Source organism: Rhinopithecus roxellana, chromosome 12, assembly GCF_007565055.1.
Source record: "Rhinopithecus roxellana isolate Shanxi Qingling chromosome 12, ASM756505v1, whole genome shotgun sequence".
NCBI lineage: Eukaryota > Metazoa > Chordata > Mammalia > Primates > Cercopithecidae > Rhinopithecus > Rhinopithecus roxellana.
The window spans coordinates 131,945,030-132,086,022 of record NC_044560.1 but is presented as its reverse complement, the minus strand read 5'-3'; the positions used below and the strand labels follow the sequence as shown (position 1 = coordinate 132,086,022).

Below are 140,993 nucleotides of genomic sequence, written 5' to 3'. Positions count from 1 at the left end.
GAGCCGAGATCGTGCCACTGCACTCCAGCCTGGGCAACAAGAGCGAAACTCCACCTCAAAAACCGAAACAAAACAAAACAAAAAAACCTTTGTCTCCCTTTGCCTCCCGGAATATACACAGAGTTTACTGTGACCTGTAGTCCTATTGCAATGCTCTGTTCTCGAGTAAATACCTTTTTCTTTTAGAAAAACTCTCTCTGTTATTTAGGTTGGCATGGTTAATAGGTGCGAGGGTTAATGATTACTAGATAATTAATATTGATTAATGGATGATTAATAATTGAGTAATAGATGTCATGGATAATAATTATGAATTATGATTAAATTAGCTTCCTGGATGTATTAGTCTACTTGGGTTGCTGCAACAAAATACCTTAGACTGGATAATTTATAAATAATATAAATTTGGCTGGATCTGGTAGTGTATGCCTGTAATCCCAGCACTTTCGGAGGCCAAGGCAGAAGGATTGCTTGAGGCTGTGAGTTCGAGACCAGCCTGGACAACATAGCAAGACTCCATCTCCACAAATAAAAAAAATTTTAACACTTTGGAAGGCCAAGGCAGGCAGATCATCAGGTGAGGGATCAAGACCATCATGGCCAACATGGTGAAACCTCATCTCTACTAAAAATACAAAAAAATTAGCTGGGCATGGTGACGCATGCCTGTCATCCCAGCTACTCAGGAGGCTGAGGCAGGAGAATCGCTTGAACCTGGGAGACAGAAGTTGCAGGGAGCCGAGATCGCACCACTGCACTCCAGCCTGACGACAGAGCAAGACTCCATCTTTAAAAAAAAAAAATTAAATTAGGCAGGCTTGGTGGCATAAGCCTGTGGTCCCAGCTACTGGGGAGGCTGAGGCAGGAAGATCACCTGAACCCAGAAGACTGAGGTACAGTGAGTCGTGATCACACCACCACACTCCAGCCTGGGTGACAGAGTGAGACCCTGTCTCAATAAAAATAAAATAAAATGAAAAGAATAGGGCCTGGTGCAGTGGCTCACATCTGTAATCCCAGCACTTTGAGAGACCGAGGCAGGTGGAACACTTGAGGCCAGGAGTTCGATACCAGCCTGGCAAACATGGTGAAACTCCATCTCTACTAAAAATATATATATATACAAAAATTAGCCAGGCATGGTGGCGTGCACCTGTAATCCCAGCTACTCGGGAAGCTGAGGCATGAGAATCCCTTGAACCTGGGAGGCAGAGGTTGCAGTGAGCCGAGACTGCGCCACTGTGCTCCAGCCTGGGCGGCGTAGTGAGACTCTGTCAAAAAAAAAAAAAAAAAGCAAAAAATAAAAAGACTAGAAATTTATTGCTCGCAGTTCTGGAGGCTGGGAAGTCCAAGATCAAGGTGCCAGCAGATTTGGGGTCTTGTAAATGGCACTTTCTATGTATCTTCACCTGGCAAAAGAAAACGACAGCTCTCTGGAGCCTCTTTTATAAGGACATGAATCCCATTCATGAGGGCAGAACCCTCATGGCCCCATCACCTTCTAATGCCATCACCTTGGTTATGTGGTTTCAACAGGGGAATTTTGGAGGGTCACAAACATTCAGGCCATAGCACTGGCTTATAAAGAGAAGCAGAACAGGGCTGGAAGCCCAGACACCCATGCCACCTCTGAATCACCATTAGTTCTCGATTCACCTGACATCATTCCCTCTCAGTGTTTCCTTCTATGTTTCTTTTTTAAATTATTATTATTTTTTCTTCTTTTTAAAAAAAGACAGGGTCTCACTATATGGCCCAGGCTGTTCTTGAACTCCTGGTCTCAAGTGATCCTCCTGCCTTGGCCCCTCTAAGTGCTGGGATTACAGGCATGAGCCACCACACCTGGCCCCTTCTATACCTCTAGACCTCATGAAATGCCCTTCCTTGCTATGCCTATTGAAAGAAAGCCAGTTTCATGCTTGAGAGGGTGTGTCCCCTTCCTCTGCCCTCCCTAACTCCTTTGTCTCGCCTCTCCCACAATCCTCCTTCTGGGTGTGTCCTCGAGTCCTCCCCATTTACCCCCCCTGAAACTCCCACAGCTCTCTCAGCGGAGTCCTCCGCAGAAGTCTGGAGCCGCACCAGGATGTTGTCTGTCCCCGAGCTCATTTCTGAATAGAAGGATTTGAAACCCTCAGAAACTACACCCTGAAAAAAAGAAACAGAATGGTGCACCCGAGAGATACATCCCAGGCCTGGGCTTGTTAAGTCTGTCTGCCAAACCAGGCTGTGCTTTGGATGCAAGGTGGACAGCTTTGCAAAGCCCCCTCCCCCATGTCAAATCATAGTTCCTCCCTCCCGGCTAAAACGGGGGTTGTCTGAAATTATAGCACTGGAGGCTGTGTTTGTCTGCGCAGGCTGCCATAGCAAAGTGCCACAGACTGGGTGTCTTAAACAACAGAAATTTATTTTCTCACAATGCTGGAGGCTTGGAAGTCTAAGACCAAGGTGTTGACAGGTTTGCTTTCTTCTGAGGCCTCTCTCCCTGGCTTGCAGTCGGCTGCCTTCTCACTGTGCACTGTGTCCTCACATGGTCTGTCCCTTATACATACACCTCCCTGCTGTCTCTCTGTGTCTAAATTTCCTCTTCTTAGCCAGGCATGGTGGCTCAGGCCTGTAATCCCAGCATTTTGGGAGGCAGAAGAAGGAGGACCACTTGAGGCCAGGAGTTCAAGACCAGCCTGGGCAACATAGTGAGACCCTGTCTATACCAAAAATACAAAAATTAGCCAGGTGTGGTGGCACGTGCCTGCAGCCCCAGCTACTCAGGAGGCTGAGGCACAAAAATGGCTCGAACACAGGAGACGGAGGTCACAGTGAGCCAAGATTGCGCCACTGCACTCCAGCCTGGGTGACAGAGCAAGACTCTGACTCAAAATTATTTAATTAATTAATTAAGGACATCAGTCAGTTTGGAACTGGACCCAGCCTCATGACCCTATTTTAACTTTATCACGTCTTTAACAGCCCTATTTCTAAATATAGTCATTCTGCGGTGTCGGGGGTTAGGGCTTCCACATACGAATTGGCCATACACAAGTTGGCCATAACAGGGAGAGTCCTTGGTTTTAGGATATTACCAATCCTTCAGGGTTCTCTGAATAAGAGCAATAACCAATGGAAGAATAAGTAAGTAAGTGTCATGTCTGTGAAAGCTAGAGACAGGATACAATTAATTTTTAAATGAATAGGTACAGGCTGGGTGTGGTGGCTCACACCTGTAATCTTAGCAGTTTGGGAGGCAGAGGCCAGGAGGATCACTCGAGCTCAGGAGTTTGATACCAGCCTGAGCAACACAATGAGACCTCATCTCTCTAAAAATACCTTTTTTTTTTTTTTTTGACCAGGCGCAGTGGCTCATACCTGTAATCCCAGCACTTTGGGAGGCCGAGGCAGGCGGATCATCTGAGGTCATGAGTTTGAGACCAGCCTGGCCAATATGGCGAAACCCTGTCTCTACTAAAAATACAAAAATTAGCCGGGCGTAGTGGCACAGGCCTGTAATCCCAGCTACTCAGGAGGTTGAGGCAGGAGAATCACTTGAACCAGGGAAGCAGAGGTTGCAATGAGCTGAGGTCGTGCCATTGCACTCCAGCCTGGGCAACAGAGTGAGACTATATCTCAAAAAAAATTTTTTTTATTAAAAAAATAAAGAATAGGTATAAATAATTGTATGTCAGCTAGCTTTTTTCTTTCTTTCTCTCTTTCAGATGGAGTTTCATTCTTGTTGCCCAGGCTGGAGTGCAATGATGCAACCTCGGCTCACTGCAACCTCTGCCTCCTGGGTTCAAGTGATTCTCCTACCTCAGCCTCCGGAATACCTGGGATTAAAGGCACCCACCACCATGCCCAGATAATTTTTTATATTTTAGTAGAGACAGAGTTTCCCCATGTTGGTCAGGCTGGTCTCGAACTCCTGACCTCAGGTGATCCACCAGCTTCAGTCTCCTAAAGTGCTGGGATTACAGGCATGAGCCACCGCACCTGGCCAACTAGCTTTTTAACTCAATGAAAGAGAGCAGAGGAGGCCTGGGATCCACACATCTGGGTCCTTGCCCCAGTTGTGCCACTGTTAAAGGTGAGACAGTACCAGTTAAAGAGACTGGAAGAGAAATAAAAAGGAAAGTTCCAAATTGCAGGAATTAGTATCTCCAAACAGCCTCAATTCTTTTGGAACTGGGAAGCACGCCTGAAGGACTGAATGATAAAATTAGTAGTAACTCTGCATAAAGCAGAATTTTGGCCAGGCGCGGTCATTCACGCCTGTAATCCCAGCACTTTAGGAGGCCGAGGCGGGCGGATCATGAGTTCAGGAGATCAAGACCATCCTGGCTAACATGGTGAAACCCCATCTCTACTAAAAATACAAAAAAATTAACCAGGCATGGTGGTGGGTGCCTATAGTCCCAGCTACTCAGAGGCTGAGGCAGAAGAATGGCGTGAACCCAGGAGGCGGAGCTTGCAGTGAGCCGAGATTGCGCCACTGCACTCCAGCCTGGGCGACAGAGCGTGACTGTATCTCAAAAAAAAAAAAAAAAGCAGGATTTTTCTTTCCAACTCTGAGGACTGCGGTGCACATTTGATGGAAAAATGGGAAGAAAATCAAATCAAATGCACTAAACTTGTTCCAGGGGCAGGCACAGCAAAGTATCTGCCAAGAAGGGGGGATCCCAAGGAGAAAATTTATCAGCCTCAGTTTTCCGTGGGGTTAGCTTTGTACACAAGGATCCCAGGTATCCTGCCAATAGCATAGGATACATTGTTGTGGGACAGATACGCTAAGTACATGGTATCGTCATGAAGATCTGGAGAATATCTTCATACATTACATGGCAGGTTTGATTGTGAAATTTTTATTTTGTTTTGTTTTGTTTAATTTTATTTTATTATTTTGAGACAGGGTCTCACTCTGTCGCCCAAGCTGGTGTGCAGTGGCGCAATCACAGCTCACTGTGTCCTCCACCTCCCAAATTCAAGTAATTCTCCTGCCTCCGCCTGCTGAGTAGCTGGGGCGACAGTCATGTGCTACCACGCCTGGCTAATTTTTTGTATTTGTTGTAAAGATAGTGTTTCATCATGTTACCCAGGCTGCTCTCAAACTCCGGGGCTCAAACGATCCACCCACCTTGGTCTCCTAAAGTGCTGGGATTACTGGTGTGAGCCATCACAGCTTGCTGATTATGAAGTTTAAAAAGTTAAGTCCTGGCCGGGCGCACTGGCTCAGGCCTGTAATCCTAGCACTTTGGGAGGCCGAGGCAGACAGATCACTTGAGGTCAGGAGTTCCAGACCAGCCTGGCCAACATGGTGAAACTCTGTCTCTACTAAAAACACAAAAAATTAGCCAGGCGTGGTGGCGGGCACCTGTAATCCCAGCTACTTGGGAGGCTGAGGCAGGAGAATCGCTTGAATCCGGGAGGTGGAGGTTGCAGTGAGCTGAGATCGCACTACTGCACTCCAGCCTGGGTGATAGAGCAAGACTCCGTCTCAAAAAAATAAAAAATAAAAAAGTTAAGCCCTCTGTGTCACATGAGTTTGTATGCTTGGGTAGAGGTACAGCTCTCCATTGTTCCTGGACACACAGTAAGACTAAATGAACGGAGTCTTGGCTGGGAAGCGTGTGTTTCCCATTGACGTGTTCCCAGGCACGTGTGGACATGGCTGGCATGGGCCTCAGGAGTAAGGCAAGGGGAAGTCAGGAGTTCCTCTCTCTGTGACACATGACAGCTTAGGTCACGTTCAAGTTCCTTTGTTATATGCTCTCATACAATTGCATTCTTCTCCTTCTGTCTTAGTCCATTCAGGCTCCTTATGACAAAATGCCATAAACTGGATGGCTTATAAACAACAAATATTGGCCAGGTGCAGTAGCTCACACCTGTAATTCCAACACTTTGGGAGACCGAGGTGGGCAGATCACAAGGTCAGGAGTTTGAGACCAGCCTGACAAACACAGGGAAAACCCTGTCTCTACTAACAATACAAAAAATTAGCCAGGCATGGTGGCACATAACTGTAATCCCAGCTACTCAGGAGGCTGACACAGGATAATCACTTGAACCCAGGAGCAGGAGGTTGCAGTGAGCTGAGATCAGACCCTTGCACTCCAGCTTGGGCAACAAGAGTGAAACAACGCCTCAAAAAAAAAAAGAGAGAGAGAGAGAGAGAAAGAAAGAAAAAACAACAAATATTTATTTTTCATGGTTCTAGAGGCTGTGAAGTCCAAGATCACAGCACAGGCAGATTTGGTGTCTATTGAGGGCCCATTTCCTAGATAGTGCCCTCTCACCGTGTCCTCACATAGTAGAAGAAAGAAACAAGCTCTCTTGGGCTTTTTTTTTTTTTTTTTTTTCTGAGATGGAGTCTTGCTCTGTCGCCCAGGCTGGAGTGCAGTGGCGCAATCTCGGCTCACTGCAAGCTCCACCTCCCGGGTTCACGCCATTCTCCTGCCTCAGCCTCCCGAGTAGCTGGGACTACAGGTGCCCGCCAACATGCCCCAGCTAATTTTTTGTAATTTTAGTAGAGACAGGGTTTCACCATGTTAGCCAGGATGGTCTCAATCTCCTGACCTCATGATCAGCGCGCCTCAGCCTCCCAAAGTGCTAGGATTACAGGCGTGAGCCACAGCGCCCGGCAGGGCTTATTTCATAAAAGCACTAATCCCAGCCTGAGTGCTCCACCCTCATGATCAATCACGTCCCTAAAGACCCCAGCTTCTTTTTTTTTTTTTAGAGAGATGAATGAGGTCTCACTCTTTCACCCAGGCTGGAGTGCAGTGACACCATCACAGGTCACTGCAGCCTTGACCTTCCAGGCTCAAGTTATCTTCTCACCTCAGCCACCCAAGTAATTGGACTACAGGCATGCACCACCATGCTGGGCTAATTTTTTTATTTTATTTTTTTTGTTGAGACAGGGTCTCTCTAGGTTGCCCAGGCTGGTCTCAAACTCCTGGGCTCAAGCGATCCTGGGAGGATCAGCCTCCCAAAGTGCTGGGTTTACAGGCATAAGCCACCATGCCCAGCCATATTAACATTCTTGCTTGTGTGATGAATGCCATCACTGAAGAAACCCTCCCAGGTCTCTGGTAATGCCATGAATTTCTAATATTTTCAGACTCAAAGCAATACCCGGAGTTCAAAGAAGAACATCAGAACCTCATCTGACACTCACCTGCCTGACCCTAGTGAGGAGCAATCATCTCAAGTACAACTGACTATCAAGTTCAGATCTGACACTTTTATCATAGATTTATGAGCTAGCTGGTCCCAGGTGTGCATGGCCCACTTCTCCTTGTCCATGATCAAGACAATTTGCTTGTTATTTGCTTTTTATTGTTTTATTTTATTTTTTGAGACAGAGTCTTGGTCTGTCACCTGGGTTGGAGTGCATGGAGCGATCTCGGCTCACTGCAATAAAACCTCCATCTCCCAGGTAAAAGCAATTCTCTGCCTCAGCCTCCCAAGTAGCCAGGATTACAGCTGCCCACCACCATGCCTGGCTCATTTTTTGTATTTTTAGCAGAGACAGGGTTTCACCATCTTGGCCCGGCTGGTCTTGAACTCCTGACCTCGTGATCCACCTGCCTCAGCCTCCCAAAGTGCTGGGATGACAGCCGTGAGCCACCATGCTCGACCTGCTTTTTATTTTTCTACCAAAGACTTCTGTCCTCAGTTTTCTTCTCCCTCCAGCCCTTCTGACCCAGCTGGCCACAGACCATGATGGATGAAGTGCAGAAGTCCTCGCTGCCAAGCTGCTTCTCCCTTGTGGCCATGTCCATGCTAAGTATTTCTGTCTTAGAATAGAGCTAAAAGAATTATAGAGGCTGAAGACTCATTAATAAACAGCCCTTTGCATTTGACAAGGTGTTACAGAGGAAGAAAGAAGTGAACTTTTTTTTTTTTTCGAGACAGAGTCTGGCCCTATCACCCAGGCTGGAGTGCAGCGGCACAATCTCGGCTCATTGTGACCTCCACCTCCCAGACTCAAGCCATCCTGTCACCTCAGCCTCCCGAGTAGCTGGGACTACAGGCATATGTCACCATCACACCCGGCTAATTTTTGTATTTTTTGTAGAGATGGGTTTTTGCCGTGTCTGATCTGCCCAGGCTGGTCTTGAACTCCTGGACTCAAGCGATCACCTGCCTAGGCTTCCCAGGGTGCTAGGATTACAGGTGCGAGCCACTGCGCCTGGTCAGAAGTGCGTATTCTTGATGGCCTCTAATCACATTCTCAGGAAATGAAAGATGTATTACTGGGCCCATACTCAGCTCCTGGCAAAGCCACTTCCATCAACTGCCCCCATTCCAGCTGGCTGGCTGTGAAATTGCCTTTGCAAAAATTATGACAGGGAAAGAAATCTAACGTAACTGACTCCATCTTGCTTCTAAGCTCACAGCTGTCCTTGATCATTCCTGCGCATAGGCCAAACCAACTATAGGAGGAAATTAGGTTATAGTTTAACTTTAAAACAAAGCAAGCCAGGCATGGTGGCTCATGCCTGTAATCCCAGCACTTTGGGAGGCCAAGGTAGGTGGATCACCTGAGGTCAGGAGTTCCAGACCAGCCTGGCCAGCATGGCGAAACCCCATCTCTACTAAAAAAATACAAAAATTAGCCAGGTGTGGTGGCACACGCCTGTAATCCGAGCTACTTTGGAGGCTGAGGCAAGATAATCACTTGAACCAAGGAGGCAGAGGTTGTAGCGAGCCAAGATCACGCCATTGCACTCCAGCCTGGGCAACAGAGCAATACTCCATCTCAAAAAAATAAAAATAAAAATATAAAATAAAAAGAATAAAATAAAGCTGATAACAGTCTCTTCCTGAAACTAACCCCCTTCTTGCTCAGGGACTGACTGACACTGCCTTTGTATAATCTCGAGGTTAGAATTGTGGTAGGGGCCTGAATTCTGCTAAGATGAAGGCATACTTAAACTTAACAAGTCATTGTTTCTTCTAAGATGTGGATGTAGTTAAACTCTAACCAGTCATTGTTTTATAACTTGCCTTTTTTTGTAGCTGCTTATTACTCAGAAGTCATATAGCCAATGGTCACAAGATTTATAACTTTCCCAATTCCCCCATGGACAACATCACTATTGTAAAATCAAAGACTGGTATTTGAGATATTTTCCAGACCTTGCATTCTGTATGGACCAACTGGCGCCACCTGGACCAGCAAACGACACCCAGGAACTGACTTAGCACAGAAGACAGTTTCGATCCCCTATGATTTCATTCCTGACCCAACCACTCAGCAGTCCTCATTCCCTAGTCCCCTGCTTGCCAAACTATCCTTGAAAAACCCTAGCCTCCAAATCCTTGGGGATGTGGATTTGAAAAATATCCCCCGTTCTCACTTGACTGGCCCTGTGATTATTACACTTTCTCTGCTGTAACTCCTGCTGTTCTCAGTATCTTGGCTTTTCTGGGCAGCAGGCAAGAAGAACCAGTTGGGTGATTACAACAAGGATGGGTTTCTTGCTCAGTTATGAGATCCTTCTTTGTAGCAGGCCATTATCCCGATGAGATAATGGGGATAATGGCCTGGTCATTATCCCCATTATCAGCCATCCTTGACTACTTTTGTCCAGAAGCACGCCCCGCAACTTGTCTGAAGTGCAACCTACACCCACCCCAGTAGGAATTGCCCTGGGACATGACTGAGCTCTTCAGACCCACGGCAGTGTCAACTGTGAGTCATGTAAAGGAGAAATGCCAAAGAAAAAAAAAAATTGAGACAAAAAATAAATAGAGCCAAGGAAGACTCTGGGGATCTTCTAGGTTGTACAAACCAAAATAGGTTTGGGGGAAGGAAAGAGAGTGAAGGAATTACAAACAGATCCATCAACACCCTCCTTATCCTCAGCGTTTACTGTGTTTTTGTTTTATTTTGTTTTGTTTTGAGACAGGGTCTTGTTCTGTCACCCAGGCCAGAGTGCAGTGGTGTGATCAGGCTCACTGTAACCTCAACCTCTGTGGCTCAAGCGATTCTCCCACCTCAGCATCCCGAGTAGCTGGGACTACAGGGCATCCATCACCATGTCCGGCTGATTTTTTAAAATTTTTTTGTAGAGATGGGGTCTCACGATATTGCCCAGGCTGGTCTCAAACTTTTGGACTCAAGCAGTCCTCCTGTCTTGGCTTCCCAGAGTGCCAGAGTTACAGGCATGAGACACTATTGCTGGCTTACTGTGTTTTAAAGAAGCCAAAGAAGTACTTCAGCGCCCTGACACGATCTTTGCTGACAGTCCTCCAGGCACGTTCAAAGGCAACTTATCATATAATGATGCATCCATTTCAATCCACTGGTCCAGGAGCGGCCTTTGGGGCATTAGGACAGCTGGGTCTTACAAGCCACTTCTGTTCCAGCCCACTCTTCAGGGGAGTTGACGGAACACAATGAGAATGTTCCAGCAAAAAAGTGTATACCTAAAGGTGAGAGTCACAGGTACTCAAAAGAAAGCAATATTGGTATGCACAAAATGAAAAGCTTCCCAGGAAATATTCCCATACCAGCTTCTTTCTTGCCCCATCCTTTGGCTTCTAACGGCCTCTTGCACCTTTCCTTGGCCAATTCTTTTCTCTCTCCATGTTTATTGTCTCACCTCCCTCCCCCTCACCCCCAGTCCTTATTCTCATCTTCTGCTTCAGATTCCTGTCTGTTTTCAAGACAAAGGATCTAGTCTCTTCTTGATCGTCATGTCCATCTTGACTCTTGCATGACCAACACCCTCTGACCTACCATGCAATCCCCCTACCTCTTCCACCTCACATTTATTGTCCCTGAGTGACAAATTTCTCTCCTGTTCTTTGCTTTTCAAAAGCAAGAACTGACTAAGAAAAATTTTGAAGCCAGGGGCAGTGGCTCATGCTTATAATTCCAGCACTTTGGGAGGCTGCGGTGAGAGAATCGCTTGAGGCTGACTGCAAGATGAGCCTGAGCAACAGAGTGAGACCCCATCTCCACAACAAAGAAACAGCCAGGCATGATGGCGTGCACCTGTGGTCCCAGCTATTTAGGAAGCTGAGATGGGAGGACCACTTGAGCCCGGGAAGTTGGGGCTGCAATGAGCCATGATTGTGCAACTGCGCTCTAGCCTGGGTGACAGAGCAAGACCCTGCCTCAAAACAAACAAACAAACAAACAAACAAACTTTGAGATTATGAAGAGCTTCCTGATTGTTAAATATATCCCCAGATGGGGATGGTGGTGTACTCCAACTCTATGCAGATAGAAACTCTCATACTTAGAACGCTTCCAGACCTCACCCTATGCACCTCTTCATCTGTTCCCTTGTACCCTTTATATTAAACTGGTAAACATAAGTAAAGTGTCTTCCTGAGTTTTGTGAGCCGTTCTAGAAAATTATCGAACATTATGAGGGAGGCATGGAAACCCCCTGATTTATAGCTGGTTGGTCAACCAAAAGAGTCAAACTCTGTAAAATATTTGAAGAGATTTATTCTGAGCCAAATATGAGTGACCATGACCCATGTCACAACCCCAGGAGATCCTGGGAACATATGCCCAAGGTCGTTGGGACACAGCTTGCTTTCACACATTTTAGGGAAACATGAGACATCAATCAATATACGTAAGATATACACTGGTTTGGTCTGGAGAGGTGGGACAACTCAAAGCAAGGTAGAGGGGTGGAAGGGAAGGGAGGTGGGGATTCCAGGTCATAGATGGATTCAAAGATTTTCTGATTGGCAATTGGTTGAAATAGTTTAACTAAAGACCTGGAATCAATAGAAGGGAGTATCTGAGCTAGGATAAGGAGTTATGAAGGCCAAGTTCTTTTTTTTTTTTTTTTTTTTTTTTTTTTTGAGACAGAGTCTCTGTCGCCCAGGCCGGAGTGCAGCGGCACAGTCTTGGCTCACTGCAACCTCCACTTGCCAGGTTCAAGCTATTCTCATGCCTCAGCTTCCCTGTAACTGGGATTACAGGCGTGTGCCACTACGCCCAGTTAATTTTTGTATTTTTAGTAGAGACAGGTTTTTACCATGTTGGCCAGGCTGGTCTCAAACTCCTGACCTTAGGTGATCTGCCTGCCTCAGCCTCCCAAAGTGCTGGGATTACAGGTATAAGCCACTGCACCCAGCCAAGACCAAGGTTCTTCTTATGCAGATGAAGCCTCCAGGTAGCAGGCTTCAGAGAGAACAGATAGTAAAATTTCTTATCAGACTTAAGAGTCTATTATGAGGCCGGGCGCGGTGGCTCAAGCCTGTAATCCCAGCACTTTGGGAGGCCGAGACGGGTGGATCGCGAGGTCAGGAGATCGAGACCAACCTAGCTAACACGGCGAAACCCCGTCTCTACTAAAAAATACAAAAAACTAGCCGGGCGAGTTGGCGGGCGCCTGTAGTCCCAGCTACTTGGGAGGCTGAGGCAGGAGAATGGCGTAAACCCGGGAGGCGGAGCTTGCAGTGAGCTGAGATCCGGCCACTGCACTCCAGCCTGGGCGACAGAGCGAGACTCCGTCTCAAAAAAAAAAAAAAACAAAAACAAAAACAAAAAAAAAAGAGTCTATTATGTCAGTCTTAAGCTTTAATGTCAATGTTAGTCGTCTGTGCCAGAATTCCAAAGGGAGGAGGGTATCATGAGGCATGTCAGACCCATTCCCATCATGGCCTTAACTAGATTTTCAGGTTAACTTTGGAATGCCCTTGGCCGAGAGGAGCAGTCCATTCAGTTGGTTGGGGGGCTTAGACTCTTATTTTCACCTGGTTGTAGTTGCTTACACCTGTAATCCCGGCACTTTGGGAGACTGAAGCAGGAGGATCACCTGAGGTCAAAAGTTCGAGACCAGCCTGGCCAGCATGGTGAAACCCTGTCTCTACTAAAAAGATAAAAATTAGCAGCTGGGAGTGGGGTGACTGCCTGTAGTCCCAGCTACTCAGGAGGCTGAGGCATGAGAATTGCTTGAACCTGGGAGGTGCAGGTTGCAGTGAGCCGAAATCACGCCACTGCACTCCAGCCTGGGCACAGTGAGACTCTGTCTCAAAAAAAAAAAAAGAATTCTATTTTTGGTTTACATCGGTCAGAAGTACAGGAGACCTGGGACTTGCAACTGGCATCTGAAGTTGGGGGGGTGGGGCAGTTTTGAGCCCTTAAGCTGTGGAGACTGCCCTAACTCCAGGTAGTATCAGAATCGAACTGAATTGTTGAATATCCAGTTGGTGGCCAGAGGATCAGAGAACTGGCTGTTGGTGTTGGAAAACATCCCAGGAGTCCTCGAAGTAGGAGAACAGAAAACCAAGAAAAGCATGAGAACCAGAGATAGAGTAAAAAGGATTCAAAGATGAGCTGTTCTAGAGTTTACCCCCTCACACGCTCATCACCTGTGGACAAACCACCTTTCAATAGAGTTGAACGCTTACAGGCTCCCTGAATGGAGGCTGGGTGAACTGGACACCTTGTGTGGATAAAGCATGAAAGAACTTCCATGTAAAACAAGATGGAACCAAACAGACACAATTGGAAATGTCCCTATGGACACCGATGGACCTACCTGCACTGTCCCTTAGGTATGGAGTCAGCAAATGCTCACTGCAGTGTCCCAAGAGTGAACAGGGATTAGCAGGAGATCCTTTCACAGAGAAGAATCCTTCTAGGAAGCGCCACTGCAACATCCAGTCAATCTAAGATTTAGGCACTGAGAATGGAGCAGAGAATTTTTTTTCTTTTTTTTTTGAGACAGGACCTCACTCTGACACCCATACTGAAGTGTAGTGGTACCTACATGGCTCACTGTAGCCTCAACCTCCTGGGCTCAAGCAATCCTCCCATCTCAGCCTCCCGAGTAGCTGGGACCACAGATATGTACCACCACACCCAGTAATATTTTTGATTTTTATAATTCTTTTGATTTTCAGTAGGGACAGTCTCACCATGTTACCCACGCTGGTCTCAAACTACTGGGCCCAAGCGATCCTCCTGTCTCGGCCTACCAAAGTGCTGGCCTTATAGGTGTGAGCCACTGCCCTCGCCTGCAAATTCTTACATCAAGGCTTCATCCTTCTTTCTGTTTATAAATATTTGGAAGTTCCATGGAGCTATACCAGATGTCAGGAAGGGCCTCATTTAGAGTCTCATCTCCTGCTTTTCATAGTAATTAAAATCTTAAGGTTGGCCAGGCAGAGTGGCTTATGCCTGTAATCCCAGCACTTTGGGAGGCTGAGGTAAGCCGATCACCTGGGGTCAGGACTTTGAGACCAGCCTGGCCACATGGTGAAACCTTGTCTCTACTAAAAATACAAAAATTAACCAGGCATGCTGGCACATGCCTGTAATTCCAGCTACTCGGGAGGCTGAGACAGGAGAATCACTTGAACCCGGGAGGTGGAGGTTGCAGTGAGCCAAGATCACACCACTGCACTGCACTCCAGCTTGGGTGACAGAGCAAGACTCCGTCTCAAAAATAAATAAATAAATAAAAATCTTAAGGTTTCCAAAAGGCAGAGTTAAAATTTAAAGAGAATAGCAGCCAGGCGCAGTAGCTCACACCTGTAATTCCAACGCTTTGGGAGGCCCAGGTGGATGGATCACCTGAGATCAGGAGTTCGAGACCAGCCTGGCCAACATGGCAAAATCCCATCTCAACTAAAAATACAAACAATTAGCCAGGCGTGGTGGCAGGTGCCTGTAGTCCCAGTTTTTTGGGAGGCTTAGGCAGTAGAATTGCTTGAACCCAGGAGTCAGAGATTGCAGTGAGCTGAGATCATGCCATTGCACTCCAGCCTGGGTGACAGACAGACTCTGTCTCAAAAAAAAAAAAAAAAAAAAAAAAATTAAAGAGAATAGCTTCCTGCTGGTCCCCAGCCCAGAGCTAAGCAGCTCCATGAGTGACATTAAGCCAGATGAAGATGACATAGCAGAGTAAATGGCAATGCTATCTTCTAACCAGAATTGTCAGTAATTTACCTCCAGTCCTGCCAAAGCCCAGGAGGAGGCTTAATTGAAGAAGGGATGTTTGCAGGCCACAAATCGAAATGACATAAAGAATTATGAAAAACAGGCTGGGTGCAGTGGCTCACGCCTATAATCCCAGAACTTTGGGAAGCTGAGGCGAACAGATCACTTGAGGTCAGGAGTTCGAGATCAGTCTGGCCAACATGGTGAAGCCCTGTCTCTACTAAAAATACAAAAATTAGCCAGTGGTGGTTGTGCGTGCCTGTGATTCCAGATACTGAGGAGGCTGAGGCACAAGAATCACTTGAACCTGGGAGGTGGAGGTTGCAGTGAACCAAGATTACACCACCGCACTCCAGCCTAGGTGACAGAGTGAGACCCTGTCTCAAAAAAAAAGAAAGAAAAAAGAAGAAGAAAGAAAATAGGCCATGCACAGTGGCTCACGCTTGTTGATCCCAGCACTTCAGGAGGCCGAGGTGGGTGGATCAGGAGTTCAAGACCAGCCTGGCCAATATGGTGAAACCCCGTCTCTACTAAAAATACAAAAATTAGCCATATGTGGTGGTGGATACCTGTAGGCCCATCTACTTGGAGGCTGAGGCAGAAGAATCACTTGAACCCAGGAGGCAGAGGTTGCAGTGAGCCAAGATCAAGCCATTGCACTCCAGCCTGGGCAACAGAGTGATAGCCTGTCTCAAAAAAAAAAAAAAAAAAAAAAAAAAAGGAGGCCATACTTGGAATAATGGCACTTGTATGGAGGTGTTGAAAGATGGCCTTAGAGTAAGGGGTTAGGGGGACACATGGGAGGAGTCGTGATTGTATTGCACACAAAGGCTTTCTTCTCTGAGCTATGCCTTCCTCTTCCCACTCCTGAAATTTACCAGGAGTGGCGTGATGCAGGGTCTGGGCTTTCACTCCTCCACCAAGCAACACACACTTCCAAGAGAATATGAGTTCCAGAGGGGAAAAGGGTGAGGAACCGAAGCACTATATGGGAACAAACTATAGCAGAGGGAATGAAATTAATAAAGAACCCTCAAGGATATAAAGGAGAATACTGAAAACCTGAAGCAAAGACAAGCAGTCCAAAGAAAAAATAGCCAGGTATATAGTGGCTTACACTTGTAATCCCAGCACTTTGGGAGGCCGAGGTGGGAGGATCACTTGAGCCCAGGAGTTCAAGACCACCCTGGGCAACATAGTGAGACCCGCCCCCATCTCTCAAAAAAAATTAAAAGTCAGCTGGGCGTCGTGGTACACCCCTGTGGTCCTAGCTACTCAGAGGGCTGAAGTGAGAATCTCACTTTTAGCCCAGGAGGTCGAAGCTGCAGTGAGCCATGATCACACCACTGTACTCCAGCCTGGGCAACAGAGCAAGACCATGTCTCAAAAAAACAACCAGGAAAAGAAATTATAAAATCTAAATAAAGAACTCACTGGAGGGACTAGGCAGTAAAACAATACAAGCTGCGAAGAACTTAAGTGAGAGAATGTATCCATTTCAGAAGGTAACAGTAAGAGATTAAAAAGTGGAAAATATTAACATTTTTAGAATTTAAAAAAATTAACATCTTATGATGGATAAAAGTAGATATGGTAACAGCTGTAAAACAACAGACTCATAGGAAAGACAGAAGGGAAGAAATATTTGGAAAAAATAATGACTGCATTTTACAAAGATCAAATGAAATATGTAAGAGTCCAAATAAAAGGGCTTGTATATGTTTGCCAGGGCTGTTGTGACACTGGGCCACGAACTGAGTGGCTTAAACAATCCAAATGTATAGCCTTATAGTTGCAGAGGCTACAGGTTCAAGATCAAAGCATCAGCAGGATTGGTTCCTTCTGTTTCCTTTTTTTGAGACAGAGTCTCACTCTGTCACCCAGGTTACAGTGCAGTGGTGTGATCTCAGCTCACCGCAACCTCTGCCCCCCGGGTTCAAGTAATTCTCCTGCCTCAGCCTCCCAAGTAGCTGGGATTAAAGGCATCTGCCACCATGCCCGGCTAATTTTTGTATTTTTCGAAGAAACGGGGTTTCGCCATGTTGGCCAGGCTGGTCTTGAACTCCTGACTTCAGGTGATCCACCCGCCTCAGCCTCCCAAAGTGCTGGGATTACAGGCATGAGCCACCTGTATTTTGGTGGCTCAGTACAAAAACAAATCCCAGCCTGTATTTTTTTGTTGAGATGACGTCTCGCTATGTTGCCCAAGTTGGTCTCCAAATACTGGCCTCAAGCAATCCTCCCACCTCAGCCTCCCAAGTAGCTGGGACTATAAGTGTGTGTCAACACTCCTGGCTAATTTTTGTATTTTTTGGAGAGATGAGGTCTCGCCATGTTGCCCAGGTTGGTCACCAAATACTGGCCTCAAGCAATCCACCCACCTCCCACAGCGTTGAGATTATAGGTGAGAGCCTCTGCCCCTGGCCTCAAATTTCCCCTTTTCATAAGGACACCAGTCATATTGGAGTAGGGACCCACTCTACTCCAGTATCACCTCATCTTAACTAATTACACCTGCAGCAACCCTATTTCCAAATACAGTCAGAGGCACTGGAGTTAGCACTTCAACATGTGAATCTGGGGGGCGGGGTACCCACACCAGGCTCATAGACAAATAGGTTTCAAAATAGGTAGATAATTTTCAATCAGTCTGAAGACCATCAAAGAGAAAAATTATAGCAGCTTTCAGAAAGTAAACAACACCAGACTTGTCAGCAGCAACAACAGATGCAAGAAGACAATGGGGTAGTATTTTGTTTGAAGAATAAAAGGAAAAAACTTGGAACTTAGAGAATTTTATGTCTAGAAGAACTGTCATTTAAATGTGAGAGTACATAAAGATATTTTCAGACATAAAAAACTTTCAAAAATTTGTCCTGGGCCAGGCGCAGTGGCTCATGCCTGTAATCCCAGCACTTTAGAAAGTCAAGGCAGATGGATCACGAGGTCAGGAGTTCATGACCAGCCCGGCCAGTATGGTGAAACCCCATCTCTACTAAAAATACAAAAAAAAAAAAAATTAACCGGGCATGAAGACAGGTGCCTGCAGTCCCAGCTACTGGGGAGGCTGAGGCAGGAGCATCGCTTGAACCCGGGAGGTGGAGGTTACAGTGAGCCAACGTCCCACCACCGCACTCCAGCCTGGGCAAGAGTGAGACTTCGTCTCAAAAAAAAAAAAAAAAAAAAAAAAGTTTACCCCACAAAAACCTTCAAAAATAATCCTGGAGGAAGTATTACAGCAAGAAGAGAAACAACTTTTGAGACACAGGAAATAACAGTGACTACATTTCTATGATAAATAAATAATGCCCCCAAAAGGCATATTTATACAAAGCCAAAATCAGAAGTCTAAAAAATATCAATATGGCAGTTTCAGGGCAAAAGGAGGCAGAGGGGAGAATTCATGGGGTAGAATAAACACAAATTAGTCTGAATATGTTAGGAATAACTACCAGAAATTTTTTTTTTTTTTTTTTTTTTGAGACGGAGTCTCACTCTGTCGCCCAGGCTGGAGTACAGAGGCCGGATCTCAGCTCACTGCAAGCTCTGCCTCCTGGGTTTACGCCATTCTCCCGCCTCAGCCTCCCGAGTAGGTGGGACTACAGGCGCCCGCCACCTCGCCCGGCTAGTTTTTTGTATTTTTTAGTAGAGACGGGGTTTCACCGTGTTAGCCAGGATGGTCTCGATCTCCTGACCTCGTGATCTGCCCGTCTCGGCCTCCCAAAGTGCTGGGATTACAGGCTTGAGCCACTGCGCCCGGCCAAAAAAATTTTTAAATGCGTAATTTTCCAATCAGAAGTAGAAAATAATCAATGTATTCATGGAAGCAAGGAAAGGAGGAAAAAAAAGAAAGTATGGTAAATAAAAGACTGAAAAGAGACCAAAAAAAAAAAAAAAACAGTCTTTTGTTGTTGTTGTTGTAGAGATGGGATCTTGATCTGTTGCCCAGGCTGGAGTGCAGTGGCTCAGTCATAGCTCACTGCAACCTTGACCTTCTGGGTTCAAGCAATCCTCTCACCTCAGCTTCCCAAGGTGCTGGGATTACAGGCATGGGCCACTGCACCTAGCCAGGAAAATGCATTTAAACCTGGGCTTTAAAGAATTTCCTTAGGGCCGGCCGCGGTGACTCACACCTATAATCCCAACACTTTGGGAGGCCAAAGTGGGAAGATCAGGAGTTCCAGACCAGCCTGGCCAACATGGTGAAACCTTGTCTCTACTGAAAATACAAAAATTAGCTAGTCGTGGTGGCAGGTGCCTGTAATCCCAGCTACTTGGGAGGCTAAGGCAGGAGAATCGCTTGAACCCGGGAGGGAGAGGTTGCAGTGAGCTCAGATTGTGCCACTGTGCTCTAGCCTGGGCAATACAGCGAGACTCCATCTCAAAAAAAAAAAAATCCTCATATAAAATCCCAAGGAACATAAGTTGGTATTTTTTAAAATCACTAACAGGAAATAAACTACATAAGCAGAAGCAATAAGCCTCAGAATCAGACTCACAAATGGCACAGCCACTGGAATTATGCTGTATGGAATATAAAATAAATATATTAAATCTTTAAAGAAATGAATGGTGGATCTTTAAAAATACTGAAGGAAAAGCAGATTATTAAATTGTCAAGGAAGATTTGAAGAGGAAAAACTAAAATTACATAAATGAAAATTTTAAAACCCAGTGAACAAATGAAATCGATTACAGCACAGCTAAAAAGAAAAGAAACTGGCTAGGCGCGACGGCTCATGCCTGTAATCCCAGCACTTTGGGAGGCCGAGACGGGCAGATCACGAGGTCAGGAGATCGAGACCATCCTGGCTAACATGGTGAAACCCCGTCTCTACTAAAAAAAAATACAAAAAAAAGAAAAATTAGCCGGGCGTGGTGGCAGGTGCCTATAGTCCCAGCTACCTGGGAGGCTGAGGCAGGAGAATGGCATGAACCTGGGAGGCAGAGCTTGCAGTGAGCGGAGATCTCGCCACCGCACTCCAGCCTGGGCGACAGAGCGAGACTCCGTCTCAAAAAAAAAAGAAAGAAAAAGAAAAGAAACTAGGCACATATTGGAAGAAATTATACAGGGTGTGGCCAGGCACAATGCTTCACACCTGTAATCCCAGCACTTTGGGAGCCTCAGGCAGGAGGATGACTTGAACCCAGGAGTTCGAGGTCAGCCTGGGCAACATAGCAGGACCTCATCTCTACTAAAAATTTTTAAAATAAGCCAGGCGTGGTGGTGTGTACCTGTGGTCTCAGCTCCTGGAGAGGCTGAGGTGGGAGGATCACTTGAGCCTAGGAGGCAGAGGTTGCAGTGAGCCAAGATCACACCACTGCACCCTAGCCTGGGCAACAGAGTGAGACCCTGTCTCAAAGGAAAAAAAAAAAAAAAAAGAAGAAGAAGAAAGAAAAAAGAAGAAAAGAGAGAGATTGTTAGAACATAGTATTAGGGAACCTGGCACTTGTAAGGAGAAAAGTAAAGTTAGTTCCCTACCTCTCCCCATAATACAAAGGTCAAATAAATGGGCTAGAAACCTAAATAAGAAAGGTAAAACCAGAAGGCTAGGACTGTATGTTAATTTCCTAGGGCTGCCGTAAAGTACCACAAACTCGATGGCTCACCCCAACAGAAATCTATTTTCTCCCCATTCCTGGAGGCCAGTAGTCCAAACTCAAGGTGTCAGCAAGGCCACGCCCGCTCTGAACCCTGCAGGGGAATCCTTCCTCACCTGGTCTTAGCTTCTGATGGTTTATTAGCAGTCTTTGGAGTTGCTTGGCTTATAGCTGCATAACTCTAATCTCTGCCTCTGTTGTCACATGGTATTCCCCATTTGTGTGTGTGTGTGTGTGTGTGTGTGTGTGTGTGTGTGTGTGTGTCCTCACATGGCTGTCTTCTTTTTATTTATTTATAGAGACGGGGGTCTCACTGTGTTGCCCAGGCTGATCTTGAACTCCCGGGCTCAAGTGATTCTCCCACTTTAGCCTCCCAAAGAGCTGGGATTACAGGCGTGAGCCACGGCACCCAACCAGGCTGTCTTCTTAGAAGTACAGCAGTGATAATGGCATTAGCAGCCCACCCTACTCTAGTATGACCTCATCTTAACTAATTACATCTGCAACGACCTCGTTTCCAAATACAGTCACATTCTGAGGTACGGGGAGTAGGAATTCCACATATCCTTTTGGAAGAACACAATTCAACCCATAACAGCTACTAGAAAAAACGTAGAATATTGTTATGGCTTTGGAGGGAGCAAAGATTCTTCAACCCACAAAGCACATATGGTGAAAATGTGACGGGTTTGACTCTATGAAATTTAAAGATTTCTTCCAAACAAGGACATCAGAACATCATTGAAAAAGTTAACACAGCTGGGTGAGGTGGCTCATGCCTATAATCCTAGCACTTTGGGAGGCCAAGGCGGGCGGATCACTTGAGCTCAGAAATGGCTCGTGCCTGTAATACCAGCACCAGCCTGGTCAACATGGCGAAACTCAGTCTCTACTAAAAATACAAAAATTAGCCAGGTGGGCGTGGTAGCTCACGCCTGTAATCCCAGCTACTAGGGAGGCTGAGGCAAGAGAATCACTTGAACCCAGGAGGCAGAGGTTGCAGTGAGACGAGATTGTGCCACTGCACTCCAGCCTGGGCGACAGAGCGAGACTTCATCTCAAAAAATAAATAAATAAATAAATAAATAAATAAATAGTTAACTTGATATTGGTGAAGGGATACAAAATATCAGTTATGCAAGATGAATAAGTTCTAGCGATCTAATGCACAATGACATGACTATTGTTAATAAGGTTTTATTGTATACTTGAAATTTGTTATTATAAGGGTAGGTCTTAAGTGTTCTCACCACAAAAAAAAAAAAAAAAAAAAAAGCTCCCCGACTCATTGGACAGGGCTAGCATTCTGCCAGTGTCAAAACTGGGCAAGAATAACACCAGAAAGAAAATCGTGAACCAATCCCATTTATGAAGACAAATTGCAGGCTGGGCGTGGTGGCTAATGCCTGTAATCCCAGCACCCTGGGAGGCCAAGGCGGGTGGATTCCTTGAGGCCAGGAGTTGGAGACCACTCCAGCCAACATGGCGAAACCCCGTGTCTACTAAAAATGTAACTATTAGCTGGGCATGGTGGCATGCGCTTATAATCTCAGCTCTGGAGGCTGAGGTGGGAGAATCGCCTGAACCCAGGAGGTGGGTGAATTGAGATATCACCAGTGCACTGTAGCCTGTGTGACAGAACAAGGCTGAAAGGAAAGGAAAGGGAAGGAAAGGAAAACAACCCTAAATAAAGTATCATTAAATCAAATCCAGCAATGGTGAAAGCAAGAAAGAAGATATAATCAACGTTAATGGATTAAAGGCAGAAAAACCATCTGATCACATAAATAAATGCATAAAAAGCATTTGATAAAATGTAACACCTGCATTTAGAAAGAAAGAAAGAAAGAAAGAAAGAAAGAAAGAAAGAAAGAAAGAAAGAAAGAAAGAAAGAAAGAAAACCTCTAGCAAGTTAGGAATAGAACTTGATAAAGGACTTCTACTAGAAATCTACTAAAAGCATCATACTTAATGATGAAACCTTAGGATCGTTCCCTTAAATGTCTAGGACAAGACAAGCATTGTCCATTAATACCACTGCCATTCAACATTGTATTGGAACTCCTAGCCAAAGAGGAGAGGATTAAGAAAAAAAAGTATAGATATCAAATTTTTTTAAGCTGTAATTTTTTTCTTTTTTCTGGACAACAGGATCATCTAGCTAGAAAATCGAAGAGAATTATCTGTCAAGCTATTCTAGAACAAGCAAGAGTGAGTTAAACAAGGCAACCAAATCCAAGATAATTTTTTTTCCACTTTTTTTTTTTTTTTTTTGAGACGGAGTCTCACTCTGTCACCCAGGCTGGAGTGCAGTGGCACAATCTCAGCTCACTGCAACCTCTGCCCCCCGGTTCAAGCAATTCTCCTGCCTCAGCCTCGCGAGCAGCTGGGATTACAGGTGACCGCCACCACGCCCTGGCTAATTTTTGTATTTTTAGTAGAGACAGGGTTTCACAATGTTGGCTATGGCTGGTCTTGAACTCCTAACCTTGTGATTTACCCGCCTTGGCCTCCCAAAGTGCTGGGATTACAGGCGTGAGCCTCCACGCCCGGCCATCCAAGGTTTTTTGTTTGTTTGTTTGTTTGTAGACAGAGTCTCACTCTGTCGCCCAGGGTGGGGTGCAGTGGCGCCATCTTGGCTCACGCCATTCTCCTGCCTCAGCCTCCCGAGTAGCTAGGACTACAAGCCCCTGCCACCACGCCCAGCTAATTTTTTGTATTTTTAGTAGAGATGGAGTTTCACCGTGTTAGCCAGGATGGTCTCGATCTCCTGACCTCGTGATGATCCGCCCGCCTCGGCCTCCCAAAGTACTGGGATTACAGGTGTCAGCCACCGTGCCTGGCCCAGAGACAACCTGTTGTGCAGCCCATTTGCTCCTTCCAGAGTCTCCCTTTGTCGTCCAGGCTAGAGTACAGTGGCTTGATCTCGGCTCACTGCAACCTCCGCCTCCCAGATTCAAGCGATTCTCCTGCCTCACCCTCCTGAGTAGCTGAGATTACAGGTGCCCACCACCACCCCCAGCTAATTTTTGTATATTTAGTAGAGATGAGGTTTCACCATGTTGTCCAGGCTGGTCTCAAACTCCTGACCTCAGGTGATTTGCCTGCCTCAGCCTCCCAAAGTGCTGCGATTTACAGGTGTGTGAGCCACCGCCCTCGGCCTCTATTTGCTTCTTTGAGATGAATCACCCCATAAATGATTGGTAAACGGAGTAATGATGTCAGCATAACACAAGCATGTTGGTTAACATGCAATTTTCTCCAGGAAGTTAACATTTTGAAGCAATCAGGGCCAAGCTTTCTCACAGTTGAAGGGGAAACCTTAGTACTAAAAGATCTTCAGAGGAAAAAGCTGCAAATGTACAGAAGTGTCTTCCTTTAGATCCACGGCAGCTGCTTTAGTGACTTCAAAGACCACCATGTTTGTCATAATGTTAGGCATAGGGCAAAGCCATGAATGCAGATGAAGAAATTGCAAATATATTTCTCCCATATTAAAATAACAGATTAATGAAAAAGATCACACCTTGGATCACATTTTGAATTCTGATGAAAACGATCCCCATCAATAGTTAATATCTCCAGACCAGCATCCCCAAGGAGGAAGCACAAGCCCCAGCCTTCAAGGCTGCAAAGTGCTGCTGAAAGCAAATGCTCATGGAAATTTACCTATTCTACTGTTCCTATTAACATCATTATTGGTTTTGTAGCACTCTGAATATAAAGTTGTATCCAAGAGGCCAGGCAGGGTGCCTCACACTTGTAATCCCAGCACTTTGAGAGGCTGAAGCGGGAGGATCACAAGGTCAGGAAATGGAGGCTATCCTGGTGAACACTGTGAAACTCTGTCTCTACTAAAAATACAAAAATTAGCTGGGCACGGTGGTGCGTACCTGTAATTCCAGCTACTCGGGAGGCTGAGGCAGGAGAATCACTTGAACCAGGGAGTCGGAGGTTGTGGTGTGCCAAGATCGTGCCACTGCACTCCAGTCTGGCGACAGAGCGGGACTCCATCTCAAAAATAAAAACAATAAAAAAAATAAAAAAAGTTGTATATAGGTTTTTATTTTTACTTCTCTTTTTTTCTTTTTCTTTTTTTTTTGGAGTCAGGGTCTAGCTCTGTCTCTCAGGCTGTAGTGTAGTGGCCCGATCACAGCTCTCAGTAGCCTCGACCTCCTGGGCTCAGGTAATCCCCCTATACCTCAGCCTTCCAAGTAGCTGGGAACACAGGTGTGCAACACCACACCTGGTTAATTTTTTTTTTTTGTAGAGATAGAGCCTCCCTATGTTGCCCAGGCTAGTCTGAAACTCCTGGACTCCAGTGATTCTTCCTCCTCAGCCTCCGAAAATGCTGGGATTACAGGCATGAGCCACCATGCCCAGCCAATTGCATATATTTTGAGCAATCTGTCTCTAACTATTTTTTCCATGAAGTCTTGTTAATTTTAGTGCACCGTTTTGAAGAACTGAAGGTTTTTTAAGAATGCATATAGCAGGTTATAGCAGAAACACATACTCAGAATGAAGCTGGGGCTCTCTCTTCCAGCAAGCATTTTTGATATGTTCCGAGTGTCCCTGCTAGGTAGCCAGGAGACCAGGTAACCCACTTCCCTCTGAGAGTGGAACGATTTCCCAAGGAGCCTGAGGGGCAGTTCTCTGGAGTTTGGGCACTAGAGCCCCTCTTATTTCCTCTTCTTCTCTCCTCCCTCTAGACCCCATACCACTCAGGAGAAGCCAAGTAAAAAGACCCAGACTTTTGCCTCTTAAAAGCTTAGAGGTCTTGAGGAAGTCACTGAACCTCTGCGGGACCCATTTTCCTCATTCTTTAACTGGAAAAGCAGTATTTTTGTTGCCGTTGTTAATCATGGCGATGGTTGTTATTTTTTTCTTTTTTCTTTTTTCTTTTTTTTTGAGACGGAGTCTCGCCCTGTAGTCCAGGCTGGAGTGCTGTGGTGCGATCTTGGCTCACTGCAACCTCTGCCTTCCGGGTTCAAGCGCTTCTCCTGCCTCAGCCTCTGGAGTAGCTGGGATTACAGGCGCACACCACCACGCCCGGCTAATTTTTTTTTTTTTTTTTTTTTTTTTTTTTTTTTTTTTAATATTAGAGACGGGGTTTCACCATGCTGGCCAGGCTGGTCACGAACTCCTGGCCTCGTGATCCGCCCGTGATCCGCCCGCCTTGGCCTCCCAAAGTGCTGGGATTACAGGCGTGAGCCACCGCGCCTGGCCTGGTTGTTAATTTTTAAAACTGCCTTTCATTCTTGCTTTGCCATTTATAGCTCTGTAGCCTTGCGCAAATGACTTCACTTCTCTATGAGTCATCTGTAAAATGGGGCTCTTTGTGAAGACTTAACGATACCACGTGTACAAAGCACTGAACACAACATGCACATTAAGCTCCCCGAAATTGAAACTCCTATAAAATAGGAATCGGGGACTCTCAAGAGCAGTTCTGACTTCAGCAGAGGAACCCAGAGCTGGTGGGGAAAGCTGACGTGGCTGTGACATCCCCAGAGGCACTAAACACATCCTCCCAGCCCCATCTTCCCCGCAGGGTCCCGCCACCGGCCCGACCCCTTACTTGCTCCAACCACCCGCCGACGCCTGCAGCCCGCGATTTGGGGACCGCCCCCTGCAGCGCCAGGTCCCCGCGCGGACTACAGTTCCCAGCGTGCATCTTGGCTCGGGGGTCCGAGGGACCGTCCTGCCTCAGGGACCGGGTCCAGGCTGCGTTCGCAGCTCTGGGCAGTCACCGTCATGCATGCAGCTCCTATTTTTCGCGTTGCTAATCCCGTCCGTTGCAATGCACCCTATCCTGGGCCGCGGCCCCAGCAGGGTCTGTGAGGAGCGCTTCCCCCAGCCCTGGGCACCCGCTACGCCGCGTCCGAAGGAGGGGCCGAGGCCGGGCTCATCTCCCCGGGAGGACTCCCTCGGCCCCGTGGGGTGTCATGTCCACTGCGGCCCCAGGCTGGCCGCGGGGCTCTGCGGGGGGGCGCTGAGGGCAGGGCCCCGAGGCCGCACGGCCAGAGACTACAACTCCCAGGCGGCACCGCGGCGGCGGCGCCCACACGTCACTCGGGCCCCGCCGGCTGCCCCGGGAAGCAGCACGGGCGGGGGCAGGGGCTGGGGCCGACCGGAGGCCGGTGCCAAGGATGGGGGCCACCCGACTGCCCCGAGCGTGAGGAGGCCGAGGGGCGCGCCACCCCGACCCGGGGCGGCCGCCCCAGGGGCCCCGCCACCCCAGCCCGGCCCGGCAGTCGTGGCCCGGGATGCGGAGCCGGGGGCCGCCGGTGGAGCTGCGCGGGGTGAGCGGCGCGGGGAACAGGGACTGCCTGCCGCCCTCGCCCTCGTCCCCCACCGGCGGACCCCGGTGGGCATTCGAGAGCCGCGCGGCCAGGCCCTCTTAGTCACCTGCCGCTTGGGAGGCACAGGTGAACCTGCCGCCCCACTCCCACCGCGCCCCGCCCGGACAGCCAAATCGGAAGGGTCGAGCCTGCCCTTTGAAAGGGGGGTTTTTCTTGCTCCTGCGGAGGGCGCCCCAGCCATGGCCCTCAGGAGCCCCCTAGACACCGCAGGGACTGCCCTCCATCCCGGCCGCCGGGGCCCGCCCTCTGCATCCTGCGGGCAGCCTGTGTGAAGCGGCCTCCCGCAGCCCCCGGCCCCTCCCCCATGGAGGAGGAGGAGGGGGTGGCGGCCAAGGAGTGGGGCACGACCCCCGCGGGGCCCGTCTGGACCGCGGTGTTCGACTACGAGGCAGCGGGCGACGAGGAGCTGACCCTGCGGAGGGGCGATCGCGTCCAGGTGCTTTCCCAAGACTGTGCAGTGTCCGGCGATGAGGGCTGGTGGACCGGGCAGCTCCCCAGCGGCCGCGTGGGCGTCTTCCCCAGCAACTACGTGGCTCCCGGCGCTCGTGCTGCACCCGCGGGCCTCCAGCTGCCCCAGGAGATCCCCTTCCACGAGCTGCAGCTAGAGGAGATCATCGGTGTGGGGGGCTTTGGCAAGGTCTATCGGGCTCTGTGGCGTGGAGAGGAGGTGGCCGTCAAGGCCGCCCGGCTGGACCCTGAGAAAGACCCGGCAGTGACAGCGGAGCAGGTGTGCCAGGAAGCCCGGCTCTTTGGAGCCCTGCAGCACCCCAACATCATTGCCCTTAGGGGCGCCTGCCTCAACCCCCCACACCTCTGCCTAGTGATGGAGTATGCCCGGGGTGGCGCACTGAGCAGGGTGCTGGCAGGTCGCCGGGTGCCACCTCACGTGCTGGTCAACTGGGCTGTGCAGGTGGCCCGGGGCATGAACTACCTACACAATGGTGCCCCTGTGCCCATCATCCACCGGGACCTCAAGTCCATCAACAGTAAGTGGTGTCCTCTCCCTAAAATTCCTTCCACAGAACCTCTCGAGGCCAGGCCTAGGTGGTGGGAAACAGGGTGAGGGACACCAGATGACACTGTGCCTGGAGCGAAAAGGGGCAGCAGTATGATACCTTCAGGATGAAGGTGAGGTAGGCCTTGCCGGCCTTAAGGGAGAAAAAGGAGGCTCAGAAAGGTTGAAGGACTTAACTGCCTCCCAGGCTGCAGAGTCACAATCGCTCAATAAACATGTATCCATGAACACCTGTGTTCCTGCGTGAACAGGACAGATGCAGTGCCTGCCTTCAAGGTGCTCACCATCCAGCCATGCTGCCAGAGTCCACCAGGCAGAGACAAAAAGAGCCTACCCCTTCTGGAGTCAGTGTCTCTCAACCCCAGCACTATTGGCACTTGAGGCCGGATCATTGTTGTAGAGGCTGTCCTGTGAATTGTGAGTTGCTTAGCGGCATCTTCAGCCTCTTCCAACTAGATGCCATTAGCATTCCCTGCCCCCTATCCCCAGCTATGACAACCAAAAATGTCTCCAGGCATTGCAAATGTCCCCTGGGGGGCAGAATCACCCCCCAGTTGAGAACCATTTCCTGGAGTCTTCATAGGCCCAGCTGGCCAAGGCAAACTGGAAAAGACGAGGGAGGAATTAAATGCATGTGGCTTATATAAAAGCTTCCAGGCTGCCTGACAGGTTCTCCAAAGTTGATTGGTTGGTTGAATAAATAATGGAGCCAGGTAGAAGGGAACATTCTACAGGACTCATTTCTAGATCAAGGAGCTTCATGTGGCGTCAGCAAGTATTAATTGAGCACCTATTAAGCAGGAGCCCAACTGGGACTAAGATAGCCATGGTTTCTGCCCTGACAGTACTCACAGGTTAGCAATTTCATTCATTCATTCCACAGATATTTCCAGGGTGCTGTGTGTCAGACCCTGTCCCAGGGATACAGCAAGAAAAAAATCTTACATTCCTGGCTCTCCCATTCTTGCTCTGCCCCATCTCACTCCCTTTCATTTCTTCATTTATTTGTTAATTATTCCATTTGGTATTTACCAGGCCAGATCATGTGCTAAGCAGAGGCATCAGCAGTGGAGGAAGCCAGCATGTCCCCGGCCCTCACATCACTTACACTTAAGCCCTGAAATGTGAGGGTGCCCCCTTTGCTCTCAACAGCCATATCTCATCTACTCCTGATTTCTATCACTTCTACATATTGAAATTTATTTTAATCCATCCCACTATTTTTATGAATATATTGCTATTCCCCCACCCATAGCAACTGTAAGCCCCTAGAATGGAGGGACTGCATCTTCCTTGCCTCCCAAGCCTGACATTTGTGTATCAACAGAGAGCTTGGCAGGGCACGGTGGTTCACGCCTGTAATCCCAGCACCTTGGGATGCCGAGGTGGGTGCATCATCTGAGGTCAGGAGTTTGAGACCAGCCTGACCAATATGGTGAAACCCCGTCTCTACTGAAAATACAAAAATTAGCTGGGTGTGGTGGCATGCGCCTGTAATCCCAGCTACTCAGAGGCTGAGACAGAAGAATTGCTTGAATCCAGGAGGTGGTGGTTGCAGTGAGCTGAGATTGCACCATTGCACTCCAGCCTGGGTGACAGAGCAAGACTCCATCTCAAAAAGAAAAAAAAAAAAGAGCTAATACATGACCACGATGTGCCAGGGCTGGTACCATGTCTGGGGAACTGATGCTTATGCCCCAGCACCTCTGAAATGTTGGGTAAATGGAGGCAGGGCCACCCAGCATGTTCCTGTTGATGGCTGGGGCTCCTCGGTCCTTCCTCGCCCCTGCTGATTGACAGCACGTCCCACACCCCCAGGTTTTTTGTAGCCAGTGTTATCTGGCCAAAGAGACAGTGGGCCTCTTATGGCCAGGGCTTCCTCCTGGGTGATGGGTCTGCTCTGCGCCAGACACAGAGGACACAGTGCCTCCACAGCACTGCTTCCCCACTCATCCTACCCTAAGGAGTTCCTCACCTGCCATCATTCATTCATTGGTTCATTCCACCAGTAATTATTAAGCGCCTAGTCTGTACTAGGCACTGTCCTCAGCTCTGGGATTACAGAAGTGAACAAGGCAAGATTTCCCCCTCCCCCCATTATGGAATTTATATTCCGGTGAACAGGAAAAAATGATGAATAGATGGATACCAAAATTTCAGAGAGTATCAGGGGCTCTCAGTGGACTAAGGCAAAGGCTGGAGCAGAGGGTTTCTTTACATTGGGCGGTCAGGGAAGGCAACATTTGAGCAGAGACCTGAACAAAGGGGACCCAGCCTTACAAAGATCTGGGGAAGGGGAACAGTGGGGCACATATCCTGAAGTGGGAGTGAGTGTGGCTCACTGAAGAATAGCAAGACCAGAACAGCAGGCATTGAGGCAGAGATGGGAGGAAGTAGGATCAGAAAGGCAGGCAGGAGCAAGATCACATAGGACCTTGGGGGCCATGGTGAGGACTTGGGGTATTTTATTTGATGTAGTGGAAGCCATTAGAGGATTTGAACCAGGGAGTGACATGATCACATACAGATTTTGAAGGGGGACTGACTTAGGCCCATCCTGGGAAATACAGAAATAAAGCGTAAAACCATGAGATAGTCCCTCTGTCACAGGGTTTCGACACAAACAGGAGAGGTGGGGACTTAAGAAGGGAAAGCTTCTGCAGAGGTGGAGTCACAGGCTAGGAATTTACTGGGTTGGGGGGGTGCTTCCAGGAGGGGGTGGCATTGAAGCTGGGCTCTTTTTTTTTTTTTTTTTTTGAGACAGAATCATCTCAGTCTATGATCCAGGCTGGAGTGCAGTAGCATGATCGCAGCTCACTGCACCTTCCACCTCCCGGGTTCAAGTGATTCTTCCACCTCAGCTTTCCAAGTAGCCAGGGCTACAGGCGTGCGCCACCACACCTGGCTAATTTTTGTATTTGTAATAGAGACAGGGGTCTCGCCATGTTGGCCAGGCTGGTCTTGAACTCCTGACCTCAGATGATCCACCTGCCTTGGCCTCCCAAAGTGCTGGGATTTCAGGCATGAGCCACCGTGCCCAGTCTGAGGCTCGGCTTTAAAGGATGGGCAGGATTATCAATTGTGTGACCCTGGGTGATTTGCTGATCTCTGCCACCTTCAGTTCCTTCATCTGCCAAATGGGCATGATAGTAGAACTACCTTACTATTATTGTTATGACTGGTAAGTAGCCAGGAATGGCAAAAGAGAAAGGTGGAGAAATTCAGAGCAATTATGGCAACATCACACACTAATAATAACAGCTAGCACTCTTAAAGGCCCTATTGTTTCAGGCAATAAATTTTTACTATAACGGTAGAAGGTAAATTCTGTTACCAGCCCTATTTAACAGAGGAGAAGTCTCGTTGTAAAGATTAAAGTAAACTGTACAAGGGTATGCAGCTAGGAAGAAGCAGAGCTGAGATTCAAACCCAGGCAGCACACTGTATACTTTGGGGCCTCTGTGTGATGGAAGGTAGTAAAATATCCCAGCAGTTAAATTGGGCTCTGATGACAAAACTAATTCAAGCCTTTGTCCTGCCATCTTCTAACCATGTGATCTCTTGGCCAAGTGACTTCTGAGCCTCTGTTGGCTAGTCAAGAAAAATGGGTTGTGGCTGGGTGCAGTGGTTTACTCTTGTAATCCCAGCACTTTGGGAGGCCATGGCTGGAGGATTGCTTAAGCCCAGAAGTTTGAGGCTACAGCAAGCCATAATCACACCACTGCACTCCAGTTTGAGTGACAGAAAAAGACCCTGTCTCTTTATTTTTTTTTTTTCATTGAGATGGAGTCTTGCTCTGTCATCCATGCTGGAGTGCAGTGGCGCGATCTTGGCTCATTACAACCTCCACCTCCCAGGTTCAAGTGATCCTCTCGCCAAAGCCTCCCAAGTAGCTGGGATTATAGGCACCTGCCACCACACCCAGCTAATTTTTATATTTATAGTAGAGTCAGGGTTTCACCATGTTGGCCAGCCTGGTCTCGGACTCCTGACCTCAAGTGATCCACCTGCCTTGGCCTCCCAAAGTGCTGGGATTACAGGCATGAGCTGCTGCTCCTGGCCAACCCTGTCTCTTTAAAAAAAAAAAAAAAAAAAAAAAAGAAGGGGGAGGTCGTTTGTGAGTCAATTCGTATAGAGAGCTTAGCACAGTACAAACACTAGCCATGATCCTCATCACTGTTAGTGACAACCCTGGTAGAAAGTAAGCTGGAACCATCCAGTATGTTTAGGGAACACATCAGTCAGATTTTGTCACAATAATGCTGTGTAATAAGCTACCCCCAAAACTCGGCATCTTAAAACAACCATTGTTTATTACTGCTGGTGCATTTGCAGACCAGCTGGAGGGTAAACCGATGGAGGCTGGGCTCAGCTGGAGAGGCTTTGCTCCAAGTAGCTCTCATCTTCTTGGACAAGCAGGGTAGCTGAGGCATGTTGTCACGGTGATCAGACAAGTGCAAGAGGGCCCGCAGACATGCGAGGCCTCGGCTTGGAATTGGCACCCTGTCATTCTTAGCCAAAGCAAGTCATACGGCTGAGCCAGAGTCAGGGTGCACTCTGCCCTTTTTTTTTTTTTTTTTTTTTTTTTTCTGAGAACAGAGTCTCACTCTGTCACCCAGGCTGGAGTGCAGTGGCACAATCTCAGCTCACTGCAACCTCCACCTCCCATGTTCAAGCGATTCTCATGCCTCAGCCTTCTGAGTAGCTGGGATTACAGGCGAGCACCATGATCCCCGGCTAATTTTTGTATTTTTTTTTTTTTTTTTTTTTTTTTTTTTTTTTGAGACGGAGTCTCGCTCTGTCGCCCAGGCTGGAGTGCAGTGGCCGGATCTCAGCTCACTGCAAGCTCCGCCTCCCGGGTTCACGCCATTCTCCTGCCTCAGCCTCCCGAGTAGCTGGGACTACAGGCGCCCGCCAGGTCGCCCGGCTAGTTTTTTGTATTTTTAGTAGAGACGGGGTTTCACCATGTTAGCCAGGATGGTCTCGATCTCCTGACCTCGTGATCCGCCCGTCTCGGCCTCCCAAAGTGCTGGGATTACAGGCTTGAGCCACCGCGCCCGGCCTAATTTTTGTATTTTTAGTAGAGACAGGGTTTCACCATGTTGGCCAGGCTGGTCTCAAACTCCTGACCTCAAGTGATCCACCCACCTCAGCCTCCCAAAGTGCTGGGATTACAGGTGTGAGCCACCATGCCCAGCCATACTCTGCCTCTTTAGCAAAAAGAATGGCAAAGTCTCATGGCAAAGAGTGTGGACACAGGAAGGGGTAGAATTGGGACCCTGACTGCAGTGTGCCACAGGGGTGACAGACACAATGGGGAAGCCATGTTCCTCCCTTCTGCCCAAGGTTTGCAGTTCCTGCTTCCAGGGTAGCTGGGAACTCAAGGCCTGGATGACCAAGACCTTGGCTGTTGTTTCTTTTTTTTGAGACAAGGTCTCACTCTGTTGCCCAGGCTGGAGTGCAATGGCAAGACCATGGCTCACTGCAGCCTCAACCTCTCAGGCTCAAGTGATCCTCCCAACTCAGCCCCCCAAGTAGCTGGGACTATAGAGATGCACCACCACAACGAGGTATTTTTTAAAAATTTTTTGTAGAGATGGGGTCTTGCTATGTTGCACAGGCTGGTCTCGAACTCCTGGGCTCAAGTGACCTGCTTCAGCCTTGGCTGTTGGTTCTCGACCATTCATGGAGCTCCCCAAAGCCCAGGACAGAGTCAGGAGGGCAGAGGATGCAGGAGGAGCTCCCTACTCCCTCATGGGAGCCTGGGACAGGGATTAGACCTGGGTGGAGGGGCTCATGGATGTTCCAGGCCAGGAAAGGAGCTGCTACAGAGTGGGGCAGCCTGAGGCAGTGAGAGGAGAAACGTGTTTCTGACTGAGGCGGCGGGCCGAAACACTTGGGTCTGCAACACGGCAAGTCTGGGGTGACCCACCTTTCTTCCCACCCCACAGTCCTGATCCTGGAGGCCATCGAGAACCACAACCTCGCAGACACGGTGCTCAAGATCACAGACTTTGGCCTCGCCCGCGAGTGGCACAAGACCACCAAGATGAGTGCCGCGGGGACCTATGCCTGGATGGCTCCGGAGGTTATCCGTCTCTCCCTCTTCTCCAAAAGCAGTGATGTCTGGAGGTGCTGAAAGGCGCGGCCGGGATGACCTCTGCGGAGTGAGGGAGGGAGGAAGGGGTGAGGGCAGAGTGGGAGGGAGGGTCTCCTGCTGAAGCCACTATCTCAGTCTGACAAAGGGGCCTGCTGGCAAGGTCAGGCCACCAGACAGGTGCCGGTTACCTGTTCAGCTAGCACAAATGGCAACTAGGGGGCACGTTGGATTAGAATAAAAAATTCATGGCCAGGCGTGGTGGCTCAAGCCTGTAATCCCAGCACTTTGGGAGGCCGAGACGGGTGGATCACGAGGTCAGGAGATCGACACCATCCTGGCTAACACGGTGAAACCCCGTCTCTACTAAAAAATACAAAAAACTAGCCGGGCGAGGTGGCGGGTGCCTGTAGTCCCAGCTACTCAGAAGGCTGAGGCAGGAAAATGGCGTAAACCTGGGAGGCGGAGCTTGCAGTGAGCTGAGATCTGGCCACTGCACCCCAGCCTGGGCAACAGAGCAAGACTCTGTCTCAAAAAAAAAAAAAAAAAAAACTTCATTAAAAAAAAAATTCATAAGATCTAGAGACAAGGCTGGGAGCAGTGGCTCACACCTGTCATCCCAGCACTTTGGGAGGCCGAGGTGGGTGGATCACTTGAGGTCAGGAGTTTGAGACCAGCCTGGCCAACGTGGTGAAACCCCATCTCTACTAAAAATACTAAAGTTAACCTGGGCATGGTGGTGGGTGCCTGTAGTCCCAACTACTTGGGAGGCTGAGGCAGGAGAATCACTTGAACCCAGGATGTGGAGGTTGCAGTGAGCTGAGATCGTGCCATTGCACTCCAGCCTAGGTGACAGATCAAGACTGTGTCTCCAAAAACAGAAAAAATTTAAAAAGGCATAGAGACAGCGTGTAGATGCCAGCACTGAAAGCCCCCTCAGACACAAGCCCATGCACCGTCCCATCTGTTAGATGGGAAAATGATGAATTCACTCATTCATTCATTGATCCACCTGCACCGGGTTCTAGGGATATAGCAGCGAAGAAAAATAGACGCAATCCCTGCCCTCAGGAATAGTAAGTAAATAAACATACCGGAAGCTCTTTTTTACAAAGCTGTTTTTAAGAAAATTATAATTTTTAAAGCTAATTAAGTACACCAGAAAAAAGTGTTAGTACGAAGCACGAGGGGCTGAGAGGAAGGCGCTTTGAGGGCTGGAAGACTACTTTTGGGAACGCTTCTCTGAGCAATCTGAGAAATGATACTTCATCTGAGTTCCGAGTGGCAAAAAGGAACCAGCCACGAGAAGTTTGGGGGAAGAAGCTGCCCAGTCAGGGGGAGCAGGTACCCAAAAGGAGGTGCTGAGGTGAGCGTGGTGTGTTCCGGAAACAGCAACAAGGCCCACGTGGCTGCCACTGTGCAGGCAAGGCAGAGAGAGGTAGGAAATGATGTAGGAGAGGGAGCTGGAAGGCCCTGTGGGTGAGGGAGTGGCCTTCAGGTTTTATTCTAATGAAGTGGGAGGCCATGAGGAGCCATGTCTGAATGGCATGGTAGCTCACACCTATAATCCCAGTATTTTGGGATGCCAAGGTGGGAGGATCGCTTGAGGCCAGGAATTTGAGACCAGCCTGGTCAACATAGTGAGACCCCATCTGTATGAAAAAGAAATTTTTAAGTTAATTTTTGTAAAAGGAAGTAAATAAAAGCTCCTTTGGAGGTTGGGCGCGGTGGCTCACGCTGGTAATCCCAGCACTTTGGAAGGCTGAGGTGGGTGGATCACTTGAGGCCAGGAGTTTGAGGCCAGCCTGGCCAACGTGGTGAAATCGCATCTCTATTAAAAATACAAAAATTCTGCCGGGCACGGTGGCTCACGTCTGTAATCCTGGCACTTTGGGAGGCCGAGGTGGGTGGTTCACTTGAGGCCAGGAGTTCAAGACTAGCCTGGCCAACATGGTGAAACCCCATCTCTACTAAAAATACAAAAATTAGCCAGGCGTGGTGGTGGGTGCCTGTAGTCCCAGCTACTCGGCAGGCTGAGGCAGGGAAATTGCTTGACGCAGGAGGCAGAGGTTGAGATGGTGCCACTGCACTCCAGCCTGGGCGACAGAGCAAGACTCCATCTAAAAAAAAAAATTAAAAACTAAAAGCTCCTTTGACTGTTAGGTAGAGACGGCCAATGATGGGACTGTTGCTGTCACCAGTGAGAGTTGATGGTGGCCGTGGAGACTTTCAACCCAGGACCTTCTGCTTGGTTGGAGCCAAACCTGGGTCTCCCCATTTACTGTTCCCGTCAATTCCCAGCTGAGGCTCCAGATTGTCCAAGCAGCAAATTAATGGGTATGGGACAGAGACAGGAAGTCTCCGGCTCAGCCTAGAGCAGAGCAGCCCTTTGGGAGAATTTCCAACTGGCTGTACATCAGGCATTAATTTGTGCTACCTTTTTTTTCTCTTTTCTTTTTTTTTTTTTTTTTTTTGGGACAGAGTCTCGCTCTGCCACCCAGGCTGGAGTGCAATGGCACAATCTCAGCTCACTGCAACCTCCTCCTCCCAGATTCAAGTGATTCTCGCACCTCAGCCTCCCAAGTAGCTGAGATTATAGGCATGCATCGGCTGATTTTTTATATTTTTAGTAGAGACAGGGTTTCACCATGTTGGCTAGGCTGGTCTTGAACTCCTGACCTCAGATGATCCGCTTGCCTTGGCCTCCCAGAGTACTGGGATTACAGGCATGAGCCACCATGCCTGGCTGGTCAGGCTAATTCTTTCTGGCGTGGTCCTGTCCTGTACTTACCAGGATGCAGGATATCCACACCTCCCAGCCACAGACTTCAGTAACACTCCCAGTCATTATAACAATCAAAATACCTCCATAGGTTTCCCGGGACATGGGAAAGAGGGAAGGATCATGCTACCCTCCAGTTATAAACCACTGTTTTTTCCCCCACCTTGTGTGGTCTCCATTCTCAAGTTTACTTCATGATCCAAAATGACTGCTTGAGCTCCAGCTTTTTTTTTTTTTTTTTTTTTTTTTTTGAGATGGAGTCTTGTTCTGTCACCCAGGCCAGAGTGCAGTGGCGTGATCTCGGCTCACTGCAACCTCTGCCTCCTGGGTTCAAGCAATTCTCCTGCCTCAGCCTCCCGAGTAGCTGGGACTACAGGCGTGTGGCACCACGCCCAGCTAATTTTTGTTATTTTATTTTATTTTTTTAAGTAGAGATGGGTTTCACCATATTGGCCAGGATGGTCTTGATCTCTTGACCTCGTGATCTGCCCACCTGGGCCTCCTAAAGTGCTGGGTTTACAGGCATGAGCCACCGTGCCCGGCTTTTTTTTTTTTTTTTTTTTAAACAGGGTCTTGCTCTGTCACCCAGGCTGGAGTACAGTGATGCCATCACAAATCACTGCGGCCTCAACCTCCTGGGCTCAAGTGATCCTCCCACCTCAGCCTCTCTCGTAGCTGGGACCACAGGCATGCCACCATGCCAGGCTAACTTTTTGCAGAGATGAGGTCTCACTTTGTTTTCTAGGCTGGTCTCGATCTCTTGGGCTCAAGAGGTTCTCTTGCCTTGGCCTCCCAAAGTGTTGAGATTACAAGCATGAGCCACTGTGCCTAACTCCAGACTCCAGCTTTTTTTTTTAAGTTCTGGGATGCACATGCAGAATGTGCAGGGTTTGTTACATAGGTGTACGTGTGCCATGGTGGTTTGCTGCACCCATCAACCCATCATCTAGGTTTTAAGCCCCGCGTGCATTAGGTATTTGTCCTAATGCTCTCCCTCCCCTTCCCCCTACCCCCCAGGGTCCAACTTTTATGTCTACATTCCAACCATAGGAAGGGGAAAAGAGAAAAAGGGCACCCTTTCTTTTTTTTTTTGAGACAGAGTCTTGCTCTGTTGCCCAGGCTGGAGTGCAGTGGCGCTATCTCAGCTCACTGCAAGCTCTGCCTCCCAGGTTCATGCCATTCTCCTGCCTCAGCCTCCCAAGTAGCTGGGACTACTGGCGCCCGCCATCATGCCAAGCTATTATTATTATTATTTTTTTTTTTTGAGACCGAGTCTCACTCTGTCACCAGGCTGGAGTGCAGTGGCGTGATCTCGGCTCACTGCAAGCTCCGCCTCCTGGGGTTCAAGCAATTCTCCTGCCTCAGCTTCCCCAGCAGCTGGGACTACAGGCGCGTGCAACCACACCCAGCTAATTTTTGTATTTTTAGTAGAGACGGGGTTTTACCATGTTGCCCAGGATGGTCTCGATCTCCTGACCTTGTGATCCACCTGCCTCGGCCTCCCAAAGTGCTGGGATTACAGGCATGAGCCACCGCACCCGGCCAGGCACCCCTTCTTTTTACGGACACTTCCTGGAAGCTAGTTGCCTACTACACCCCCTCCTACATCCCATGCACCAGAACTGTGGTCATGTGGACATGCTTAGCTGCAAAAAAGAATGGAAAATTCATGCAGGCAGCATGTGGCCAGCTCAGTTCACCAGCACTGTCACTGAAGAATGGGAGGCTGTAAGCTGCATGGGGGCAGTGATTGTGTCTATCTCTTCCCAATGTCTAGAATGGTGCTTGGCACACAGTAGGCACTTAATAAGTATACGTTGAATGGGCCGGGCGCAGTGGCTCATGCCTGTAATCCCAGCACTTTGGGAGGCTGAGGCAGGTGGATCACCTGAGGTCAGGAGTTTGAGACCAGCCTGGCCAACGTGGTGAAACCCCATCTCTACTAAAAATACAAAAATTAGCTGGGGTGGTGGTGCGCACCTGTAATCCCAGCTACTTGGGAGACTGAAGCACAAGAATCACTTGAACCTGAGAGGCAGTGGTTGCAGGGAGCCAAGATCATGCCACTGCACTCCAGCCTGGGTGACAGAGACTTTGTCTGAAAAAATATATACCTGTGTTGAATGAATGCATGAGTGGATAGTGGGGGAGACCAGGGATCTACTCCAGAATAAACACCACACAGAATGACCATCAGGATCTGGGAGGATGTAGAGTTTGCAGGGGAAGATAGCCTCGTAGGGACCACAGCACAGTGACGCACGCCCTGGTACCATGGAGCCACTGAAGGCATTGTCGTGGGCAGCAGGCAGACCTGAGTCCAGGTGTGGCTCCACCACTCACTAGCTGTGTGACCTCAGGCAAGCCCCTTACCTCTCTGAGCCTGTACCTGCTCATCAGATAAAGCAGGGGTCATACCAAACCCTTCTGCCTTACAGGGCTGTTGTGAGGATTACCGAGTGCCTAGCACAGTGCCTGGCCCACAGTAAGCACTTTATAAATGTTAAATAATGTTAACTGGTTTTTAGAGGTAAGTGCTGAGTGTTTTGGGAAACATAGAGGAGGGGCCTCTAACCTAGCTTTGGAGGCTACGGAATCAAGGAAGGCTTCCTGGCAGCGGGGGGCAACCTGAGTTGAGACTTGAGGGACAAATAGTTACACAAGGGAAGAGTGTTCTCCACAAAGGGAACAGCATGTGTGAAGGCCAGAGGTTAGAAAGAACAGGGACTGTTCAGTATTTAGTGTGGCTGCAAGATGAAGTTGGGGTTAGAATGGGCTGAGAGTGTTTGGAGGTGAGGCCTCAGGGGTCTTCAAAGTCCAGGGCCGAGAAGGATGGATTTAGGCAGGGTGCAGTGGCTCACGCCTATAATCCCAGCACTTTGGGAAGCCGAGGCAGGAGGATCACTTGAGCCCAGGAGTTTGAGACCAGCCTGGGCAACATAGTGAGACCTCCATCTCTACAAAAATAAAAATGAGAAAGATGGATTTGCCCAGTAGGAACACAGGACCTGAAGATTTTCAGGTAGGGGAGAGGGAAGAGAGGCCGAGCAAAGGAGAGACATCAGAGAGCCAAGCGCACCCCATCTATTGGAGAACAAGGCCACAGAGGTCAAAGCAAGTTCTTGTGACCTCATTGGCCGGGAGTGGGTGTTGGGGTGAGGGCGGCCCTGCATGGGACCAAGGGCAGGGCTGGGTATAGGTGAGGATTGGGGTGGGCTGTGATATCACTCCTCCCTCTCCCCTGCCTGCAGCTTCGGGGTGCTGCTGTGGGAGCTGCTGACTGGGGAGGTTCCCTACCGTGAGATCGACGCCTTGGCTGTGGCGTATGGCGTGGCTATGAATAAGCTGACGCTGCCCATTCCCTCCACGTGCCCCGAGCCCTTTGCCCGCCTCCTGGAGGGTGAGCCGGGGCCCCGTGGTGAGGGTAGGCTCAGCTTGAAGTGGCAGGGACCTGTGGGCCCAGACCTCGCCCCTTCACACCCATCCATACCAGTGGGCCTGGGAGTGAGGGAGAAGGGGCTAGAACTCACTGGACTCTAAACAGTCTCCCCATGGTTGGCTCCATTCCCCATGCCCCAACCCTTGTTCGGGCCAGGCCCAGAGCTCTCCAGGACAACCTGTTAGGACTCCTTGGCCCTGGGATTCCACTGTGATCCTGACTGCACCACCAGCTTCTCCTGGGGGTGCAGGTCCCGGGGTTTCTCTCCCAGCATTTCACTGAGTGGAATTGGCCAGGAACTTGGCTTTGAATCCCTTCTCCTCAGCTCCATAGCAGCTGTTTGTCTGCAGTCCCCAGAAATTCTGCCTTCCTCTGAGCAGGCTGAGTTCCCAGAATGTGACCACTGACACCTCCACCCCCCACCACTGTCCTTCCTCCTCCCACCCTAGAATGCTGGGACCCAGACCCCCATGGACGGCCAGATTTCGGCAGCATCTTGAAGCGGCTTGAAGTCATCGAACAGTCAGCCCTGTTCCAGATGCCACTGGAGTCCTTCCACTCGCTGCAGGAAGACTGGAAGTTGGAGATTCAGCACATGTTTGATGACCTTCGGACCAAGGAGAAGGTGAAGGCAGGGGGCAAGGTGGGAAAGATGGAGCAAGACCCCTGAGTTCTGATGCCTTGGGCTGCTCAGAGACCCCTCCCCTGAACCCCAGCCTTTGGGTCCATGCAGGGTTAAGAGAGCCTTTTTTGCATATTAAGAAAAGACAGCCTCCTGTTGGTGGATTAATAAGAAAAAGGCACCCTGTACTGAAGTACTTACAGGTGACACTGCATGATGTCTGGGGTTGGCTTTAGAATACCACAGCAGAAACGAAGAGAGGGCCAGAGGAGAGAAGGACGGGGATACAAGATTCGCAAAGCATAGGTAATTGTTGAAGTTGGGTGATGGGTACGGGGGGTGCACTGTTCTCTGCTTTTGTGGATATCTGAAGTTTCCTAAATTGAAGAGTTAAGAAAGAAAAGCACCCCTTTCTTTGGGCTAACACAGTTCCCTGCCCTGGCACCTAGCTTGGATAGCAAAGCATGAGTCGGGTGGTGAACCCAATGTGCCCCACAGCGAGGTAACCTTGTGTGAGGCACCAACCAGACCCAGCAGCCCTGGGTCCCTCCCCAGGAAGCAGAACAGCTAAGCCCCTCCCCCCAGCCACCGCCTCTCCTCCCCAGGAGCTTCGGAGCCGTGAGGAGGAGCTGCTGCGGGCGGCGCAGGAGCAGCGCTTCCAGGAGGAGCAGCTGCGGCGGCGGGAGCAGGAGCTGGCAGAACGCGAGATGGACATCGTGGAAAGGGAGCTGCACCTGCTCATGTGCCAACTGAGCCAGGAGAAGCCCCGGGTCCGCAAGCGCAAGGGCAACTTCAAGCGCAGCCGCCTGCTCAAGCTGCGAGAAGGCGGCAGCCACATCAGCCTGCCCTCCGGTACCCACCCGTGTCCCCAAAGCGCCCCCCAGAGGCTGCTGGGAGCAGCCCTGACCTAGGATTTATCTCTTCCTTTTCTTTTTCAACTTGTTTTTATTGCTAAATATATCACACATCGTCAGTGATCAGCCCAGTGCAGTGGCCAGCACCTGTAGTCCCACCCTACTCGGGAGGCCAAGGTGGGAGGATCACCTTGAGGCCAGGAGTTTGAGACCAGCCTGGGCAACATAGACCCCATATTTACCCAAAAAAAAAAAAAAAAGTGTTTTAATTAGCTGGGCATGTTGGCGTGCAATTATAGTCCGAGCTACTGGGGAGGCTGAGGTGGGAGGATCACTTGAGTCCAGGAGTTTGAGGCTGCACTGAGCTGTAATTGCACCACTGCACTCCAGTCTGGGCAGCAGAGCAAGACCCTATCTCTAAGGGAAAGAAAGAAAAAAAGAAAATGACCAAAAACCCGTACAGCTAAGTGAGTTACTCTAGTCACCCCCATGAAAGCAAAGAGAACCTCACAGCCATCCCAAGTGCTTTCCACCTGCCCCTTCCAAACACAACCTCACACCACACTCTGAGAGGAGCATCTGTCTTGATACTTAGGACAGTCACTTCTGAAATTTCTTTTTCATTTTATCTCTCTTTAAAAATATATTTTAATCTGGCCAGGAGCAGTGGCTCACGCCTGTAATCCCAGCACTTTGGGAGGCCAAAGTGGGTGGATCACTTGAGGCCAGGAGTTCTAGAGCAGCCTGGCCAACATGGTGAAATCCCACCTCTACTAAAAATACAAAATTAGCTGGGCATGGTGGTGCAGGTGCCTCTAATACCAGTTATTTGGGAGGCTGAGGCACAACCATCGCTTGAACCTGGAAAGCAGAGGTTGCAGTGAGCTGAGATTGCGTCACTACACTCCAGCCTGGGTGACAGAGCGAGACGCTGTCACAAAATATATAATTAAGATATACGTATATATGCTGATATTTGACCATTTTTGACCTGCAAAAACAGAAGTTTCACATGGATCAACCTAATAATTGGATCTCAAGACTTAATCAGATTCAGATTCGGGTTTGATTTTTATTTTCCCCCACACTGCTTCCCAGGTAATGCATTCAGGAGGGAGGCACGTAGTGTCTGGTTGTCTCTCTCTGTGATGTTACAAGCCAGAAAGCAGTGCCTTAAGCAGCAGTGGCCAGTGGAAATATAATGCAAGCCACATGTATAATTTTAAATTTTCTAGTAAGCTACACATAAAAGCAAAAATAAATAAGAGATGTCAATTTTAATATTTTTTATTAGGCCAGGTGTGGTGGCTCACGCCTGTAATCCCAGCACTTTGGGAGACTGAGGCGGGCAGATCAGCTGAGGTCAGGAGTTCGAGACCAGCCTGACCAACATGGAGAAATCCCTTCTCTACTAAAACTTCAAAATTAGCTGGGCGTGGTGGCACATGCCTGTAATCCCAGCTACTCAGGAGGCTGAGGAAGGAGAATCGCTTGAACGTGGGAGGCAGAGGTTGCAGCGAGCCGAGATCGTGCCATTGCACTCCAGCCTGGGCAACAAGCGTGAAACTCCATCTCAAAAAATATATGTATTTTTTATTTAGCCCAATATATCCATGCAATCAATACAAAATAATTGTGAGATATTTTACCTTCTTTTTTCACACTAAAATTTTGAAATCCAGATGTATTTTATATTTATAGCACATCTAAATGTGGACAGAAAATTTTCATTAAAAAAATTTTTTTTCTGGGATGGAGTCTTGCTGTATTACCCAGGGTGGTCTTGAACTCCCGGGCTTAGGCAGCCCTCCCAAAGTGCTGGGATTACAGGCATGAGCTACTGTTCCTGACCTATCAAAAACATTTGATCTGTATTTAGATTTCATAAAAGTTAGAGTTGAAAAAGTACATACACATACCCAAGTTGTTCCAAACATGAATTTCCAATAATCAAATGGAGTACCTCTTTTTAAAATTTAAACTTAAATTACTGTAATTACAAAAAAATAAAGAGTTGACTGGGCATGGTGGCTCACACCTGTAATCCCAACACTTTGGGAGGCGGATGCTGGAGGATTTTTTGAGGCCAAGAGTTCAAGACCAGCCTGGGCACCACAGTGAGAATTCATCTTTAATATAGATATACAGTTTAAAAATTAGATAAATGAAGGTTGAACTCCAATTCCTCCATTGCACAAGCCGCATTCCATTGGGGTGAGGTTCCATTGCTGAGCCTCACCCCAACTTGCTGATTCAGGGAAGGCCCAAGAATTTGCATTGCCAAGAAATTTTCAGCTGACAGTGATGCTGCTGTTCTAGGGTCCACACTGTGAGAACCACTGCATTAAGGACTGAAACATGGCAGTGGTCCCATTCTAGAATTCCTTCTCTGCTTCTACAGAGGAAACTTCCCTTTGGTAATCCCTGGAACCATTTGCTTAGGAAAGCTTCTCTTTCTTTCTGCAGGCTTTGAGCATAAGATCACAGTCCAGGCCTCTCCAACCCTGGATAAGCGGAAAGGATCTGATGGGGCCAGCCCCCCTGCAAGCCCCAGCATCATCCCCCGGCTGAGGGCCATTCGCCGTGAGTATCTCCCAAGGCCCTGACCAGTCAGTCAGTCAGTGAACAAACATTTTTGCACACGATGTTTATACCTGGCACCAAGCCAGAGTAACAGCAAGAAAGAAGACAAGCCAAGGCCCTTTTCCTCATTCTTATCATGGGAAACAGACAGTAAACAAATAAGTCTGTAAGCAGGATAATTTCCCTTTTTATTTTTATTTTTTTCTTTTTCTTTTTGAGATGGAGTCTTGCTCTGTCTCCCAGGCTGGAGTGCAGTGGTGCAATCTCGGCTCACTGCAACCTCTGCCTCCTGTGTTCCAGCGATTTTCCTGCCTCAGCCTCCCGAGTAGCTATAGTTACAGTCGCACACGACCACACCTGCCTAATTTTTTGTATTTTTAATAGAGATGGGGGTTTGAGCATGTTGGCCAGGCCAGTATGGAACTCCTAACCTCAAGTGATCCACTCACCTCAGCCTCGCAAAGTGCTGGGATTACAGGCATGAGCCGCCGCGCCCGGGCGCAGGATAATTTCTAGTAGTGATAAATTATTTAAAGGAGCTCAGAGGAGACGTATTAGTCACGGTTCTTCAGAGAATCAACAGCTTATGTTTAGAAATATAGAAAGAGATGTATTGGCTGGGCACGGTGACTCATACCTGTAATCCCACCACTTTGGGAGGATGAAATGGGAGGATTGCTTGAGCCTAGGAGTTCGATGCCAGCCTGGGCAACAAAGTGAGACCCCATCTCTACTTAAAAACAAAAACAAAAGAAATCGATGTATTATGAGGGATTGGCCCATGCGATTATGGAAGCTGGGAAGTCCTGCAATCTGATGTAGTTCCAAATCAAGTCCAAAGACCTGGTCAAGCACAGTGGCTCACACCTGTAATCCCAACACTTTGGGAGGCCGAGACAGGCAGATCACCTGAGGTCAAGAGTTCAAGACCAGCCTGGCCAACATGGTGAAACCCAGTCTCTACTAAAAATGCAAAAATTAGCCAGGCATGGTGGCGCGTGCCTGTAATCTCAGCTACTCGGGAGACTGAGGCAGGAGAATCACTTGAACCTGGGAGGCAGAGGTTGCAGTGAGCCGAGATCGTGCCACTGCACTCCAAACTGGGCAACACAGTGAGACTCAGTCTCAGAAAAAAAAAAAATTGTCCAAAGACCTGAGAACCTGAGTACCAATGTCCGATGTCTCAGGGCAGGAGAAGATGGATGTCCACGCTCATGCAGAGAGCAAACTCACCCTTTCTCCGCCTTCCTAGACAAAAAGCTAACTCTCTTTTTGTTCTATCTGGACCCTCAGCGGATTGGACGGTGCCCACCCACATTGGCGAGGATGATCTCTCTTGACTCAGTCCACTGATTCAAATGCTAATCTTCCAGAAACACCCTCACAGAAATCATGCTTAACCAGCTACCTAGGCGTCCTTTAGCCCAGTCAAGTTGATGCATAAAATTACCCATCACAGAAGGGTTGCTATTTTACATCTGGAAGCCCTATGGGAGGAGGTGAGGTTTGAGCAGGGACCTTCGTTCTAAGGATTGAGACAGGCTGAGACCTCAGGGAACCATGCCCCTGGCGGAGGGAGCAGCAAAGGCAAAAGCTGGAGGTGGGAGCAGCGTGGACTGCTTGTTAGCCCGCTTGGCTGGAGCTGAGTGCATGGGAGGAGTACGTAGGTTTTGTGGTCAGGGAGTTCTCAGGGCTCAAATCAGGTAGCGCCCTGAGGGCAGGATAAGAGTCTGGATGATTTTCTTTTCTTTTTTTTTTTTTTTTTTGAGACGGAGTCTCGCTCTGTCACCCAGGCTGGAGTGCAGTGGCCAGATCTTAGCTCACTACAAGCTCTGCCTCCCGGGTTCACGCCATTCTCCTGCCTCAGCCTCCCGAGTAGCTGGGACTACAGGCGCCCGCCACCTCGCCCGGCTAGTTTTTTTTGTATTTTTAGTAGAGACGGGGTTTCACCGTGTTAGCCAGGATGGTCTCGATCTCCTGACCTTGTGATCTGCCCGTCTCGGCCTCCCAAAGTGCTGGGATTACAGGCTTGAGCCACCGCGCCCGGCCTGATTTTCTTTTCTTTTCTTCTCTTTTAATTTTCATTTGACACCTTTGGTATGGATTTTTTTGTTTTTAATTTTTGTTTATAGTTCTGGGGTACATGTGCAGGATGTGCAGGTTTGTTACATAGGTAAACGTGTGCCGTGGTGATTTGCTGCACCTATCAACCCATCTACCTAGATAGTAAGCCCATGCATTAGCTATTTTTCCTAATATTGTCCCTCTTCCCACCCCCTCCACAGGCCCCAGTGTCTGTTGTTCCCGTCCCTGTGTCCCTGTGATCTGTTTGTTCAGCTCACACTTGTAAGTGAGAACATGCAGTGTTTGACTTTCGCTTCCTGCATTTAGTTTGCTGAGGATAACGGCTTCCAGCTCCATCCATGTCCCTGCAAAGGACATGATCTCGTTCCTTTTTATGGCTGCATGGTATTCCATGGTGAGACAGGCTCTCGCTTTGTCTCCGAGGCTGGAGTGCAATGGCACGATCTCAACTCAGTGCAACCTCCACCTCTGGGTTCAAACGATTCTCCTGCCTCAGCCTCCCAAGTAGCTGGGACTACAGGCCTGCACCACCACGCCTGGCTAATTTTTGTATTTTTAGTAGAGATGGGGTTTTCACCATGTTGGCCGGGATGGTCTCCAACTCCTGACCTCAAGTGATTCTTCTGCCTCGGACTCCCAAAGTGCTGGGATTCCAGGCGAGAGCCACTGCACCTGGCCTGGTATGGATTTTCTTTTAACTGCCCTGGGGCAGCCCCCAGAGCCATGTGAGGAAGGCACTGAGGGAATCAAGTTGACCTTTTTCCCTCTGGCTGCTGTAAGAAATAAAGATGGAGAGAGCAGTGAGATGATGGAGGCCAGGCCAGGGTGGGGGACTTGGTAAGGACAGATGTCCACAGTCGGGGCTATATGGCAGAGACACGGTCATCGGAGTTTCCTGATGGGCTGAAGGGTGAAAGGCTAACTCCCAAGTTCCAGCCCTTCATTCACCCCAGCACTGTCCCCACCCACAGCCTCCCTGCCCTCTGGGCACCCGCTTTGTACCAGTCCCAGGAGGTCAGTCCTGCAGGGGACACAGACAAATACCCATACCATGGCAGCAAACACTGGCACCAGATAGGTCCAGAGCATCGCAGGGACAGAGATGAAGGCAGCTGACACCCAGGGAACTAACTACCCAGAGCTAGAGACCGGAAGCGCAGGCAGCCCGTGGGAATGAATGGTGAAGGGTTAGGCTGTGAAGAGCAGGGGAGGCTGGAGGAGTTGGCAGGGAACCGCTCATGGCCTTCAGTGCCAGGCAGAGGAGCTGGAACTTTGTCCTGACAGCAGTAGGGAGCTACGGGGGGATTTATAGCAGGGAGGGTCACGTCTGGAGTTCAAAAGAGCCCTTGGACTCCCAGGCAGAGGGTGGGGCTGAGCCGGGGGCACTGGAGGCTGGGAGTCCAGTGGCGACAGACCCTCCACCCAGTAACCAAGTGGCTTCTCTGGACCTAGTGACTCCCGTGGACTGTGGTGGCAGCAGCAGTGGCAGTAGCAGTGGAGGAAGTGGGACATGGAGCCGCGGTGGGCCCCCAAAGAAGGAAGAACTGGTCGGGGGCAAGAAGAAGGGCCGAACGTGGGGGCCCAGCTCCACCCTGCAGAAGGAGCGGGTGGGAGGAGAGGAGAGGTGAGGTGTGGCGTGGCGGTGCCCACCCTGTGCCCAAGCCCCAGCTCCCAGGCTCCAGGCCACAGGACTGAGGTCTCCGACTCTCCCTGGGCCCCACAGGCTGAAGGGACTGGGGGAAGGAAGCAAACAGTGGTCATCGAGTGCCCCCAACCTGGGCAAGTCCCCCAAACACACACCCATCGCCCCTGGCTTCGCCAGCCTCAATGAGATGGGTAAGAGCCTGGGTGCTTGTAAGGGGGTGGGGGTTCCCTGGCCAAAGGGGTGAGCCTCCTGGGGCTGAGGGAGGAAACCAGATTTCACTGGGCCAGTGGGTGGGAGGCCTTCCTGGAAAGGGAGATGGTAGCCCCTGGGACGTGGGGGAGCCTTTCCAGGGGCAGGGACCACCCTTCTCTGAGGCTTCTCGGGGAGACAGATTCAAGAACATGCTCCTGGGCCTTGGTCTTGCTGTTGGAGGGGTCCCTTGTCACAAGTCCCGGTGGGGCCCTGGTCAGCCCTGCAGCCGAGTGATGGCCCTCTCCGATTGCAGAGGAGTTCGCGGAGGCGGAGGACGGAGGCAGCAGCGTGCCCCCTTCCCCCTACTCGACCCCGTCCTACCTCTCGGTGCCACTGCCCGCTGAGCCCTCCCCGGGGGCGCGGGCGCCGTGGGAGCCGACGCCGACCGCGCCCCCCGCCCGGTGGGGACACGGTGCCCGACGGCGCTGCGACCTGGCGCTGCTAGGCTGCGCCACGCTGCTGGGGGCTGTGGGCCTGGGCGCCGACGTGGCCGAGGCGCGCGCGGCTGACGGCGAGGAGCAGCGGCGCTGGCTCGACGGCCTCTTCTTTCCCCGCGCCGGCCGCTTCCCGCGGGGCCTCAGCCCTCCCGCGCGTCCCCACGGCCGCCGCGACGACGTGGGCCCTGGCCTGGGCCTGGCGCCCTCGGCCACCCTCGTGTCGCTGTCGTCCGTGTCTGACTGCAACTCCACGCGTTCACTACTGCGCTCTGACAGCGATGAGGCCGCGCCGGCCGCGCCCTCCCCACTACCCTCCCCGCCCGCGCCCACACCCTCGCCCAGCGCCAACCCCCTGGTGGACCTGGAGCTGGAGAGCTTCAAGAAGGACCCCCGCCAGTCGCTCACGCCCACCCACGTCACGGCTGCATGCGCCGTGAGCCGCGGGCACCGGCGGACGCCATCGGACGGGGCACTGGGGCAGCGGGGGCCTCCCGAGCCCGCGGGCCATGGCCCTGGTGAGTGAGGTGCCCCGCACCCAGGCCGCAGAAAACCCCTTCTTTCCTCCTCTGCCAGGGTCGCAAGTCCAGCCCAGCCACGACCCCTCAAGCAGCCAATCCTCCTGCTTCTTGTGGAAGAAGGAGGGTCTGTGTCCGTTTAGCCCTCACTCCTGGAGGCATTGGGGGTCTCCAGGGGACTGAGACACAGGTGGCAAACTGATGCCTACAAGGCTAGACAGGTGCCTTTAGCAGTGGTGACCAGCATGACTATTGCCAATTCTTACACAGCCTAGACACTGTTCTCCTCCATCTGTTAACTGGGTGGGAGATGCAGCCATGGCAGTGTTATTAAGTACCCACGTCAGGCACTGTGCTGCTTGTTGTAAGTTATTATTTTATTTGCTCCTCACCCGTGCAGTGAGGCTCCATTTTTATCCCCCTTCAGAGATAAGCCACGCCTGAGGTCTGTGCATGAGCTTAGCCCAATGTGGGAGAGTCGGGAAGACCAGGGCTTTGGCCCCAGCGGCTGCTGCTAAGCAGCCGCTCCAGAAGGTTGAGGAACATGCCAGGGTCCACCTAGAGGAGCAAGCAGCTGGGAGTGGTCCCAGCCTAGGTCAAGGTCCCAGCACTGCCACACTGCAGATGGAAATTGGATGCAGCAAGATCCATGGATTTCTCGAGAGAAACCAGAACTCATGCTTTTCATGTAAAAGCTCTGGCCTTTTTTTAATGCTACCCTCTGCCCCACCCCACTCACCTCCTCTGAACCTCTTTTACCAGGCCCTCGTGACCTTCTGGACTTCCCCCGCCTGCCCGACCCCCAGGCCCTGTTTCCAGCCCGCCGCCGGTCCCCCGATTTCCCAGGCCGCCCCACCACCCTGACCTTTGCCCCGAGACCTCGGCCGGCTGCCAGTCGCCCCCGCTTGGACCCCTGGAAACTGGTCTCCTTCGGCCGGACACTCACCATCTCGCCTCCCAGCAGGCCAGACACTCCGGAGAGCCCTGGGCCCCCCAGCATGCAGCCCACGCTGCTGGACATGGACATGGAGGGGCAGAACCAGGACAGCACAGTGCCCCTGTGTGGGGCCCACGGCTCCCACTAAGGCCTGCCCACCACTGCCCGCCTGGGCAGCCATGAATGTAGCGCCCCAGGCCCCGCCCCAGCCCGCCATGCCACAAGGCGGGGGAGGCCCTGGGCAGGATGTTCACTCTATTTATTGGGGAAGGAGGGAGGGGGGAACACTTAACTTATTCCTTTATACCCCAGGGGGTGGAGCCCTGTGCCCGCCCTGCACTGGGGGGAGGGTGGGCAGGGATACTCAGGGACAGGGCATCATGGGGGATTTGGCACAAAATGGAGCATTAAAGGTAACCCCTGCCCCCTACCGTGCTTGACTGTCTTCCTTTTTCCTTTTTTTTTTTTTTTTTTTTTTTTTTTTTGGATACAGAGTCTTGCTCTGTCACCCAGGCTGGAGTGTAGTGGCACCATCTCAGCTCACTGCAACTTCCGCCTCCTGGGTTCAAGTGATTCTTCTGCCTCAGCCTCATGAGTAGCTGGGATTACAGTCTCCCGCCACCACACCTGGCTAATTTTTGTATTTTTGGTAGAGACAGGGTTTCACCATGTTGACCAGGCTGCTCCCAAACGCCAGACCTGAAGTGATCTCAGCCTCCCAAAGTGCTGGGATTACAGGCATGAGCCACTGCGCCTGGCCTAGACGTGTTTTTTTCCCTGGCCCAGGCCCTGATGCTAGGTCATCCTAGCGGAACATCACCCCCCCCCCAACCCCACACACCCTCCCTGGGCTTCTCTGGATTTCTAAGGTCCAAAGGATGAGGCCCTCCCTGGTCCCCCCAAGAACACCACACAAAGAAGTTGTGATCAGTGACAAGTGTTTTACCAACGAACACATGAGTCAAGGGAAGTTACATGGTGAGGTGGGAGGGTGAGGGGTAGAGAGGTCCCCCTGGGTTGGCCTCAGCCAATTACATCCCGAGTCTGGGCCCCAGCCCCACTGTCTTCCCGCTGGAGGCTGCAACGGTTCATCTTCAGCTGAGTCAGCTGGATGTAACGGAGCACATTGGTGTCTGCAGGGGAGGTGGGCAGGGCATCATCTGGGTGTCCTGGGGCAGCAGGTGACTTCCACACCACCCTGGCTCACACCGCATTCTCCGAAGTCACCAGCAGCTCTCTCACACAGCCAGCAGAGCCAGAGCCCTTCCTCAAAGCCCCAGCCCCAGCCAGCAAAGCGGAGGCATCGCACACTTCTACGTGCCTGTATTTGCGGCGCCCTCTGCCAGGAATGCCTCTTCTCAGAGGCTCCTGTCACACTTCTCATCCTCCAGTGACATCTGCAAGAAGTCTGTTCTCTCCCAGCCACTTAACGGGAAAACTAATCTCGTCTCTGCTCCCACAACTCTGCACCTGTTGTAATCTCTCTTCCTTCCTCATTGGCTCTTAATACAAAACCGAGTGTTGTGTCTGCCCTCCTGCACTCATGTGTGTAAGTGCACACATGCACGCACACACACACACACCAATTTCCTGGCATCGCCCACCCGAGTGGATGAGTGGATGGTGGAGGCAGTGAATGAACAGGTGTGTGTGAATGGGTGAGTGGAGGAATGAGTGTGTGCGGTAGGCGGCCGTAGGAGGGGGTAATTGAGATGACAATGGGTAGATAGGGAAGTGGCTAAGCAAGTGAATAGGAGATATCAGGTGTGGCAATGACAGTAGATGAGAAATGACTGGGGAGATGTCAGAGGAGCGATAGGTGGATGGATGATTGAATGGCGGGTGAAGGGCGGGGTGGATGAACGGATGAGTGGGCGTGTAGGGAGTAGGTGGGTGGCACAGCCCTCCCTAGAGGCAGCTCCGCGGGAGGAGGGCTCTGCTGTTCTGCCCTGATCTTCCTGCCGCTCCAGCCCCTTTCACCGCCCTGGGCCCAGCCCTCACCTCTACCCCACCCCGCCACTCACCTGTGGGTTCCCGGCTGCGGGCCTCCTGCAGGTAGCGCAGTGCGCGTGCGTAGTCGCCCAGGTGGTAGAAGGCAATGCCGGCGCGATAGGTGGCCTTGAAGTTGCCCTGCTGTTTCTCCAGCACCTTGAGACAGTACTCGCGCACGCGCTCGTAGTTTACCAGCTCCGACTGCAGCAGGCAAGCTGCGGGGGCGGCGGGGCCGGCACTCTCAGAGCCTGCTGGCACCCCCAAAACCCACCTGACCTCTAGGAGCCGGGCCTCCAGGCTGCAGGGAACCCGGCCTAAGGGATTGCTCTGGCAACCGGGGGCGCCAATCCGCTCGCCTATCAAAACAGACGCAACTGCGCCGCCGCTAGGTGGCGCCAAAACACGGACTGGCGCCACTGGGCGATCCACCCGGAGCTGTCGGTGGGCAAGAGCACTAAGGGCCCTAACCGGGGCGAGGGCCGGGACCTCGAGCGGCTGGCTCAAAGCAGACTTCCTCACCTTAGGTCCACGTGCGGCCAGGGGGTAGAAAGAATGACTCAGGGGAAGCGGGGGCCTGAAGACCCGACCCAACGACCATTTCCTGCATCCCAGCTCCCTCTAGCCACAGAATCTTGTCATCCCCTACCCCTAATCCCTTTCCTTGATCAAGCTCTGAAGTCTCCCCCAGAAGCCCACAGCCCTGGACCCTTCAGTCCCAGAGCCCTTGCCGCCACAAGTCGCCAAGCTCTCCCTACTGCCCCCTCCCCTTGTGCCCCATCCCCCCACCCTCCGACGGCGTACCCGTGAGGGAGTCGTAACACTCCACCTCCGTGCTCTCCACCAGGCGCCGCTGCTCCTCGCTGAGACGCGCCGGCCCGGGGCTGCTGGTGGGCCCGGGGGCGGGGGCGGGCAGGCCGCCAGGGCGGGCCCCCTGCGCCGCCTTCAGCTGAAGCAGCGCTCGGTGGTACTTGCCGATGGCCTCCCGGAACTTCTTCTCTCGGTAGCAGCGCTGGCCCTCTGCCTTGAACGCCACGGCGGCCCGCAGGCTGCTGTCGAGAGCTGCGCCCAGGCTCCCCGACGGCTCTGGGGTAGGACCCGGACGAGCCGAGCCATGGCGGGAGCCCGAGCCCGGACCGGGGCCCGGAGGGGAGATGGCGGGAGGCGGGCGCGGCGGGGGCTCCGGGGCAGCGCTGAGCATCAGCACCGGGGACAGCGCGCCGCGCTGCATTGTGGGAAACTCCTGCCGCCGCCGCTGCAGCTACCGCATCGCCCCCCGCGGGGCTGGTCCCCACCCTTTCTCCGCCCCCTCACCTCCGGCAGCCGACTCCGCCTGCCCCCTATGGGTCTAGGGAAACCCCTCGAGACTTCCCCCATGCTCACTCTCAGATTAGCCAAGTCCTAGTTCTCCAGCCCGCCCCCCAAATTGTTCCCATTCCCCTTACCCTCCCCAACCTCCTGCCTGCTCTTCTCCCTGGTGCCCAAAGCTCCTGAAGATTTCTAGAAGGAAAAGAAGAGCCTAGGAGGAAGAGCAGGAAGACATCAGCCTCACAGAAAACTGGCTTTCAGCCCACTGGCCATTTGGCATATCAAATGAGAACACAGGATTTGGACCCAAGCTTCCCAAATTCAAATCCCTGCTTATTTTCTCACTAGTGGTATGACTTAGACAGCTCGCTTAAACTACCTGGAACTCTGTATCCTCATCAGTAACATGGGATAATAATATCACCTTTAGGGCCAGACGTGGTGGCTCATGCCTGTAATCCCAGCACTTTAGGAGGCCCAGGCGGGTGGATCGCTTGAGGTCAGGAGTTTGAGACCAGCCTGGCCAATATGGCAAAACCCTGTCTCTACTAATATACAATATATACAAAAATTTTGTATATATACACAAAAATTAGCCTGGTGTGGTGGCGTGCACCTGTAGTCCCAGCTACTCGGGAGACTGAGGCAGGAGAATCGCTTGAACCTGGGAGGCAGAGGTTGCAGTGAGCTGAGATTGTGCCACTTCACTCCAGCCTGGGTGACAGAGGGAGATGCTGTCTCAAAAAAGGGAAGGAAAGGAAAGGAAAGGAAAAAGAAAAGAAAAGAAATACATTAAAAATAATACCACCTTTGGGATTCATCTGTTAATTTATGAAACAATTATTCACTGATGTCCTTTCTGTGCCCAGCTCTGTGCTGGATGATGCTGGGACATAGCAGGGACTGCGTGAGCTTCAGACCCTACCCTCACTGGGCCCCCAGTTCAGTGGGAAGACAGACCAGTGACCAGACAGTGACAGCCCTGAGCACGCTAGCCTGGGAAGCACAGGAAGAGGGGTCAGGGCCGAGGTGGAAGAGGCACAGGCAGGGGGTCAGGACTGGGATGTAGAAGGTACCTGCCCTGGGCTGAGGTGGTGATAAAGTCTTCCTGGAAGAGGGAATAACTCTATAAACAAGAGAGATCTCCTTATTGCCCTCACCCAGCTCGCCTGTCTATGGGGGAAAACTAGTGAGAAGGCGAACAAGTCCCCAGGAAAGGAAGCATGCAGGAAGCTTTCAAGAAAAAAACCAAGGGTGAATGAGTCAATTGCCCTTCAGTCCTCCTTAGCCGACTCTTTAGTTGTGGAACCTGGCCCAAGTTCCTCTATCGTCCTCCTTGGACTTCCTCTTGTGACATGAGGATAAAAGGCAAGTTAACCTCAGAGCGGTTGCAGGAATGGAATTATCTTATTCAGGTAAGGCACTTAGCACAGGGCTTCATACATTAATGGGCACTTAACAACTGGTGTTCTTATCATCCATTAGACTCTGAGTCATGTGATCATGAGGGCCTGGCTCTGAGTCAGCATCCATATATAGTTGTTGAATGAATGAGTGTGAGTGAAAGGCATTATGCATTACTACTCCTTCCCCCTCCCCTGAGGGAGAAGGGAGAGAGACCCACTCTCCCCACCTCCACCCTCACAGCACATCCTCCAGCTGGAGGTCCCATGGCAGGTCACATGTGACAGACAGAAACCGGAACTCAGCACCTTTCATCTCAACCACAGCATCTGCCTCTATCTCTTATTGTACTTTGCTGTAAAACGCTTTTACTGAGTGAATTTCTCCCTTATCCCTGGGGTCCAGCCTTGAACACCTCAGGGGCGCAAACATTTTCCTCTCTGTATCTCCAAACCCAGGCTCAGTTAGGAGTGTAAAACTCCTGAGTTTGAGTTCTTGAGCAGTGCACACACCTTTCCCCACCTTGGGTGTGTCTGTTTTGTAATTAAAAACACGGAGATCTGGCTGGGTGCAGTGGCTCACACCGGTAATCCCAGGACTTTGGGAGGCTGGGGCAGGTGGATCACCTGAACTCAGGAGTTCGAGACCAGCCTGGGCAACATGGCAAAACCGTGTCTCTACCAAAAATACAAAAATTAGCCAGGTATGGTGACATGCGCCAGTGGTCCCAGCTACTTGGAAGGCTGAGGTGGGAGGATTGCTTGAACCCAAGAGGTGGAAGTTTCGGTGAACTGAGATCACACCACTGCATTCCAACCTGAATGATGAAAGAGTGAGACCCTGTCTCAAAAAAAAAAAAAAAAAAAAAAAAAAAGATCCGTTGATTCATAACCATGTTTTCTGACCAAGTAAATGCCTAGGTACCTGGGCACAGTAGCAGAGGACAACCATACCTAAAATCACATCCTGCTGGGGTGCAATGTTAACACTTTTATAACACCTCCTAGGTGTCAGACATTGTCATAAAGCTTTCCTTTTTTTTTTTTTTTTTTTTGAGACGGAGTCTTGGACTGTCTCTGGGCTGGGGCTGGAGTGCAATGACGTGACCTCGGCTCACGGCAACCTCCACCTCCCAGGTTCAAGCGATTCTCTTGCCTCAGCCTCCTGAGTAGCTCGGATTACAGGTGCCGGCCACCATGCCGGCTAATTTGCTGTAGTTTTAGTAGAGACAGGGTTTCACTATGTTGACCAAGCCGGTCTCGAATTCCTGACCTCGTGATCCGCCAGCCTCGGCCTCCAAAAGTGCTGGGATTACAGGCTTGAGCCACCGCACCTGGCCGCTTTACGTATATTTTAACTCACATCCTCACCACAGTGTCGGGAGGTTGGTACCATAATTATCCCCGTTGACACCTGGGCACTTCCCAGGTTAAGCATATCAGACCCCATTGATCAAACTCTCACCATCCAGGACTTACTACTACAAACTGATGACATTCACAGAGCATCTTCCAGGCCTGGGAGACCCTATCTTCATAGCCCAGTATATGTGATGCCTTGGGCTTGTACTACCATTAAGAAATATTGAATTAGGCCGGGTGTGGTGGCTCACTTCTGTAATCCCAGCACTTTGGGAGGCCGAGGCGGGAGGATCACCTAAGGTTAGAAGTTCAAGACCAGTCTGACCAACATGGTGACACTCGTCTCTACTAAAAATAGAAAACTTAGCTGAGCGTGGTGGCAGGCGCCTGTAATCCCAGCTATTTGGGAGGCTGAGGCAGGAGAATCATTTGAACCCGGGAGGCGGAGTTTGCAGTGAGCTGAGACCGCGCCATTGCACTCCAGCAGCCTGGGCAACAAGAACGAAACTCCGTCTCAAAAAAAAAAAGGAAATACTGAATTAGTTGACATCTAAACGCAGATTTAGAATTGCAGAATTTCAGATTTACTTGAATACGATCTGAAAAGCTGGTAACATCGAGATAGCATTTCTTCTGACCGGGGGCGGGCATTCTTAGTTCTTCACAGTCCCCATCCTTCGTGATTTCTTGCCAGTCCTTAAGGGATCCCAGTTTTATCCTGCTGAATGGCTCTTGGGGAAGCCCGCCATTGCCCCCTGGTGGAGGAGCTCAGAATTTGCATTTTATCTCCCAGCAACCATTAAAGGAAGTGGTAAGAACATCCAATCAGAGGGATGCGAGGCCTGCAAAGCGACCAATCAAAAGCTAGAAGGGACTGGAAATCGCCCAATGAGGTCAGACAGCGCTCAAAATAAAATACATTCTTTTATTGAGATGAGAGACGGACACACACTGGGAGGGTTTTGGTTTTTTTTGTTGTTGTGACTGAGTCTCAGCGCTCAGGGGGGCTCAGGCTGGAGGCAGCGAAGCAGGCAGGCGGCGGCGAGGCTGGTGCCCTGGCGCTGGGGCCGAGCGTACTTGAGGAAGACGGCGGCGCGGCCCGGCGCGGGACCTCGGAGCGCAGCGCGGGCCATGCACGGCTCGAGGGGGCCCAGTTCCTCGGGGCTGCAGCAGGGAGATGGAGAAACTAAGGTAGGGCAAGGGGTTGGAGATGACCCATCCTTGGAACTGGAGACTCGAGGCTGAGAAGCAGCGTCGATGTGGGTCCCCACGGACGGGTCAGGGGCTCTCTTGAGATCCGGTACGCGTCCCATCCTCAACTGGAGTGACTAGGTGAGCACCGGGGAGAGGTGGATACCCGATTCTTCCTACAGGGCGCGGCTAGTGCGGAGTCGGAACATTCGAGGAAGCAAAGAGGGAGGACGGGCAGCCATCCTGTCTATCCTGGGGGAAACTGGTTCGCCCTGCCACCTGGTAGCATGGTTAGCGGCCCTAGCAGCTAAAGGGACCCCCATCCATCACCAGATACAGAGATGGAGCACTCGAGGCCTAGGAGACCCTTCGTTCTCAGCCCTGGAAGGCAACAGGAGCATCTTCTGGGCCTGGGAGACGATCTTCCACCCTGGGGCAAGGTTAAGAGCCTCCAGATCTGGACTAATGGGGTCCTCCCTCTCCATTTTCTCCTACACACAGAAAAATCAAGTCTAGGTGCCACCTCCTCCCCAATAATGGTCTCTCATTCTCTGAGACGGTAAAAATGACCAGGAAGGGAAGTCCCTGAAGCTGCTGTGATCCCATACAGGCCCTCCGCCAAGACTACACCTGTAAAGTTCCGGCTGGAGCCTGGAGCCCGCGCCGTCTAGCAAGCGGTGCGCCAGGCTCAGAGCCGCAGCCGCGCGACGACCTGGCTCCCATCCCGCAGCCTCGGCCTCCAGTAAAGACAGCTCCAGGAAGTAGGTGGCAAGTAGCATCACCTGTAAGTGAGGCGGGGCGACTGTCAGGCCACGCCCCACCTCGCGTCGGCCACGCCCCCACCCCCGTATCCACAAGGATTCACCTGGGGGCTGCTCCCTGCCAGCGCGGCCAGCAGCCCGAGGCACAGCAGCGGACCCGGGTGGTGTAGCCGGAAATCCAGGCGGCTCAGGATGCGGCGCTCGGCTCGCAGCAGCTCCGCCCGCGAGAAGGAGTCGGCGCTCAGGAGGCAGAGGAAGGCGGGCTGCAGATGGGGAATGCGGGGGGAGGTGAAGGAGTCTTTGATCCCGGCTCTTTACTCCCTGCCCTGGAAAGGCCCCAGGTTCCGGACCTCAGTTTCCTGGTGTGTAAAATGGGGCCATTGGCCGGGCGCGGTGGCTCAAGCCTGTAATCCCAGCACTTTGGGAGGCCGAGACGGGCGGATCACGAGGTCAGGAGATCGAGACCATCCTGGCTAACACGGTGAAACCCCGTCTCTACTAAAAAATACAAAAAACTAGCCGGGCGCCGTGGCGGGCGCCTGTAGTCCCAGCTACTCGGGAGGCTGAGGCAGGAGAATGGCGTAAACCCGGGAGGCGGAGCTTGCAGTGAGCTGAGATCGCACCACTGCACTCCAGCCTGGGCGCCAGAGCGAGACTCTGTCTCAAAAAAAAAAAAAAAAAAAAATGGGGCCATTGACTTGTGTCTGGAAGTCGTAGAGAGCACGGGCTTGAGAGTCCTGGGTTCAAGACCTGGGTTCGAGTTCAAACCCCACCATCTGCTCACTGTGACACACAGGACATTCACTTAGGCTCTCTGCCTCATTCCCAACCCCTCCCCGCCCCCCGTAAAACAGATACTACTCCCTGCTTCACCAGGCAGTTCTGATAAGGCACTAAATTCATGCATGTTGACGGTAACTATTCAAGATGGCCTAGTTTATATTATTTTTATTTACTTTTCTAAATTAGAGACGAGGTCACCTTGGTTTCCCAAAGTGATGTATTTTTTTGTTTGTTTTTTTTTTTGTTTTGTTTTGTTTGGAGTGCAGTGGCGCGACCTCACCTCACTGCAACCTCCGCCTCCTGGATTCAAGCAATTGTCCTACCTCAGCCTCCTGAGTAGCTGGGACTACCGGCGCGCACCACCACGCGGGGCTAATTTTTGTGTTTACAGTAGAGACAGCCTTTCACCATGTTGGTCAGGCTGGTCTCAAACTCCTGACCTCAAGTGATCTGCCCATCTCAACCTCCCAAAGTGCTGAGATTACAGGCGTGAGCCACCACCCCCAGCCTTAAGATAGACTATTCTAGACAGAATCGAAGTTCCAACTGTTTGATGTGGGGCAAGTGTCTTCCTCTCTCTGGACCTCGGTCCCCTCTTCTGTTTAAGGGACACATTGACAGCCCCTCCCTCATACATGTTGGGAATCCCAGACACAGCACGGTGCTTGGCACACAGTAGGCACTGAATCAGTGACTCCCCAAAGGACTCCATCCACCCTCCCAAACCCCACCCCGGAAGTACCTCGGGAAGCACGCACTCTTCCATTTTGCACGCCACAAACAGGCAGGCCACACCCAGCAGCTGCAGGCGATGTAGGCGCACGTGGCCAGCACTCAGGTAGGAATCAAGCAGGTGCACCGCCAGGTAAAGTGTGTCACTAGCCAGACCCAGGTACTCCTGAGGAGGGGCACAGGTGACCACGGGGTCCCGGGCGGCGACGCAAACTCAGCCCCCCACACCCTTCCAGATACCTACGTGCACCTGGACCAGCCAGTCTACCACCAGGGCGCGCATCTCCGGGGTCACAGCGCGGGGCAGGGCTCTCTGGGGCAGCACGCGGCACACCTGGGATTAGGGCAGGGACGCCTCACTCTCCACACCTGTGCCTCTGCCTGTCTCCTGAGCTCCAGCCCTGGGTGTAGCAGCCTCCTCCAGTCAGTTGGACATCTCAGCTGTGCCACACCCAAACTGGCCTCCAAATGAGCTCCTCTTACGTGTCCTCACCTAGAACTCTAGGCTTTGTTTCAGATGCCTCCATACCCACCTCTCCAATCTGTAGCCCCCAGAGCCACATAGTCTCCTGGGTGTCTCCCCCTAGGTTCCCAGAACTTCACCCTTTTTTTTTTTTTGGATGGAGTCTCACTCTGTTGCCCAGGTGGGAGTGCAATGGCACAATCTCGGCTCACTGCAACATCCACCTCCTGGGTTCAAGCGATTCTCTCGCCTCAGCCTCCCGAGTAGCTGGCATTACAGGCATGCAGCACCACGCCTGGTTAATTTTTGTATTTTTGTAGAGATGGGGTTTCACCATGTTGACCAAACTGCTCTTGAACTCCTGACCTCAGGTGATCTGCCCACCTTGGCCTCCCAAAGTGCTGGGATTACCGGTATGAGCCACTGCACCTGGCCTCAGACTTCAACTCTTGACCACCAATCCTCAACCCCTCTGCCTCAGAGCACCCAAAAGGGTCTTCCCAAAGAAAGATCTGACCAAGGAACTCCCCAGCTTAAAACCCTTCCATGGCTCCCAGTACCCTTGGAGAAAACTCTAATTTCTTTCAGGCTCTGCTTCAACATCACCTCTTCCCTCTCTCCCCTGACAACCCACACATCAGCCACAGCCACCTTGTTCTTGGCTCCTAGACTATACCAAGCCCATTTCTACCCCAGCTCCTTTGCACTTCCTGTTTCTTCTACAGAGGGTCCTTCCTCAACTCCTTGCACGGCCTTTCCGTCATTCAACTAACATCACCATGACTTTATCTATACTCCTCCCACCCAATCACTATCTCTTTGTCTCAGCATTTTCACTCTGAAGATGTCTCCCTGTGTGCTTTGTCTATTTGGCCACTAGGCTGCCAGTCCCACGAGGGCAGGGACTTCTGCCCGGAACACAGGTGTGTCTCAGGTCCTCACAGAGATCCTGGCCCAGGAGAGTCGCTGGCAAGACGTTAAATAAACTCCTCCCTTCAGTCTTCCTGCCGCAGCACCCCTCTCCTAGGGATGTCTGAAGGCTGGCGAGGGCAACGCTTTGGTGTGCCTTTCCCTAACTGTCCTATATGTTTGCTCATCTCCCCAGAACGAGGCCAGCATTGCAGCATCTCCAGCGCTTAAAACATTTGCTACTAAACCATTAAATATTTGTTGAATAAATGTGGAGGATAAGTACGGGGACCACAAACACCCCAGGAGGGCCTGTAAAGAGCCCGGGGACGGCGGGAAAGGGCATTCCCAGAGGTAGAAACGGCGCTCTGTGAAAACAAAACAACAGCCTGGACGTTGCAGGGAAGGAATGCCGGCCGCCAGTGATGGGGAGGAGAGAGGCTGGAGCGGTGGGAGTTCAGAGGTGGTGTTGAGTGGGTGCTGGGTGGGGGGCTGGCATCGGCCTCACCAGGGCAGGCAGCAGGTCGGCTCACCATGGCTTCGGCGAAGATGTCCCCGGCGTACTCGCGTTCTCCCTGCAGCCCCAGCGCGCTCAGCGCCTCCTCCAGCCCTGGCGGCCTCTCCAGGCGTCTTGGGGAGACACTGGGGCCCGAGGGGAAGCCGTCGGGGACTGGGTCGCTTGAAGGCTCTGCATCGAGGGAGGCAGCGGGACTCTGCAAAGGAGAGGGCCTGGGGGCTCAGCACCTAAAGAGAGACCCGAGCCGGGAGCCGGGACCCTGGTCCCTGCCTCTCACCAGCATCCTCCAGGAGGGTGTTGCGGGCGAGGCCAAGCACGGACCCTTGCAGCTAGGGGAAGAGAGGCGCGGCGGGCGCTTTAAATGCGCCTGGGCGCGTGCGCACTGAGCCCGCCTCACCTGGGCAGGTGCACAAAGGTGAGTGCCCCGCAGGCTGGCTCTGTCCTCTCAAAGCCCTCTGAGGTCGGGCAGCTGGAGACAGAGCCTCATCCTGCTGCCCAGAAGCAGCCCCTCTGAGCCTCACTTTCCTCAACCATTAAGTCAGGAGGATTTCAAAAGGTAGAATCAGGGTTTGCACCGTCAGAGGATGGATGTACAAACAAGATCAGAGGTTAGAATGACCCTTGTGGTGTCCGTGTCGCAATGGAATTGGAGATAAAATTGTGTGAACACATATATAGAAGTAAGTGTTGGGTATGCAAACATGTATTTCCTAGCTTAGTCCACTGGGAGGGCTTAAGAGCAGCGACACCCCAATAGTAAGAAGCACCGTACCATCCAGGCCCTGGCCACCGCATCCCATTCTCCACTAAAAGGAACCAGGTCTACTTGGAGAAATAGCTGATCCCAGGGTCATACAAGAGAAGATACAAGATCTGGAATACTTATGTGTGGCAGAAAGTGTCCCAATGGCAGGGCAAGTCACATAGATGCTGAAGTCACTAGCTAAATCTAGAAAATGTGAGCATCAAGATGATGGTCATAGATCACCAACCACTGAATAAAATTAAAATACATGTTTATTCTGATATAACTCAGACAGTGGGAAAGAAAAGCTCTTCTAATCCTTAGAACGTGAACTAATAAATGTGTTTTGTTTTCAGACAGGGTCTCGCTCTGTCACGCAGGCTGGAGTGCAGTGGTGTGAACATGACTCACTGCAGCCTCAACCTCCTAGGCTCAAGTGAGCCTCCCATCTCAGCCTCCCAAGTAGCTGGGACTACAGGCGTGCACCACCATGCTTGGCTAATTTTTAAATTTTTTGTAGAGACTGGGGTATCACTTTGTTGCCTAGGCTGGTTTTGAACTCCTGGGCTCAAGCAATCCTCCCACCTTGGCTTCCCAAAGTGCTAGGATTACAGGTGTGAGCCACCATGCCTGGCCGAACTAATAAATATAGAAGGATGGAAAATTCTGTTTGGCAACCACCACAGCATCGTTTCATGCAAGAAACATCAATAGATGTTCAAACTAGTGGGCGAACATCCGATAGGAATCAGGGTATCTACAAAACGTCTCTACACAAGATGCTAATTAACTATGTAAACCAAAAGGTATCCGAGATAGGTCTCAATTTAGAAAGTTTATTTTGCCAAAGTTAAGGACGTGCCCGTGACATAGCCTCAGGAGGTGTTCGGGGCACTGCTTGGTTTTATCATTTTTATGGAGACATGAGACGTCATCAATATGTGTAAGCTGTGCACTGGTTTGGTCCGGAAAGGCGAGACAACTTGAAGCAGGGGAAGGGGCTTCCAGGTCATAGACAAGAGACAAACGGTTGCATTGTTTGATTAGCCATTTACTGAATGCACAGTTTACAGGTACAGTCATCCATGCCTAGTCTTGCTCAAACAATAGGGCAGAGGAAGCCATCAGATATGGGTTTGTCTCACGGAAGCACAGGGATGACTTTGAACTCTGTCTTCTGTCCACAAGGAATTTCCTTGTGGGCAAATGGTGGGAGGTAAGTAGCTTTACCAAAAACCTTTAGGCCAGGAGCAGTGGCTCAGCCTGTAATCCCAGCACTTTGGGAAGCTGACGTGGGCAGATCACTGGAGGTCAGTTCGAGACCAGCCTGGCTAACATGGTGAAACCCTGTCTCTACTAAACATACAAAAAGTAACTGGGCGTGGTGGTGGGTGCCTGTCACCTCAGCTACTCAGGAGGCCGAGGTAGGAAAATCGCTTGAACTCTGGAGGCGGAGGTTGCAGAGAGCTGCGATCGTACCATGGCACGCCAGCCTGGGTGACAGAGCGAAACTCTATCTCAAAAAAAAAAAAAAAAAAAAAAAAAAGGCCGGGCGCGGTGGCTCAAGCCTGTAATCCCAGCACTTTGGGAGGCCGAGGCGGGCGGATCACGAGGTCAGGAGATCGAGACCATCCTGGCTAACACGGTGAAACCCCGTCTCTACTAAAAAAATACAAAAAACTAGCCGGGCGAGGTGGCGGGCGCCTGTAGTCCCAGCTACTCGGGAGGCTGAGGCAGGAGAATGGCGTAAACCCGGGAGGCGGAGTTTGCAGTGAGCTGAGATCTGGCCACTGCACTCCAGCCTGGGTGACAGAGCGAGACTCCTTCTCAAAAAAAAAAAAAAAAAAAAAAAAAAACCCAAAACAACAAAACGTGAGGCAACCAACCCTGGTTGAGGGAAAATAACTGCAACATAACTGCCCTGTGGGTTTCACACCTGCCAACCGAATGCAATGTGTGAGCCTGGTCGTTAGCTAGGAATTTTTAACATACAAGGACATTGAGTGTGACCACTAGCGGACATTATAAAATCTGTAAAGAATAGTGGTTTCAGTGTTAGCTTCCTGACCTTGACAACTGGAGAGCAGTTATGTAGCAGAATGTTCTTTGGAACAGGCATACAGACGTGGAGCAGGAGGTGAAGGGGTAAATGTAAAATTCCGATCCCATTTTTGTCCGTTTTAAGTAAAATGCTATGAAGAACCTAGTGAAGGGCATATTTTGTAACTCTTTTACATAACTTTTAGTTTTGAATAGACAGTTCCCATCTACCGTAGCCACACCCAATTTCCCCAATGAACATCTCATATTAGTGTGCCCCATTTGTGGCAATCCGTTAGACCAATATTCATCTACTAAGTCCATGCTTTATTCAGCCTTCCTTTTTCCCTACGTTCTATTTCAGGACACATTTAGTCACCATGACTCCTTCAGTTTATCTTGGATGTGTCACTTTCTCAGACTTTTCTGATTAACCACCTTGACAGACAAATCCCTCAACTGAGATCTGATGTCTGCTTCCTCTCAGGGAGGTGGTGTGTGTCTGCGGGAGGATGATCAGAGGGAAAGTGCCCTTCTATTACATCACATTAAAGGGACACCGTGAAGGTGATTCATCAGCAATGTTGAGCTCGATCGGCTGGATGATGTTTCTCAGGGATCTTCACTGAAAAGTTACTTTTCCCCTCTCCACACTCCACTCTTTAGAGGAGTCACTGCAGCCCACACCTAAGAAGTGGGGGTTACACAGCCCTCCTTGAAGGTTGACAGAAATTACTTATGATTTTGTGTAGATTTGTGTATTCTCCCCATTTTGACACTGAGCAGTACACTTATTTCATATTTTGGGTGAAAACCCAATATTATGCTATTTATTTTGCTGTTCAAATTCTTTTCAGCTTTGACCACTGGGCGCTTTCTGTTGGCTCCTGTGTCCCTGTGACTTAAGCACATCCGTGCGTACTTTCAGGCACTGCAAGATGCCCCAGGCTCATCTTGTACATTTCCTGCCCCAGGCCCGGAATAATCTTAGTACAGTATTATTTTTGAAAGTTTTCTGCAAGTCTGCAATTATTTCAAAATTTATTTATGTGAATGGCTACACTTTTTTGGAAAGGTACTGGACATTAAAATCCTGGGATGTAGACGACAAACAAAAGCACAAGCACAGTACAGACAGATAGCTAAAGTTTATTACAGGACTGCTGGTAGCACCAAACGAAACCAAGTCAATTCCTTTTAACAGGGCGGCTGAACCGGTTGAGGAGTCTACCCTGTGGAACCCGAGGAAGCAGCTGGAAAGTCTGAGTTCCCCAAATGCAGCAGCTAAAAGGGAATCTCACTGCTACCCCTGACTCAACACAGCCATCAATGCACACGGGGCAGCCCCCAGAGGCTTCACATTAACTGGAAAAGATGATGCAAAAAGAGCAGGAAACTACCAGTTTATTATGCCGTGTCCATTTGCACGGAGGTAATCAGCACCAAAGTGAGTACTCAAGGTCCTGAGACCTTGGGTGAATTTACTTTCTTATACTCCTGCTTTGCTGTCTTTTTTCATGGCATGTATGTTTTCTTTCTTTTTTAAGAGACATGGTCTCACTGTCCCAGGCTGCAGTGCAGTGTGGCAATCACAGCTCACTGCAGCCTCAAACTCCTGGGCTCAAGTGATCTTCCCACCTTAGCCTTCCAAGTCAGCTGGGATGACAGGCATGCACCACCATGCCCAGCTAATTTTTGTATTTTTTGTAGAGATGAGGGTCTCCCTATGTTGCCCAGGCTGGTCTCGAACCCCTGGCCTCAAGAGAGCTGCCCGCCTCGGCCTCCGAAAGTGCTGGGATTACAGGCATGAACCATTGTGCCCAGTCTACTGTTCTTTATATACAAAAAAGAACTTGTGAAATTTTTAAAATGTACGTTGCAAAAGACGATTATTCTACTCAAAATTTATTTGGTAAGATTTTATTAAGACTCTTAAGTTCAAACACCCTCCTTGGGAAAAGCTCTACAGGATAACCACATGTGCTCAACTATGGGGCCAGTTGCTGCAGCTGTGGGCCCCCATCCTGTGGAAGAGGAGAGAGCCACTAACAAGATGAGGTAGCCAGGCCTATGCCCACACTACGAGACCTGCGTCCCCGTGGTGTGAGGAGCAGCAACGGGGGTCAGCTCGGGGCTGGGACGAGAAGGACGAGTAAAAAGCCTCTCCTTATAGGCCTGCCTGCTTATGACCACCAGGGCAGACTTTTGTAATTAAATTAAGGTCCACATGATTTTAGAAAGACAAACTAAAAAACCCCAACCGAACACGAGTCTTGGCTGTAGCTCACTCTGATTTCTGTAAATTGGATCTTTTTCTGCTTACATTCATTTAAAATCTCAAAGACTCAATGGGTGTGAAGTGCTAACACCTTGTGGCAAAATCTCAAATTCATCTGTGCCAGGCCCTCTGCACAGCAGGGCTCACCAGGGCAGGCCAAAGCTCTGGTCCCTGGTCCCTGGCTGGGGGAGGCGTGCCATCCGGCCAGGGCCCGGCCATGCGGCCACGTGACTCAAGCATGGGAAGTCCAGGGGCCCAGACACAGCCAGGCTAAAGGGCAGCGCCTAGCGGAGGGCTGACCCCAAGCTGAACAGGGTTCCAACCAAACGCTCAGCAGCTCCCAGGAGACAGCAGCCATGCCACCATGAACACACCAGTGGGTCTGTACTGGAATTTGGGGGCCTCAAGGCTTCCAGGTGGCAGCATAAATGGGGAGGTGGGGCAGGACAGGAATGCCCCCCTCTAAGGCTCGGCAGCCCTGTGGAATGAACCACTCCCTCTCACTCAGTGACAGCACAGGCACCCTCCTCATTCTGGACTACCCAGATCTTCCACCCCTGTCCCTCCACCCCACCTCTCTTAGTTGAAGCAGCACTGAGGGCCTGGAGTGGTCTCTGTCCACCACACCCCCACAAGCGGGGAGCCTCCCCACACCCCTCGGCCCCACAGCACCAGCTGCACCCACCCTCTCCAGCCTGAGCTCCTGCACACACCCCAGCTGCCCTCGCCCTGAGCTCATTCTCACCTCCATGCCCCTGCTCAGCACCCTCCTTGCTGAAGGGAGCGACTACTACAGGAGAAGCTGGGGCCCAGGGGTCTGACTCCATCACCAAGGCAAGGCCCAGAGTGGCTGGGCCGGCGTGAGTGCAGGCTGGGCCCTGGTCTGAAATGAGTGTCTTTATTGCTTGTACCGTACAAATATGAAGACGAGGAGAAAGGCCAGTAGGGACGGAGGACTGTCGGATAACGACAATGCACACAGAGGAAAAAGACCCTCACCCACCCGAACCAACCCCACCCTCCCCACCCTGCCATGAACTGCATAGTACAGGAGATGGGGTAGGGAGAGCAAACCCACAAAAGCTGAACTCCAAACACCCGGAGGTGTTGCTGCAGGGAGGGGAGGCGTGGGCAGGGCAGCTCATGGATCAAGGCGGGCCCCCTCCCACTGGGTCAGCACCCCTCCCCCACAGGATGAACTGCTCGGGCCAGGGATGGGGCCCAAGCCCACATACCATGCACACTGGAGGACACGCTGCCCTCACACACAACACACATGCACACACACCCACGTGTGCCTGCATCCCGCCGACACACGCAGTCCGAGGCACGCACAGGAGTCCCACAGCACTGACATGGAAGTGCGTTCATGTTCAACCTTAAGGCTGCAGAACATGGGGCCCTGGGGAGAGGGAGGGATGAGGGGGCCTAGGAGTCTCCCTTCTCAGAGGCCCCTCACTCCAATAGCTACCAGAGATGCCCACCCCCACCCCTCCCTGACCAAGTCCATGGGGCCCAATACTGTCCGGTGTAAGATTGTAACAGCCGAGGCTGGTGCCCCTCCACCCCCGCCGAGAAGGGGGTGAGCCCAGCCCACAGCCCCCAATGGGGTCAGGCCAGGCCCGGGGTCCAGCAGGAGGTAAGGCCAGCTGTAAGGAAGCCCTAGTAAGGCACGGGGCTGGGAGGCAGGCAGGTTTGCCCCCAAATGTTCCTCCTGCCTCAATCTATAGGGTGAGGGCAGCTTGGTGGAGAGGAGACAGGACCAGGAGGCGGCGCCCAGCCTGACCCCTCCCAGTTCCCCATGGCGCAGATCCTGGGACCTGGCTCCATTCACCAGGGAGCAGCCCTAACCCCCATCCCTGCAGCTCCCAAGGGCCCCTGCCTGCCCCTGGACATTATTGCTTTTCTGCCCCCATGGGGGGACAGCAGGTGAGGGGTTGGACCGCCCTGTGCCTGGCCACTCCGAGCCTAGGCCACGGGGCCTGGAAGGCAGCACCACTGTCTGCCGGGGGTTGCGTCCCACCAGAAGGCAGCCTTCGTCCGGAAGCAGCAGCGCGGAGGCAGCCACCAGCATGACACCCGGGTCAGAAACTCAGGCAGGCCCCGGGCGTCAGGCTTCACCCCTCACTGGGGCTTGTGTAGATTAAAACCTGAATCTCTCCAACCGCCCAACAGCCCGGGCCTGGGCGAGAGGTGGAGTATCCCAAAAGCGAGTCTGGGCACAAAGGTGAGGCTGGAGGCAGGGGCTGCAGGGGCCGCTGGGGTGCGTCTGGGAGGGGCCTGAAGAAGAACTGGAAAGGGGGTGAGGAGGTGGGGGTGGGGACACAAACCAAAAAGGCAAAGTAAAAAGTTAGGGGGAAAAAACCACCCGGCGGTGATGGCTGCCTGCGTGCGTGCGTCCTCTGCGTGGGCGGACTGCTCACTCGCGGATGCTGGCCGAGTAGGAGAACTGGGGGAAGTGGGTCCGCTGGTCCAGCTCCAGTAAGCCCAGGCTGTCATCTGCGGGCGGCGGAGGCGGATAGGGAGGACCAGTCAGGAGAGGGCCTGGGACACCTGCCCAGACTCCCTGGGGAAATGGCCCCAGCTGGCGGGGGCTGCCCACAGGAAAGGCCCAGAAACCTCCCTCCGCAATGGAGCCCCACAGCCACGGCTCCACTCCTCAAACCTGGGCCCCGGGCAGCCTCCTCTGGGAGTTTCCTGTGCCCTTGCCCATGCGCCCCACAGCTGGCAGGGCCTTCTGAGCCTCCCACTTTCTCTCTGTTCCATACACCACCATGCCAGGGTCCAGCCCAGAGCCCTGTCCTGGCCTGCCTCTCGCACCCTCCCATCCATTCTCCACAGGCAGCCAGGGGGGCGGCTTTCTAAAGGCCTTCTTTAACCCTGTCCCTCTCTGTACAAAACCCTTCCCTGGTTGGCTCCCCCCATGCAAGCAGTCCCCACCCCTCCCAGTGGCCCCCAGTGGCCCCCAGACCCTTGCACTCCAGCCCCATGCCCTCTCTTCTTCCCGGCTGCTGCCTGTCCTTGGCTGTGCCATGCTTCTCCCATTGCTGGCATCCCACATGCCATTCCTCTGGCCAGCTGACGTGTTTGCTTCCTCCTCCAGAAAGCCCTCCCTAACTGCAGGCCATGTCAGCTATTTCCTCTGGGATACCCTAGTCCCTGGGCTCCCACAGCCTAGCCCTGACCACTCCAGGCCATCCACCCTACCTGGGCTGGGAGCTTTCCAGGGCAGGGCCCAGGGCTGGCTCAATCAATGCTGTGTCCCCAGCATAGCCCAGCACCGGGCTGGGTTCAGAGTAAGAACTCAAACAGCTGTAAAGCAGTGAACCCAGCCAGCCTCACGGACCTGGCTGTCTCCTGCCCTGAACCCCCCAGTGAGCTCCAGAATGTGCCGCAGCCAATGGCTCCTGGTGGCCTCACCAGGTCCAAAGAGGACCAACAGCAAAAGGACCTGAGAGCAGACCTTGGGGAAACCTCCCAGACATGAAGCAGGGGCCTTCAAGGGCCTTCCTCGAGAAGTGGGTTAAGAGCAGACCCCATCCCTCCACCACCGGGGCAGGCATACCAGCGCGGGGGCCCCAGGCACTCACAGCGGTCGGGGGGTGTGATTGTGATGGACTGGGCGGTGAATTCATCATCAAAGTACCTTGTGTCGACCTCGGACGTGACCTGAGGTTTGAAGGGCGGCAGGAGCTACAGAGGAGAGGAGCTCAGGCTCAGGGACCCTGAGGCCAGGAGGCATCAACCAAGGTCACCACGAGTGGGCCAGGCCCCTGAGGGTCCGGCTGGGGCAGGCAGTGGGGGCTCACCTTCTTCTGGATCACGTCCTGCCAGTTGATGCTGAGGAAGAACCTGTGCTCCATGACCTCCTTGGCATCGCTGGGCCCCCCACCAAGCCTGGGCAGAGACGGCCGTCAGCACCTGCCTCCCAGAGCGGCTGGGTTCGGGGAGACGGGCTTTCGGCACAGGCAGGCCCTGTATGGCCTTTAATGATTCTGTCTTGACTACAAACCACTTCACAGGAGGAAACCGAGGCTCAGGGAGGGAGCTCACTTGCCCAGGGTCCGAGCCAGGGAGTCAGCAACCTGGACCCATGTGTCCTCACAGCCTGGCCTCACCCCGAGTCCAGAAAGGGAGTTAGCAGGGCAGGCTCGGTTCCTATCCTGGCTCTGCCACATATGGTTTGGCGGCCCCAGACAGGCCTAGGGATGCCCTGTTCCTCAGCGTCCCCATAAAAGTGTCCCCCATAAGGTAGTGTCAAGGATGGGCCTGCCCTGGGGGGAGCACTCCCTAAGTGCCACTGTGGACATTTTCAGGGGCTGTGTGGGGACAACGCACACTGCGACCCCACAAGCGAGCGCCCTTGTGGATGCTGCCCCCTCCAGGTCGCAGGGGCAGTGGCAGCAGGTGGTGCTGGGCTGGGCTGGGCTGGGCTGGACTGGACGGGGCCGACGCCAGCCCTCACCTCTGCTTGGGGTCCTTCTTAAGCAGCCCGGCAAGCAGGGACTTGGCCTCGGGGCTGAGCGTGCGCGGGAAGCGGATCTCTTCCATGAGGATGAGCTCGAAGAGGCGCTCGTGGTCCTGGTTGTAGAAAGGCAGGCGGCCGCACATCATCTCGTACATGACCACACCCAACCCCCACCAGTCCACGGCCCGGCCATAGTCATTGTCCTCCAGCACCTGAGAATGGAGGGGAAATGAGGGCTGGGTCCATGGCCCTGAGGCTGGCATCACAGTCCTGCCCTCAGGGCATCTGGGCTGGAAACACACAGGTCTGGGGGTTCCCCCTTCCCTTGGCCTCACATGTTCCTACCCCCCCTCAAACCCCAGACACCTCAGGCGCCAGGTACTCTGGGGTCCCACAGAAGGTTTTCATGGTAGCCCCGTCACTGATGCCTTCTTTGCAGAGGCCAAAGTCAGTGATCTTGATGTGGCCGTCTTTATCCAGCATGAGGTTTTCCAGCTGTTGGAAAAGTGAACGGATCTCAGGCATGTGCTCCGAGGGGTTCCTGCTACCCCAGCCTTTCCTTCCAGGGAAAGATGCCAGGGGCTCCTGGACATCAACCCTCCCATGCCAGGCTGGGCCCAGCACACACAGCCTCACCCTCTGAGGCTCAGAGAGAGGCCAGACCCAACCCTCCCCACACCCTGGCCCACCCCCAGGGTACCTGGAAACAGCTGGGCAGGGAGAACCGAGAGCCAGGCCCTGTCCACCCACTGCCCCCATTGTCAGCTGCAGGTTCTTATGTTCCAACATGGGGGCACAAGCTTTCTTCTATTTTTTTTTTCTAGACTTTTTGTCTTTTAATTATGAAATATGCAACCAGGCAAAGTGGCTCACACTTTGGGGGGCTTAGGCGGCAGGACTGCTTGAACCCAGGAGTTTGAGACCAGCTTGGGCAACACAGCAAGAACCCATCTCCATATTTTTTAATATGAAAAATAAATTAGCCAGGCATGGTGGCACACACCTATAGTCCCAGCTGCTTGCGAGGCTGAGATGGCATCTCCCCCTGGAAGGCCCTGTGTGCCCCTCCCACTTACTGACCATCCCCCAGAAGAATTAACCTCTACTTCCCGTCTGTACCACTGCACACAGACACACCTATGAACTGTGGACTCACCTCCTCTGTGCAGCTTTCCCTCGACATTAGCCTATGAGATGCGTCCACACTGTCACGTGTCGCTGTAGCTCATTCCTAACTGCTGTGTGGCACCCTACTGTGCGAACACTCCACAGTGGGTCTGACCTCTCCTCTCACAGTGGGTACTTGGGTTGTTCCAGTTGGGGCTAGAGTGAGTCCTGCTGCTGAGTGAGGGGGACACTTTCTAAGGTGAATGTGTGTCCCCACTTCTCTTGTGCACACACTACCGAACTATCTTCTAAACTCTGCTGGGTGCGGTGGCTCACACCTGTAATCCCAGCACTTTGGGAGGCTGAGGTGGGTGGATCATGAGGTCAGGAGTTTGAGACCAGCCTGGCCAACATGGTGCAACCCCATCTCTATTAAATATACAAAAATTAGCTGGGCGTGGTGGCGGGCACCTGTAATCCCAACTACTCAGGAGGCTGAGGCAGGACAATAGCTTGGACCCAGGAGACAGGAGGTTGCAGTGAGTCGAGATTGCACCACTGCACTGAACGGAGCAGGACTCCTCATAAATAAATAAATATAAATAAATAAAGTAGGGATTGTGTCAGTTCACACTCCACTAGCGGCCTAGGAGTGCTCATGGGAGGCTTGGAAAGGTCCCTACTTGGGGCCACTTGCTACAGAACCACCACCCTGGACCTTGGTGGGAAGCTTGGCGAATCAGGGCAGAAGGCCTCAGCCCCACCTCCCCAGTGTGAGTCCCATGTGGTGTGTGTGCCACAGGTCAGCCTGGTGCACACCCTGCCACTAACCTTGATGTCACGGTACACCACGTCCCGTGAGTGCAAGTACTCAAGAGCCGAGACAATCTCTGCACCATAAAACCGGGCCCGCTCCTCTGTGAAGACACGCTCCCGGGACAGGTGGAAGAACAGCTGCGGGAGGAAGGGGTGAGGAGAGGAGGTCAGGGCCCAGCCCACCCACCTGCCCTCACCTTCCCAGCCCAGTGATGTGGTGACACCTGTGTCATGAACCAGTAAGTGATAGCTAGAGGGACCAAACAAGGCACAGCGCAGAAGCTCACGAGTGACACAGAGCTGGGGGTGAAGGGCAAGGGTCCACCAGGAGACACCCACAAGAGGGTATGACAGGGACATCCAAGACAGAGGAGGGAGGACAGCATGGGAGAAGCACACGTCACGACCAAGTAGCAACAGGCCGTGGGCAAGCCCAGATCAGACGGATGAGCAAACCTCCCATCCCAATACAGGCATGCCAACCGCTGCAGAGAAAAGGTGCGAGGCAAGCAGTGGGTGACAGAAGTGAGGTAACTCTGTGAGGGGGAGCTGAGTGGCTGCTGGAATCCACTTCGGAAGGACACGGGAACAGAAGGCTGCTAGGTTTTAACCCTTGGGAGCCTTTTCTGGGGCCTTTAAGACCATCCTTCCCAGTGCTGTTGCCCCACAGCCCTCTCCACACCTCTCTGGACTGGTGTGGACCTGACCCACCCACTCACTAGCTGTGTGAACCTGGGCAAGCCACTGAACCTCTCTGAGCCTCAGTGACGGCCCCCCAAAATGGAGATGATGCCACCTGCCTCAAGGAAGAGGAGCACAAGATGACACTGAAATTTCCCTCCACCCTTCCATCTCACCCACAGCTCCTCTCCATCCCGCCCCACCCTAAGGAAGACGTCCCCAGAGGGCAAAGCCAAAGCAGCCGCAGCTCACCTCGCCACCGTTTGCGTACTCCATCACGAAGCACAGGCGGTCGTGGGTCTGGAAGGCGTACTTCAGCGCCTGGCGGATGAAGGCAGCAGGGTAGGAGGTGGGAGGGAGGAGGACTCCGCTGAGCCACACCAGGGCAGGGCCCTGGCCCTGCTTATTCTGCACACATACACGCTGCCCTGGCTGGGGCCCCCAGGAATCAGCCAGATGGGGTTCACATACTGGCTGCACCTTTTGGGGCGTTAAGTGAAGGCATGGCTCTGCGGGTAGGAAAGGGTTACATGCTGAACCATCTTGTCCTCTGCCTCCATCAGGCACAGCCAGGGGAAAACTAGAGCACCCAGGGCTCTTGTTTTTATAGTAAAATGTGTTCAACTTACACACACAAGTGATGTCTGCTGTGGCTGGGAGTGGCAAAGGCTTGGGAGCCAACTTCAACGACAGGATGGACGGGGGTCCCTCAGCTCATGACAACTCAACTATTCTGTTTTCTACTCTGTGGTACCTCATAAGAGTTTATTTGAAAAAGTACTATGGCTTAATAGGATACCTGGACAGCAACTGAGATAAACAAATGACACATATGCCATCCTTAATCTAATCCATTTAACTGGTGGCCACTGGCCTCGATGGAGACTGCAGCCCAAATAGGCATCTACTCAGTCCAAGCTGACAGGCAACACAATGCTAACACATCTGCTTCTATGAGCATATCTGAAAACAAAAACAAAAATAGATATATTTCTACTTCAACCAGCTGGGCTAAATGCCCTAACTCATAGAGACAGCAGCCATCAAATAATGTGTTATCTTCAGTTGGTTCAAGTGCTTACACGAAGCCACCATCTCTGAAGAAGCTGTCACCCTCCCACTCCCTGAGCCTGCTCACCCCCACCCCATGTCTTGGTTCGATGACTTCGCAGGGCGCAGCAACACCGTGCCCTGCCCGCCTGGCCTACCCCAAGGCTGTGCTTTGTAGCAGAAGATTTGGGCTGTTTCTCTGAGCTCTGTCCAAAGGCTGGACTCACACTGTCTGGGAAAGGGAGGGCAACTCACAGTGAGGAACGGGTGCCTGGTGTTCTGGAGGACCCGGCTCTCGGTGACTGTGTGAGCGACTTCATCCTGCAGACAGACTGCGGGTGAGGGGCTGGTGGGCAACACCATGCCTGCCCACCTGACCCCGACCCGAGGAAGGGGAGCAAGGCCTTGTGAGATGCAATTCCATTCCCATCCATAAATGCAGAAACAATCACAGGAGTGGAATGTGAAGGCCTGCAAGCCCTCAGCAAATAACAGACCCAGACGAGGATCATCAGTGGCTCTCAAAGCCACAGGTGAAAAGTCAGCAGGAATGTCACAATGAAGGGACCAGGCTGCTAGGGGCAAGACACTTGTGACATCCCTGCAGGGGAGACAAACAGACATCACAAGGGCCCCGAGGTGCCACCACAGGCTGTGGGAAGCCCCACCTAGAAAGCGTTCTTGCCCAAAGAAGGAACTGGGCCTAACGAAGCTCTAGATAGCAAAGCAGTGCTTCTCAGGGTGTGGTCCCCACACGGGGCACATCAGCACTGCCTGGGAACTGGCAGCAATGCAAATTCCTGGGACCTACACCCAGGCCCACTGGGTGAGAAACTCAGGGTGGGCCCAGCACTGTCTCACAAGCCCTTTGGGTGACTCTAATTCAGGTTCTAATTGACTGTACAGCAGAACCACCAGGAGAGGTTCCAAACATCTGGAGCCACCTGCAGCAACTTCACACAGGCTCTCCCTGGGGCAAGTTGATCCCCAGGGGACACCTGAGAACGTCTAAAGTCTTTTTTTTCTTTAGCTGGGGGTCTGGCTCTGTTGCCCAGGCTGGAGTGCAGTGGTGTGAACATGGGTCACTCCAGCCCCAACCTCTGAGGCTCAACTGATCCTCTCACTTCAGCCTCCTGAGCAGCTGGGACTGCAGGTGCACGCCACTATGCCCGGCTAATTTATTTTTATTTTTATAGAGACAGCGTCTCGCTTTGTTGCCCAGGCTGGTCAACGAGCCCAGCCCAGCGATCCTCCCACCTCAGCCTTCTAAAGTGCTGGAATTACAAGCATGCGCTGCAGCACCCAACCCAAAAGTCATTTTTGATTGTCACAACTTGGGGAGCTACTATTGGCTTTGGTGCGTAGAAGCCAGGGGTGCTGCTAAAACCCTACAATGCACAGGGTTGCCCCGACAGCACAGAACAATCTGTCCCAAAATGTCAACAGTGCTGAGGCTGAGGAATGCTGCCTTAGGCCCAATCATCACATCAGGAATGAACAGTTAATGCGATTGGCTCTGATGGCAGCACCACAATTATATTCTTTACAGCCTTCATCTGTCAGGGCACGTGTTCGAGTATGGATGAGTGAAGTGACGTGATGTCTAGGACAGGCCTTAAAGTATTCCAGAACAAGAGGGGCAGGCAGAGCTAAGGAAACAAGGCTGGCTAAACGCTGATAACTGGTTAAACTGGACAGTGGCTACATGGGGGTCCGTAATATTTATTTTCTTTTTAAATTTTTGAATATTTTTGGAATCTTCCACTACAAAAACTTCAAATAAGGGAAAAAGTAGAATTCCATTCCTGGCCTGGCCTCCAACTGGGATACCCTGAGCAGAGCCCTGGCCTCCCCAACAGGAACGTCCTCACAGCCTCCCCAACAGGCCGCAGCCTCCCTTGACAGTACCTGCTGGGTGGGGCCCCGAGGCTCGCTCTCTCCACAGGCACCCCCAGCCCCTACCAGAGGGTGGAAGTGGGGACTCAGCAGCAAGGCCTGCTGCTCCTCTCTGGGCCTCAGGCTCCCCCTTTTCTGTCTGGAGAGAACTTGTGGGGGAAATAAGCCCACGGCAGCAGAAAGCGTGGGTAAGCGTCCAGGCCTCAGGGTCAGGCTCCAGACCGCAGCCCCCCCAGGGGCCAGCAAGCACAGTTCCCGGGGCACGCACCTTGGCAATGATGACTTCCTTCCGCAGGATCTTCATGGCGTAGTAGCGGCCAGTGGCCTTCTCCCGCACCAGGATGACTTTGCCAAAGGTTCCCTTGCCAAGGAGTTTGAGATAGTCAAAATCATTCATGGTCTGCCAGGGACAGGGAGAGTGGGGGCAGTCAGCGCCTGGCTCACGGCCCATGGGAGGAAATTTTAACAAAAGAAAGAGGAAAACCAAAAGACACTGTTGCCAAACGGCTTAGGCTGGAGCAGGAAGGGAGGCTCTGGGCAGCAACTGTGTGTTCTGAAGTGGCCTTCAGACCAGGCTCTGCAGGCACATGGCCTTGGGAGGGCTGGGCTCTGATGTGGGGGTAGCCAGGTCTTCGCCACCTCCCAGGACGAAGCTGCAGTGGGTCCACCTAGGGTTGCTCCCTCCCCCACAGGCACGGAGAAGACCCGAGGGCACCTGCCACCTGAAATCACCCCACCCTGCAGGGCAGCTCTGTTGTCTCTCAGCTGAGCCCCCTGAACTGTGTATGGAAACCAAGGAGAGCAGGGCCAGCAATGGGGGTGGGGGGCATCGCAGGCTGGCAGCCTCACCCCTGCTTCCAGCACTTACCACTTTAGCCCGTGCCTTGCTGACCGCCACTTCCATCTCCTCGGCCGCGGAGGAGTCACTGGGGGAGCCACACTTGTAGTCCATGGGGTCCTCACCTGGGGTCCGCTGCTTGAGGCTGTTGGCGACCATCTGGATGGCCCGCATCCATTCCTCCCTGTCAGGGACACACGTGAGTCCCAGGAGCCAGGAGTCCTGGGCCTCAGAGTCAAAGGGCTGAGTGCTACCTCCCAGCCACCCCCTGCAACAGGCAAGCAAATGACCACATACCCGTGGGAATTTGGGCAAGATCTGTCAGAACCAGAGAGAGCTGAAGGGACCTGAGTGAAACTCCACAAACCCCTGGCTGTGATGGTGAGGAGCGGGTAAGTGTGGAATGCAGGCCAGGCGCGGTGACTCAGGCCTGTAATCCCAGCACTTTGGGAGGCTGAGGCGGATGGATCACGAGGTCAGGAGTTCGAGACCAGCCTGGCCAACATGGCAAAACCCTGTCTCTACTAAAAATACAAAAATTAGCTGGGCGTGGTGGTGGGTGCCTGTAATCCCAGCTACTCAAGAGGCTGAGGCAGGAGAATTGCTTGAACCCGGGAGGCGGAGGTTGCAGTGAGCACAGATCGCGCCACTGCACTCCAGCCTGGTGACAGAGCAAGACTGTCTCAAAAAAAAAAAAAAAGTGGAATACAAAGAGAGATCACCAATTTCCCTAAAGTGACCTGGCCTGAGGGTGATCTGAAGCCAGGCAGCAGGCAAATGATCAAAAAGGAGTGACCCTCTCTTTTCACAGCCCCTTGAAAATGAGCCAGCACCCTGAGCCTTGAATGAGGGAGAGACAGGGCTCCTGTAAATTCTTCGGAACAAATGACAAGCTCCAGTTTATAAGTTACCAATGTTTTGTAAAGTTAAACCAAGAGTAAGAAGCAGCATTCATTAGCCAAAGGAGCTGAAGACATTACAAGGCAAGAGCTGGCCCACAGGATCCCTGGAGGGGACAGTCCACTGGGAGCAGGGAGTCTGCATGGCAGGGACAGAGGTCCTGGCAGCCCAGGGATGTAGAGGAGAGAAGCTGGTGGACAGGAAGCAGGTCCCAGCAGAAGGGAGCCTGGTTTAAAAACAGTCAACTAGAAGCTAAGTACTGTGGCTCACACCTGTAATCCCAGCATTTTGGGAGGCTGAGGTGGGCCAAGTGCTTGAGCCCAAGCGTTCAAGACCAGCCTGGGCAACAAAGCAAGACCCATCTCTAAAAAATTTTCAAAAAACAAAAATAAAAAATAAAAACAGGCCAGGTGCGATGGCTCACGCCTGTAATCCCAGCACTTTGGGAGGCCGAGGCGTAGGATCCCGTGAGGTCAGGAGTTTGAGAACAGCCTGGCCAACATAGTAAAACCCAGTCTCTACTAAAAATACAAAAAATTAGCCAGGCGTGGTGACATGCACCTGTAGTCCCAGCCACTTGGGAGGCTGAGGCAGGAGAATCACTTGAACCCGGGAGGAGGAGGTTGCAGTGAGCCAAGATTGCACCATCGCACTCCAGCCTGGACAACAGTGCAAGACTCCATCTCAAAATAATAATAATAATAAACAATAAACTAGTCTATCACTCACGGTTTAGAACTTGCTGGGAAAGAAATGTCTTTGGGCCAGGCTTGGTGGCTCACACCTACAATCCTGGCACCTCCGGAGACTGAGGTGGGAGGATGGCTTGCATCCAGAAGTTTGAGACCAGCCTAGGCAACATGGATACCCATTTTGTAGAGATCAAAGATAAAAAATTAGCCAGGTGTTGTGGTGGCACATGCTTGTGGTCTCAGCCACTCGGGGGCTGAGGTGGGAGAACTGCTTGAGCCCAGGAGGTGGAGGCTGCAGTGAGCCATGATCATGCCACTGCAATCAGCAAAAAAAAGAAAAGAATTTTCTTTGAATACTTATAAACTGTTCTGCTTAATAAGTGAAAATGACCAGAGACCAAAATGAAAAATATACTAGGCTGAATGACACCAAATTGTCCACATCCCCCATTTCTGACCACACCACAATTAGGTGTTTTTAACCCAATGCATTTTGAACCCTCTGTGTATTTTGCTTGTGTCTAGAAAATACCCACATGTCCAGTAGGAAAAATAAAATGTTTACTAATAATGAAAAAATTCAAAGAGTACAAGTAGGCAACTTCCCAAATCCCAGTGATTTAAATAAGCCACAGACAGGGAGTGCAGCCAGCTCTTCACACGTATCTTCCAGGGTGGCCCCCGCCCCAAGGCAAGTGTCACTGCTCCTGTGTTCCTGAGGCACTGGGGCACCCACCCAAGGTCAGGCAGGGAATAAGTGGCTGGGACTGGGCTTCAAAATCCAAGCCGGGGCAACCTGCTGGGCTGTATTCCTCCCCAGTCTCGTTTCCTGGCGTACCACGCGAAACTACTTCTATTTCCATCCGTCCCACCATGCACCCTCTTCCACATTTTGACACTGCTGAAATGCAGATGCATCTCACAGTTGGGGTCTGTCTTGATTTAACTAGCCACTCCTTTTTCTTGGCACTATACGAAATAGGGTGCCTCCCCGACGACAGCACCTTTGATTTGATGAAATATCACAGCAGTGTTGAACACACAGGCTGTTGTGAGGTAGAATGCCTGTGAGGCATCTGTGCAATGAGACATTCTGCAGCTGGGGGAAAGATTGAGGCAGGTCTGTATGCTGACTTGGGATGATCTGAGACATCTTAAGGAAAAAAGGGAGGTGCAGGGCCGGGTGAGGTAGCTCACTCCTGTAATCCCTGCAATTTGGGAGGCAGAGGCTGGAGGACTGTTTGAGCCCAGGAATTTCAGACCAGCCTGGACAACACAGGAAGACCCCGTCTCTATAAAACATTTCAAAATGAAGGAAGGTGAAGAACAGTGCACAGTTCTGTGCTCCTGAGTTAGAAAATAATGAACCTCTGCGGACACATACTCACATAGGCACAAACATCTCCAGCAGAGAAATCACGATCCTGGAGCCCTGCCTGCCTCCAGGAAAGGGAACTGGGAGTCGAGGAAAAAGGACAGCCTCTAATAACACATGGGAAGCACTCGCTATCATCAACCACTCCCACTCCCACCCATTACGAAGGAGGAACTGAGGCACAGATTTAAAAACCAGATTCCAGAAAAATAGCAGTTGTACCAACCTTGGTAGCTGGAATCACAAAAGACACGCTGCCCTCCCCACCCACTCAGAGACTGGAGTCCCCATAACCCATCTCTGTCCACCCCATGGAGGCAGAGATTTCCACCTGCTTTGAACACGGTTCTGCCCCCAGAACTCATGGTGGATACTCGGTAGATACTTGGGTAATGAAAGAGTGAGGCAGCCAAAGTCCAGGTGGTCCCAGAGCCAGGGCGCAGCAAGGCCCAGTGCAGACCCGGGCAGAGCATACACTGAGCCTTGGTGCACACCCAGGCAGAGAGATGTTGGCTTCCGCACTCCCTGGCCCAACGTCTCAAGCCAGTATTTCTCAACTTGCTTTAACCCATGCCCTCTTTGGAACAAATTACAGCCTAATTCCCAAACGCTACACTAATATTCCTGTTTTTCAAAAAAAAAAGGGGGGGGGGGGAGGTGCACGGGGCAGGAGCCGACTCCATGACAGGTTTTTTCTTTCTTTTTTCTTTTTGGAGACAGAGTCTTGCTTTGTTGCCAGGCTGGAGTACAGTGGCTCCCTGGTTCAAGCAATTCTCCTGCCTCAGCCTCCAGAGTAGCCGGAACTATAGGTACCCGTCACCATGCCCAGCTAATTTTTGTATTTTTAGTAGAGACAGGGTTTCACCATGTTGGCCAGGACGGTTTCGATCTCTTGACCTCATGATCTGCCCACCTCAGCCTCCCAAAGTGCTGGGATTACAGGTGTGAGCCACCGCGCCCGGCCTTCCATGACATGCTTTATCAGACATAGTTGTCCTCTCACAAATTTTAAATTTTTTTAATGCTGACTCTGAGTAAATGATGGTGGATTGAGAAAAAAAAATCACAGATCTCCTAAGAGATACAGTGAATATATTAAAAAGGAAAATATGTCTTTCACATATAAAAATCTTAAGAGACTGTCACGTGAAGATGGCAGATTGCAGACTAAGATGTACAGCATGGTATCATCTTTGTTTTCAAAGAGAGGGGTGGAGAGAACACAGATGGTCTCTCTGTGGAGAGAACCCGAATACATGAAAGATGGCACAGCCATACCACCAGCCCAGAAGCAGCTCTGGGAGGCTACTCCAGACGGGAATCAGGAGCATGGGCCCCGGAGCCACCGCAGCTGGGGCTCCAAGAGTGGCTCTGCCACCTGGACGAGCTCAGCCCTCCCAGCTCTCCCCACAACCAGGGCCTGGGGCTAAGAGGTTGGTGGACTGCGGGCACACAGCACCGCACACGGGGCTGGGCGCAAGGCACTCAACTCGGGGAGGGTGCCGAAGACACCTGCAGGGGCGGGCCTACCCCACCTACCCTGGCTCCCACTGCCCACCCTACAGAGAGCTCCAGAAACCACAGCGATGCAGGAGGTTATCCGGGAGTAACTGGGGCTCGCCTGCTGCCTGACAAGCCTCCGATCCAATTCTAACTGGACCAAAGTTGCAAGGTTGCAGCATTCGCAATTCCAGACGAAAAGCAAGGGCCTATGTCCAGGATCCTTCTCAAGGGTTTGCAACATGGGGTCTGGGGCAAAGGGGAGCTCCCCATGAAGCTGGGCCTCAAGTATCTTCCAGCCCCCAGAGGAGAGCCCTGGGGAAACCACGACTGTAAAAATAACAATACTGAATGGCCAGCTCCGGACACCACCCTGCTTGACTCTCAAGAGCACTGCAATTCTCAAGAGCCAGCATTTCTGCTGTGGGGACCGAGGCACATGGAGGTGGAGTCACCTGTGAAGGTCACACAGCAGGGACGTGGCAGAGCTGGGACTCACCTGTGCACAGCCTACTCCTCCTTAGCACCACCCGCCTGTCCCTGAGCCTCAGCGAAGCTGCTGAAAGCTATGCGAGACCCAGGAGGGTAAAGCAGGGACCCTCTCTAGGGAAGGTTCGTGGGACCCAGCCAGGGAGCCCAGGGGCAAAGCGAAGGAAGAACTCTCCTCGGAAGCCATGATCTGCACCCGCCTTTCAGAAAGGGGCCCCCAGCCCCGCCCCTCAACAGCAGTCCCACGAACATCTTCCACTTGTGGAGGCTGGTGCCACTGTGTGCTCTGCGGGAGGACTCCTGTCACCCTCCCAGCAACCCTGTGTAGTAGGTACTACCATTCACTTCATGCTAAAACGACAAGACCGAAGCACAGAGAGGCTCATCTGCCCACCTACAGAAGCCAGGGACACCACCCAGGCACTTCTACCTCCAAGAGCACTTCTCCCATCGGTATTTTTCGGAAACTTCCAATCCTCATTTGGGCTCGGGGCCAGGGGAGGGACATGGGGGGAGCCACGTTCGCCCTACCAACACTGGGAAGGGCACAGTACAGGGCGAGCCCAGGCTCTGGGCCAGGAGCTGTGGGGACCTTGCCGCCCAATGCACTGCCTGCCTTCCACACCAGCTGGGGACCTCACAGTGGGTGAGAGGACAGGCTCTGGGGGATGGCCTGGGCGTGGATCCCAGCTCTGCCCCTTCCTGCAGGCAACACAGGACAGGCTGTATGCCCTTCCTGTGCCTCGGTGGGTGAGGCACTAGAGGGTCCTATCAGGGTGAAATGAGACCCTGGACATAAAAGTGCTGAGAACAGTGCCCAGCACAGTGAGGTCTCAGAAGGCTGTCATGAGAGTTCGCCCAGCTGGCCTGCAAATGTGGAGTGTTTCTGCGCACCAGGCTTGTTCAGGGCACTGAGGATGCAGCAGGGGACAAGCCCATCGGGGCTCCTGACCTGAAGGGGAAGACAAGTGTGTAGAAGGTCCAAGGTGGGGGCCAAACAGGGAGACTCCTTCTCAGAGGGCAGTGAGAGGAGGCCTGAGGAGGTGATGTTTAAACCAGGACCTGAACAATGGCCATCCCCAGTGCCTACAACAGGCCCTTGGCACACAGCTGTGAAATAAATGAAACGGAGGGAAGGAGGGAGGGGATTGGGAGGGAAAGGAACCCAGGCAGAGGGAACTGTGTGGCGAAGACCTCAGGGCAGGAGCAAGCTGGGGTGTCTGTGGAAGGCGCACAGGTGCCAGAATGGCTGGAGCCAACAGAGGGGAGTGAAGGAGATGAGGACAGGGAGGAGGGCAAGCCCAGACCACTCCAGGCTCTACATGCCACCATGTTAGAGATCTGGGTCTTATCCTCAGCACCATAGGAAGTGGCTGAAGGGTTTTAGTCAGGGGGGAACAGGCTCTGATTTCTGTTTTAAGTCAGTAGCTGCTGTGCAGGCTATAGACTGGGGGTAGTGAGAGGAGACCCCAGCATCCTCCACAAAAGAGATGCTGGTGGCAGAGGAGAGAGAGGTAAGAAAGTCACCGGCACTGCGTGTGCCAAAAGCTGCCATGGGGAGGCCCTGCACCAGTGCCTTCACGTTTACTTCCTCCCCTGAGCCCCCTAACAGCCAGGGAACTGAGCCCCACTGAGGGAGGGACGTGGCAGCTGGCCTGAATCCAGGGCCTGAACCCCAGCCCTGGGCCATCCTGCGGGGCACCCCAGAGAGAAGCTCGGTGAAGCAGAGGTGGCAGGGCTGTCCTTCATGCACAAGCAAGTCCTCATCACTTCGGGAGTGACGGCTGACTGCGGGGACTCTCCCCTAACCATCACCTCCGCGACCTGGAGGGGCATTTACAGCTGGAGGGCATCTGGGGCCCTCTCTGTGTGCGGATAGCCTTCCTTGTGAGGATAAAATACATTAATATATGTAAAGTCCTCGGAACAGGATCTAGCTCAGAGAATTTAATTATTTTTTCTTCATCCAACAAACATTTACTGAACACCCATTTGTGTGCCAGATACATAAATAAATATAAATGCCCCACTTGGTGGACAGGTGCTGTGAAGAAAAGCACAGCTGGGGAAGGGCAAGAGAGTGAAGGGAGGCGGGGCAGGACGCACCGGGGCAGCGGCACTGGGGCAGAGACCTCGTGGAGATGGGGAGAGCTGTGATGGCATCTCGGGGAAGAAGGCCTTAGACAAACGCCACAGCAAGTGCTGAGGCCCTTGGGCAAGAGATGTGCTGGGCATGTTTAAGGAACAGCAAGGAGACGTGTGGCTAAGTGAGAGTGCTTGTGGTAGGAAACACTTCTGGAGAGGTGGCTGGATCATACAGGACTCTGCAGGACACAGCACAGACCTCGGAGTTCATACTCTAAGTGGGAGTAAAAGCCATTCAGAGTTCTAAGCAGAGAAAATACATAAGATTTACATCAAGGCCAGGCACGGTGGCTCACACTTGTAATGCCAGCATTTTGGGAGGCCGAGGCAGGCGGATCACCTGAGGTCAGGAGTTCGAAACCAGCCTGACCAACATGGAGAAACCCATCTCTATTAAAAATAAAAAATGAGCTGGGCATGGTGGCGTGTGCCTGTCATCCCAGCTACTGGGGAGGCTGAGGCATGAGAATCACTTGAACCCAGGAGGAAGATGTTGCAGTGAGCCAAGATCACGCCATTGTACTCCAGCCTGGGCAACAAGAATGAAACTCTTGTCTTAAGGAGAAAAAAAAAAAAAAAAAAAAGATTTATATCAAAAAGATCACACATGGCCAGGCACAGTGGCTCATGGCTGTAATCTTAGCACTCTGGGAGGTTAAGATGGGTGGATCACTTGAGCCCAGAGTTCAAGACCAGCCTGGGCAACATGGTGAAACCCCGTCTCTACAAAAAATACAAACATTAGCCTGGTGTGGTGGCAGGCGCCTGTAGTTCTAGCTACTAGGGAGGCTGGGGTGGGAGGATCACCTAAATCCGGGAGACTGAGGCTGCGGTGAGTTGTGATTCTGCCACTGCACTGCAGCCTGAGCAACAGAGACCCTGTCACAACAACAACAACAACAACAGAAGGATCATACTCATCTGATGCACTATTAAGTATTCTTGCCTGCCAAGACCAGGGGTCTGCAAACTTTTTCCATGAAGAACCAGAAAGCGGGGTGTGGTGGTTTATGCCTATAATCCCAGCACTTTGGGAGGTCGAGGAGGGAGGATTGCTTGAGACCAGGAGTTTGAGACCAGCCTGGACAACACAGCAAGACTCTGTTTCCACAAAAAAATTTAAAAATTAGCCAGTAGTAGTCCTGTAGTCCCAGCTACTCAGGATCCTGAGGCATAAGGATGGGTTAAGCCCAGGAGTTTGAGGCTGCAGTGAGCTATGATTGCACCAATGTGCTCCAGTCTGGGCAACAGAGCAAGAACTTATCTCAATTTTTAAAAAACTTTTAAATTTAAAAAATTTTAATTAAAAATTTAAAAGGGCCAATTATTTAATTTTTTTAGCCTTTGCAAGCCAGTCTTTGTCACAACTACTTAACTCAGCCATAGTAAGCCAAAAGCAGTCAAGACTATTCATGAACAAATGGACATGGTCATGTTCCAATAAAACTTTATTTACAAAAATGGAAGGCAGGGCCCCAGTCTGTCAACCCTGTTCCAGGCCTAATTCTAGTTTACAAGAAATACAGACATGGAGAACAAAAGTAAACAACACCAGAAGAAAATAATATGACACACCCAGAAGGTGTGACATTCTACAAGACAACTAGCTTGTTAAAAAAAATAATAAATAAATAAAAAATCAATGTCTTGGGGAGGAAAAAAAAGACAAAGGGCTGGACTAGATTAAATAAAACAAGTCAAAGAGACATGTACCTTGAATGAATCCTGGTTTGAAAAATAATGTTCTAAAGGTTGCATATCCTTCAAAAGGTAACTAAAGAAATTCAAGTATGGCATGGATAAGGAGAAGTTACTAGTAAACAAAGATTATAATCATCTCAGGTGTGACAGCATCATGTTTCTGTAGGAGAAAGTCCTTATTCTTAGGAGATGCCTACTGAAACACTAAGAAATGTCACTAAGTAAGAACACAAGTTCAAGTTCAGCATAAAACACAACCAGATGAGGCAGACACGGTGAATGCGGGCCTGCAGAGTCTAGGAGTGGGGCACCTGGATGTCCATTCATTATACTATTCTTTCAACTTTTCTCCAAGTGAAACACGTCTGCAGTGAAGTGGGGGACAGGGAGGACGGTCTCTCAAGCTGGAGAGGCAACCAGGAGCCCAGTGAGGAGGCGCTGCAGCACCTCGCCAACAAGCAGTCACCAACCAGCACCCACCTACCCTGCGACCCCTGCCTCCCTCCCCAGGCTTAAGAGAGGCCAGCTGACATCAGCCTATGTGGGCCAGAGCTGTGAGGACAGCACCAGTCAGCCAGGAGCAGAATGGAGGGGGCCTCCCTCTTGCTGGGTTTCTGGCTCACCCCCTCCACCCATCCATAGTTAAGGTCAGAAATCTGGGACCTGGTCTCTTAGTAGTTCCGGCAGTTTTCTCTTTGGCAACAGCAGCAGGTGCCAAGAAGAAAAGGCAGGTGGGGCTCTCCAGCCTACAGAATCTGGGTAAAGGAAAGGGCATGTTGTCTTGTGAAAATGGAAACAAGACCATCTCTCCTGCCTACTAAAACACTTTGCTGGCTCCCCGCTCCCATTCCAGGCTGGCAAACTATGCCAGATACTGCTGCATCAGCCGCTCCTGTTTATCATCCCCCTGCGTCGTGTAACAACCCTGGGACAAATCCCAATTTATTAAGCACCTGCCAAGCCCTGTGGGGATCTCCAACTGGAGTCCAAGGCCTTGGCTGAGCTCTCCAGCTTCGAGCGCCTCCACTTCCCCTCTTCCAACACTCCTGGCCCCTTGGTTCTCTAGTGACACAGAAACCCCTGTGGTGGCTGGAATGCATGAGCTATTTCACCTCCAGGTCTTTGCATATGCTGTCCCTTCTGAACTTTTTTCCTTGCTATCTCCGGGGCCAACTCCTATCCAGTCTTCAAAACCCAGCCCCCAACACCCAGGACCTATACACCTACTGGTTTAGATCTGTTTTCATTGGCCATTCATGCTTTGGTCCATAGTTTTCAACTGAGTAGCACCTCAGCTGGCTTGAAACGGTAATTTTGTTCCCCTCAGTGGGGCAAGTATATTTTTTACCTTGGGAGGATATGCAACGATAATTATAGTATAGATTATAGTAACAAGTCTCATGATACTGTAGGCTCCTGAGCTGTACTGTCCAAGAAGGTGGCCACTAGCCATATGTGGCTATTTAAATCAATTAAAATAAACTAAAAAAATCCATTCCTTGGTGGCTGTATTTCAAATGCTCAATTGGCACAGTCAGCACAGGCAATTGGCACAGGCAATCGGCAAAGGTGCCTAGTGGACAGTGCAGACACAGGGCATTTCCACAATGGCCGGAAGTGTTCTTGGACGGCACTAATTTTAGGGCTCTCCAGAAGGTCTGCTGAAACCTTACCCCATAGATAAGCTAGAAGACTGCTTCTCAAAGCGAAGCCCAAAAGGACAAAGTGGGAAAAAGAAACATTTCCCACTGATTACAAAGGACTAAGCTCCTTAATATATAAAGAGCTAATACATAAATAAGAAAAAGACCAACTAGCCAACAGAAAAATAGACAATATAGACAGTTCAGAACAGGAAACTCACATGGCCCTTGAGGGTCAAACTCATCCACAGAGAAAGGAAGGAAAGTTAAACACCCCAAAGTGCTGAATTTTTCCACTGTTCAGACGGGTACAAATCCAAATGTTTGAAAACACAAGGCCATGGGGGCACTCTCAGACATCGCCTAATGGAAACATCGCAAAACTACAAACTCATTTTCCCAGTGACTCGGCAATCCTGCATCTAAGCACTCCTCACACAGGTCTACCTGTGCACACACTGAACAAGACAGACACGGCTATTTCACTGCAGCATTGCTTATAATGAGCCAAAGGCTGGAAGCAACACCCAGCATCACAATAAAGAACAGCTAAATAAACACACCTGGGACACGCATATCCAACTGTCCAAAAAAAAGGGAAAGCAAAACACGAAACAAAGCAGCCGCATCTCTCCATATATCGAGGCAAATTCTCCAAGGTACACTAAGGGAAAAGCAAGTCCAGAAGCATGTACAATGCGACCTTTTGTATTAAAAAAAAAAAGGCGGGGCACAAAGGTCTCCCTCTGCTCTTCGAGGGCACCTAAGAACAGTGATTAACTGGGGGGCGGGAAGGTGGACGGAAAGGGCAGGGTGGGGGAAGCTCCACCTTACACTGTTTCAGTTTTGAAACAGATGAGTCTTTATCATCTCTTCTGATGACTAAATTGATCTTTTTAAAATGACTCTCTGGACCACCTGCCTCAAAATCAATAGAGATGCTCATTAACAACGTAGTTCCTGCCAGGCAGGATAGCTCATGCCTGTAATCTCAGCACTTTGGAGGTGGAGGCAGGCAGATCACTTGAGGCCAGAAGTTTGAGACCAGCCTGGCCAACATGGTAAAATCCAGTCTCTACTAAAAATACAAAAATTAGCCGGGTGTGGTGGTGTGTGCCTGTAATCCCAGCTACTCGGGAGGCTGAGGCAGGAGAATCACTTGAACCTGGGAGGCGGAGGTTGCAGTGAGCTGAGACGGTGCCACTGCACTCCAGCCTAGGCAACAGAGCAAGACTCTGTCTCGAAAAATAAAAAAAAAAAAAGAGCGTCGGGTACGGTGGCTTGCACCTGTAATCCCAGCACTTTGGTAGGCCGAGGCAGGCGGATCACCTGAGGTCAGGAGGTTTGAGACCAGCCTGGCTAACATGGAGAAGCCCTTTTTCTACTAAAAATACAAAAACTAAGCTGGGCATGGTGGCACACGCCTGTAATCCTAGCTACTCGGGAGCTTGAGGCAGGAGAATCGCTTGAACCTGGGAGGTGGAGGTTGCAGTGAGCCGAGATTGTGCCACTTCATTCCAGCTTGGGCAACAAGAGAGAAACTCCATCTCAAAAAAAAAAAAAAAAAAGAATGTAGTTCCCTGACCCTGGGCAGATCTCTAGGTAGTCACAGGTCTTGAAACGAGGCCCAGCGGTCTAGATTTTTCATGAGCTCTGCCTGTGATTCCAATGCACCCGCGAGTCTGAGGGCAGAGTAGGGTCTTCAGACTAAGAACTCCAGCTCTTCACAGCCCCAGCTGGGGAGACCCCCCCCCCCAACCAGAAGTGCAGACTGGAAACCTCTATGTAGGGTCCCAGGGAAAATCTCTCCATCTGTACCTTTCCTCCTCACACCAGGCTTGGTCCCTCTCAAGCGTAGCCACACAGAGGCCCAGACTCACCTCTCGTCTGGAGAATCCACGTGGAAGGTCCTCTCGATGACTGTGGTCCACTGCAGGCAGCGTATGACGAATGTGTTGGGCCGTGGCCTCTCGGTCTTCATCAGCTGGCATTCTGCAGGCAGAGGAAGCAGACAGCAGCGGGCTGAGGGGACAGTCCTGCCAGCCTGCAGCCCAAAGTGCCCGAGCCACCTCCCACAGGCCCAGCCCCATGCCAGATGGTGCTGGGGACACTCTAGGGACTGAGACAGCCCTGGCCCTGCTCTCACAGGGCTCAGGGTCTAGTGTGTGTGTGGAAGGAGAGGAGCCCACCAGAAAGTGATGGCTCCATAGACAGGGCTGCGATGCGGACAAGCCCAGAGGTGTGCAGAAGCTAAGAGGCAGCATCCAACCCAGCCTGGGGGATGGGGGGACTTCTCAGAGGAAGCAGCTTCTCTGAACTAAGCCCTGAAGGAAAAGGGAACTTAGAGGGTACATGGAGAACAGATGCCCAGAGGTGAGAGGAGGTTCAACATCCTCAGCGGGTGGCCAATTCTGCTCCAAGGGTAAGGAGGGGTAAGTGAGAGACAGGCCTGGAGAGGTGGGCTGGGGCCAGCCGGGCAGGGCTTTGGAGGCCATGGGAAAGAATCTGGACTTTGTCCTCTGGGCAGCAAGGAGCCCCAAAGGCTTTAGATAGGACACAAACAGATTGAGACTGATCCCTCTGGTTGCCATGTAGAGGGTGAGACTGAAGGTCAGAAGGCCAGGGAGGTGGGCAGCCAGCTAGGGAGGATGGGGCCACATCAAAGTGGAGCCCTGCAGATAGGCCATGGGGAGAGGGCACTGAGGACCAGGCCCAGGCCTCTTGGCCTGCTGTCCATGAGACGGAGACAGGAATAGAAAGCTGGGAGAGGCCTGACGGTCAGGTTGGGATGTGGCAGGTATGAGGGACCTAGAAGACACTCGGGGAGACGTGTCCAAGCAGCAGCCTGGGACAGCCTGTGAGTTCTAGCGAGACACTGAGGCTGGGAACAGATGTGTCAGGGTCACCAGCATACGTGGAGAGCAACCAGGAAAAGGCTTCACGCAGAGCAGCATGGGACGGATGCTGGGTTCCAGAGCATGGCAGGAGAGGACGGTGGTCTGAGCTAAGGCCCTGGCGGTGGAGATGGGGGTGCCTCTGTAACGTTCTTAGCAGGCAGAACAACAGGACATGGTGACCCATCAGGTCAGCAAGGAAGGAAGGAGGAGGAAAGGGGCAGAGGTATCGACAGGACTGTATTCTCCAAGGCTCAGTCAAGGGCTTGGGGCTTGTGAAACTTCACTGCCAGGGTCTGGTTGGAAGGCATCCCTTTGGGTATCACGGAGGGACAGATGTTGCGAGGCCAGCCCTGTGACTGGCTGAGCGGGAAGCTGCGACCCCTCTACGTCCGAGGGACAGAAGATGGAGGCTGTTACCAAAGCGCAGGATGGGACGCACCTGCCACCAGCTGGGGATCCCAAGGCCTGGCCGACAGAAGCTGGCAACAAGGAGGCAATGCATGGGGCTGGGTGTGGGCAAGTGCCCTGGCTTCTCCCTCCCTCCCACTCTGCATCTCCCCACAGGACAGCCCCACCTGGCCAGCTAACAAGGAGGGAGAGCCGGGGAAGGGTGAAAATGGATCCAAGAGCAGGCAGGCCCAGGAGAGGCCCAAGGCTCAATGACCAAGTCCCACGAGCCCCTAAGACATGCCAGCCATTCTGTGAGCACCAGAACACTGACCCACTCACTCATCCCAAGACACACCTGCGACAGAGAAGTTGTTTAAGGGGGGAAGGGTCTGATCAGGGGCCTCAGGCCTCTCCTTGTACCCAATGAAGGAGCCATCGCTCTTCAGAAGGAAGTACCGTGGCCTCCAGGTCTTGATGTATTCACCTGGAATTAGGCAGGAGGGGAGGGAGACAGGTTAGGACAAGGTTGAGCGATCTCCCTGGTGGGTGGCAGGAGGCCCAGTGTGATGGTGACTCACGAGGGGTACCACGGGGCGGGGGAGTGCGGGGGACACACGAGAATGCCTCTCCCAGAGGAGCCCTCCAGGTGGCCCCTGCTGACGCAGGCCGGGGCGCTGGGCTGAGCCCGGGTGATCCACAGGTCATGCCTGGCAGGAAGGTGCCAACAGCAGTGCCCTGGGGCACCAGTTGCCTCAGCGTGTGGCCAGGAGCAAGCTGTCTGTGCCAGCTCCTGGCCTAGTCCCAGGGGAGGCCCCGGCTTCCAAACACACTTGCCCTGTGGCCCTGTAAGGCCAAATCCCACAGGCTGGGACTCACCAATAAAGCTGTGCAGGTAGATCAAATGCCAAAACACCTCTGTGCCAGCTGGTGTGGCACTGCTGCCACACCCTCCCAGCACCCCTTGATTCCTTCCAACTGTTCTTCACCACGAATATCCAAGCACCCTACACACACACACACACACACACACACACACACACACACACGAACCCACTCCTTAGAGAGCTGCTAAGGATTAAAAGGAGATGGTGAAACACAAAACCTTACACACAAATGTCCACAACAGCATTATTCATAAAAGCCATCAAGTGGAAACAACCCTAATGTCCATCAACAACGAATGGATAAACAAAATGTGGCGGATCCATACAACGGAAAACCATTCTGTCATAAAAAGAAATGAAGTACTGAGACGTGCTGCCATGTGGAGGAACCATAACTCATGCTAAGTGAAAAAAGCCAGTCACAAAGGGACCACATATCATTATGATTCCATTTATACAAAATGTCAATAGGCAAATCTGTACAGATGAAAAGTAGGGCCTGGCGTGGTGGCTCATGCCTGTAATCCCAGCACTTTGGGAGGCCGAGGCGGGCAGATCACCTGAGGTCAGGAGTTCAAGACCAGCCTGACCAACATGGAGAAACCTCGTCTCTACTAAAAATACAAAATTAGCCAGGCATGGTGGTGCACGCCTGTAATCCCAGCTACTTGTGAGGCTGAGGCAGAGACTCCTTGAACCCGGGAGGCAGAGGTTGCAGTAAGCCGAGATCGCACTATTGCACTCCAGCCTGGGCAACAAGAGCGAAACTCCGTCTCAAAAAAACCAAAAACAAAAACAAACTGACTATGGTGACGGATGCACAACTCTGAATACACTAAAAGCCACTGAACTGTATACTTTAAATAGATGAATAATGTAGTGCATCAATTTTACCTCAACATTGCTATTAAAGGCCAGCACAGTGGCTCCCACCTGTAAAATCCTAGTACTTTGGGAGGCTGAGGCAGGTTTAAGTCTGGAGTTTGAGACCAGCCTGGGCAACATAGTGAGATCCGGTCTCCACAAAAAAATTTTTTTAATTAGCCAGGAATGGTGGCGTGTGCCTGAAGTCCCAGCTACTCAGGAGGCTGGAATGGGAGAATCACCTGAGTCCAGGAAATTGAAGCCATCATGGTGCCACTGCAGTCCAGTCTGGTGACAGAGCAAGACCCTAGCTTTTAAAAATAATAATAATTTACAAAAGCCTCCAAAAAAATACTTAACCAAGGGGGTGAAGGGCTTGTATACTAAAAACATTGTTTAAAGAAATCAGAAACCGGCCGGGCGCGGGGGCTCACGCCTGTAATCCCAGCACTTTGGGAGGCCGAGACGGGCGGATCACGAGGTCAGGAGATCGAGACCATCCTGGCTAACACGGTGAAACCCCGTCTCTACTTAAAAAAACACAAAAAACTAGCCGGGCGAGGTGGCAGGCGCCTGTAGTCCCAGCTACTCGGGAGGCTGAGGCAGGAGAATGGCGTGAACCCGGGGGGCAGAGCTTGCAGTGAGCTGAGATCCGGCCACTGCACTCCAGCCTGGGAGACAGAGCGAGACTCCGTCTCAAAAAAAAAAAAGAAAAGTCAATCCTCACATTCACGTGGAATTTCAAAAGGCCTCAAAGAGCCAAAATAATACTGAAAAAGAAGAATAAAGTTAAATACTTTCCAATTTCAAATTTACTATATAAAGCTACAGTAATCAAAACAGTGCAGTATAAGGACACCCATACAGACCAATGGAAGAGAATTCAGAGCCAAAAAATAAACTCAAATATCTACACTCAATTGATTTTTCAACACAGGTGCCAAGATCATTCAATGGGAAAGAATAGTTTCTTCAACAAAGAGACTATATTTTTTCAAAACGAAAGAAAAGAAACCTAGAAGAAAAAATATGCTTACAATTTTTTTTGTTAATTTAAATACTGTTCCTTGAGGAGCAGGGAACAGTGACCCATAGGCAATGTGCCCAGAGTAGCCTATCCACACAATCTTATCCCTATTCTGCAGATGAAGAAACTCAGGCAACTGGGTATCCACATTCAGAAGAATGGAGTTGGACCCCTACTTCACACTACAAACCATATACAAAAATAAACTCAAAATGAATTGACCTGAATCTAAGAGCTAAAACTACAAAAACCGTCTAAGAATACATACGAGTAAATCTCATTACTTTAAATTTGGCAATGAATTCTTAGATGACACCAAATGCACAAGCAACAAAAGAAAAACTTAAAGTGAACTCATCAAAATTAAAAACCTCTGTGCGTGAAAGGACACTGTCAGGAAAGTAAAAAGATATCCTACAGAAGGGGTGGAAACACTTGGAAATCTAATAAGAGTCTATTAACCAGAATACATAAAGAACTCTTACAATGCCAACAACAAAAAGACAAACAGCCTGATTTTAAAATGAGCAAAGGACGCAAATAGACATTCCTCCAAAGATACACAAATGGTCAACAGAAAGATGAAAAGATGTTCAGCATCATTAGTCATCCGGCAAACATAAATCAAAATCACAATGAAGGCCAGGTGCGGTGGCTTACACCTGTAATCCCAGCACTTAGGGAGGTCGAGGCAGGCAGATCACTTGAGGCCAGGAGTTCAAGACCAGCCTGGTCAACACGGTCAAATCCCATCTCTACTGAAAATACAAAAGTTAGCCGGGCATGGTGGTGCACACCTATAGTCCCAGTGCTTGGGAGGCTGCGGCCTGAGAATCGTTTGAACTCAGGAGGCGGAGGTTACAGTGAGCTGAGATCGCACCACTGCACTCCAGCCTGGAAGACACAGCAAGACCCTGTCTCGAAAAAAGAAAACACATACACACACACACACACACACACACACACACACACACTGAGATACAACTTTACATGCCCAAGGATGGCTGTAATGAAAAAAAACAAGTGTTGGCAAGGATATAAACTGACACCCTCATGGACTGCTGGTGGGAATATAAAATGGTGCAGCTGCTTCTTCAAAAACTTAAATATAGAATATATCACCCCAAGGTCGGGCACCCCAAGGCCCACCTCACCTTGCCCACCTCTGCCAGCTGCTACTCAGAAACATGGGCACTGGAAAGGCCGAAGAGTGCAGGTGTACACATGCGTGTGTGTAGGGTACAAACCTGAGACAGGTGTGTCAGAGTTAGGCCATCCCAGATGACAGGGCAGGCCTGTGGCTGGGTCATCTGGCCCCTTGTAACATGAATGGGTACACTGAAGACCCAAGAGAGGCCAAGACTCATTTAATGTCATCAGTAACCCCTGCCCCTCCGACAGTTCCGCACCCATCCCAAGGCTCTCACAGTCCAGCCTAGTGAGCCACAGCCTCTGCACGTGCAGGCCACGGGGACAGGAGCCCATGACCCTGTGTACTAGCATACCACCCACACACCATGCCAAACATTCATTCAACCATTTACTGAGTGCCTACTATATGCCCACCATTTTTAGACGTGCTGGGGATACCACTGTGAAGAAACCTCATGAAAATGCCTACCCTCGTGGAGCTGATGACGTCAGAGGTCTGGCTCGTTAACCCACTTTACGGATGTGAAACCAAGGCTCAGCGAGGTGACATGGCTTGCCCACAGTTACACCAAGAGGAAGCAGCAAACCAAGGTTAGAACCTTGATAGCTGCCAAGGCTCAGGAAGCTCCATCGACAACCCCAAACTCCAGGCTCAGGCTGGGGGACTAGGCCAAGGGACCTTGAAAGCCATCTCTGTCCAGAAAGAGCAGCAGGACACCAATCTCCTCTGCTCAGTCAGGTGCGGAGGAGACTCTCCCAGGGAGGGGCCTCCATCCCTCATCGCTGCTCCCTGTCTGCAGGCTGGTACAGTGCAGGATGCACGGCTCTTCCTGATGCCTGCAGCGCCAGCGCGGTCAGCCTCCTGCTCTTCTCTGAACAAGATCACTTACCCCCTCAGGACTCACTGGCTGTCGCCTCTGGCATAACTGTGAGGCTCACTCCCCGACTTCCTTCAGGCCTGTATTCAGATGCCCCCTTCTCAGCGAAGCCCCCTCTGGCCGCCCTGCCTGCCTCAGGCCCTCCCATCCTCACGTTGCTTGTTTTTCCTCCATGGCTTGCGCCACCGTGTGACACGCTTGTCTGCCTATGAGCTGTCTGCCTCCCCATCAGCGCCCAAGATACCAACACGAGGATGGGATGTTTGCCTGTTTGGCTCACTGCTGGACCCTGGGACCTAGAACAGTGCCTGGCCCACAGGCGCTGCTCAGCTCATGTTTGCTGAATGAATGCAAGTGCTCACAGGGCAGCCACCCCCACACCTGGGGCCCTTCCTCCCAGGGGAGGCCCACGGAAGCTGGCCTGGGACAAAGTCATCTCTCAGCACGTGGCACTTCTCCCCATCTGCCTCCCAGTCTTGCTTGGCAGCCACTTGGGGACAAACAGCCCTGGGGTCAAAAAGGGTCTCTTCCCTGTCCTAACTTCACTAAAAGGGGACCTCAGCTTCCCACTAGTACAAATGGATTAGGTCATGCATCGGCTCACGACATCACAGGGTTGCTCTTGTCTGGAGTGCCAAAGCCAAGGTCCTTTTCCATGGCCTGCGGGTGCGACACGGCTGGATCCTGCGTTGCTCCCCTGCTTGCCTCCCCCAGCTCGCCCTCGCTCACACTGCTCCAGCCACACTGTTACCAGAAAACACCAGGCACATCCCCACCTGGGAGCCTCCGTCCTTGCTGTCTCTATCCCTGGGACACCCTTGTCCAGCCAGTGCCTCACCTCCTCCAGGCTCCAGGCCTCTGATCACTGCCGTCTCCTCAGGGCAGCCTCTCCATGTCCCCCTGCCCCCAGCCCATTGCCCTCACTCACAGTTCCCACTTTTCACCCCAGCACTTGCCACCCCAACATTCCATGTCTACTTATTTACTGTCTGCCCTACCCCCAGTGGAACATAAGCTCCATCAGAGGACCACTGTGTCCTGGAGCCCAGGGCTACCGGGCACAGCACACAGTCAATGAATACTTGCTAACTGAATGAATGCTGAATATTGCCTCACTGTGTTACTTCAGTGACGTGACTTCCCCTCTCTGGCCCTCAGTTTCTTCATCTATAAAATGGGGCTACGAATGAGATCACTCACGCACAGGCAGATCCCCACTCTCCTGCCCAGGTGACCACTGAAGGAGTCCATGAAACAGGGGCATAAGCAGCTGTGGGCCTGGGGCTGCGGAATGCTGGCTCCTCAGGCTGGTAAGACCCTCTGCCTCTGCCTCTCAGGGCACAGCTTCCACGAGGAGCCAGCGTGGGAGAAGGAAGCAATCTGGCGGGCAAAAGCGGCCTCTTACCGCGCTTGTGGAGCCAGCCTTCTTTGATGACAGACACCTCGTTCATGGTGGCAGCGTGGCACGCTGTCACCTAGCTCGGGACAGCTCAGGGCAGCAGGACATGCAGGAGGCGCCGTGGACAGGGCACAGTCTGCAAGACAAGAGAGGAGCTAGTCAGGGTGGGAGGGGATTCTACACCAGCCCCTTCCCTGAGGACACCGAGCTCTGAGGCCCTCTGGCTGCTCTGCCCACTCAGCAAAGGGTAAGGCCAGTAAGGGTGGCGTGGAGCCCTGCTCTCAGGGATCCATTCTGAGCAGAGAGATGCGGCCATGTCCCCAGAGACCCCAATCTGGGGAAGCGGAGCTCCCTGGCCTAAGCGCAGGCCAGACCCCAAACTCAGGACACTCATGCTTGGGGGAGGTGGCCCCTCCACCCACAGTCACTCCTGACTGAGCGAGCATCAAGGTAGCCGTGCCCTGGCCCCCATGTCACTCCCATGGCCCAATACTGAGGTAACCCAGTATGAATCAGACAGCCCAGGGCACCTGAGGGAGTGCGCAAAGCCACCAGCATCTGCCTGTCCCCTCACCATCTTACACACACACACACACACACACACACACGTGTGCGCACGCGCACACAGAGCCACCAGCATCTGCCTGTCCCATCTTACACACACACACACACACACACACACACACACACGCACACGTACTCTTTTCTCTCTCTCCTCCCCCTCCCTTCTTTCCAAACCAGGAAGCCACCAACCTGCCACCTTCAACAAACTAAGCACACTCCCGTCCCCCCGTGCCATCCCACGCCACTCCCCAAGCCTCAGCGGCCTTCCTCCCCCAGTCAGATGATAAAGAAAAGACAGGTCTCAGACAGCCCAAGATCTTGAACAAGAAAGCAACCTACTGCGTATGCACGGTCTGGAGCCTAGAAGCCAGTCCCAGGGGCTTGACCAAGGCCCTAGTCCCTACCCCAAGACCTCCACTTCTGTCCTCAGGGACCAGCAACCGACAGACTGAGGGACGCCGAGGCCACTGCTTCGTCTCAGGTTCCCGGAGCAGAGGGGAGGAGGGCGCAAGGCAGCGCCAGCTGGGCCCCTACCTGGAGCCTGGGGCCTGGCCAGGGTCCACAGAGACCAAGGCGCCTTTGCCTTTCCCAGCTTGGGGTTATTTGCGGACAGCAGGTCGGGAGCTACGGTGGCCCCCAGAGAAGTGGCAGCTGGCTCTAGGGACTCCGTGGGCATCAGCTTTCTCTCGTGCCCCAGGGGAGCTGGTGGGCCGGACACGCTACTGCCTGGCATGTGACAGTGGCAGGCTGCCCAGGCCCCAGGCAGAAGGAAGGGAGGTAAGTGGGAGGAAGCGGGAGGAAAGACAAGATGGACAATGACAGGGAAGTAAACAGGAGGGTGAGAAATCACATTCTGGGCTCCAAGCTGCAAAGGCAATGATGTGAGGCTGGGAGCAGCAATAAGGGGCTCCCCTTGCCAGCAACATGCCCGGCACCCCACAACCCCAACACACACGACTGCCAGACTCTCCATCCTCAACATCCCCACATCTCAGCTGGGCATAGTGGCTCACGCCTATAATCCCAACACTTTGGGAGGAAGGCAGGAGAATCCCTTGAGCCCAGGAGTTTGAGACCTGCCTGGGCAACGTAGTGAGAACCTGTCTCACTATGTAATTTTTTCTACAAAAAAATTAAAAATTAAAAAATTAGCCAGGCATGGCGGTGTGCACCTGAAATGTCAGCTACTCGAGATGCTGAGGCAGGAGGATCACTCGAGCCTGGGAGGTCAAAGCTGCAGTGAGCCTTGATCGCACAACTGCACACCAGCCTGGGTGACAGAATGAGACCCTGTCTCAAAAAACATAAATATGTATGTATTTCTATCTCTCTCACTGTTCTGTGTGTCAACCTCTAACATGACCACCTCTCCCCGTCCTGCCGGCAGCCTGGCTCTAGTCAGGTCTGCCCCCACCTCTTCCCCGAGTTCCTACGCTCCACTCTTGCTCCCTTCCCACTCACCCCACATTCAGCAGCTAGAGGGATCTTCAACGCTGAACCTGTCTTTCTCCTGCTTCAAAACCCTTTGTGGCTCCCTGGTGTTATGAGCAAAACAGCCAAACTCCTCAGCTGAGGATCCAAGACCCTCCAGGACCTGGCCTCTGCTGCCCTGCGTTCCAGGTGCATGAGCTGAGACGTGCACCTAGAAAGCCCTCGGGAAAGGCTAAGGACCATGACGTTGACCTCTCCAGCCTCTCCACCCCACCCCACTCTCCACGTTACGCTTCTGTCACTCAAGCACTTCCCTCTGGCCTCCATCAGGGACAGGGCCTCCTTCTGGGCATTCTTCTCCCTCTTCCTTGAGGTCTCAGCTAAACCAGTGCCTCCTCCAGGAAGGCTTCCCCACCTCAGAGGCTGCACTGTGTACGCTTTGTGCACTCTCGGAGCAACCCTCCCAAACACCCATATACACTAAGGCAGTGGACCAGGAAAGCATCTGATATCTAATGAGCACAGGAAGAAAGAGGCCAAGTGCCCGCAACGGATCCCCACCCCGGGAACAGACACAGCCAGGGACACACTACCAGACTCTCTTCACGACACCAATCTTTTCTGGGGTGCATCCTAGGCTCCAGATTGTACCAGCAATAGAATATCACTAAGACACAGCCCTGCCTTCATGAGGCTCACAGTCTGGTGGGAGGGGCAGAAAACTACACAGATATGCAAATCATCAGGTGATGGGGAGGCTGGAGAGTGGGAAGAACAGGATGTTAGCTTGGTGTGGGGGACTTGTGAGCAGACACCCGAGTTAACTGAGGGAGTGAGCTGTGTAGACACATGAGGAAATGCATTTCAGCAGGGGAACAGAAAATGCAAGGACCTGAGGCAGGAGGGGCCTGGTGAGCGGAAAGTCAGGGAGAGGTGGACAGGGGAGAACACCAAGGGCCTTCTGGGCTATGGCTGGGACTGAGAGAAGCCCATCCCCTAAAGGGACCTACACCACGCCTTCCCTGATGCAAGCTCAGTTCAAAATACTTCCGAAATGGCTGGGAGGGAGAACTCAGAGTCCAAAGGAAGAGCTGATGCAGAGGGAATAGAACAGGGGCTCCATGTCTCATCTCCCCGCTCGCTGGCCCACAGCAGCCCAGGGACATTGACTCTCAGGGCCCCCGTGATGCAGCAGCACCGGGGCTACTGGCAGCACTAAAGCACCCACTGTGGGCCCAGGACTTGGCCTATTGCCTGGTGCCCAGTGAACAGCCAAACGCACGGCTGCCATTACTCCAGAGAGAAGCAAAGGCAGACAGGTGTGACCAAGAGCGGTCAGGGTTCCAGAGTTCGAGAGCCACCGCCAGCTGGGTGGCCTTGGGCAGGGTGCCGGTGCTCCCATGGAGTCTCTCCTGAAGGTTCCCAACACCCCACCAGACAGTCGGTGACCATGCCCAGGTGAGGACAGAAGCTCAGAGAAGAGAAGCTGTTTACCTTGGGTCTCCCAGCCGAGAAGCAGTGGAGGCCCTGGCCCCTGCTGGGATCAACAGAGTTGCTTTTTACAATCTCATCTCAGCAACTAAGGAGTCAGCACAGCTGGAGGGAGAGCAGGGGGAGGAGTTGAAGATCCCCTGCGTCCTGCCTGGATCCTTCCCTGTCCCCCTACTGAGGGTGGCGCCTCAGCTGAGGTGTTTGTGACGCAGTCCTGTGGTAATGAAATACCAGCCACTGCAGCCAAGATGGCCTGCTCACTGGGGGGCTGCCGATGGAGGACACCAGGCGGGGGGACAGAGACTTGCCTGTGGAACCCCCGCAGCACGCCCTGCCAAGGGGAGTCCCTGCACGGCCCCACCCCACTCTCTACTTCCTAAGGTCCCTGCGCATGAGTCTTCTGAGGGGCTGGGCCAGAGCTGCAGCTGCTGACTAAAGGCAAGCCACCTGGGAGGCAAGGTAAAAAGAGTAAGAGCACCTCACAGGAGAGGACACCCATACAACCAAGAAACACACATAATCTCATTAGTTACAGGGAAATGCAAATTACAACCACCTACTTGGGATGGCTCGAATTTTAAAAACTGACAAGGCCAGGTGCTGGCAAGGATGCAGAGGAACCAGAACCCTTACTCACTATTGGTGGGAGTTGCAAAATGGTTCAACCACTGTGGAAAACTGTTAAGCAGTCAAAATTAAAGCTCAATATATGCCTACCCCATGACCTAGCAATTCCTCTCAAGGAAATTAGTGTATGTACAAAAGACTTGTACTAGAATGCTGACAGCAGCAATACTCACAGTAACCCCCAACTGGTTAACAGACCAGGAGTCCACCCACAAGAGAATGGATAAACAAACACATAGATCCATAGTTGAACACTACTCAGCAACGAAAAGGACTGAACTGTTGCTAAATACAGCAGGGAAGGACTGAGAGAATGTTATAGAATGAAAGAAGTCAGACAGCACTCTGCCCATGCCCCTCCTGCAGTCTGGAGCCCTGTGACCACTTGAGTCAGCTCCCACCCCTCCTCCGCTTGAACCCACTGCTCGTGCAGCATAAAAGCCAAAGTCCCCACAGCAGACCCAGCACCCTACACAGCCTGCACTATCTATCCCCCTTGGCTTCTCTGAAGGCATTTCACTTCAGCAGTGCCTGGCTCCCTCAGCTGCCAGGACACACCAGGACAGTCCACCTCAGGGCCTTGCACACACTGCACCTTCAGGTGGAAACTCGGGGCCCGCCCCACTCTCTTCAGCCTCTGCTCACATCCCTTTCTTGAGAAGCCTTCCTAACCTCCCTAAGCAAAGCATGCCCACCCTACCTCCCCTTACCCTTACCCTTCATTTTCCCCTAAGCACCCATCACCACCGATGTTACTGTATGCGTTTGTTTACGTTAACTGCCCACCACCTGCACTGGAACGTCAGCACAGCGAAAGCAGGACCCTTGGCTGCCTTGGTCACAGTTGGATCCCCAGAGCTTTGTATGGTGCTGGGCACAGAGTGGGTACTTAACAAGTATCTGTGAAATGAACGTGTACAAGAGTGAAGCCCTGTGCCCGGAACAGGCTCAAAATAACCTCAATTTCTTTCCTTGCCACTTACTAAGTCCTTTTTCTCTCGCCCCCTCTCACTGACCTGGTTTTGATGCCAGACAGCACAGATGGGCTAGGGAGGCAGGTGGGGAAGCCGAGATCTGCGTCTCTTGGAGCTGGAGCTGGTGGGTGGGGCTCCCTTCCTGGTGTTGCAGAGGCTCATTGGGAGGTGGCAGCGACCTCCTCAGGAGCCTCTGTCGCCTGCACTCAGATCTGTGCCTTTCCACAGTGACCAGAGGAAGACTTGCTCAGGAGATAAATTCAAAGACAACAGGAAGCTGGACGTGGTGGCTCACGCGTGTAATCCCAGCACTTTTAAAGGCTGAGGCAAGAGGATCTCTTGAGACCAGGAGTTTGAGACCAGCCTGAGTAACACAGCAAGACCTTATCTCTACAAAAAATACAAAAATTACCCAGGTGTGGTGGCGCACACCTGTAGTCCCAGCTACTTGGGAGGCTGAGCTAGGAGGATTGCTTGAGCCCAGGAGGTTGAGGCTGTAGTGAGCTATGACTGCATCACCACACTCCAGCCTGGGAGACAGAGCAAAACTGCGTCTCAAAAAACAAAGAAACAAACTAAAAAAAAAAAAACTGGTCGGGCATGGTGGCTCACACCTGTAATCCCAGCACTTCCGGAGGCCAAGGCGAGAGGATCCCCTGAGCCCAGGAGTTTCAGACCAGCCTGAATAACATGGTGAAACCCTGTGTCTGCCAAAAAAAATAAAAATAAAAATATAAAAAGTAGTCAGGCGTGGCAGTGTGCACCTGTAGTCTCAGGTACCTGGGAGGCTGAGGTGGGAGGCTGACTTCAGCCTGGGAGGTAGAGGTTGCAGTGAGCTGAGACTGTGCCACTGCACTCCAGCCTGGGTGACAAGGCCAGACTCTGTCTAAAAAAAAAAAAAAAAAATACAAAAAAGCCAAAGACAACAGGAACTAGTGGTGTAACAGGCGGCATCTGCTCATGGGAACTCAGCAGAAAGGCACCTGAGGCAAGACAGGAGGGAACCAGCTCTCTCATCTGCCACCAGCCATTCACCACTCTATAAACTGATCCCAGCATCTTGTGAGGGCATTCTGGTAAAACCGATAAAGTGGAAAATGTCCATGTGCTTGGAGGAATTTCTCCTGCAGAAAATGCCAGTGCCGGGGCACAAAGGTTCTAAGGTGGGAATTCTCAGCCTCAGCACTAGTGATGTTTGGGGACAGAGAATCCCTGATGTGGGGAGTCTTCTGCACCCTGAAGAGGTTTGGCAGCATCCTGGGTCTCTAGTCACTAAAGCCAACAGCACACCCTCCCCTGGTTATGACAATCAAACGTGTCTTCAGTCATCACCAAATGTCTCCTGGGGTACAAAACCACCACCAGCTGAGGACCGCTGTCCTAAGTATGTACTGCTGAAATAGGGAAACCTGGCAACAATCTAAAAGCTCACAACAGGGGTCTAGTGCTAAAATATTGGTGAATAACATGACTACTAAAAAGAGCAAGGCTCACATAGCCCATACCACGTGCCAGGCCCATCTGAGTGCTTTGCACATACCAATATAACCCTCACAGCAACCCTCGGAGGCAGACATTCCTACTGTTTCTATGATAATGAGGAAATTGAGGCACAGAAGTGAAATGACTTGTCCTATGACCTGATCTCAGGAGTACAGGCGGCCCGGCTCCCCCACGACACCGTGCCACACAGCCTTCAGAGTCAGGCAGATCTGGACTGGGGTCCTCCCCTGCCCACTTTCTACCCTCCCAAGCCTCCGTTTCCTCCTGTCCCTGCAAGGACAGACAGCAGTGCTTTCATCACAGGCTCACGCAGGGAAGGGCTCAGCACAGCACCCAGCCCGTGAAGAGGGTCTGGCCACGCAACACAACAGGCCATCCTGAGCATAGAAACACAGAAACCAGCCCCGCTGTGCCGACACTAAGGCCATCAGCATTCACTAACGAAGGCTCGCGACACAACAGAACTCAGGTAGGATGCCTTTTCTGAGACACACACGCACATGCCCTATCACCTCAATTCTATAATATGTGTACTGTTTCACATGCTGACGTCACTGAGATTGGCATGTACCTCGCAATCCATGGATAAAACTCACCTATCGCATTCTTTTCAGAAAAGCAGTTATATGATCAATAATGGACCTTACAGGATATACTGTCTTAGACTTCAGGGCATGAGGAGGTATGTGTTTAAATCTCACACGCACAGAAAAAAGAAATCCGAAGGAAATACCCTACACTACCAGAGGCAGGAGAGTGGGTACGGGAGTCAAGGCAGCCTCAGGAACCAAATGCCAGCATTTCAGCCCTGGCTGTGTCACCTGCTGTGGGACCCTGGGCAAGTCACCAAGTCACATTCCCTTTCTTCACCTCTGTTTCCTCATGTGTATATCAGAGATAATAACCACACATACCTCTAAGGCTATTGGGAGGGTTCAGTGAGTTAATCCACATAAAGTCCTCCAAAAGAGTCAGAAAGGGCAACTGCTAAACACGTTATCAAATATTATTATCATTGGCTGGGCGCGGTGGCTCATGCCTGTAATCCCAGCACTTCGGGAGGCCGAGGCGGGCAAATCACAAGGTCAGGAGGTTGAGACCAGCCTGGCCAATATGGTGAAACTCTGTCTCTCCTAAAAATACAAAAATTAGCCAGGCGTGGTGGTGGGTGCCTGTAATTCCTGCTACTCAGGAGGCTGAGGCAGAAGAATTGCTTGAACCCAGGAGGCAGAGATTGGAGTGAGCAGAGATTACGCCACTACACTCCAGCCTGGGGGACAGAGCAAGACTCCGTCTCAAAAAAAAAAAAAAAAAGCTCCTCCCGCCGCCCAAGATGCCGAAAGGAAAGAAGGCCAAGGGAAAGAAGGTGGCTCCGGCCCCTGCTGTCGTGAAAAAGCAGGAGGCCAACAAAGTGGTGAATCCCCTGTTTGAGAAAAGACCTAAGAATTTTGGCATTGGACAGGACATCCAGCCCAAAAGAGACCTCACCCGCTTTGTGAAATGGCCTCGCTATATCAGGTTGCAGCGGCAGAGAGCCATCCTCTACAAGCGGCTGAAAGTGCCTCCTGCTATTAATCAGTTCACCCAGGCCCTGGACCGCCAAACAGCTACTCAGTTGCTTAAGCTGGCCCACAAGTACAGACCAGAGACAAGGCAAGAGAAGAAGCAGAGGCTGTTGGCCCGGGCCGAGAAGAAAGCTGCTGGCAAAGGGGATGTCCCCACTAAGAGACCACCTGTCCTTCGAGCAGGAGTTAACACCGTCACCACCTTGGTGGAGAACAAGAAAGCTCAGCTGGTGGTGATTGCACACGACGTGGATCCCATCGAGCTGGTTGTCTTCTTGCCTGCCCTGTGTCGTAAAATGGGGGTCCCTTACTGCATTATCAAGGGGAAGGCCAGACTGGGTCGTCTAGTCCACAGGAAGACCTGCACCACTGTCGCCTTCACACAGGTGAACTCGGAAGACAAAGGCGCTTTGGCTAAGCTGGTGGAAGCTATCAGGACCAATTACAACGACAGATACGATGAGATCCGCCGTCACTGGGGCGGCAATGTCCTGGGTCCCAAGTCTGTGGCTCGTATCACCAAGCTTGAAAAGGCAAAGGCTAAAGAACTTGCCACTAAGCTGGGTTAAATGTACACTGTTGAGTTTTCTGTACATAAAAATAATTAAAATACAAATTTTCCTTCAAAAAAAAAAATTATTATTTCCTCTGATGGATGGAGACGCGAGAAACTTCACTTTCTATACTGTATGTTTCTGAACAGGTGAATTTTTTACCTATTCTACCTCCTTGGTGAGAAGGTGGCACGGAAGAGACTTTTTTTTTTTTCCTGAAAAGGTCTGGGTACCTCAAAAAAAAAAAAGAGAGACTTTTTTTTCTTTTTTCTTTTAAACACGCTCCCCACACTCCCCATACTCGCCCCATCTGTCTGCTTGGAGCAGGTGGGACTGGAGGCACGTTGAAGCCGTGGGCAGGCTGCAAAAGAAACAGGGACAAGAATAAGCACAGAGCAGATTCCTTCTCCTCCCTGCCACCCCCCCAACACACCTTCCCCCTCACACCACCCAGGGCCTTACAGCACCCACAGAAATCATGTCAAATATTCTATTCTGCCTGGCCACGGGCTCCACACATCCTGAGAGTTCCATGCTGTGACCAGCAGGATCCTCCAGGCAGTTCTGACCCTGTCCCTCCCCTGCTCAGGACCTCTCCCCAGTGCCCATGGATCACATCCAAGGCCCCTATGGAGGCTGCCAGGGGCCATCTGCCTTGGCCCCGCCTGCTCTCCGGCCTCATTGGTCTGCTCCCTCCAACACACAATCTCCCCTTCTCCTGGCCCCATGAAGACTCCCTGCTGTCACATCCCAGGACCTTTGCACCTGCTGTACCCCCTGCCTGGCACTCTGTTCACCCATCTTCCTCAGGGAGGCCTTCCCTGACCTCCCACCAGCAGCCGACTCTCAGAGCTCAGCCTTCCCTTCCCCGCACAGCGCTTGCCTCTGTCTCCTGCATGACTATGGGTAATGTCGCCTCTCCCACTGGACTGAGTTCCACAAGGCAAGGACACAGTCTGTCCTAGCCCCCATTGTGTCCCCAGCTCCACTCAGCACAGGGATGGACTCATAGCTTTCATTATTTCAAGGCAGGAGTGGTGAACAGAACCACAGCATTTGTGCCAAGTGAAGGTAAAACAAAAAGTCCTGCATTCATTCATTCCACAAATATCACACCAACCCTGCGTCATCACTGCTCGGGTCACCAGGGATTCAGCAGTGACCAAAACAGAACTCCCTGCCACTGGGGAGTTGGGGGGATGAGGGAACCGGCAGCAAAATACAAAATAAACATATAAACAAATTAGGATAGCCAAAGCTGACAAATGCCACGGAGAAAAGGAGCACTCAGAAGATTCAGTGAAGGGAAAGGGAGCAGGGGTTTCCGATTTAAAATAGGATGGTGACAGAAGGGCACACTGAGACTGTGCAGTCTAAGCAGAACCGGAAGCAGGTTAGAGAGCCAGGGGAAGACCTGAGGAGGAACACTGCAGGCAGGCAGGCAGGGGAGGAGCAGGGCTGAGGCGCCCACAGGAGCTGGTGAAGGGGAGGGCCGGGAGATGTAGCTAGAGAGGAAGCTGCTGGGCAGGGCCTTGGGGGCCACTGTCAGCACTGTGGCTCTTAGTTGGAGAGGGGAACTCTCAGCCTGAGGAGAGCTGGGGAGTGGGGGAGGGGGCAGCAGGTGGAACCCCTTGCACCCAGGGTAGGGCAGGAGTCCTTAGGGAGACAGCCTTCCTCTCCAGGAGCTGTCCTCAGAATAAGCCCTGGGCACTGGCCTGATAGGCTCACCAGGTGCCTCAGTTGAGAACCATGAGGACCCGTATGCAGCAGATGAGAAAACCGAGCGTAGGAGAGATTCGGTGAATACTTACAGCGAGAGACAGCAGGGACACAGCCAAGGAGCCCGGACCCCTGTCCTCCGAGCTCTTAGTGGCCTCCACCTCCCTCTGCCTTTGCTCCCAAGAGACAGGGCCGCCTCCCATCTTGTGTCCCCTCCTCCCACATCCCAGCCAGCCCTCCCTTACCGTCCCTGATGTACACACATGCACGGGAGCCCTCTAGTCGGACTGCATGGGGTGTCCCTGACCCACGTCACTCTGCATCGCCACCACCTCCCTGGGAGCTCTGGGGCAGGGCCCAGTGGCAGAAAGAGAAACCGGTGGGTCTGCATCAAGGCTAATACTCAGTGAGTGCTCACAAAGCACCAGGCATGGATTAATGTTCATCTTCACAGCCAGCCTGTGTTACTATCCCCATTCCTCACATGGGAAAACTGAGGCCCAGGGAGAGAGTCACATGCACACAGTCACAGCGAGTGGGTGCAGGACAGGGGCCGCAACCAGAGCAGAACTAGCCCACAGACCTTTCCGCAACGACAGAAACGTGGTTACTAAATGTTTGAACAATGGCTAGTGCAATTAAAGAACTGACTTTTTACTTTTATTTAATTGTAATTAATTAAAACTTAAAAAGCCATATGTGAGGCTGGGCACGATGGCTCATGCCTGTAATCACAGCACTTTGGGAGGCCGAGGTGGGAGGATCACGAGGTCAGGAGTTCAAGAACAGCCTGGCCAAGTTGATGAAACCCTGTCTCTACTAAAAATACAAAAATTAGCCAGGCGTGGTGGTGGACGCCTGTGATGCCAGCTACTCGGGAGGCTGAGGCAGAGAACTGCTTGAACGTGGGAGGCAGAGGTTGCAGTGAGCCAAGATCGCGCCACCACCCTCCAGCCTAGGTGACAGAGTAAGATTCTGTCTCAAAAAAAAAAAAAAAAAAAAGTCCATACATGGCTAGTAGCTACCATTCTGGAGTGCAGCTCTATAGAATCCCTGCTAATTAAGCTTAAGCACCAGGAGCCTAAAGGCAGGAGACGGGAGTGTGACTCTCACAGGCCCAAGAGGAGTCAGATCATCCCAGCCCGGCTAGAAGCTCCCATGCTACACCCCATCTCTCCCGCATCCCAACGCAGCTTATCTGGGGAACTGGAGCAGGACTCAGGCCCAAACTCACACCTCTAGTCAACTCAAATCCTGACTCTACCACTTCCACGCTACACAGGTCACTTCTCTGAACCTCAGCTTCCGCATCTGTAAAATGGAATCTTTTTTTTTTTTTTGAAACAGAGTCTCGCTCTGTCGCCAGGCTGGAGAGCAGTGGCCAGATCTTGACTCATTGCAACCTCTGCTTCCCAGGTGCAAGCAATTCTCCTGCCTCAGCCTCCCGAGTAGCTGGGACAAAAATTACCCACCACCATGCCTTGTTAATTTTTGTATTTTTAGTAGAGACAGGGTTTCACCATCTTGCCGGGCTGGTCTTGAACTCCTGACCTCATGATCCACTCCCCCCCTCGGCCTCCCAAAGAGCTGGGATTACAGGTGTGAACCACTGTGCCTGGCCTGTAGAATGGAATCTTAACAATCTGCCCAAGCACGTGTTTATGTTATCTCAAAAGATAAGTTTTGTAGGCCAGGTGCAGTGATTCTCGCCTGTAATCCCAGCACTTTGGGAGGCTGAGGCAGGTGAATCACTTGAGCCCAAAAGTTCAAGATCAGCCTGAGCAAAACAGGGAGATTTCCACCTCTATTTTTAAAAAGTTTTTTTTTAATTAGCCAGGCGTGATGGTGCGTGCCTGTGGTCCCAGCTACTCAGGAGGCTGAAGTGGGAAGATCACTTGAGCCCGTGAGGTCAAGGCTGCAATTAGCCATGATGGTGCCACTGCACTCCAGCCTGGGTGACACAGCCAGACCCTGTCTCAAAAAAATAATGAAAAATTTAAAAAGATAATTTTTCTGATAACCATGGGTTGTCCTGGGGACCCAATGAGATGGCTTCACATACAGCTGGGGACAAGGCCAGTGCTTCAAAAACAGGTAGCAATTACATAAAGGACTCTGAAGTCAGGGGCCATCATCCTGAGCCTGTCAGAGCCATGGAGTGGCAGCTAAGATTACTGCTGTCACTACTTGGTTCTAAAGGAATCATCCTGACAATTTCCAACATACCCCTATTAACTTTTTGAAAATATCATCTAAATGAAAACACACAGCTAAAAAGAGTCAACGCCCTGCAGACACCTCCTCCCAACCCCCAAGACCTTCGGACACCAGTTTGAGTAGCTGGGCTCTAGGGGACCCTGTTTCCAAAGCAGAATATGGTCTGCTTTCTCCATCCCTGGCTGCCACCTGAATCCAGCCAGCTCTCTCCCACACAGGTCCCTTCTCACCCACCTGTGTCCCTCCTCTTTGGGGATAAAGCCCTGGCTCCCCACCACAGCCTAGGCCCTGAGCCCTGCCACCCTGCTCTCTCCCCTTCACCCACTCCCCCGGCTCCAACCACATGGGCCTGCTGTTCCACCACCCCTTGCGGCCTTTACCTGACTGCACCCCTGTCCAGCCCACCTCCTCGGGCTCTCACATCACAGGGGCTCCTCAGCAGCCTTCCCAAGCCTCTCTCTGCTCTAGATCCAGCTAGATCTCTGTTCCCTCCTTCAGCCACACCAAGCATTCACAGGCCAACACAACCTCTCTGCCACCTCTGATCACATCCAGAACTACACGTGGCACATAGTAGTTATTCAATCAATATTTGGTGATGGATGGAACACACGAATGACCAAGAACAGCCAAGGGCCGGCTCCTGAGGCTGTTCGGCAATCAGACCCCCAGGGCAGCGGGGACGGGGTGCCTCCCATCCTCATCCCTTCCCCCTGGGCTTTGGGAAAAGGAAGGGCCGAGGTCATGGTATTGGGGGTGGAGAGCAGCAGCCACACCCCACCTCCCGAGCAGGCATAGAATGGAGTCATTTCTAGATGACTGAGGCCTACTTTGTGCCAGCTCTGTCTAGGAGAAGAGAAAGCAGGAAAGAAATCCTGATGACAACAGTGACAACTCCAGTCACAGCAAGCAGGACAAGGGGATGAGGCATTCTTCAAAAGGCAGCTTCACTGACAGAGCAGGGTTCAACCGTCATGCCTATTGGACTTTGGGCAAATCCAATAACCTCTCTATGCCTGTTCCCTCCCCTGTAAAACGGGGACAATCATGACAGCCAGCTGCCAGGCTGTGGTGAGGATGAGTGAGAGCAGACACCTCAAGCTCCGCAGCAGTGCCCAGCACACAGAGACGAACTACTCACGAGAATGACCCCAACATTCTATGTGGCTTCCTGGGCCTCAGTTTCCTATTTACAGGATGGGGGTGCTAACACTGCCCACCTCCCAGGCTGCTGTGCAGGTCTGCAGAGCTAATACAGTGTCTGGCTGGGCAGGAGTGCAGCGGTGGGAATGATTTATATTTCTGTCCGGAGCCCTCCCATCAGCTAACAGGCCCCACCACTCTCTCCCAAGGACCAACAACAGGCCCGTGCCCACTGCCCCACAGAGCCTCTTCTGTGCTCTCCGGTGCCTTCAGTCCTGTCTGGCAATCACCAGAAGCAGCATCAGCCCAAACTCATCCCACACCTCCTCAGGAGGCCCGTGCTTTCCAACACAGCAGTTCCCTGCATCCTCCCCACCACCCCACTCAGCAGGAAGGTTCCCGTTTACAGCTGAGCACACTGCACCTTAGGGAGATGAAATAAGGCCCCAGGGTTCCATGGCCACCAAGAGGGGTGCCAGGAGCAGGGTTCTCACCCATGTCAGCTGCCCCCGGGACCAGGTCACTCAGCAGCCCCAGCTGGGTAACGGTACACCAATGACCCACCAGACCATGAAGAACTCGAAGCCAGGCTGGAGAGGAGAACCAGGGAGCGGGAACTGCCCCAGCCCGTTCAGAAAGGGCCCACGAAGTGGCAACCAAGGAAGGCTTGGGTTTCTGGCCTCACCCTTAGAAACAACATCTGCGAACGAGCTTCTCCGGCAGGACGGCTGGGCTGAAGAAACTCCTGCGGGGACCTCTGACATGCAGTCTCCTCTTGGCCGGCCTGGCTTGCCGTCCCTTACTCGGCACACTCAGAGCACCCGGGCCCTGCTGTGGGTGCCGAGTTGGCAGTGGGTCTTGCCCCAAGGGGGCCAGGCTGAGCTCCCACCCAGCACCCCTCCCACACTCGCTCCCTCCCTCCTGGTCCTGCTCCCAGGCTGTCTCCCCGAGTTGGGCCTCTTGCTGCTTGGCTGACTATCCAGAAGAGCCTGCCATGGAACCACCCCACCGTGCGGCCCGGAGGCCTGTGGTTGACGGCCTTCCACTGAGAGTTCTGGGAAGCTGAAAAGAGGCCCGGGGAGGGGTGTCCCTGGGTCCTCCAGGGGCTTGGAGCTCAAGTCTGAAAGACACTCCTTTCCATCCCAACCCATCCCAGGGGGTTTCTGGGGACCCTAGAGATTTGTTCTGAGGGGCTGTGCTCCTTCTAGGAAGATACCCTGGAACATACCTCAAAAAAAAAAACAAACGCCAGGGCGCCTGCCCCTGCACTAAGCCTTAGGGGTGAGCCCATGGGTGGGATCAGAAGTCACACTCACCAGGGGCTACTGAGCTGTGCTGGGGGAATCTCTGGAGGCCCAGATTCATAGCCTGTCCCCAACACTTCCTGGCTGGGGGACCCAGCGCAAGCTGCAGAGGCCCTCCAGGCTTCAGTTCTCACCGCTGTAAAGCGGGAATCAGAGAAGCTTCCTCCTGGGTCTAACACGTCTTCCCCCAGATACTCCCATGGCTCTCTCACGGCACTGCAGTCCCTGACCACACGTCACCTCCTCAGGGAGGTCCGCCCTGATCACCCAGCTACAATGGAGAAACATGCCCACACTCTCAACCTGGCCCTCATTTATTTTGCCTTCGTAATATCAACCACACCTGAGGCCCGCCAGAGACCTTGGTGCTGGGCGCCAGTCACAAGACCTGGTCTTTCCAATTCCAGAGGAGCACCGGGAATGGCGCAGGCCTGCAGGCCCACGGTAGCGTGGACGCAGGGTCAGCGGGTGCTGTCTGTATCAGGTGTGACTGCTGCTCTGTGTTGCTATTCAGTATTAGTCTAGCTGGTTGGGTTGGGGAGGGAAGGGCAGAGAAATCAGCCCAATGAGCCTCCCCTCCTCTTTCCCTAAAAGTAACAGCCACGGGGTCTGGGAACACGGTGTGAAAACCACAGGAGAGGGAGGCAACCCTCGGCCCTTTGCTGGCTGTAAGGCAGTGATGCTACTCGAGGGGAAGTGGGAGGCCTGTGAAACGCCCTGCTCCGCTCACTTAAATCTACCCACCCCCCCAGGCAGGAGCCTGTGACCCTCTCCTGTGTCACCTACTAACACCCTAAATCTGACCAGGCTGTTCCTGCTGAAATTCCAAATTCCGTCACAGACAGTCCACAAGGCTCCCAGTGACAGGGCCCTGCCTGCCTCGCAGCCCCTGGACTCATCTCCTCCCTGCTCCCTTGCTCTGCCAAGCCACACAGACCTCCGTGAGGCTTGTCCCTGCACCTCACCAAGCTCTGTCCTCCCTTCAGACCTTTGCACTATGGTTCCCTCCACCTGGAGGGCTGTTCCTTCTCCTCCCATCCCACATGACTGCCTCACCTTGCCAAAATGGGATCAGCTTAGAGGCCCTCCGCGCAGCCGCATGCATCTAAAGTGCCCAGTCTGTCACCCGATTTGAATTCGCTGCCTAGCACCTCCCCTCCTAACCGGCTCCTTGCTTATTCACCTGTTTCGGGTTGGTCTCCCTCAGCCCCACAAGGATAGGAACTTTGATAAGTACACCGCTGTATTCCCAGTACTGATGCAACGCTGGCACATAGGAGGCGTTCAGTAAATGGTGGTAGGTGAGTGAAACCTTTTCCTCGGCTCCACAATACCCTTAGGATCCATCCTCACCTCTCACCCAGGCCCACAGGCCAGTGCAGCATAGCCCCTGCCAACCCCTGCAGGCACTTCTGCTGCTCTCCTGCCCAAACCCAGCCTTCCTGCCACTCCTGGAACTGCGAGCTGTGGTGGACAGGGACAGTGACATGCACCTATAGTCCCAGCTACTCAGGAGACTGAGGCAAGAGGATCACTTGAGCCCAGGAGTTCAAGACTAGCCTGAGCAACATAGCAAGACCCGTTTCCACAAAAAAATTTAAAAATTAACCGGGCATGGCGGCATGCACCTGTAGTCCCAGCTACTCAAGATGTACAAGATGGAAGGATCACTTAAGCCTAGGAGGTCAAGCCTGCAGTGAGCTGTGATCACACCACTGCACTCCAGCCTGGGTGACAGAGTGAGGCCCTACCTCAAAAGAAAAAAGAAAAAAAGCAGAGCCTGACCTCTGAAAAGACTCGAATGTGTCTACCTTGCAGGGGCTCAGGGCTGCAAAGCCACTGTGTAGAAGAGTGGGCCTGGGAGCTGCCCTTGTCAGTTCTGACTTGATTGCATGTCTCCTCCGACCTCTGTTTCTGCATCTGGAAAACTGAGATGCTAATTTCAGCCCCGATTTCCTCCTAGTGCTCTCTGACACGGTTCTGTGAACTGGCAAGGGCCTTCAAAGTCCTGGCAGAAATACTAGGAATTACAATTGCTAGGATATACCAATGGCTCACCATGTGTCAGGCACTCTTCTCAGTGAGAAGACGTTTCAGGTAGGCTTACTGTATGCCAGCATAGTTATGAATGCTTCCCACAAATTAATCCACTCAACCTTCACAATAATCCTATCAGGTGGGAATTATCCTCCCCATGACACCGATGATGAAATGAGCTCAGAAGGGTTGGGGAGCCTGCTCAAGGTCACACAACCATGGAGTGGCAGGGCTGGATTCGAACCCTGTGCTCTCACTCGCTTCCATGCAGCTCTTTACAGAGGCTGGAAACCAGAACATCAAAGTTCTGGATCCTAGCTGGGCCAGGCTGGAGAGCTGGATCCTGGAATGCTCAAGGGGACCAAAAGTAGGGGGTGGGGGAGGCTGGATGCCTCAGTTCCATAACATAAGCATGACTGCCAACCAAGACTTACACAGTGCCGGGCACCATTCTAGGAGCTTCTCGTGGATTAATTCATTTAATCCTCACAACAGCCCAAGGTGGGTGTCCTTCTGAGACCACTGTATGGGAGTGAACAGTGTGGTCTGAGGTCACAGAGCTAGAACCCACTTCTCCATCCTGCCGCTAGCCAACGCAGGTCCCTGGTAGCTGTGTCACCTCCCGCATAGCTCTCTTGCTATCTTCTTCTCCCAGCACACACCTGCCCAGGGTTAAAGGATGCCCTGGCTCCACTCTGAGGAGGGACCAAGAACTGCTGGACTGGCTGCAGGCAGAGATGCTCAGGGCAGCCTGAGACTCAGGGGTGAGAAGAAGGAAAGACACAGGATAGTCACCTCTATAGGTGGAGGACAGAGAACAGAGGTGACCCTATCCTATGTCTTTCCTTCCTTTCACCCAGCCTGGAACCTGGTGAGCAAGGAATGCAGGGTACTAGGGGCTCAGTGACCTGGGTTCAAATCCCACCCTGGCGTCCACAGGGTCTGATAAGACCTCGGGGAAGGCAATTCTTCCTCTGAACTTCAATTTCAGACTCTGCAAAAAAAGGACACAAATACCAGATAAAACCTGAAGCACAGGGCTGGGCAGAGTATATGCTCATAGACAAAAGCCACTGCTCCAGTTTCTCCTTGACAAGAGGATCTGAGGCCAAGGTGGGCCAAGGGCTCACATCACACCTCTACCACTTCAGCTATGAGACCTCAGGGAAATCTTTATACTTCACAGTGAGTGTAATGATTCCTCATCTGTAAAATGGTATCACACTTCTAACTAGCTTGTAGCTCTCCATAAAATAGGCCTAACCACAGGTATGTTTTGAGACTTAAGTGAGGTCACATGTGCAAAAGCCCTGTCACACGCCTGGCATGGGGTGAATGCTATAAACACTGGGCATCCACTAGCTCTGGAAATGATTTGCCTCTCTGAGCTGCTGTTTTCTCATCTAAAAGGGAAAGCATAACAACAGCGCCTACTGCTCTAGAATTCAAGTATTCAGCAAGTTTATCTATAAGAAGCATTCCAAACAGCGTGTGGCCCACAGAATGCACTCAGTTACCCTCAGCCATCAATTTCATGATTACTGTTTTTACTGCCGCTGTTAGCCCCATCAGGCAAAGCCTCTAAAAGCTGGCAGGAGAGGACCAGAGGAACAAACCCCTAGTGGAGAAAAATTATACAGAGCTCCCGCTGCCTCACAGACTGTGGGACGTGGGACCTTTCTCCCCAGGAACCACAAGGCACGGAAGCCAGTCAGCTTGGAAGTCACTGCTGCAGACTAGGGGCAACCGTCTGCCCCCTCTGACCACATCACCAGCCCAGGTCTGCTGGGTCAATCAGGGACTGCAGCCAGTCCTCCGGGAACTCCAGACCCAGAGCAAAGGCTACAGGGCAAGCCAAGGTCACGATCTGGCCTAGGGAGCAGGGACACTGACCACAGACCTCTGGGGCTAGCTGCTCCCAGCACCAGTCCACAGACCACAATAAGACACCAGATCCACGGGGGATCGACTGTCCGAAGCCCTTCAGAGCAGCCTTCCTCCTTGGGCCAGGCTAGGCCAGGGGCACCCCCCTCCAAGTCCCCTTGGCCTATGCAAAGAGGAACAGCTGGGAAAACAGCTCCCGGCCTCACTGCAAGGCCAACTGTTACTGCCTTGGTGGGGAGTGTAAACATGATGTGTGACTGATCTGGTAACCGGGAGACACAAACAGCTTCGTGGCCAGCGACAGAAGAGTATGTAATGGTCTGCGTTGGTTCCTGGACCCTTCACATCCACTGCCAACCAAGGTCAGCCCATGAGTGAACTCCTGCTTCTCTGGAAAAGTAGGAGTGGATGAGGTTGAAAAGCAGCCCATTGGAGGCCCTAGTTACTCCATCCAGCCCAGGCATCTTGCTGAGCCCAAGAGGTCTCCAAATGAGAAGAGGTCCTCACAATCCTAAGATCAAGATGGCCCCAGAAAGCTTTCCCAGGGGGAAGAGGTGTTCCCCCAAACACTTCTTCCTCCCAAGTTTTAACAAGCTGGTCCAGGGGCACGGCTCCTCAAATCCAAGCCTAATCCCTCTTCCTCTTCCGAATGTGGAGCCTAAAGCTCAGACAACTTCAGTGATTTCTAACGCAGCTTTCCTCCCTTCCCTATGGAAGGAAAGAACTGTCACTGACTGGTGAAAAATCTGAGAGGGTAATGGAATCCAGAGCAGCACCTCCGTGGTCCAAGGCACCCCAGTAACCATGACGTTCCCTCCAAAGTCGTTAAGAAGTTCAATAAAGGCTGAGCTCAGTGTAAACCCCCAACCCCACACACGTCAAATACAAGAAACAGAAACCCCTCCTCACCAATCGGAATCACAGTCCTCCCAAAATACGCCCCTAAAACCCACTAGGGCCTGTCCCGCCCCGTCCCAGTCCCTTAAAGATCACAAACATCACAGTCCTCCTCTGATTTGGGCTCCCCTACGTTCTAAGCAGGGCTCCCCCAACGCCGTGGTGATACAACCCAGCCACACTTCGGGAAGCATGCTCCCCAGAAGCCTCCACCCCTGTAAATACAGCACAGCAACGGCTTCCACAGCGCCAAAAAGGTACACCCCTCTACACTTGATGCGGCTCGCCCCCTCGATAGTTTAGCCCGCGCACGCCAGGCTCGATCTGCCCGCCGCGCCCCACGGGTCCAGCCCCCCGCCCGCACACGCTGGGGCCTGGGCTCCCCGTCCCGCACACTCGCAGCGCTCCCCTCGCCGCCTCAGTGGTACGGCCCGCCGCCACCCCCCCCCCCCCGCCGGACCCCCGCGGCAGGTCCCACCGCCCCCGCTCGGTCACCCCCACTCAGCTCCGGAAGGGGGGGCTCGAGGGCCGCGGTCCCCCCGGCGGGCACGGGTGGTACAACCCATCGCGGCACCGCGGGGGGCCCGGACGCGACCATCGCGGGGGGAGGGCGCTCGGGGACACGCGCTGGCGCACTCACCTGTCACCGGCAGCCGCGCAGCCTCTCCGGCGGGGCTCTACCCCCGCCCATCGCCACGCTGCGCTGGTTCCCGTTCCTTCTGTTTCCCAGTAGCGGCTACGGCGCCCGCAGCGGCGGCGGCGACGCCTTCTCGGAGCCAGGCCCAACGGCTCGCGCGGCGCGGCCCCCCCGCCCCCTCCCCCCAGCCCCCGCTTACCGCCCCCTCCCACCCTCTCGACGGAAATACCGCCCTCTCGCGCCACAAACAGGAAGTGACGTACAAAGAGCCGAAGACGAACTCTGAGAGAGCAAGAGCGCAAGCGCAGGGCAGAGAAGGAGGCGGGCTCACAGCAGGGCGCCTGCGCACATTAGACAACTTTGGGCCTGTGTGGGTTAGAGATGGGCCTCGCTAATTCGTGGGGCGGAAAGCCGAGGAGGGGTTACGCAGGCGCAGTAGGACTCCGAAGCCTGCTTTCCCTAGGGACTCACCGCAGCGATTATTTCCCGGCAGCCTCTAGTCCGTATTTACATACGCTTTGATCTTGTTTTACTTCGTTCTGTGTTCTTAAAGGAATCCGGAGCGGGAGTTAGTTAGGAGGGGTTTCCTTTTCAGTGTGCTCGTCATGGTTGAGCTCAGGCTCTGAAGCCACACAACCCGAGATTTGAATTTCCTCCTTTCTGGTGACTGTGGGCAGAAGGCTTGGCCGTTTTCTGTGCCTCAGTATCCACATCTGCTAAATGGAAACAATCATCCCTGTGTCGCTGGCTTTTGAACTATTTTAATGTAAACAAAACGGTTTTTACAAATTAGTTCATGACTGCAAAATATTAATGCCACCTGCTCTCATAGTACATATTCCAGTAAATCTGGGATATAACATTTTATAATGCAACTTGGGCCCATAAAGGCCTTAAAATCACCCTGCGGCCGGGCGCGGTGGCTCACCCCTGTAATCCTAGCACTTGGGGAGGCCAAGGCGGGCGGATCACGAGGTCAGGAGTGCGAGACCAGCCTGGCCAACATAGTGAAACCCCGTCTCTACTCAAAATACAAAAAAAAAAAAAATATAGCCCGGCGTGGCGGTGCCTGTAATCCCAGCTACTTGGGAGGCTGAGGCCGGAGAACTGCGTGAACCCGGGAGGCGAAGGTTTCAGTGAGCCCAGATTGTGCCATTGCACTCCAGCCCACGCGACAGTGCAAGACTCCGTCTCAAAAAAAGAAAAAAAAAATCACCCTGCAAGAAAAGAGCTTTGCACAGATCCTGATCCGTATATTAGCTAGTTGTACTGGACAGCTGTGAGGCATCTGGCTCCCAGCCCCTCCTCTCTCGTAGGGGATTGTGCTGCCTCCTGAATTTGGGTTCTAGTATGCCATATAGCTTGGCAATTGTATGCATTGGTAAGTGAGAAAAATGCCTGGCTGAGAGTTGAATCCTGGGTCAATCCCACCTCAGTCTGTGGGAGTGTTTTGGGCAAATCCTGCTGAAGGCTGGGCTTTCGTTTTCCGAGAAGTAAACCTAATGCTGGAACGAGCCCTATCTTAATTGGTTTCTAGCTTAGAACTTGCTGCTCAGTATTCCTAATTCACAGTCTTCCCCATCAGTCGGTGTTAATAACTCTGACCAATGCCCCCGGCCCCCCTTCACAGCCCTAACCATTTTCATCTATTACTGTCTGGTGACAGGTCTGTTTAGTGAGAACTGCACAGGAAACCCAATAAAGGAAGAGACCAAGACTGTCTCAGACATCAGTGTGTATCCAACATTGCCCAGAATGGGCTCTTGCAGAATGTCTGTTTCAACAATTCGTCCTTCTGCCCTAATCTAGACTCAAGGTTACTGTGACCAACCCTCTTCTCTCCTGTCAGCTGAACAGCTGAACAGGCCATTCCCCTACATCTAAAGTCTCCCCTGGGCCAACTTGAATCCTAGCCCCTCCTAGGGCACTTAATTATGACACACTGAGATCTCACTGAAACCACCCATGTGCTTGTGTATAAAGTCCTTGCAGCACTGGTAGTCAAGGGCAATGGCTTTTCTCTCTCTCTTTTTTTGTTTTTTTTTTTTTTTTGAGACGGAGTCTCACTCTGTCTCCAGGCTGGAGTGCAGTGGCAAGATCTCAGCTCACTGCAACCTCCGCCTCCCAGGTTCAAGCAATTCTCCTGCCTCAGCCTCCCGAGTAGCTGGGATTACAGAAATGCGCCACCACGCCAAGCTAATTTTTTTGTATTTTTAGTAGAGACGGGGTTTCACCATGTTGGCCAGGATGGTCTCCATCTCTTGACCTCGTGATCCACCTGCCTCAGCCTCCCAAAGTGCTGGGATTACAGACGTGAGCCACCGCGCCCGGCTCTTTGTGCGTTTGGTTTTGGTTTTTTGTTGTTTTTTTGAGACAGGGTTTCACTCCCTCTGTCACCGAGCTTGAAATGCAGTGGCACGATCTCAGCTCACTGCAACTGACACCTCCCATGCTCAAGCCATCTCCCACTTCAGCCTCCCAAGTACTGGGACCACAGATGTGCACCACTATGCCCAGCTAATTCTAATTGTTTTGTATTTTTGGTTGAGACGAGGTTTCACCATGTTGCCCAGACTGGTCGCAAACACCTGAACTGAGGCGATCCACCCACCTCAGCCTCCCAAAGAGCTGGGATTAGACATGTGAGCCACCACACTTGGCCTAATATTCTTTTCTTTTTTTTTTTTTTTTTTTTTTTGACACAGTCTCGCTCTGTTGCCCAAGCCGGAGTGCAGTGGTGCCATCTACCATCTCGGCTCACTGCAACCTCCGCCTCCCAGGTTCAAGCAATTCTCCTGCCTCAGCCTCCTCAGTAGAGGGATTACAGGAATGCGCCACCACGCCAAGCTAATTTTTTTGTATTTTTAGTAGAGACGGGGTTTCACCATGTTGGCCAGGATGGTCTCCATCTCTTGACCTCGTGATTCACCTGCCTCAGCCTCCCAAAGCCACACCTGGATGATTTTTGTATTTTTATTTTTTATTTATTTATTTTTGAGACTGAGTTTCATTCTTGAACCACCACGCCTGGCAATTTTTGAATTTTTAGTAGAGACGCGGTTTCACCATGTTGGCCAGGCTGGTCTCGAACTCCTGACCTGAAATGATCTGCCCACCTCAGCCTCTCAAAGTGCTGGGATTACAGGCGTGAGTCAGCGCGCCCGGCCCTTAATATTCTATTTATTTCAATTCTGCAACCCGCTGAACTGATTTTCTGGTTGTGCCTTGTAGTTTGTAAAACATTAGTCTAGGGGGGTAAACAACCCCCTAGCGTTGTTTGATGAGTAGGAGATGAGTAGGCCCAGGTTCTAATCATAACTTTTCTGTGTCCTTGTCAAAGTCACTTCACTTCTCTGCTCTCTCTTTTTTCTTTCTTTTTTTTTTTTTTTTTTTTTGAGATGGAGTCTCGCTTCTGTCACGCAGGCAGGAGTGCAGTGGCACAATCTCGGCTCACTGCAACCTCCACCTCCAGGATTCAAGCGATTCTCCTTCCTCAGCCTCCCAAGTGGCTGGGATTACAGGCACCCGCCACCATCCCTGGCTAACTTTTGTATTTTTAGTAGAGACGGAGTTTCGCCACGTTGGCCAGGCTGGTTTTGAACTCCTGATCTCAGGTGATCCACCTGCTTCGGCCTCCCAAAGTGCTAGGATTACAGGCATGAGTCACCAAGCCCAGCCTCTTTTTTCTTTATTATTTTATTATTATGTTGAGACAGAGTCTCACTCTGCCTCCCAGGCTGGAATGCAGTGGTGTGAATACACCTCACTGCAGCCTTGACCTCCTGGGCTCAAGCAATCCTCCCACCACAGACTCCAGAGTAGTTGGGACCACAAACGCACACCACTACACCCAGCTAAATTTTTTTTTTTCTTTTTTTGAGATGGAGTTTTGCCCTTGTTGCCCAGGCTGGAGTGCAATGACGTGATCTCAGCTCACTGCATCCTCCACCTCCACCTCCTGGACTCAAGCTGTTCTCTTGCCTCAGTCTTCTGAGTAGCTGGGATTACAGGCATGGGCCACCATGCCCGGCTAATTTTGTATTTTTAGTAGAGATGGGGTTTCTCCATGTTGGTCAGCTGGTCTCGAACTCCCGAACTCAAGTGATCCACCCTCCTCGGCCTCCCAAAATCCTGGGATTACAGGCGTGAGCCACTGCACCCGGCCTGCCCAGCTAAATTTTAAATTTTTTAGAGATAGAGGGGGTCTCACCATCTTGCCCAGGCTGGTCTGGAACTCCTGGCCTCAAGCAGTCCTCCTGCCTCAGCCTCCCAAAGTGCTGGGATTACAGGCATGAGCCACCTGTTCGATCAATAAGATTGAACACATTTATCAATCTGCTTCCAACAGATGGCTTCCAATCCCACGTGGAAAAGCCAAAGGCCTCACTGTGGTCTTCATGGCTGTATATGATCTGTCCCTGCCTGTTTCTCTAACTTCATCGCAAACTACTCTTGTCCCTGGCCCATGTTCCAGACACACATACCTCCTCTCTGCCCCTTCAAAAAGATGAGCCTCGGGGCATTTGGGAACTTGCTGTCTCCTCTGGCTGGACTCTTCATGTCTCTGATCCTGATCTTGGCATGACTGGTTCCTTCTTTCTTCTCTTTCACAACTCTGTTCAAATCTCACCTTTGGGCGCAGTGGCTCATGCCCATAATCCCAGCACTTTGGGAGGCCAAGGCGGGCAGGTCACCTGAGGTCAGGAGTTCCCGACCAGCCCGGCCAACATGGTGAAACCCTGTCTCTACAAAAAAATACAAAAATTAGCTAGGCATGATGGTGGGTGCCTGTAATCCCAGATACTTGGAGGCTGAGGTGGGAGAATCACTTCAACCTGGGAGGCAGAGGTTGCACTGAGCTGAAATGGCACCACTGCATTCCAGGCTGGACGACAGAGCAAGACTGTTTCAAAAAAAAAACATACAAACAAAACACCCAAATCTCACCTCCTAAGTGCTTTCCTTGGCCACTCCGAGTCTAAAAGGGCCATGCTGTCACCATCTTTGTAAGCATATTTGAATCCTCTACCTAGAACTTAACACTAAAAGATATTTTTGTTGTTTATTTTGTGTCCTCCCCCAAGCCAGAATATACATTTGCTCATGAGGACAAGGACTCTTGGGTACCAATGTATTTCCAGCCCATGGAAGAATGCCTGTGAAAAAGTTCGAACATACCACCCCTATATATGCCCATTTGATATGCTGATTACTTCAAACGGAGGGAACTCAGGGAAACAGTAAATGCAGAGACTTTCTCTGACCTTCCCTTATCTGCCTGTACATGGATCCTCCAAAAGGAACTCCATTGTCATGAATTCCCTCTCCAGGAATCTTCTCAATCAGGGAAGATAAGCTCAGATCACAGGAGAAGAGACTGGAGGTTGACATGATGCCCAGACTGTCACCTGTTCTTCTGGGAAAACTTTTCTTAACTAAGAGACAATATGCGTAACAACTTTTATTCGCCATACACTTCATCCCTGCACCCTCCCATAACTTATGTCACCACCACCTCCCAGAAGCCCCAAGCCCCTCTTCTTTTCTGCAGGTCAGGATGCTATATAATAAGCTTCAATCCTCTGACCCTTCTTTGAATCTCACATTTTGTGGAACTCTCACGTGTATGTATGTAATTTTTTTTTTTTTTTTTTTTTTTTTTTGAGATGGAGTCTCACTCTGTTGCCCAAGCTGAAGTGCAGTGGCGCGATCTCGGTTCACTACAACCTCCGCTTCCCAGGTTCAAGCAATTCTCCCACCTCAGCCTCCCAAGTAGCTGGGATTACAGGCGCCCGCCACACCACCATCCCTGGCCAATTTTTATACTTTTAGTAGAGATGGGGTTTCGCCATTTTGGCCAGGGTGGTCTCGAACTCCTGACCTCAAGAGATCCGCCCACCTCAGCCTCCCAAAGGGCTGGGATTACAGGCATGAGCCACCATGCCTGGCAATGTTTTGCTACTCTTTTTTGATTTTTGTTTTCTGAGACAGAGTCTCGCTCTGTCGCCCAGGCTAGAGTGCAATGACGCGATCTTGGCTCACTGTAACCTCCGCTTCCTGGGTTCAAGTGATTCTCCTGCCTCAGCCTCCTGAGTAGCTGGGATTACAGGCAAACGCCACCATACCAGGCTAATTTTTATATTTTTAGTAGAGACGGGGTTTCACCATGTTGGCCAGGCTGGTCTTGAACTCCTGACCTCATGATCTGCCCGCCTTGGCCTCACAAAGTCCTGGGATTACAGGTGTGAGCCACCACGCTCGACCTTTTGCTACTGTTACTCTGCCTTATATCGGTTTAATGTGTAAGCCAGCCAAAGAATTTAGAAGGGTAGCGGGAGGGGCCGGGCACAGTGGCTCATGCCTATAATCCCAGCATTTTGGGAGGCCGAGGTGGGTGGATCACGAGGTCAGGAGATCGAGACCATCCTGGCTAACATGGTGAAACCCCATCTCTACTAAAAATACAAAAAGTTAGCCAGGAGTGGTGGCAGATGCCTGTAGTCCCAGCTACTCAGGAGGCTGAGACAGGAGAATGGCATGAACCCGGTAGGTGGAGCTTGCAGTGAGCCGAGATCGCACCACTGCACTCCAGCCTGGGTGACAGAGGGAGACTCCGTCTCAAAAAAAAAAAAAAAAAAAAAAATTCGCAATGCACAGTGGCGCGTGCCTGTAATTCCATCTATTTAGGAGGGTGAGGCAGGAGAATCGCTTGAACCTGTGAGGCAGAGGTTGCAGTGAGCCAAGATCGTGCCACTGCACTACAGCCTGGGCGACAGAGCGAGACTCTGTCTCAAAAAAAAAACAGGTATCGAGAAGCCATTTTTCACAACCTTCCAGTTTCTGGTGCCCAACGTGGGGCATCTCTCACTTTTTACGCTGAGACTGCTTCAGCAGCAGGCTCCTGGCATGCCTGACCAAACACTGGCCATAGCTAAGGTTTCCTACCACATTAGCCCCCCAGATCTCTGCCTGTAGAGCCCAGCGGAAGCAAGATAGGAAAGGGTCTCTTTGTCTTTTTCCCTTTTCTAAGTTTGGATTAGCAGGAGAAAATGTGTACAAATTAGTTCTTGTATAATAACTCTGGCTTTTTGTTTGGTTATTTTTTTTTGGTGGTGGGGGGTGGTATTCTTGTTTTCTGATTCCTCTCCTCCCAGAGATGGTCATTGTTTTCCTACGTCTGTGTCTTTTGTGTCGTGTCATACAGAAGAGAATCATAGGACAAGAACACAAGCCTCAAAGACTAGTGAGTTCACACTTCTCAGCAGACCGTCTGTTGAGACTAATTTTGCTATGGGTCCCCAAGACAAAAACCAGATGAGGTGCTCCTTGGGTCTTGTTTTATGTCCTGAGAGTTTGGCTTTTCCATCCGTGAGAACACTCTGGCCTCTGCCAGCTGAGGGTGCAAGTGTTGGCTTGTGTCGGCCAGCCAGTCAAATAGGCTGGAAGCCCACAATGCGGAGTGACAAGTGGCATTCTCTTTGTCCACTCGTGCCAGCTCTCAAGAGAGTTTGGTCCCAATAGCCATCCCAGTCCGCAAGGGCTTTGTTGTCTCAACCTTTAATTGACAGTACTAGGAAAGTTGAATCCCAGTAGTGCTTGCTTGGTGTCACAGATTAGTGGGTCAGTGAGTGTCGTGGGAGACTGGAGACACCATTTACACAAACACTATCCTTAATGCCTGTGGCAACAAAGGTCTTTGCTTTCTTTTTTTTTTTTTTTTGAGTTGGAGTCTCACCCTGTCGCCCAGGCTGGAGTGCAGTGGCTTGATCTCGCCTCACTGCAACTTCCACCTCCTGGGTTCAAATGATTCTCCTGCCTCAGCCTCCCGAGTAGCTGGGATTATAGGTGCCCACCACCACACCCAGCTAATTTTTGTATTTTTAGTAGAGACAGGGTTTTACCATGTTGGCCAGGCTGGTCTTGAACTCCTGACCTTGTGATCCACCTGCCTCAGCCTCCCAAAGTGCTGGGATTAGCCACTGTGCTTGGCCTAAACAGCTGTCTTATCGGTACCTATGGAAAAGATCAAGAGGAAAAGAGGACAGAAAAGGGTTTAACAGCTAGTCATAGAGACTCCTCTAGCAAGATTAAAAGCAGAAATCAGATTACTTTTTTTTTTTGAGACAGAGTCTCGCTCTGTCACCCAGGCTGGAGTATAATAGCGTGATCTCAGCTCACTGCAACCTCCATCTCCCAGGTTCAAGCGATTCTCCCTGCCTCAGCCTCCTGAGTGACTGACATTACAGGCACCCACCACCATACCCGGATAATTTTTGTATTTTTAGTCGAGACAAGGTTTCACCATGTTGGTCAGGCTGGTCTCGAACTCCTGACCTCAGGTGATCCGCCCGCCTCGGCCTCCCAAAGTGCTGGGATTACATGCATGAGCCACCGTACCTGGCCCAGATTACTTATTTATGTATTTATTTATTGAGACAAGAGTCTCACTGTGTCACCCAGGCTGGAGTGCAGCGTCGCAATCACCACTCACTGCAGCCTCTGCCTCCTGCGCTCAAGTGATCCTCCCACCTCAACCTCCCAAGTAGCTGGGTCTACAGGCATGTGCCACCACTCCTGGCTAATTTTTTTAGTTTTGTAGAGACAGGGTCTTGCCATGCTGCCCAGGCTGCTCTTAAACTCCTGGTCTCAAGTGATCCTCCTGCCCTGGCCTCCCAAAGTGCTGGGATGACAGGCATGAACCACCATGCCTGGCCCACTCGTGTAAATTAAATATAGTCACATGTCACTTAATGATGAGAATATGTTCTGAGAAATTCCTTCATTAGGCAATTTTGTCATTCTGTGAACATCAGAGAGTATATTTATGCAAAGTTAGATCACATAGCCTACTACATACCTAGGCTGTAAGTTATAGTCTATTGCTATAAACTTGTACCGCATGTTATTGTACTGAATACCGAAGGCAATTGTAACACAATGCTGTTTGCTTGTTTTTATTTTTTTGAGACCAAGTCTTGCTCTGTCACCCATGCTGGAGTGAGTGGCACCATCTTGGCTCACTGCAACCTCTGCTTCCTGGATTCAAGCAATTCTCCTGCCTCAGCCTCCCAAGTAGCTGGGATTACAGGTGCACACCACCATGCCTGGCTAATTTGTTGTATTTTTGGTAGAGATGGGGTTTCGCCATGTTGACCAGGCTGGTCTTGAACTCCTGACCTCAAGCAATCTGCCCGCCTCGGCCTCCCAAAATGCTGGGATTACAGGCATGAGCCATCATGCCTGGCCAAGTGTTTATATTAAACATAGAAAAGGTACAATAAAAGAAAAATGTGGGCCGGGCACGGTGGCTCACACCTGTAATCCCAGCACTTTGGGAGGCTGAGACAGGTGGATCACCTGATGTTAGGAGTTCAAGACCAGCCTGATCAACATGGTGAAACCCCATCTCTAATAAAAATACAAAAATTAGCTGGGCGTGGTGGCGGGCATCTGTAATCCCAGCTACTTGGGAGGCTGAGGCAAGATCATTGCTCGAACCTAGGAGGCAGAGGTTGCAGTGAGCTTAGATCGCACCATTGCACTCCAGCCTGGACAACAGAGCGAGACCCTATCTCAAAAAAAAAAAAAAAAGATAAAAGGGGTGCACTTGTAGAGGGCATTTCCATTACAACGTTATGGGACCACCATCATCTATGTGGTGCATCGTTCATTAAACATCGTTATGCAGCGGATGACTGTATGCCTAAAACTACTAGAAATATAGGAAGTAATCCAAATGCTTTTCAAGTTCACATGACTTGGGTACATCTTTGGTAAATAAAACTAGTTTAATATTGTTGGTTTAATGAAAAACAGCTCTGTGTTCTGATTTACAAAAAAAAAAAAAAAAAAATTAAAAACAAAACCCAAAAAACCCTATACATGTATTTCATGTTATGGTCCTTGCTTAAGTGATGGCTGCCTGACATGCATTTGATGTAAAAATGGTGAATAGCAGGGACAGGCACAGTGGCTCATGCCTGTAATCCCAGCACTTTGGGAGGCCAAGGTGGGCAGATTACTTGAAGTCAGGAGTACAGGACCAGCCTGGCCAACAGAGTGAAACCCAGTCTCTACTAAAAATACAAAAAAATTAGCCAGGCGCGGTGGCTCACGGCTGTAATCCCAACACTTTGGGAGGCCAAGGTGAGTGGATCACGAGGTCAGGAGTTCAAGATCAGCCTGGCCAAGATGGTGAAAACCCGTCTTTACTAAAAATACAAAAATTAGCTGGGCGTAGTGGCAGGCACCTGTAATCCCAGCTACTCTGGAGACTGAGGCAGAGAACTGCTTGAACCCGGGAGGCGGAGGCTGCAGTAAGGCGAGATTGCGCCACTGCACTCCAGCCTGGGCAACAGAGGGCGACTCCATCTCAAAACAAAAACACAAAAAAATTAGCCTGGTGTGGTGGCGGGCACCTGTGGTCCCAGCTACTCAGAAGGCTGAGGCAGGAGAATTGCTTGAACCTGAGAGGTGGAGGTTGCAGTGAGCAGAGATCGCACCACTGCATTCCGGGTCGAGTGACACAGCGTGACTCCATCTCAAAAAAAAAAAAAAAAAATTAGTTGGGTTTGGTGGTGCACATCTGTAATCCCAGCAACTCAGGAGGCTAAGGCAGGAGAATGGCTTGAACTCAGAGGCAGAGGTCGCAGTGAGCCAAGATCCTGTCACTACATTCCAGCTTGGGTGACAGAGTGAGACAATGTCTCAAAAAAAAAAAAAAAAAAAAGGTGAGTAAGGAAATGACTTGGGAGAGCTGACTTTGTCTAATGTCTCATGAAACTTCCATGACTAATCTAAGCATAATTGTTTTTTTTTTTTTTTTTTTTTTTTTTTTTTTTTTTTTTTTTTTTTTTTGAGACGGAGTCTCGCTCTGTCGCCCAGGCTGGAGTGCAGTGGCCGGATCTCAGCTCACTGCAAGCTCCGCCTCCCGGGTTCACGCCATTCTCCTGCCTCAGCCTCCCGAGTAGCTGGGACTACAGGCGCCCGCCAGGTCGCCCGGCTAGTTTTTTGTATTTTTAGTAGAGACGGGGTTTCACCATGTTAGCCAGGATGGTCTTGATCTCCTGACCTCGTGATCCGCCCGTCTCGGCCTCCCAAAGTGCTGGGATTACAGGCTTGAGCCACCGCGCCCGGCCAGCATAATTGTTAAGAACATGTGAAATAAATAAATGTAAATAGGACCGAAGTTTATAAATGAAATTTTCAACAACAACTGTGCTTTATGCTTGAACCTGGGAGGCAGAGGTTGCAGTGAGCTGAGATCATGCCATTGCACTCCAGCCTGGGCAATAAGAGTGAAACACTGTTTCAGAAAAAAAAAAAGCAAGAAAAAATGATTGTGGTTTATAAATATCTCTTTAAAAAGGTTTCCCAACCTCCTGGGTAACTATACCCTTGGACGGCAGATATTCATTAAATATCCAGGTCATTTCCAAATAAAACAAAATACTGAAGCATTTATTGCTGAACACAGGCACAAGTTTATTTACCTTTGGCTTCTTAAAATTTATAGAAAGAAATAATATATTAGGGTCCATAGGTAAACACGTCCTGTTTCATACTGAAAAACCATTCTGCGCAAAAACACGTTTCTAGAAATTATGTGTCTTCATAAAATGTTAGCACATGACAGTTCAAAATCGCTTACTTCCTAGGTTTTCACTGTAGAGTTGCTAAAACTCTAATATATAATTAAAACTACTATAAGTGATTCTGTATGCAAAGTGTACAAGGAAAGTAAGATGTTATGAGGTATGAAGATGTGGGGGGCGTTTGTTGAGGAAAAATGACTTTGTCGAGTTTAGAAGTTATTGCAGAATGAAGGAAGGAAGAAAAGATATAGGTAAAACTGAATGCATATAAAAGTTGGAAAGAGAGAATCTTTTGTGGTCAAACTGACCAAAATTGGGTGAATTTATTATGTCTTAAAAATGACCCTTAATATCAAGGGTACACTGATGCAAAACTAGAATTTGGTATTATATTTTAAAATGCAAGATTTTCTTGTAGTATTGATAAGAAAGAGTGATTTTCTTTTTCACCTTTTAAGTAATCTGCCTTAAAAAACCTGTCTTATCAAAATAATTTTCCCAGCACTTTGGGAGGCCGAGGCGGGCGGATCACAAGGTCAGGAGATCAAGACCATCCCGGCTAACATGGTGAAACCCCGTCTCTACTAAAAATACAAAAAAAATTAGCCGGGCGTGGTGGCAGACGCCTGTAGTCCCAGATACTCAGGAGCCTGAGGCAGGAGAATGGCATGAACCCATGAGGCGGAGCTTGTAGTGAGCCGAGATCATGCCACTGCACTCCAGCCTGGGCAAAAGAGCGAGACTCTGTCTCCAAAAAAAAAAAAGAGAGCTAATATATATATTTTTTACAACTATGTAACTTTCTCTATTTGCCTTTGAAGCCTTTTAATAATTACCCTGGTGATTATGAAATTAATATTAATAAATATTAAATGCTCATTAAATATTTAAATAAAATATTAAATGATTATAAAATGAACAGTTGATTAAATAGGATCTCAGATCACTATATCATTCAATAATTACTCTGGTAACCAGACTAATTATTAGTGACCTAAATTAATAGTTACCTGAGATCCTACGTAATCAAATGTTTTCCTTTTTTCTTAATTTCAAAAAATATGGAAGGGCTAATGAATTTGCGAGTTATCCTTGCACAGGGGCCATGCTAATCTTCTCTGTATCGTTCCAACTTTAGTATATGTGCTGCCAAAGCAAGCACTAATCAAGTGTTTTAAGACTTTACATTTTTTACAAACTTCCTAAAATCAAATTCTAAATTCAGTCTTCTGACCTTGAATTAACTTTGGAATTTGCCAGTTGAGCCCTGGAAAGCTCAAAAGATGTGTTTCTCACCTTGAAAAAGAGAGACATTAGCCAGGCACAGTGGCTCATGCCTGTAATCCCAGCACTTTGGGAGGTCGAGGCTGGTGGATCATGAAGTCAGGAGTTGAAGACCAGCCTGGCCAACATGGCAAAACCCCGTCTCTACTAAAAATACAAAAAAAAAAAAAAAAAAAAATTAGTCAGGCATGGTGGCAGGAGCCTATAATCCCAGCTACTCGGGAGGCTGAGGCAGGAGAATCGCTTGAACCTGGGGGGTGGAGGTTGCAGAGAGCCGAGATCACACCATTGCATCCCAGCCTGGGTGACAGAGCGAAACTCCATCTCAAAAAAGAGAGACATTAGACTAATTAGGCTTATTTGAAATGTTAAATTAAATGGGAAACATTGTCAAATAACAACTGATACTAAACGTTAAGTTATATTTATGAACCCAGGGTAGGAGGTGATGAGGGTGATAAAAAACCATCTTTTAAATAAGTTTATGGCCAAGTGCGATGGCTCATGCTTGTAATCCCAGCATTTTGGGAGGGCGAGGCGGATGGATCATGAAGTCAGGAGTTCGAGACCAGCCTAGCCAACACGGTGAAACCCCATCTCTACTAAAAATACAAAAATTAGCTGGGCGTGGTGGCAGGCACCTGTAATCCCAGCTACTTGGGAGCCTGAGGCAGGAGAATCACTTGAACCTGGGAGGCGGAGGTTGCGGTGAGCCGAGATCGCGCCACTGCACTCCAGCCTGGGCAAACACAGCTAGACACCATCTCAAGAAAAAAAATAAGTTATATTTCTGGATATGTTACTGATATGAATGTTCTAAAAATTATGAGATTCCTAGAAATCTAATGTTATGTCATATTTTTGTTACTATGTTAACATGATTTTTGCCACAGAAATAACCAGGTTTCCTTGTCAATTGCTGGTCATATAATGAACTCTCATCAGATTTTTAAACCATGGCCATTCTGTCTTGCTCATCGATAGTGTTTTGTTACTTCTCTAAAAGCATCTGCAATCAGCTATTGCCCCAAATTGCTTCAAGATGACTCTGACAAGTAGTCTGGAATAGAAGGTCCTGATAAACTTAAGATTTTAACACTGGACTGGGTAAGAATTTCCAGAACTGTAGTGGAAAAACTGGACTCAGAAAACTGCTGACTTGGCTAGGTGTGGTGGCTCACACCTGTAATACCAGTACTTTGGGAGGCCCAGACAAGCAGATCATTTGAGGCCAGGAGTTTGAGACCAGCCTGGCCAACCTAGAGAAACTGTGTCTCTACTAAACACACACACACACACACCCAAAAATTAGTTGGATGTGGTGGTGCACACCTGTAATCCCAGCTACTCCAGAGGCTGAGGCACAAGAATCACTTGAACCCAGGAGGTGGAGGTTACACTGAGCTGAGGCACTCTAGCCTCAGTAACAGTGAGACTCTGTCTCAGAAAAAAAAAAAAAAAATCCTGCTAACTCAACATCAAGAATAATAAGAATTACATGGGACTGAGCTGATGGATTGTAACTTTTTTTTTTTTTTTTTTTTTTTTTTTGAGACGGAGTCTCGCTCTGTCGCCCGGGCTGGAGTGCAGTGGCCGGATCTCAGCTCACTGCAAGCTCCGCCTCCCGGGTTTACGCCATTCTCCTGCCTCAGCCTCCGGAGTAGCTGGGACTACAGGCGCCCGCCACCTCGCCCGGCTAGTTTTTTAGTATTTTTTTTTAGTAGAGACGGGGTTTCACCATGTTAGCCAGGATGGTCTCGATCTCCTGACCTCGTGATCCACCCGTCTCGGCCTCCCAAAGTGCTGGGATTACAGGCTTGAGCCACCGCGCCTGGCCTGTAATTTTTTTTAATACCTACAGTATTATAGTGCCATAGGCATAGTTTGATGGCAAGTACCTGGCTCCATAACCTTGAGAGGCTTTTATTATTTATTTATTTATTTTTGAGACAGAGTCTCACTCTGTCGCCCAGGCTGGAGTGCAGTGGCGCAATCTCGGCTCTCTGCAACCTCCACCTCCCAGGTTCAAATGATTCTCCTGCCTCAGCCTCCCAAGTAGCTGGGATTACAGGCACCCACCACCATGCCTGGCTAATGTTTGTATTTTTCGTAGAGACGGGGTTTTGCCATGTTGGTCAGGCTGGTTTCGAACTCCTGACCTCATGATCCGCCCGCCTTCCAAAGTGCTGGGATTGAAGGCGTAAGCCACCGCGCCTGGCCTGAGAGGCTTTGCCTGGCCAACACAGGGAAACCCCATCTGTACTAAAAATACAAAAATTACCCGGGCATGGTGGTGCATGCCTGTAGTCCCAGCTACTCAGGAGGCTGAGGCAGGAGAATCACTTGAACCTGGGAGGCGGAGGTTGCAGTGAGTCGAAATCACTCTACTACACTCCAGCCTGGGTGACAGAGCAAGACTCTGTCTAGGAAAAAAAGAAAAAAAAAAAGGTCCAATCTGGGCCAGGCACAGTGGCTCATGCCTGTAATCCCAGCACTTTGGAAGGCCGAGGCAGGCGGATCACTTGAGGTCAGGAGTTGGAAAACAGCCTGGTCAACGTGGAGAAACCCCATCTCTACGAAAAATACAAAACATTAGCCGGGCAGGTAGTGGGCCCCTGTAATCCCAGCTACTCAGGAGGCTGAGGCAGGAGAATCGCTTGAACCCAGGAGACAGAGGTTGCAGTAAGCCAAGAATGCACCACTGCACTCCAGCCTAGGCGACAGAGCAAGACTCTGTCTCCAAAAAAAAAAAAAGAAAAAAGAAAAGAACCTTTACGATCAATCATTATTCTTACTGCTCTTACATAAACAATCAGGCCAAGTTTAATAAGAGACCAACCTTATTTTGCAACAAATTGATCTTTTTTTTTCTTGAAACAGGGTCTTCTGCTCTATCACCCAGGCTGGAGTACAGTGGTAGGAGCACCGTTCACTGCAGCCTCCACCTCCCAGGCTCAGATGATCCTTCTGAGGTCAGCCTCCTGAGTAGTCGGGACTACTGGCATGCGCCAACACGTCTAATTTTTTTGTATTTCGTGTGCCACCACGTCTGATTTTTTTGTATTTTTTGTAGAGATGGGGTTTTGCCACATTGCCCAGGCTGGGCTCCTGGACTAAAGCAATCTGCTCCTGCCTCGGCTCCCAAAGTGCTGGGATTACAGGCATGAGCCACCACTCCTGGCAACAAACTGATCTCATTGTGATTGTGTTTAGCAGAAATGGGGGTGACTGTACAGAGAAAAATTATGTTTCAGAAGAAAACTATAGTGTATCCATTATTAGATTCTAGTTCATTGTTTTGGAGGGTTTGTTATTTACCTGGAAACTTGAGTGGATCCTGAATTCTTCCAGTTTCCTCAAATGTCTGGCTATGACTCTCCAAACTAACATTTCCAGTTTTTCTCCCTTCTGACTTGGAGTTACTGAAATTAAGACTTCCTTTCCTGAAGCCCTGCAAGCTAAAACTAGAAGACTTGATAGAAACTTCAGATAAATCACTCACAAACACTTAGGTATAGACTACCTTCATACCTACCGATATACAAACTAATCAGAAAGTTCACTGGGTTCACACCTGTAATCCCAGCATTTTGGGAAGCCGGGGTGGGAAGACCACCTGAGGTCAGGAGTTCGAGACCAGCCTGGGCAACATGGCGAAATCTCATACAAAAATTAGACGGGCGGGGTGGCGGGCACCTGTAATCCCAGCTACTTGGGAGGCTAAGGTAGGAGAATCGCTTGAACCCAGGAGGCGGAGGCTGCAGTGAGCCAAGAGTGTGCCACTGCACTCCAGCCTGGGCAACAAGAGCAAAACTCCATCTAAAAAAACAAAAAAGGCCAGGCGCAGTGGCTCACACTTGTAATCCCAGCACTTTGGGAGGCCAAGGCAGGCGGATCACGAGGTCAGGAGATCGAGACCATCCTGGCTAACACGGTGAAACCCCATCTCTACTAAAAATACAAAAAATTAGTCGGGCATGGTGGCAGGCACCTGTAGTCCCAGCTACTCGGGAGGCTGAGGCAGGAGAATGGTGTGAACCCAGGAGGTGGAGCTTGCAGTGAGCCGAGATTGTGCCACTGCACTCCAACCTGGGCGACAGAGCGAGACTCCATCTGAAAATAAATAAATAAATAAAAATGGAAATACAAAATACAAAAAAATTAGCCAGGTGTGGTGGTGCATGCCTGTAGTCCCAGCTACTCAGGAGATTGAGGCAGGAGAATCGCTTGAACCAAAGAGGTGGAGGTTGCAGTGAGCTGAGATCGTGCCACTGACTCCAGCCTGGGCAACAGAGTGAGACTCTGTCTAAAAACAAAATAATAAAAAGTTCACTGGAACCCCTGATGCAAATTGCAACCAGGAAAATCTGTGTCAAATTGTCACTGCCTGCTCCTACTCCAGCTGAAGATGCTTTGAGCCCAACATCTAGAAATCATCGCAATTGGCTGCCCTCCAGGCTCAGAAACTAGTTTACAGACTGCTCCAAACATTAACCTTATTCTTTTGTTTCCTCTTATTAAATACCTGTTTGCTTGTGCCATGCAGAGGACTGACCATGATGGGAGCCCCCCTGCCACACCACCTCCTGGAATGAGACAGAACTGATTAATCGGACTGACCTAGTCCCAGGTATCAAACTATTCAAACACTAATCTGATTTTTCCCTCATCCACCACCAACTCAACTTTTAGCATGTGGAACTTCTAGAGAAGTTTCAGATAGGAGAAATGAAGAAGTTCGAGAAATGCCATCCCAAAATACGCCCCTTTGATATACTGATTACTTCAAACAGAGGGAACCTAGGGAGCAGCAAGGGCAGAGAGGACTTTCTCTGACCTTCCCTTATCTGCCTAAACATGGATCCTCCAAAAGGAACTCCAATGTCATGAATCCCCTCCCCAGGAATCTTCTCAAACAGGGAAGATGAGCTCAGATCACAGGAGATGAGACTGGAGGTTGGCACCACGCCCAGATCTACTCTTCTGGGACAACTTTTCTTAACTAAGAGACTTATAATCTGCTTAACAAGACAACTTTTATTCACCATAGATTTCCTCCCTGCACCCTCCCATAATTTAGGTCACCACCACCTCCCAGAAGCTGCAAGCTCCTCTTCTTTTCTGTAGCTCAGTATGCTATATGAGCTTCAATCATCTGGCCCTTCTTTGCATCTCATATATTGTGGGGCTCCTGTGCATACTTACATAATTAAAGTGAGTTTTTTCTCCTGTTAATCTGCCTTATGTCAATTTAATATGTAGCCCAAAGAACCTAGAAGGGTAGAAGGAAGCCATTTTTTGCTCCCCTACACCAGGCACATAGTTGGGACTTGGGGATCAAAAAATATTTGTTAACCAAATGTGGTTTTGATTAGGAAGGTTAAATCTCTGTATTAGACTGATTTTTATTCCAGGTCTGAACTTGTCTATTTACCAAGTTGGCCAGGCACAGTGGCTCATGCCTGTCATCCCAGCACTTTGGAAAGCTGAGGCAAGCGTATCACTTGAGGCCAGGAGTTCGAGACCAGCCAGCTACTAAAAATACAAAAAATTGCCAGGCACGGTGGCTCAAGCCTGTAATCCCAGCACTTTGGGAGGCCGAGACAGGCGGATCACGAGGTCAGGAGATCAAGACCATCCTGGCTAACACAGTGAAACTCCGTCTCTACTAAAAATACAAAAACTAGCCGGGCGAGGTGGCGGGCGCCTGTTAGTCCCAGCTACTCCGGAGGCTGAGGCAGGAGAAGGGTGTAAACCCAGGAGGCGGAGCTTGCAGTGAGCTGAGATCTGGCCACTGCACTCCAGTCCGGGTGACAGAGCGAGACTCCGCCTCAAAAAAAAAAAAAAAAACAAAAACAAAAAATTAGGCCAGGCGCAGTGGTTCACGCCTGTAATCCTAGCACTTTGGGAGGCCGAGGACAGCGGATCACCTGAGGTCAGGAGTTCGAGACCAGCCTGGCCAAAGTGGCGAAACCCCATCTCTACTAAAAACACAAAAATTAACTGGGCGTAGTGGTGGGCACCGGTAATCCCAGCTAATCAGGAGGCTGAGGGAGGAGAATCACTTGAACCTGGGAGGCAGAGGTTGCAGTGAGCCAAGATCGTGCCACTGTACTCTAGCCTGGGCAAGACAGTCAGACTCTGTCTCAAAAAACAAAGGTAGATTTGAAATAGCAAAATCCTCTCACGTTATTAGGAAAAACTGAAATAATATTAACACCACCTGATCTTTTTTTAGGTCATCAAGAGCAGAAATATTTCACAGCTGCCCAGTGGATTTATAAACTCTATTCACACTTGCCACAAGATGGCGCCACATGAACTGGCCACCCGTGCAGAAACCCAGCTATGTCTTGCAAGCATCAAGTCTTCCTGGAGCAATCTGGGGGACCATTCTATTTTAACATTCACTGTCTAAAAGGAAGCTCTTACACGACACCTAAATGCAACATGTTAAGTTACCAGGGTGTCTCGGAAAAGATAAATAAATAAACGCAACGTGTGATCCTGAATTGGATTCCAAGTCAGAAGAAAAAACAGCAATAAGGAACGTTATTGGGACAATTGATGAAATTGGAATGTGAATTGTGCATTAGATAAAAGTATCATGTCCATGTTAAATTTCTTGATTTACCTATCTGGCTAAGTTTTGTATTTATGTAGAGACAGGGTTTTGCCATGTTGCCCAGGGTTGTATTGAACTCCTGAGCTCAAACAATCCACCTGCCTCTGTCTCCCAAAGCACTGGGATTACAGGAAATTTCGGAGATAAAATTAGTTATCAACACTGTATGCCAGGTACTGTTTTAAGCCTTTCACACTAATCGACTCATTTAATCCCCACAACCATTCTATGGGATAGGTGCTATTATTACTCTCGTCTTGGTTTGTTTTTTTTTTTTTTTTTTTTTTTTTTTGAGACAGTGTCTCGCTCTATCACCCTGGCTGGAGTGCAGTGATGCGATTTTGGCTCACTGCAACCTCCACCTCCCAGGTTCAAGCAATTCTTGTGCCTCAGCCCTCCACCCCCGCTGGCCCCGTAGCTGGGATTACAGTCACCCACGACCACGCCCAGCTAATTATTACTCTCAGTGAAGAGGAAACTGAAGAGAGGTTGAGTAAATTGTGGATCAGAGCTGTAAGATCAAGCTCTTCATAACAACACACAATCAAGAAGGTCTAAGGATCACCAGGATATGCTCTACTGATAATTTAGGACAAAGTACTCTGTAAAATGTCCAGAGGGAGGAAAGGCAACTTTATGTATTTATTTTTTATTTTGAGATGGAGTCTCGCTCTGTCGCCAGGCTGGAGTGCAGTGGCGCAATCTCGGCTCACAGCAACCTCTGCCTCCCAGGTTCAAGCAATTCTCCTGCCTCAGCCTCCAGAGTAGCTGGGATTAAAGGCGCCTGCCACCACGCCCGGCTAATGTTTTGTATTTTTAGTAGAGATGGGGGTTTCACCATGATAGCCAGGATGGTCTCACTCTCCTGACCTCGTGATCTGCCTGCCTCAGCCTCCCAACGTGCTGGGATTACAGGTGTGAGCCACCGTGCCCAGTCAGAAAGTCAACTTTTTTTTTTTGAGATGGAATCTTGCTCTGTCACCCATGCTGGAGTGCGGTGGTGCAATCTTGGTTTACTGCAACCTCCGCCGCCCAGGTTCAAGCGATTCTCCTGCCTCAGCCTCCCAAGTAGCTGGGATTACAGGCACCTGCCACCACGCCGGGCTAATTTCTGTATTTTTCGTAGAGACAGGGTTTCACCATATTGACCGGGCTGGTTTCGAACTCCTGACCTTGTGATCTGCCCACCTCAGCCTCCCAAAGTGCTGGGATTATAGGTGTGAGCCACGGCACCCAGCCCCGGAAAGGCAACTTTAAAGGACAACTTTGCTATGATGAATTTAGGTGTTTTTGTTTTGAGATGGAGTCTTGCTGTGTCACCCAGGCTGGAGTGTAATGGGGCGATCTCAGCTCACTGCAACCTCCAGTTCCCAGGTTCAAGTGATTCTCCTGCCTCAGCCCCCCGAGTAGCTGGGAATACAGGCAGCATGCACCACCACACCCAGTTAATTTTTGTATTTTTAGTAGAGATAGGGTTTATGCCATGTTGGCCAGGCTGGTCTCGAACTCCTGACCTCAGTTGATCCACCCACCTCAGCCTCCCAAAGTGCTAGGATTATAGGCGTAAGCCACCGTGCCCATCTGAATTTAAGTGCTCTGAGCCCCCTGCCTCAACCTGACACTGAAACTGATGCAAAACTCAGTCCTGAATTATGTAGTTTAACCAAAATAAAAGGGAGACATAAAGTGGCTGCTGACCATGTGGCTGAACCTACCAGCCATTGTCACTGGAGGAGAAATCAGAATGTTCTTTAAACAAACCTGATTATTATTCTCAATACCCACTTTTATTTATTTATTTGTTATTTGTTTGAAACAAGCACATAAAATAAAATAGGGTCTCTTCTGTCTCCCAGGCTGAAGTTCAGTGGCGTGATCAGGGTTCACTGCAGCCTCAAACTCCTGGGCTCCGTCAATCCTCCCACCTCAGCTTCCCGAGTAGTTGGGACTACAGGTGTGCACTTACCATGCCTGGCTAATTTCTTGTATTTTTTGTAGAGAAGGGTTTCATCATGTTGCCCTGGCTGGTTGCAAACTCCTGGGCTCAAGGGATCCACCCACCTCAGCTTCCCAGAGGGCTGGGATTATAGGCGTGAGCCACCGCGGCTAGCCTCAATATCCGCTTTTAAATACACAAATGTTACAAATTCAAACTTATAAAACATACAGACATTCCCTGTAACCCTGCAATTTTAGTCCTAGGTATTTACCCTATGGATATGTTCACAGATGAGCAAAATATGGTATATACAAGAGGGACCATTTGTGATAGAAAAGGTCTTGGAAAACACTTAAGTGTCCATAATTATAAGACTGGTTAAATACATCATTATATAGCCATGCAGGAATAGAACATAACTTTTTTTTTTGACAGAATCTCACTCTGTCATCCAGGTTGGAGTGCAGTGACATGACCTTGGCACACTACAACCTCCGCCTCCCAGGTTCAAGCAATTCTCATGCCTCAGCCTCACAAACAGCTGGGACTACAGACGTATGCCACTACAGCTGGTGAATTTTTGTGTTTTTAGTAGAGACAAGTTTTCGCCATGTTGGCCAGGCTGGTCTCAAACTCCTGACCTCATGTGATCCGCCCACCTCCGCCTCCCAAAGTGCTGGGATTACAGGTGTGAGCCACCACACCCAGAATAGAACATTTTATAATAAGAATACACAACAAAGGCATAGCAGCTCACACCTGTAATCCCAACACTTTGGGAGGCCAAGGCAGGCAGATTGCTCAGGCCCAGGTGTTTGAGACCAGCCTGGGCAACATGGCCAGACCCTGTCTCTACAAAAAATTTAAAAATTAGCCAGACATGTGCTGTAGTCTCAGCTACTTGGGAGGTTGAAGCAAGAGGATCACCTGAGCCCACCCAGGAGGTCAAGGCTGCAGTAAGCTGTGATCATGCCACTGCACTCCAGCCTAGGCAGCAGAGTGAGACCATGTTTCAAACAAACAAATAAATACAAGTGGATATTGAGAATGATCAGGTTTGTTTGAAGAATATTCTGATCTCTCCTCCAGTGATAATGGCTAGTAGGTTCAGTCACATAATCAGCAGCCACTTTTTTTTTTTTTTTTTTTTTCAGACAGAGTCTCGCTCTATCACCCAGGCTGGAGTACAGTGGCTCGGTCTCAACTCACTACAACCTCCGACTCCCAGGTTCAAGCGATTCTCCTGTCTTAGCCTCCTGAGCAGCTGGGTTTACAGGCATGTGCCACCACGCCTGGCTAATTTTTGTATTTTTAGTAGAGACGGGGTTTCTCCATGTTTCCATGTTGGTCAGGCTGGTTTCGAACTTCTGACCTCAGGTGATCTGCTGGCCTCAGCCTCCCAAAGTTCTGGGTTTGCAGGCGTGAGCCACAGTGCCTGGCCTATTTCTCTCTCTTATTTTGGTTAAACCTTGCATAATTCAGGACTGATTTTTTCATCATTTGAGTGTTAAATTGAGACACGGGCTCAGAGCACTTAAACCTAAATTCATCATAGGAAAGTTGTCCCTTGAAGTTGTCTTTCCTC

General features: G+C 51.2%; 4 protein-coding genes, 1 non-coding gene and 1 pseudogene across 11 annotated transcripts; 2 read left to right on the top strand and 4 right to left on the bottom strand.

The window, feature by feature from the left end:
* Positions 1-26,593: 26,593 nt before the first annotated feature.
* On the top strand, positions 26,594-50,577 carry MAP3K10 (mitogen-activated protein kinase kinase kinase 10). Its single transcript, XM_010380872.2, has 10 exons — positions 26,594-27,869; positions 33,850-34,030; positions 40,029-40,177; positions 40,666-40,841; positions 41,444-41,690; positions 44,159-44,275; positions 47,813-47,984; positions 48,084-48,196; positions 48,511-49,209; positions 49,972-50,577. Exons 1-10 carry the CDS (start codon positions 27,188-27,190, stop codon positions 50,292-50,294), a joined length of 2,859 nt encoding a protein of 952 aa, XP_010379174.2. The 5' UTR covers positions 26,594-27,187; the 3' UTR covers positions 50,295-50,577.
* Positions 50,578-51,067: 490 nt separating this feature from the next.
* TTC9B (tetratricopeptide repeat domain 9B) lies at positions 51,068-53,378 on the bottom strand. The gene is made up of 3 exons (XM_010380871.2): positions 52,940-53,378; positions 52,171-52,353; positions 51,068-51,279 (listed from the first exon to the last, which is right to left on the bottom strand). Exons 1-3 carry the CDS (start codon positions 53,364-53,366, stop codon positions 51,170-51,172), a joined length of 720 nt encoding a protein of 239 aa, XP_010379173.1. The 5' UTR covers positions 53,367-53,378; the 3' UTR covers positions 51,068-51,169.
* A 3,735-nt stretch (positions 53,379-57,113) lies between these two features.
* On the bottom strand, positions 57,114-62,727 carry CNTD2 (cyclin N-terminal domain containing 2). The gene is given in 6 exon segments (XM_030913611.1): positions 57,114-57,372; positions 58,030-58,181; positions 58,265-58,423; positions 59,686-59,841; positions 59,920-60,009; positions 61,581-62,727. Coding segments are annotated over 6 exon segments (990 nt in total). The 5' UTR covers positions 61,848-62,727; the 3' UTR covers positions 57,114-57,206.
* A 3,514-nt stretch (positions 62,728-66,241) lies between these two features.
* Positions 66,242-118,139, bottom strand: AKT2 (AKT serine/threonine kinase 2). 6 transcript variants are annotated; one of them, XM_010380868.2, is made up of 14 exons: positions 111,893-114,855; positions 97,426-97,555; positions 91,571-91,699; positions 89,809-89,920; positions 77,514-77,667; positions 76,914-77,045; positions 75,005-75,070; positions 73,952-74,020; positions 73,034-73,156; positions 71,462-71,590; positions 71,093-71,307; positions 70,437-70,524; positions 70,218-70,320; positions 66,242-69,126 (listed from the first exon to the last, which is right to left on the bottom strand). In XM_010380868.2, the coding sequence occupies exons 2-14, from the start codon at positions 97,469-97,471 to the stop codon at positions 69,047-69,049; spliced, it is 1,446 nt and encodes a 481-aa protein (XP_010379170.1). In that variant the 5' UTR covers positions 97,472-97,555; positions 111,893-114,855; the 3' UTR covers positions 66,242-69,046. The 6 variants fall into 6 exon arrangements, with proteins under 6 accessions (XP_010379170.1, XP_030769468.1, XP_010379172.1 ...); XM_030913608.1 differs by lacking the exon at positions 111,893-114,855 and adding an exon at positions 106,434-106,471; XM_010380870.2 differs by lacking the exon at positions 111,893-114,855 and adding an exon at positions 106,291-106,342.
* On the top strand, positions 105,318-106,210 carry LOC104676122 (annotated as a pseudogene). Its single transcript, XR_749871.2, has one exon. The product of XR_749871.2 is annotated as a 60S ribosomal protein L7a pseudogene (transcript).
* A 12,476-nt stretch (positions 118,140-130,615) lies between the features above and the next one.
* LOC115892465 lies at positions 130,616-130,722 on the bottom strand. Its single transcript, XR_004052347.1, has one exon. It is a non-coding gene; the product is annotated as a U6 spliceosomal RNA (small nuclear RNA).
* Between the last annotated feature and the right edge of the window lie 10,271 nt (positions 130,723-140,993).

Bases quoted from the DNA above. Each gene is read 5' to 3' on its own strand.
- AKT2 (XM_030913606.1), bottom strand. From the start codon at position 97,471: ATGAACGAGGTGTCTGTCATCAAAGAAGGCTGGCTCCACAAGCGCG. The intron at 77,668-89,808 runs GTGAGTCTGGGC...TGTCCCTGACAG, and splicing joins GTGGATTCTCCAGACGAGAG to GGAGGAATGGATGCGGGCCA. The intron at 70,525-71,092 runs GTGAGGGCTGGC...GTCTCTGCCCAG, and splicing joins AAGAAGGACCCCAAGCAGAG to GCTTGGTGGGGGGCCCAGCG.
- MAP3K10 (XM_010380872.2), top strand. From the start codon at position 27,188: ATGGAGGAGGAGGAGGGGGTGGCGGCCAAGGAGTGGGGCACGACCCCC. The intron at 40,842-41,443 runs GTGAAGGCAGGG...TCTCCTCCCCAG, and splicing joins ACCTTCGGACCAAGGAGAAG to GAGCTTCGGAGCCGTGAGGA. The intron at 48,197-48,510 runs GTAAGAGCCTGG...CTCCGATTGCAG, and splicing joins CGCCAGCCTCAATGAGATGG to AGGAGTTCGCGGAGGCGGAG.
- TTC9B (XM_010380871.2), bottom strand. From the start codon at position 53,366: ATGCAGCGCGGCGCGCTGTCCCCGGTGCTGATGCTCAGCGCTGCCCCG. The intron at 52,354-52,939 runs GTACGCCGTCGG...CCGCCCCCGCAG, and splicing joins GTGTTACGACTCCCTCACGG to CTTGCCTGCTGCAGTCGGAG. The intron at 51,280-52,170 runs GTGAGTGGCGGG...CCTCCCCTGCAG, and splicing joins CCGCAGCCGGGAACCCACAG to ACACCAATGTGCTCCGTTAC.